General features: G+C 37.4%; 1 protein-coding gene across 1 annotated transcript; it reads right to left on the reverse strand.

Moving 5' to 3' along the window:
- Nucleotides 1–13302: 13302 nt before the first annotated feature.
- Nucleotides 13303–92095, reverse strand: LOC149198876 (uncharacterized). Its single transcript, XM_089402196.1, has 10 exons — nucleotides 91133–92095; nucleotides 90922–91029; nucleotides 90485–90795; nucleotides 18121–18278; nucleotides 17047–18035; nucleotides 16697–16960; nucleotides 15576–16571; nucleotides 14813–15445; nucleotides 14140–14703; nucleotides 13303–13928 (listed from the first exon to the last, which is right to left on the reverse strand). The coding sequence occupies exons 1-10, from the start codon at nucleotides 91874–91876 to the stop codon at nucleotides 13356–13358; spliced, it is 5340 nt and encodes a 1779-aa protein (XP_089258322.1). The 5' UTR covers nucleotides 91877–92095; the 3' UTR covers nucleotides 13303–13355.
- Between the last annotated feature and the right edge of the window lie 52084 nt (nucleotides 92096–144179).

Genomic DNA, 144179 nt, shown 5'->3' on the forward strand with positions numbered 1-144179 from the left:
CATGTTGTAGAATGAAAATAATATATGTTCATGCTTATGATGTTTTATAAACCTGAAATTTTCTTTGTTCTAAAATTTTGTGAAATTTATTTGATTGTTCTCAAAATTTGGGAAATTTAATTGAATGATTATATCAATAGTTAAAGGCCCTATGGTTGGGTCCTCACAATTACCTTGGGTTTATAATATCAATCCCTTGGGTTTATTAATCTAAGAGTTCATATTCCTAGGGTATAATATTATTCACTTAGGTTTATAATCTCAACCACTCATAGCCAACCATGGTCAAATGTCACATTGTGACAAATATTGTCTCAATATTAGAATCAACCATGGTCAACCATGGTACAATGTTACAATGTGACAAAGATTCTCTCGATTTTAAAATAAATCATGGTCAGCCATGGTCGAACGTCACATTGGGACGAGGATTGTCTTAATATGAAAATTAAACATGGTCAACCAGGGCCAACCATGTTTATTTTAGAGTTCATGTTCATAGGGTTTAATATTATTCCCTTGGTTTTATAATATTAATATGAAGGGACTATAATAATTATCCTTTGGGTTTAATATTATTCCTTTCCATTTATAATATTGCTCCTTAAGGTTTATACTATAAATCCTTTGGGTTTAATATTTATTAATATATAATAATATATTAATATTTATTAATACAATATTTTCTTAATAAATAATGAATATATTAATACTTAATATTAGGTTTTATAATTATGACTTTTAATATTGGGTTTGACAACATGGTTTATAATATTAAGTTTATAATATAGCATATATGAAAATCAACCATGGTAAAACATGGTCAACAATGTTTATTTTAGGGTTTATATACATAGGGTTATAATATTATTCCCTTGGGTTTATCCCTTGGGTTTAATATTACTCCCTTGGGTTTATAATCCTTTGGATTTTTAGTATTAATCCCTTGGGTTTATAATATTAATATTCCATTTTCCTTGGGTTTATAATACCTTGGGATTTTAGAATTAATCCCTTGGGTTTATAATATCAATCCCTTGGTCCAACATTACATTATGACAACCATGGTCATCCATGGTCAACCATGGCCCAACGTCACATTGTGACAAATATTGTCTCAATATGAAAATCAACCATGGTCAACCATACTCCAACGTTGCATTGTGACAAAGATTGTGTCAATATGAAAATCAACCGTTTATTATTTCCCTGGGTTTATTATTCCCTTGGGTTTATAATATTAATCCCTTGGGTTTATTAATCTAAGGGTTCATATTCCTAGGGTATAACATTTTTCATAGGATTTATAATATTAATCTTTGGGTTTAATGTAAATCCATTAGGTTTATAATCATGGCCAACCATGGTCCAACGTTATATTGTGACAAATATTGTCTCAATATGAAAATCAATCATCATCAACCATGATTGCTTTAGGGTTTATAATGTTTATCTTAGCATTTATATACCTTGAGTTTATATTATTGATCCCTTGGGTTTAATATTATTTCCTTGGGTTTATAATCCCTTGGGTTTTTAGTATAAATCTCTTGGCTTTATTAATCTAAAGGTTCATATTTGTAGGGTGTAATGTTATTCATAGATTTTTTTAATATTCATAGGGAAAAATAAATCTTATTCATATTCTATTATCAAACTTATGTATCACTTTTGTAATGATGATTTATAAGAATAAAAAAAAATTATGATAATGTCCCCTTTATAGAATACTCTTCTAATCAATTTTGATTAGTTAAGAACTAATAAACATCTTTGAGACAATTTAGGCCATTTTTTGGGTGAATTTTGAACGATTATGTATCAACAAAAACATCTTGAAAGTCTTTTGTCTAGCGTAGGGTGATGGTAGAGATGTGATTCATAAAGACATGCCTTAATCTTAGTTTGATAATAATAGTGAACTCATGTTCTTATAAAAAAAAAATCAATTGTTTAAGTGCCCTAATAAGAAAGCCTTGTTGGAATTATAGTTCAATTCTTAGTGATCAACACAACATTGAAATTTTGGGTTCCAAGAGGAAAGGGAAAATTTTCTAAATGACACATACTTCCTTCTGAATTGTTTTATAATTCCTTTAAATTGCATCTAGCTTCTTATTAACATGAGATTATCATTATTGTTAGGAAGAAATTTTTTTAATATATTCCAATAGTATTATTAGATTTATTTATCTAGATATGAGGTTTCAATGGTTTCTTCGCTTTGAGGTTTCAATGGTGGTATAATATGTTTAGTCCATTTAATATTTACCCCTTTTAGTAAAAGGAGAACTCATTGGGGGATGTGGCCATAGCCTCATATTAACTTATGATGGTAGTTTTTGTATAAAAAAAGTATAGATACATAAAACATATGTTGGCATAGGATGTGATATAAGCAAAGATCCCCTAAGGAGTAGTGAAGGTCATTTTGTACATCTTTCATGAGAAACCAATAGTTAATTTTTCTTAGATAATACATCGGAATATAGAAGATCATAGAACATGTAACTCTTTAGGTGATCCATGTTGGGAAAAGGTTAATTGTCATTTTGATACAACTAGTTAAAAATATGGCAATCAATACATAATTTAAATTTTTTTATTCCTTTTTCCATAGTTTAAAACTAGTTTGGGAATAATGGGTATTTGGTTTTGCTTGAATATATTTATGTCTTATTTCAAAGAAATAATGTGTTTGATTATGATTCTCTTATACTTTTGAACTCACCACAACTCAAGACAACACATCCTTGAATTAACAATAAAAGTTAATAATAAGAAAGAACATTATTATAGTGAAAAAAATGAGAAAACATATTGAAAATAATAAATAAAATGTATGGCATTTATAATGCATAGCATTAAATACATCATCGTTGTTCTAACTCAAACAATGCTTGTTCTTTGTCCTCGTTGGAGCCCTTGATGAAGATTTGCATCAATCTCTTGGCTTTCTCTTCCATACTCTCTACATATAGGGAAACCATATCATTCCCATTTTCTATAATTATTTCCCCATCTTTATCTATTAATATCATCCATGGAAAGCTATAACCAATAAAGTGAAAGAGTTTTTTTTCAGTTTGGCATTGTCATCTCTTTTAGACACTTCTTCTTTTAAAGAATGAAAGTGTGTCCAAAATCTTATAGCCTCATGTTCCAATAAATTTAACAAAGGCATCTCCTCCATCTCAACTTTTAGCATTTCAGGATTTTGCAGTAGACAATGTTGAACATAAGTGGCATCGGTGAGGTTTGATGTTTTTGTCTCTTTGAAGTCAAATCCAATGATATAAATTATATGAATGTCATCAATAAACTCTATTAACACATTCCTTAAAAAAAATGTAAACTCTATAGATATTCCTTTTTCAGAGCCATCTCCACCAAATAAGCATATCATTTTTTGTTGAAGCAATACCTCTTTCACCTTTCAAAATAAGGAAAAAAATTAATCTTAAAACAATAATAAATCATCTATTTAAATTTTTTTAACTTATTATTTTTAATAATAATATTAAAAAATAAATATAAATTAAATACTAATCTTTAATTTATCATCTCCCAAAAAAAATAGATATAACAAAACAACCTTTAATCTATTAAAATTTAAACAAACAATGATGTACTACTCACCTTATGCCATACGCTTTCTTGATTGTAGAAAAGAAGCTCTAAAGCGGATGCAGTCTCCATTTGAGACGATTCTTCCTCCTCTAATTCTTTAATTTTGTCCACCGTAAAGGGATAAGCCTTTGGCCCCCACCTATCTAGCAAAGGTAGTACAGGTTTATCAGCTGTAAAGACTTTCCCATTTGGTTCTATTACTGTGATTATACGCATATACATTATGCCATGCTCCTCTCCCCATAATTCATATCCTTGATCCGGTAGACACCCTTTAATGAGGAAATACTTCGCTACTCTGCTTAACATCCGTGGCTTTTGAAGGACCAACCACGGAGCATCTCATGAGAACTGCTCAAACATCTCCAATTTTATATTTGTATTTGGCTGCACAAGTGGAATTGATATTACTTCTAAATTAAATGCCTCCTATTTCATTGTGTTATACAGTTCCATAAAACACCTCAAACGAATATCATAATACATGTCAAGAGGCCTGATGTGTAACAAAATCCTTTTTCCTTTCAATTCTTCCACTCCAAACTTTCTAAATGACACATACTTCCTTTTGAATTGTTTTATAATTCCTTTAAATTGCATTTAAACAATGTAAACTTTGAAACGGGAACTGATACTGTTACCCGTTTTGTAGAGATAGCAAAAAAGTGACCTGATTTTGAAAAGGGGTGATGCAGAACACACATGTTTTTTTTAGAGCATAGTTTTTGGCACTTTAATTTTTTTAAATTCTTGTTATGTACATTGCGTTTTAGAATGGTAGTGATTTTCATGCTGATTTTAAAAAGTGGTTATTTTGCATCAAACCCTTTTTTTAAAAAACCTATTTTTTTGACTTTAACTTTTCTAATGTATGAAATGTAAATAATTATTTTATAAATTTAATAATTTTGGAAGTGGTCTTCCTCTTCATATTTTCTTGTTTTTATTTTTATTTTTATTTTTTCTGTAGTGAGGTTTTTATTGATTTGCATATTTAAAGAAGAAGGTCGATATTTTTCATTTTCGATATTTTACATATTTATACGTCGTTAATTAAATTTTCAATCCAAATGAAATAATTGTCTCTAAAAAACAAATAAAAAATTATATATAAAAAAGGACAAAAATAAAAAATAAAAAATGTTAATCGAGGCCCCGCCCCCGGCCGCCTGTGGCGGCGCTGCCGTGGGCGGAGGGGCTGCACGCAGGCCCTCCGCCCACGGCAGCGCCGCCACGGGCGGCCGGGGAGGGCCACAGAATTTTTTTTTTATTAATAAAAAATATAAATTATAATTTTTGAAATTTTTAATTTTTTTAATAATTTTTAAAATTTTAAATTAAAAAATAAATTAAATTGGTTTATAAAAAAAAACAAATTTTTTTTTTAATTATAACGAAAAAAAATTATTTAAAAAAAACTAAATTGGTTTATAAAAAAAAAAACAAAAACTTTTTTTTATTATAACGAAAAAAAATTATTTAAAAAAAATTAAATTGGTTTATTAAAAAAAACAAAAACTTTTTTTTACTATAACAAAAAAAATTATTTTAAAAAAATAATTGTTAAAAAAAAAAATTAATTTTCATTTTTTTTTTAAATAAAAAAACATTGTTTGAAAAAAATGTAAATGTAATTTTTTTTTAAATATAAAATATAGGTGAAATTTTTTTTAATTTTTAATTTTATTTTTTTTCTAAATATAAAATATATGTTCAATAATTTTATTTTTAAATAAAAATAAAAATAAAATTTGTTTTTAATAATAAAAAAGATTGTTTAAAAAAAAAAAAAAAAAATTATTTTTTTTTTAAATGAAATATCTATGTTTAATAAAAAATAATTTTTTTTTTCTTGTTACATTAAGAAAAACATCTCCCCCTATGTTAGGATTTATAAAAGCGACCCCTACAACCAATTTAGTTGGATAGAGATCAGAGACATTAATAATAAAAAGTCCTACATAGCCATATGTTATTTTCCCCCCATTAATTCAAGAATCTAGATAAAACTAACCCTTACAATAGTTTAGAGAATGATATTTCTAGCCTAAGGAATGATGGTAATATCCTTTTAATAGGTGACTTTAATGCTCGAACTTCAAACAACCAAGCTATTATTCTAAGCAATCATTCCAACCCTAATCCTCTTTGGTTAGACGAAGACCCTACCCTGGCTAGTAGGTACAAAAGGAGCTCTGAAGACCTCGGGGAAAATTTGTTTGGGTCAGAGCTAGTCAAGCTCTGTAGTGCTCAGGATCTCATAATTTGCAACGGTCTAAAGAAGTGGCCCAAATTCCCAATTCCAGCAAGATGACATGCATCCATGGACTTGGCAGCAGCATGGTAGACTACGTTATTTCCAATCTCCCATTGTACAACGAAATGGTAAATTTTGACATCTTAAACGACCACGAGCCTGACTCTGATCATAGGCCTTTACTTATAACTCTCAATTTTGTCATGCATAGAGTTCCCATAGAAAATAATACTTACAACCAAAAGAACTTAATATTTGATAAAAATAAAAAGGATCTCTTTCTAAATGAATTAAAAACTAATTTGCCTCCTTTATCTAGTATAGACAACATAGAAGACCTATATCATAATTTTACTACAACCCTCTCATATTCTATTAACAAGTTCTCAATTGAAGTCTCAAATAATAAAAGAAATAGCAAAACCAATCCATGGTATGACAAAGATTGTAAAAGTGTGAGGAGAGCAATTAAGGAAGCTATTGATGATTCTCTTAAAATGGACAAGATAAGAATATACAAAGCCCTAATTAAAAGAAAAAAAAGGCAGTACATTCGTCAAAGACAGGAGAATCTCTTACACCTCTCTAAGGTAGCTCCTAAGAAATTTTGGAGGCAGATTCTGACTAGGAAGACTAAGGATAATAATAAAATTGCTCTTCAGGATTGGAATTCTTATCTTAAAAAGCTTTATGAATCTCCAAATGTCATGGATAATTTGAAAACCCTGCTCACTACGAAAGAAGTTTTCTCTTTAGAAGACATTAAGTTTGGGGTTAATCGCCTCGCTAATGGGAAAGCTAAGGACATTGAAGGTTACCAGGCGGAAATCTTAAAAATTGGAGGTCCTGTCCTCATCCCCCACATCCACAAGCTTTTCAATCAAGCTGTTAAGCAAGGTTTCCATAAACCTTGGACTGAGAGCCTCATTATCCCTATTTTTAAAAGTGGGGATACAAATAACCCCTCTAATTATCGGACAATTATGATCAGCCCTCTCTTAGCCAAGTTGTATGGTAGTATTCTGGAAAAAAAGTTAAGCATATGGCTTGAAAGTGAAGGTAAGCGGGCTAAAGGCCAAGCAGGTTTCAGAGGGCATCACTTAACAACAGACCACCTTATTACGCTTAGGATCATTGCGGAGGAATGTCGTAATGATAAATCCAATTTATTTTGTTGCTTTGTAGACTTTAGAAAGGCTTTCGATACAGTCCCTAGATACAACCTTTGGAATAGGTTAGAAGAGCTAAAGGTTCCTCTTGAGTTGAGAGCTGCTGCTATAAGGCTATACGAGAATGTAATTGCCAAGCTAAAGAACAATGAGGTGTGGTCGAAAGATATTAAGTGTAACATCGGAGTTAAACAAGGTTGTCCCCTCTCCCCTACCCTATTTGGCATTTACATCGATAAGCTCGAAGGTTATTTAGAAGAAGCAGGATGTGATGGCACGATCTTAGTTGGGATAGTCGTTATCCTTCTTCTCTATGCGGACAATATTGTTCTTTTGGCAAGGTGCCCTTCTGATCTTGATAAGCAACTCAAGCTTCTTAAGGATTTCTTCTCTACCATGGGTATGACTATTAACACTGACAAAACAAAAGTTATGATTATCAAATCCAAGAAGGACACTTGCGCTAATTTTATGTATGACAATAATAACTTGGAGGAAGTGTATTCTTACAAGTACCTAGGAATTGATATCCATCACAATCTCAACTGGAACCATAGCATTGAAAAAAGGATCAATGGGGGGTGGAAAGCTTATTTTGGTCTTGAAAATAATTGTAAAACAGCGAACCTCGTAATGTGGGATAAGAAGAAGTTCCTCTTTGAAACTTTAGTCACTCCTGTTATCTTATATGGCTGTGAAGTTTGGGGCTGCAGCATCTCCAGAGAATCATGGAGAAAGATTGAGCAAATCCAGAAGCGTTTTATAACTTATAACCTGAAAATTAAAAGTAATACACCATATCCTATTCTCCTTATAGAAGCAGGTCTTTCCCCTATTGAGAGCCTAGCTATGCTCAGGTTTCTGTTGTACAAGCACAAGCTCAATAACATAGACGATCATAGACTTCCTAAGCTAGCTTTAAATTACAGCCAAAACCACCTAAGGCTTAACCGAGGATGGCATAAAGACACAAGGGCCTGGTTAAACTATTGGGAGATCAATGAGAATGATGGTTTGCAAAACATAAATAACATTAATAATATTGAATTAATAAAGACCCCCTTTTAAACCTTATAAGTAATAACATAGTTAATTTTTAATAAAATTTTAGTAATAAATATTGATTGTTTAATGGATAAAATTTACTAAATTAATTATAAGAGTTTTAATGATAAACAAGAAATTATTAGAAATATATGATATATTATTGAGTTAATGGATATACTATTTTTAATAAACATGTACTTTAATTTACATAATATTGATTTAACTAGAATACTATTTATAATATTAGAATTATAGATTATTAAGTAAATATAGATTATTTAATAAACTAAAGTATTATATGAACTTATTATTTGAGTTTCGAAGGGCCATTACATTTAGATAATTAATAAAAATGATTTATTTTGGAGAAGATCTAGTTTACCATTAGACCCTTAATTTTAATAATCATTATTAAATAAATACACAGTTACCTATTGTAACTATATTATAAGAAGAATAGTAATTTAATACTATTTATTGTATTTAAATTATTTAAGATATAATTTTATTAATGACCATTTTAATTAATTTACCATTATTTGGTTTACCATAATTTATTAATGACCATTATATCTAGTTTACCATTGGACCCTTTAATTTAAACAATTATTATTAAATAAATACACAGTTACCTATTGTAACTAAAATCTAAGAATAATAGTAATTTAATACTATTTATTTGTATTTAAATAATTTGGGGATAATAATAAATATAGGTTATTTAATAAATATGAAGATATAATGACCATTATATTTAAAACAATAAATTTATTATATTTTTCAATTAACTTCTATTAATAAAAAAAATCAGTGGTTTGACTTTGATCCTCAGGTCAAAATTAGCTGTTGCAATATAGCCGTTGGAGTCTCTGCACACTCTATTTAATCAAGCTAAGCCAGATTAGTTCTTCAACTTGTCCTGGCGATGAACCACACTAGTTGGTTCGAAACGCGTCGACAAAAGACTGATTATGTGATTTTGCCGAAGATTTCTAGACAATGTTATGGATCACAGAAGTCTAAATTCCTTAAACATTAAAGATATTGTTACTTCTAAGTTCAAAGAAAAATTGTGGTGTGAGAAAGATTTAGCGTCTAAAAGAAAATTAAGTTATTATAAGAAGGTCATCAACCCCACCCTTGAAGATCAAAAGTATCTCTCTATTTTAACTAGCTCAAAGAAGAAAATTAATATAGCAAAGATTAGAACGAATTCTCATGAGCTCCATAGTGAAACAGGTCGTTGGGCAGTTCCTAAAACACCATGGACGGAAAGGATTTGCCATATTTGTGAGAATAGGAGCATCGAGGATGAAAACCACTTCCTCTTAGAGTGCCCTGCATACAACCACATTAGATCTCAATTTCACAATCTTGGTTACAATACTGACCTTCCTAGCCTTTTACAATGCCAAAATTATAGTGAACTCGGGAGGCTTCTCTCCAAGCTTTTTGAGCATAGGAATAAAACCTTAAATCAAAATAAATAATTTGTCTATTTAGGTCCGATAGATCATTATTTGGTCTCAGCGGACGTTAACCATCATCATCATCATCATCATCAATAAGAAATACACTTTTTCTTTGTTTTTTCTTTTATAATTTGAATATTTTTTTTTGTTTTTTTTAATATTAATTTTATTAGTTTTTAAATTTTTTTCATTAATTTCTATTTTCTTTTTTAAACTAGTTTGTTTTTAGTTTGTTTGTTGTTAGTTTGCTTTTATATTTGTTTTTAGTATTAGATTTAATTTTTTTTTAATTTTCTAATTTTTTTTAAATATAGTTTGTTTTTAATTTTAATTTTAATTTTTTTTGCTTTTTTGTTTTTAAATTTTCTATTTTAACCTACTTAATTTTTTGTTTCTTTTAAATGTTTTTTTCTTTTCCATATATATATATTTTTTGCCAATTTTTTTGGTTTACAAGATAACTCCTTTTTCCCCCTTTTTTTTAAATATTTTTTTTACTATCTAATTGTTTATAATTTTATTTTTTTTAGTTTTTTAATTCTTATCATTAATTTCATTCTTTTTACATCTTATGATTGATTTTTTTTTCGTTTTTTTTTTTTGTTTTATATTTTTCTTTTAATATATATTTTAATCTATGTTTTGTTTTTTTGTTTTTGTTTTTTTTTTTACTTTTTTGTGTTTTTTCATTGTTTTAATTTTATTTTAATTTTTAATTTTATGTTTTCATTATTTTTTTAAATTTAATGTTTTTTCGTGGTCATGATAAAATATTTCATGCCATTATTTCGAAATGTTGAAATTTTACTTTTGAAAAAAAAAGTGTTCTTCCAGAAGCAACCCTTTTCGTTTTGAGGGTGTTTTTTGGATAATTTTTTAGCAAAAAATTGGTTTTCACCCCCATTTTTAAAACATGTTGAAAATTTACCCAAGAAAAGAAAATGTGTTATTCCAGCATCAACACTTTTCACTTTTAGCACTGTTTTTTATGTTTTTTCGGGGTTTTTTGGCCAGAGTTCCCGTTTTGAGTTTATAGTTCCCGTTTCAAAGTTTACATTGTTTTTAGCTTCCTATTAACATAAGATTATCAATATTATTAGGATGCAATTTTGTTAATATATTCCAATAGCAGTATTAGATTTATTTATCTAGATAAGAAATATCATGCTTCATGCCGGATAAATTAAAATATGCCTATTCATAGTTTTTCGCTTCAAGGTTTCAATGGTGGTATAATATGGTCTAGTCCATTGAATCTTTACCCCTTTTATTAAAAGGAGAACTACTCATTGGGAGATGTGGCCATAGCCTCATATTAACTTATGACAATAGTTTGTGGATAAAAAAAGTATAGATACATAAAACATATGTTGGTGTAGGATGTGATATAAGCAAAGGCCCCCTAAGGAGTAGTGAAGGTCATTTTGTACATCTTTCATGAGAAACCAATAGTTATTTTTTCTTGGATAATACATCGAAATATATAAGATCTTAGAACATGTAACTCTTTAGATGGTCCATGTTGGGAAAAGGTTAATTGTCATTCTGATACAACTAGTTGAAAATATGAAAATCAATACATAATTTAAACTTTTTTATTCTTCTTTCCATAGTTTAAAACTAGTTTGGGATTAATGGGTAGTTGGTTTTGCTTGAACATATTTATGTCTTATTTCAAAGAAATAATGTGTTTGATTATGATTGTCTTACACTTTTAAACTCACCACAACTCAAGACAACACATCCTTGAATTAACAATAAACATTAATAATAAAAAGGAACATTATTATAGTGAAAAAATAAGAGAAAACATATTGAAAATAATAAATAATATGTAATTCATTTATAATACATAGCATTAAATACATCATCTTTGTTCTAACTCAAACAATGCGTGTTCTATGTCCTCATTGGAACCCTTGATGAAGATTTGCATCAATCTCTTTTCTTTCGCTTCCATACTCTTTACATATAGGGAAACCATATCTTGCCCATTTTCTATAATTATTTCCCCATCTTTATCTATTAATATCATCCATGGAATGTGATAACCAATAGAGTCAAGGATTCTTTTCAGTTTGGCATTGTCATCTCTTTTAGACACCATTTCTTCTAAAGAAGACAAGTGTGTCAATAATCTTATTGCATCATGTTCCAATAAACTTAATAAAGGAATCTCCTCCATCTCAACTTTTGGTGTATCAAGATTTGTTAGTGGACAATATCCAACATAAATGGTATCTGTGAGCTTTGATTTTTTTCTCTCTTTGAAGTCAAATCTAGTGATATGAAGTATATGAATGTCATCAATAAACTTTATTAAAACATTCCTTAAAAAAATGTAAACTCCTTCATAGATATTCCTTTTTCAAAACCATCTCCACCAAATAAGCACATCTATTAAAACATTCCTTAAAAAAATGTACACTCCTTCATAGACATTCCGTTTTCAAAACCATCTCCATCAAATAGGCACATCATTTTTTGTTGAAGCAATACCTCTTTTACCTTTCAAAATAAGAAAAAAAAAATCATCTTAAAACAATAATAAATCATCCATTTAATTTTTTTTAATGCACGATCAAAACTAGTTTGGGAGTAATGGGTATTTGGTTTTATTTGTATGGATTTACCTCTTATTTTAAAGAAATTGTGTGTTTGATTATGAATCTTTTATACTTTTAAACTCACCATAATTCAAGACAACACATGCTTGATTTAACAAGAAAAAATAATAATAAGAAAGAATATTATTATAATGAAATAAAAATGAAAAACATATTGAAAATAATAGATAAAATGTTTATAATACATGGTATGAAATACATCATATTTGTTCTAAATCATGCATAAGTCAAGCAATGATTGTTGTCTGTGCTCCTTGGAACCTTTCATCAAGATTTGCATCAACCTCTTTGTTTTCTCTTCCATACTCTTTCTGTATTGTTTTCTCTTCCATACTCTTTCTATATTGGAAAACCATATATTTCCCATTTTCTATCATTATTTCCCCATCTTTATCTATTAATATCATCCATGGAATGTGATAACCAATAGAGTCAAAGAGTTTTTTCAGTTTGGCTTTGTCATCTCTTTTAGACACTTCTTCTTTTAAAGAATAAAAGTGTGTCCAAAATCTTATAGCCTCATGTTCCAATAAATTTAAGAAAGGCGTCTCCTCCATCTCAAATTTTTCCATATCAATATTTTGCAGTGGACAATAATGAATATAAGTGGTATCTGTAAGCTTTGATCTTTTTATCTCTTTGAAGCCAAATCCAGTGATATAAATTATATGAATGTTATCAATAAACTCTATTAATATGTTCCTTAATAAAAATATAAACTCCTTTATAGATATTCAGCCTTTTTTAGAGCCATATCCACCAAATAAGCATATCATTTTTTGTTGAAGCAATGCCTCTTTTACCTTTTAGCATAAGGAAAAAAATTAATCTTAAAACAATAATAAATCATCTATTTAAATTTTTTTAACTTATTATTTTTAATAACAATATATTAAGAAAACCGATTAGTTTGGGATTAACGGGTATTTGGTTTTGTTTGACTGGACTTATATCCTATTTCAAAGAAATAATGTGTTTGATTATGATTCTCTTATACTTTTGAACTCACTACAATTCAACACAACGCAACTTTGAATCAACAATAAAAATTAATAATGACAAAGAACATTATTATAGTGAAATAAAAATGAGAAAACATATTGAAAATAATAAATAAAATGTAGTTCATTTATAATACATAGCATTAAATACATCATCTTTGTTCTAACTCAAACAAGGCTTGTTCTCTGTCCTCCTTGGAGCCCTTGATCAAGCCTTGCATCAATTTCTTGGCTTTCTCTTCCATACTCTTTGAATATAGGGAAATCATATCTTGCCCATTTTCTATAATTATTTCCCCATCTTTATCTATTAATATCATCCATGGAATGTGATAACCAATCGAGTGACCAATAGAGTCAAGGATACTTTTCAGCTTGGAATTGTCATCTCTTTTAGACACCATTTCTTTTAAAGAATAAAAGTGTGTCCAAAACCTTATAGCCTCGTGTTCCAATAAATTTGACAAAGGCATCTCCTCCATCTCGGCTTTTGGCATATCAAGATTTGGTAGTGGACAATGATAATAATAAGTGGCATCGGTGAGCTTTGATCTTTTTGACTCTTTGAAGTCAAATCCAGTGATATAAATTATATGAATGTCAGCAATAAACTCTGTTAACACATTCCTTAAAAAAAATGTAAACTCCTCCATAGATATCCCTTTTTCAGAGCCATCTCCACCAAATAAGCATATCATTTTTTGTTGAAGCAAAACCTCTTTTACCTTTCAAAATAAGAAAAAAATTATCCTTAAAACAATAATAAATCATCTATTTAAATTTTTTTAACTTATTATTTTTAATAACCATATTAAAAAAACAAATATAAATTAAATACTAATCTTTAATTTATCATCTCCCCGAAAAAAAAACATAAATATAACAAAACAACCTTTAATCTATTAAAATTTAAACAAACAATGATGGACTACTCACCTTATGCCATACGCTTTCTTGATTGTAGAAAAGAAGCTCTAAAATAGACGTAGTCTCCATTTGAGACCACTCTTCCTCCTCTAATTCTTTAATTTTCTCCAGGGTAAAAGGATAAGCCTTTGGTCCCCACCTATCTAGCAAAGGCAGTACAGGTTTATCAGCTGTAAAGACTTTCCCATTTGGTTCTATTACCGTGATTATACTCGTATACATTATGCCACGCTCCTCTCGCCATAATTGATATCCTTGGTCCGGTAGACACCCTTTAATGAGGAAATACTTCACTGCTCTGCTTAACATCCATGGATTTTGAAGGACCAACCACGGAGCATCTCCTGAAAACTGCTCAAACATCTCCAATTTTATATTTGTATTTGGCTGCACAAGTGGAATTGATATGACTTCTAAATTCAATGCCTCTTTCTTTGTGTTATACAGTTCCATCAGAGACCCCAAACGAATATCATAAGACATGTCAAGAGGCCTGATGTCTAACAAAATCCTTTTTCCTTTCAATTCTTCCACTCCGCAGCTACAAGGTTTGGAGTTTTCATTTGAAGCGCCCTACAATTATCAATGTCAACAAAATAAAGTAGAGAGAGTCAATAATGTGACGCGAAATTTGTAAATTCTGTTTTAAAAAAGAAATATAACAAAAGTCAGAACTTAATACCTTCTGTGATGCATAATTCTTTCCAAAGATGTGAGCGCTTTCCCCATTTCCAGTTGGAAACAATTCTCTTAACAACTCTATATTACTCTCTCCACTTCTTGCTTCAAGTTCCTTCAACCTCTCGTAACTTCTACACTTACCCAACCAAAATTCCTCCACTTCACGGCGATTCAAAAGTTTCCAGCAAGGACGATAACCTTTAGCACCCTTCTCGTCTCCCGCTACCTTCGTTCTCATCTCAAAATAACGGTTCGGATCATCTCGACCTACTCGTCGCTGTTGATCTGCAGCATCTAACAAAGAGACCACTTTCCCTCTCACATCAAGATTGCGATCGTCCCGTTCCCCATGGCCCACAATTTTACCCTGGACTTTCAAAGGCAACTCATTAAAATTGTCGCCCATATAAATTATTTCAAATTTTGTTTGTATTTCATCTATCGTTTCTTCAAATAAAGGCCACGGGAAATCATAATCAAAATCGTCATGGTAATCAAAGATGACAAGAAAGAGGGAGTCTGCAGAAAGATGGTGAGACAGATGGAATGGCTCTCCTTCTCCATTACTGAGAAGGCTGTCGAATGCTGTTAACAACTCCTTTTCTACAGTCGCCTTCCGGTCCTCCGACAATTCCTGAACAGAAATCTGAAATCAGTACAAAGTAAAAACGATACACAATCTATATTCATTTTAAAAGTTCACATAAAATACATGCAATAACACGATTGGTATATAAATATGGATGGATGGATGTTATGTTAACCTGTCCTGTCAACACTGTAAAAGACCCTAATGGATTGCCTTCTCTTTCCATTTCTCCCCATCTCTTCACCAACATTTGGCTTTGCTGGATGTCTACCCACCGTAATGTTTTTACCTTCACCACCTTGTCCATCTCTTCCCCGTCCAACAAGGCGCATTCATTTAGATATAATTTTTCCAATGACGCAAGACGCTGAAAACATTCACGGAGTGCTTTCAAACTGTGGCACTTATCCAAGTCTAAAATTCGCAAGGAGTCGAGGCAGTGGAAGTCATTACACAAATCTTCAAGGTTTTTGCACCCACTTAAATCCAGGTCCATTAAATTTACTAATTCTCCAAATCTGTCTGGAAGCTTCTTTAAATTGCTACAGTACTTCAATGAAAGAACCCTGATAAAGGAGAGGTTGCAGAACCCATTAGGTAGTTCTTTTAAGCTTGAACAGCCTGACATATCCAGTGAGGAGGCCAACGACTTCAGTTCTCCAATGCTTTCTGGAATACTTCTTAATTGGCTGCATTCCTTCAAATCTAATTCAGCAAGTGATGTTAAGTTTCCTAAGCCATGAGGGAGATCTAGTAGCCTCTCGCAATAGGATAGATCCAATAATTTCAATGCTGTGAGTTTCTCAAAATTACTAGGAAGCACTTTTAGATTCTCGCAACCCTGCAAATTGAGTTTTTCCAGAGAAATCAATGATCCAAAATCTTCAGGCAATTGCATTATACTCGAACAGTACTCCATTCTGATTACTCTTAAAGATTGGAGCTTTGAAATTGAGGCTGGTAACTCCTGTATAGATCTGCAATATGAAAGTGTCAGTTCTTGCAAACCACGTACTAGATCACCCAGGTCTTCAGGCAATTTTTTCAACGCTACAAACTGGGTCAATCTAAGTATCCGCAAATTCCCGAGATGCTGAAGATCGCCGGAAGAGATTTCCAAGGCATGAGAATGGCTTCCATCAAACTCCATGCAGCTAACACTCGAGGGAATCTGCAAATTATTTGTCACAACCATAGTCAAATTGAACCATTAAAATTAATAAAACTATCTCACACACGAATTCATTTTTTTTGAAGAAAATTGAGGAAAGGACTAAATATTTAAAAGAGACTTGCCTCGTGGAGATTCAAATCCCTTGGTTCGTACTTCAAATATTTCAATCCCTTTGACTGGGACACATCAAAGGGAAGATGGGGAATTGCAGCTTGTAAAAAAACCAACTTTCTAAATGTTTGATTACATTTGTCCTGCACTTTTATAAAGTTTCCCAGTGCAAGAACTGTTAACGAACTGCACATTGAGTCCAATTTTGATGCTGATATATTTAATAGATCTTTATTATTTTCGCTCAGCCATATACCTTTGATCTCTGGAATTTTCTGCATGATATTATTAAACAGAATTGAGTAGTTATCATAATGATAGAGACATATTATGGAACAAAATTAATTTCATGATTTGATACCTTCTCATTTAGCAGCTCCTCAACTTGCTTTCCACTGGTGAATGTGAATCTCACTCCCTCTGTCTTTTTTAGACCGATTGACAAAATGACATCGTGTACAACAACAACCCCATTTGTGCCTCTGCTGACAAGTGATCTACTTTCCAGCATATGCAGTTCAATCTGTCCCACGATATCCTTCACAGTGTCCCAATCCCATCCTTTGAAAAATGAGCATATGTCCAAAAATGGATCTCTGCATATCTTAGGTAGATGGTTATATGCAAAGAGGTAGGATTCTATTTCTCCAACTTCACTGTCCCATTTTTCTTTGTCTTCCATCAATATTTTATAAGCTTCGTGTTTATCCTCTTCTGCACGCATGAATCCCCCTACCACTTCCAAAAGTTTTGGAATTCCACCATATGACTGTACAAGCTTATTCAATTGGGTAGAATCTAGTTGGTTGTCCTTGTCATCCGTTCCAGCATAGATTTCGCTCCCCAGAAGCTGCATAGCTTCTGTGTCATGAAGGCCTCTCATAGCATAGGTTATTGTTTTCACTTTTAACGCTCCGCGCACCTCTGTATCACGTGCAGTGAGAAGCACCCTCACCTTCTTGGCCTTTTCCATATCCTTGGGCAAAAGCTGCCGAAGCTCCTCTTGCCGCAAAACATTATCTATGTAGATAAACGCGGGCACTTCCTTTAACATTCTGCCCACTTCCCCCTGTCCAACCTGGCTATTTCTAATATCGGGAACCGTCCCATCCATCAGATCTTTTAAGATCAATCTCTGCAACTCTACTATCTCTGGCGTTGAATCGATATTTTTGAAGAGTTGAACTTTAGAATATTTACATCCTTGAATGTCTGCGAACGAAAAGACGGCATCTGCAAGGGTGGTCTTACCTATTCCGCCGAATCCATGCACTATAATTGCAATGGCTTTTTTGTCACTTGCCCATTCCAAAAGATCGATAATTTCTTTTACCGACTCCTCTATTCCAACTGTTTCAACGACATTAATCATCAGATGCATGTTTGTGGGAAGAACGAATTTAAAATAAACAAATTATTTCAATCATATATTCACCTGCATGATCCGGATATCTTCTGGAGAGAGGGGCTTTCTCGCGGCCAATGGCATCTAGAATACAAATACCCATCTGGATATTAATTTGCCTGTACATGCGATCTATCTTTTGACTAAAATTATCCAGTTCCTCCTTGTTTACAGGGGCTTCGAAAAACCTGTAATAAGTCAAGGAAAGTCCATTAAAACACTGGATTCTGCCATTGGACATGGTCATCCATTAAAACACTTTTTTTTAGATGATGTGATGTAAATTTTAATGATGAGTAAAGGTTTGAGTTGTAATGTGCAGGTTATTATATTATTCTTCTATTATATTGTCATAAAATGTTCAACAAAGAGTACAATGAGCCCTATACAAAATCATCTAACAAAATAACCAATAACATTCAAAATTATGTTTCCAGCATCAATATATATCAAACACAATTTTTCTAGTTTGCGGTCAAATTTAGCCCTAAAGCCCAACTGCATGGAGGAAGAGGTGTGCAATTTTTCTAGTTTGCGGTCAAATTTAGCCCTAAAGCCCAACTGCATGGAGGAAGAGGTGTGCATGCAGCTAGGACCTTCCAATTGCACCCTTGGGCCTGTTGGCCTGCAGTTATAGCCGAAAATTTCCTTTGACGAGCCTGCAGTGGTGACCGAAAACCCTAGAACATGTGCGAGCTTCAGACCTTGTATTTTTGGACCTATGTGAACCTCTTTCGTCAACCCAACCTTAGACCTGTGCAAACAAATCAATGAAGAAGAGAAGAAGATGATGCTTGGTGATGTCCAAATGAGCTTGAGGTCACTTTTATTTATAGGCTTCCAAGGGTGACCAATTTCCTATTAGGGCCAACCTATCCAAATGTGCATATGTGGGATTTTCTTCATAAGAACACTTTCCCTGGTCCAAATTGAGTGCTTCAATAGTAAAAAATGGTCCTCTCGAAAAGAGGAATCTAATCCCATGGTTGGAATTTATCACTGAGTTGCAAAATTAACACTCCCTCTCAGCGAGGGACAAGTCCAAATTGAGTGCTTCAATAGTAAAAAATGGTCCTCTCGAAAAGAGGAATCTAGTCCCATGGTTGGAATTTATCACTAAGTTGCAAAATTAACACTCCCTCTCAGCTAGGGACAAATTCCAACTGCATCATATCATGTGTATCACGTCGTCATATCATGTCCTATTTCTGCTCAACTCTATCTGCTGAAACATTATCAAATATGAAAAAGAAAAATTTGGGAGCATTAGCTACCACTCTCTATAACGTTAGAGAGCATATTGCAATCTGAGAACAATATCAAGGAGCACATCTCAACTTGAGACTATATCAAGGAACATATCTCAATCCTGAATCGCATGGGGGAGAAAAACACCTTCAACTCCATATCTAGCTATAGGTGATATAGGGGAGCACATCTCAACCCATCCTATTGCCAACTGATATTCCCAATAATGACCCTCAAGGGTCATGTAGTATAACACCTGCATCATAATCAACTTGGGTTGTACACCCCAAAGTACACTCTCAACCCATTGGCTAAATACGGAGTAGTAATCCCAATAAGCCTAGTTTGTGGGTATGATGCTAACTGGGGTATATTATGCAAAGACCAAGATAGGGCAGAAACAACTCTAGCCCTGTGTAACAGATACGGGAGCAACATATACGAACCTTTTGTCCAAAGATCCCTCAACCCTAGGAGCCCTCTATCTCAATTCCTCACATTAGGCGCTCAGGCAGCGAGGAAGAGTCAGCTCGGTGTTCTTGATCAGTGATGCCCCTTATTAGAAGGGGTCCTATCCATTAGTCCAAGCTACTCTCTGAAGACCAAGAACTTCCCTTTCAGAAAAGCCTTGGTGAGAATATCTACAATCTACTCATTTGTCGATATATGATGGTGTCTAATGGCTCCTCTATGCACCATGTCTCAAATGTAATGATATTGAATCTCTATGTGCTTGGACTTGTCATGAAATACATGATTATTTGTGAGAAATATCCCACTATTGTTGTTGCAATATATCATTGTAGTGTCTAGGACCTGCTCATATAGCTCTCCAAAGAGCTTCCTCAACCAAACTGCTTTGTAGCTAGCCATGCTAGCGGCAATGTACTCTGCCTCGACGGGTACTCAATGCTACAAAATTTTGCTTCCTGCTCATCCTAGATACCATGGAAGATCCAAGACTAAAACAACATCCAGATGTACTCTTCATGTCGACAATGTTTCCTTCCTAGTCAACATTGATATATCCATGAAATCGAACATCTCTGGCAAAATATCTCAAACCAAGGGTGATCATCCCATGCAAATATCTCAAAATGTGTTTGACAGTGATCCAATGTGCATGGAGAGGCTCGGTCATGAATTGACACAATTTGTTTACTGCATAGCATATATCTGGATGGATGTTCACTAAGAACATCAAAGCCCTAATCAGTTGTCTATACTTGAATGGATTCGCCAAATTAGGTCCTGCAGCTTCTCCACATAATTTCTTGAAATTCATTTCCATCGGTGTGGGAAAGGACTTGCATTTTGTCATTCCAAATCTCTCCAGCAGCTTCATGACATATTTTCCTTGTGAAAAGAAAATCTCACCATGCCTTTGCTGCACCTCAAGGCCTAGAAAGTAGTGCATGAGTCCAAATTCCTTCATCTCGAATTCAAAGGCTAGCTCCCTCTTACACTCTATCATTAGGGGTTCACTACCTATCAAGAATGTATTGTCAACATATAAAACCAAACTCAACGACATACTTTGGCCTACTTTGAATTATAGGTTGGGATCAACATTGCTTCTTGTGAATCCCAGCGTCACCAAATAATTGTCTATGTGGGCGTACCATGCTTTGAGGGCTTGTTTCAAACCATACAATGCCTTCTTCAACTTGAAAACATGTGTCTTTCGATCCTCTACTTCAAATCCTTGTGGCTTATCAATGTACAATTCTTCCTGTAACATGCCATGGAGGAAAGTTGTCTTCACATCCATTTGATGAAGGCTCCATCCTTGACTAGCAGCAAGAGAAACTATCAAACGAATGGTTGTATATCGAGCCACAAGTGAAAATATATAATCATAATCTTCTACCTCTTTCTGGGAGAATCCTCAGGCTACGAACCTTGCTTTATATTTCTCAATGCTGCCATCAACTCCATGTTTAATCTTGAATAACCACTTTGAAGTCACCACGTATTTCCCGTCCAATATCAGCACAACATCCCATACATCATTCTTCATAATTTATTCATATTCTTTGGCCATAGAATCCTTCCAAACTTTTTCTTTCATGGCTTCTTCAAAGGTGGTAGGTTCGACTTGAATCATAATACTCATGGCTGCAACATATCTCGGGTATCTGCATGGATTCTTCCTTTCTCTAAATGATATTTGAACGAGAACTCATCTTTCATCATCATGTAATCTGTCATGGAGCCAAAGTGGCCTTTTCCTGGAAGAAAGATCACATGGAGGATCTAAGGGATCCATGGGCTCCATGGGATCATCAAAAATATTTGTCTCAGATTCAGGCACGGAAGGACCATCTAGAATATCCATATCATCATTCTTCTTCTCAAGAGGAGGAGTCGGAGGAAGGTCCCTTACTTTCCTAAGGGAAACATCTTCATTGAACGTTACCTCCCTACTAATTTCAACCTTCCTTTTGTTGAAGAAAAGGGTAACTAGGTTCGGTATTTGTCAATGTAATTTTGATCTTTGTACTTGTCAAGAAAAAGAATTACTATTTTTATAAATTATATGAATGAGTTTCTTGCTCATTCCATAGGTCTAGGAAAGTCAAAGAGTCAAAAGAAAATTGAAGAGCTCTTCATGAGACTATGTGTAATGTATATGGGACAAACCGAATGTCTAGAAAAACCCTCCAAGACAAGCACAATCCTTAGGATGAAGTTGGCTACCAAATGAACTAAATAAAAGTCATGTCAAACTGCAAATAGAGACACATATGTTCACACTGATAGGTTGGCTTAATATGTGGGTCAAACCATTGTAAATAGGCAAGTAAGTTCAGAATTAAAGTCAATAAATTTCAAACATCTCTCTGCAAGTCAGATCTCTGAAATCTCAGACAAGTATAGGGGTCTGCAATACACATTATAGAAGGACACATTTTCGGATGTCTCTGAAACAGTCTCAGTGTAGGAAGATCTCGTTGCAGGAAGAATACTATCACAGTCTTAGTGGATATCAACGGTCTTTGCATATATGTGATGAGAAGGATCTTAGTATTACTGTCTCAGCATGGTTAAGGATCCCGATGATCCCACAGTAGAACACATAGTGTCGGCATATTTGTTATGAAGAGGATGATACACTCAGGACATACTCACAGTCAAAGTCTCATTGTAATGATAAGAACCTCGGTGATCCTATAGTAATGTTCTCTGTCTTGGCATACATTCTAAGTACAACTATACTCTCATAGAAGTAATCATGTAAATATAGTCATGATCTCGATGAAGACAAGGTTAGTATAGAGACCTAGTTGACATGGTGATGATCTCAGTGAAGGTGCAGCAATCATCTAGTTGAAGGTGCAGCAATGGTACTACTGTAATGCAATAATGATGACCTTAGTGAAATAGCAGTGATGAAGATGATCTCAGTAGTAACAAAGGAAGAGGATTGGTGTCTTGGTCTTGGAGTGGCATAGAGGGTCAAGTATAATGGTCTTGGTGTTTGTCAATTAGAATCTCTATAAGAAGAATTATGTGCGGGTTTTTCTCTCCAAGAGGGAGAGATTTTGGACTTGGCAGAATGCCTACTTCTTGTGTTCTTGTCTCTTTGTTTTGGTAGTAGTTTGATGAAGTAAACACACACACACTCAGAATAAGAATAAGATTAAGATAAGATAAATAGTAAAATCATTTCACAAATTGTTATCAAGTATAGAAGAATCTATCTAATGCTAACTTCCCTAGATTCTTCAACACCTTTGACCAAGAATATATATTCTAAAATCTTTAGAATTTTCACAATATCCAACAAATGTACCTTTTCTTCCCATGGCTTCCATCTTGTTTCTTTTGTCCTTTGGCACATGGAAATATATATGGCATCTAAAGATACGGAGATGGCCAACATCAAGCTTGACACCTGTGAACACTTCTTCAGGGGTCTTGTTGTCCAATGCTTTATGAGACACCCTATTTTGAACCTATACAGAAACATTTGTTGCTTCTCCCCAAAGGAACTTTGGCAAATTTTGATCGTGGAGCATGGCATGAGCGGCTTCTACAATAGACCTGTTCTTTCTTTCAACTACTCCATTTTGTTCAGGAGTATAAGGAACAATTGTATCTTTCTTGATATCTTCCTTCTTGCAATAATTGATGAACTCATTCGAAATGTACTTTCCACCATTGTTAAACCTGAATATCTTGATTTTCTTCCCTGTCTGATTTTCGACCAAAGCTTTGAACTCATTGAACATTTTGAAGGCTTCATCCTTGTGCTTTAAATAATATATGCATGTCTTTCTTGAGAAGTCATCGATGAAGGTGATGTAGTAGAGATTTCCACCAATAGAATGTAAAGGCATCAAACCACATATGATCTGAAATTGGAGGAGAACTTCTCCTTCCTAAAAAGTGATCATTCTTCTTGACTTTTTGCAAGGAAAAAATGAGTCTTATGACAAAACAGGTTTTCAAAGGTCTCTTCAAGGACTATGAGTTAGTTTTTCATGTAAACTTAAAACATAAGCAACATCTCATCATCTAACTCATATAGGCATTCATGAAGAGAAACAACAAAGAATTTGGTGATGGAGTTCACCCCTCCTGGGCTACATCTTTGGGCTTGCCAACATAACTAGGCCACTCCATATATTCAGTGAAAAAAGTACATAAAGTTTGCTAATAAAACAAGTGGTTATTTTCCCCTTCAAGGAAATTTTCTACTGCAAAGAAATCTTACTGTAAACAGCATGACAACCTACAGTCAGTCATGAAACCATCAACAATAAAAAGTGTCTCCTACAAAGACCTTGTACTCCATCTGAAAATGAGCATACATGAGCATACAAGCACTTCAATTCCACATTGAAATAAAGAATAAAGATTTCCTCAACAAGACATAGTGAGAAAATAATAAATGAGTTGAACCCTGCAAGTAGCAGTTGCTGCAGTAAACATCTAAAGGTAAGAAAACTCGTACAAGGCCTTTTCCATGGTCAAACACCTTCAAGAATTGCTCCAAAACATTGATTGATCCATGCATCCATGGACTTTAACCTGCAAAAATTCTCTTAGATGTGCTCCAATCAGCAAATAGAGGACACAATTGGATCCATAATGTCCCAAAACCCCTATATGGACTCTTCTTAAGCTCCAAAAGGCCAAAAAATCACCAAGTTATGGCTCCAACAAGCTCTGAAAACTCCTTCTTTGTTATCCATCCTACAAAATGGATAAACAATATAATAGTGCTACGATTTCTCCATGTTTTCCATTGTGGAGATGACCATTTCGCCCATCGAAGGTGCAATTTTTTAGATAATTAAATTGCCAGTAACCCTTAAGTGCGAAAACTATGGCCACATGGGTCATGCGGCTGGGGGATGGGGCTAACCGCCCACCCCCGCTAGTCTAACCCCTTAAACTTTGGGGTTGTGGTCTTATTAGTGCTCACAGGGCCAAGGACTGAGCCAACAACCGGCCCTTACTGTTGAGGCCCCTCTTCCATGGCGTTGCGATCAAGTTGGTGGCCATATGGCCTAGGGCTAGCCCCCATTCAAACTCCCCACCGGTGAGAACTCTGCCAAGGTTTTATGGCACCCATAAAACTAGAGACTAGGGATATCCCAAACCCCTTCTCTGCTGAGCTCGCTCCAATATACCGACGAGGTCATATGCAAGTCACCGTGACAAGGGCTAGAGTTAATCTTAAGCCCTTTTCCATTGAGCTCTACTTCGGTGCACCTGTGATCGTGTGGTTGGTTGGTGACTAGGGACTGGGGCTAGTTCCTGATACCCAACCCTTTTGTGCCATGGTCATATGGATAGCAGACGACCAGGGGTCAAGGTTGACCGCCTAGCCCCTCCTCCCATATATGCGCTTCATAAATCTTAAATAGGTTTGAGGCCCTTATGGGGGTAAGAATCACCCTTGTGGTGCAGTGGCAAGGTGCTAGGCTACTAGATGTAAGGTTGCATCCTCAAATCCTACCCATCCTGTCTGGCCCATACCAAAATTTTGGCCAACCATGGGGTGCCGTGTGGTAGCCTCTGGTTGGGCCACATGGCACATCCTAATTAGTCCACCACACACAAATCGACCTAATAAAATTTTACCAATACGAGGCTGCCACTTGGCATGATCTCATTGGTTCATACATGTCAAGTCAACTGATGATGTCAACAGTACAATAGCCTAGTCAGTTGCCCAGTCAGCAAACCTGCTAATTTTTTAGCTATTGAGACAAATGATTAGGACACGATAACATGAGCATACAATATCGGATTGAGGTGAAATGATTGTTGTTGGATTCAGAACAACAAACATTTAGACTTGATGTCAATTTCGAAAAATTTTGGGCACTTTAATTTTTGAGCTAAAATTTGATCACTGGATCATACCTCCCCACTAGAAACTTTTTGACTCCAATATTTTACTTCTCCTAGTAAATAAAAGGAGTTTGAAAATCAAAACTTACCCAAAACTCAATCCATAATGCTTTGTTTTCAATTAGTGCCCTTCAAGCTCCAATGAAGGTACTTTACCTATCTTTTTCGTGAATACCTACCATCCTGTCGAGAATCGAGGTAAAATTCTTATTGTTGATGTAGGAACAAAAACACTAATGAGTGGAATATGAATATTCTCTTTAAACCCATATTTCATGGCTCAAACAACTTCATTCTGAAGTTCCTTTGTTGAAGACAAACTTGACTTTCCATCTTGGAAATCATAAGCAATACAATGCCTATCATGCATTGATTCAAATTTTCTTTAATGTCCTCAAACTGAGCTTGTACAAAAAAGTACACTGCTGCAAAAATTCAATGACATAATTGGCTTTTCCTGCAAAAGCATAGTCATCTTGTATAATCTTAAACAAAGATTCTATTCACAACAAGTTTCATCTTGAACACTTGCATTGGTGAGTACATGACAAACTTGTAGACAAACTTGGACAACAAACATTGTACATTCCAAAAGCCTTGAAACATTTGGACTTATAAACAAGCCAACTACATAACATGTCAATGAAAAATACATACTTGTTGTTCATAGTGATTATTCTTGTTCACTTTATCAAGTACCCAAAACAGGTAATGACAACAACAAGCTTTTACAATTTACAAAGCAACAAACTATACAAACAATCTACCCAATCTTTGCCTCTTCTAGGCTTATGGGTTCTCTTTTTGCATCTACTTTTCTTTGAAGGTTTCCTTAGGAATGCTGCAAGTCCTCTTTGCCACTTCTTTCTTCCCTTGCATTGGTTTGCACAATCTCTTTATCCTTCTTGGAACGAAGCTCTAGATGTAGTTTCCAACATCAATCATTCCCATGCCCATGCATCTTACAATGGGTATAAAAGTATTTTATCTTGCTTGTAGACAAGGAAGTCCTCAAATGTGAAGGAGATTCATCAGGCTTGATGCCAAGAATCTAATCCATTCTTTTGACCATTACCATGTGTTTCTCACAAACAACCACAAAATGGTCAAATGCATCGCACAAAGTGCAAGGATACATGTTCCACAAATAGTCAAAATTGCCAACATTTGGAAAACACCAATGAAATTTATACCTTTCCATTGGGCTACAACTTTGACGATCTGGATCGGACGATGCAGGCAAGGTCATTTAAAGCATTCATCTCTCTTAGGAGACAAATCAACATTGTCACCATGATCTTGGTGTGACATATCATCCTCTGATGATTGATTTTCCTCAAACCGTTCATAGCATTCTTCAAACTCTCTTTGACCATATCCCAATCCTTGATATTTTGGTATCTCTTGTACCATGATTGGATTGGTGATCCTTTGGCCATTGATGTCAAGGCCTCCTCCTTCATAACCCATTTTAAATAGAAGCTTCATACCAATGCCTCTAGTATGTTGTTCAAATGTTGCAAAAGAGTTTCTATGAGAATAAATAGAAGGATTTGAACTTAAGATGCATATTACCTCCTTGAAATTTCCATCTACCTTTTCTGCTTCATATGATGATGATGACTTTGTAGATGACTCTAGCCACCCACTCTTACCAAATGACATATGATGAGAATCTATGAGATGCTTACAAAATGCACATGCATCATTTTCCTCATATAGTTCATAACCTCTGTTTGAACCATGCTCACATATTGGCTTCACATTGGAAGTTTCCTTTACTGTCATGGGAGTGGAAATTTCAGCAACTTGTTCCTCAAGCACTTGCTGCAACTGAAGGCATAGATGCCTCTTCTCCTCTTAATCAATTTCAAGCATTCTTCTCAATTCAATGTTCTCCATTCGAAGAGCCAAATTCATCTCCTCTATCTCTTTGAGACCCTTCTTTCCCATTAAACAAGCTCTGAAAAATATTTTCGTGTTATCCGTCCTACAAAATGGATAAACAGTCTAACAATGCTATAATTTTTCCCTTTCTTCCACCATGGAGGTGACAATTTCACCCGCCAAAGGTGCAATTTGTTAGATAATTAAATTGCCAAATAAACCTTAAGTACGAAAACTATGGCCACATGGGCCATGCAGCCGAGGGTCAGGGATAACCACCCACCCCCGCTGGTCTAGCCCCTTAAAATTCAGGGTTGTGGTCTTATTAACGCCCACGGGGCTGATGGCAAGGCCAACGGCCAACCCTTACCGCCGAGCCACCTCTGCCATGGCGTTTCCCTCATGTTTGTGGCCTTATGACCTGGGGCTAGTCCCCATTCAAACTCCCCACCGGTGAGCGCTTCACCAAGGTTCTATGGTGCCCATATGATTGGAGCGTAGGGCTATCCCAAGCCCCTTCTCCACTGAGCTCCACTCTGGTATACCGACAAGGTCATATGCAAGTCCCTGTGACCGGGGCTAGGGATAATCTTAAGCCCATTTTCATTGAGCTCTACTCTAGTGCGCCTGTGGTTGTGGTTAGTTGGTGACTAGGGATCAGGGATGGTCCCCAAGCCCCAACCATTTTGAACCATGGTCATATGGAGAGTTGGCAACCGGGGTTTGGGGCTGACCATCAAGCCCCTCCTTCCATATATGTGCTTCATAAACCATAAATAAGTCTGAGACCCTTATGGGGGTAAGAATCACCCTTGTGGTGCACTGTCAAGGTACTAGGCTACTGGATGTAAGATCACAGGTTTGAATCCTGCCTAGCCTATCTGACCCATTCCAAAATTTTGGCCCACTGTGGGGTGCCATGTGGCGATCTCTGGTTGGGCCATGTGGCACACCCTAATTGGTCCACCACACAAAATGACGCAATAAAAATGAACCAATTCGACCAATACAAGGTTGTCACTTAGCATGCTCTCATTGGTCCATACCTTACAATTCAACTGATGATGTCAGCAGTATGGTAGCCCAGTCAGCCACCCAATTAGAAAACCTATTAATTTTTTAACTATTGGGCCGAACGATCAGAACACGATAACTTGAGCATACGATATCGTATTGAGATGAAATGATTATTGTTGGATTCAGAACAATGAACACTTTAAATTGATTTTGATTTAGAAACATTCTAGGCACATTAATTTTGAGTTAAAATTTGATCACTGGATCAACATATGTCAGAATGAATGAGATGGTGCATGTCATTTTTCTTGTTCTCGCTAGAGGGGAATGGTCCCCTTGTCTTCTTTCCATTGGCACAAACTATAAATAATCCATCATGTTGGCTTGAAAATTAGGAATACCATAAACCAATTTATTCAATTTTAGAAGAACATCATAATGTAAATATGTCAATATTTGGTGCCACAACTCACTTAGATAATTAGTATCATGGACCAATGCTATAAGAGGTCTTCCAATAACTCTGTAGAGTCCTTCAAATATTTATCCCAATGTAAATGCATCTCTCATGGGTGATCCAACAAGCCAAGTAAGAACCTTTCCCCTGATGAAGGCAATCCTCATCCCTTTGTCTTCCAAAGCAGATATTTATACCAAATTCTTCTTCAATCCTAGCACATACATTAAATCATGGAGCACAATAGATTCCCCAAACTCCAAAAGGAATTTGACGGACCCAAAGCCTTTCATGGAATGAGTGGAGTTTTCTCAAAGAAAAAATTTCAAATTTGACTCCCTCTCTACCAAATCAAAGAGAACCTCCTTATACCCAGAGAAATGATGAGTGGCCCCACTATCAACCAACCAACTATCCCATGAATCCAAAGGAGAGGAACTATTAAGGGAAGAAATAAGAATATATTTAGATTGATTGCCTACATTACTTTCATACCTAGAGAACCTTAACTTCTTTTGAGGATGATGATATTCTTCATGATAACATAGAGTATCTCTTCTACTTCTTTAATCTCATCCATTGTGATCATTCCTTTGGTCATCTCTTCTTCTTTGATCATCAAACCTGTTGTTGTTGCTTCTAGTGTTGTATCATGGACCCTTATTCTTTTTGAGGAAATCTCGAGCATAATGACCTTTCTTGTGACAATTATTGTATTCAATGTGAGATGTCGCTCTATCATTCCTTCTCTTTGCATTTCGAGGAGGAGGTTTTCTTGAATTTGATTGACCTCCTTTTCCTTTCCTCTTCTTGTTTTGAGTGACGAATGTAGCGGGCTCTCCCTCTTCATGTTTTTGAATCCTTCCTCTTGATATCATCCTTGATTCTTCTTGACTGAGCTTTCCAACAATCTCATCAAATGATGAGAAGACATTTTTTTTGCTTACGGTAGTAATGAATGTTTCCTGAATGGGAGGGAGACCTCTAAGAGTTATAATCACCAATTTCCTATCAGGCACAGTTTCCCCGAACCTTTGCAATTGATCTCTAAGATGAGATATCCTCATAATGTAGGATTGCACAAACTCTCCTTTTTTCATATTCATGTCTTTGAGTTGATCTTTCAAGGAGATGATTTCATTCAAATTATTAACTTCATACATGCCATCTATTTTATCATACATTTCCTTAGACTTTCTCAAATTTTCAACATATGTAAGAAGACTATCTTGTGAACCATTAGCTATAATTTGATTTTCTTTTGACTCACCTTTCTTGTGATTTTTCTTGGCAGTAGCAGAAGCATTTTCCAAAGGCTCGGGTACTTTTCCTTGAATGTATTCCAAAACATCATTGTTATCAGATATGATATCCAACCTAATCTTCCATGCAACAAAGTTAGATGAGTCACCCAACTTCTTATGTTCCTTGAATAAAGAGGAAGACATCTTGACTGTTGAGAAATCTAGGGCATTCAATGTTAACAATTTCTCTTCTTGATAAATGCTTATGATATGTTTTTACTTCTTAACTTATGATCTTTCTTTATTATCTTCTTAGTGTGTTCTTTTCATCAAGACAATTACCAATAAATAAAGTCAAGTGACGCAGTATATAGGCTTCTCCATATAGGGCCAAAACCGCTCACCTCTTGAGAGGAAAACCCGATAAAATTCTTCTTCTAGATATTCAATTGATAAGTACCAAGACCATGACACAAACCCTTGACTATTGTATTCTCCCAAGAACCTTGTCACACACCTTGATTTTCTGCCTCTTCCTTCCTTTTCCTTTCCTCCTAGAGAAACTCGGTCTCTATATCTTATATTGCACCTTCACAACTTCCCTAAAGAATGTTGGTCTCTAGGTCTTCTAGAGAGAACCCTGGACTCTAATTTGATCACTTAGTAGAGTCTCTATCTTTCTGCCCCAGAAGAATTTCAGTACCTTAACTTCGTACTGCCCAGAATAATCTGCTACCCAGACTTCACACTTCCCAGAAGAATCTGTTGCCCAGACTTCGCACTGCCCAGAAGAATCTGTTGCCCAGACTTTGCACTTCCCAGAAGAATCTGCTACCCAGACTTCGCACTTTGCAGAAGAATATTTTCTATACCCAAAATATGATGTCCCAGAAGAATCTTTGCACTTCTGTTTTTCTGCTCCTTCACTCTCCTTTTTTCCCTCTTTCTTTTGCCTTCTCTTCGCACTTTTCTAGTGAATGCTTGTCTGAATTGTTTGTCTCCAAATGAGGCCGAGTAGGGTTATTTATACCCTTCTTTGTTGTCCTTTAGGTTGACTTGACAACTTGAGTTTAGGCTGACTTCATCTTGCAGTTTCTTCATGGTTTGTAGGCTGACCTGAACGGGTTTGGTGACAAGTTCTTGGAGGATACTTTACATAGATAATATTGACCTATTACAAAGTGTAACATGATTTCATTTACATGAAAATGACTCTTTTATGTCTAGATGAATAAACCCTAAAGACTCTCAATGGGAGTTTTGACTCAGAACCAAAATCCCTTGCTCATGAAACCCTTGAAGCAAGTCAACATAATAATTACATTTTTCTTATTTACATTTCTTTACATATAATTACATGTCATTATGAAGACGAAACCTAATTACACTTTTCAAAATTGACTTGATTAGATAGGCTCCTTAAACTTTTCAAAGTTGATTGCTTCAATGCTTGTCTCCTTTTGGGCTTGTCCTTCACCTTAGCTCTGAAACCATGTTAATTTTCACACTACTCTATGTTGTTTCAATTACTTTTAGCCCAATTCAATTCTTCAATTAGCAATCTTTTCAATAACAATTAATACTTCCAAACATCAACAGTAATTGAAGATAGAACAATAAAAGCAATGATAGAGGAGACAAAAAACACATCAACAAGAGACACCAGGTTTAGTCAAAGACCAGGGAAAATCCCCACAAGGGGAAAACCCTTTGAAAAATCTTCTTCTATTAGATTTGTTAAAGAATCTAGGGCAATAAGGTATAGTAGGATTCTTTGTTACTTGATAATAATTTGTGGAGTCTTGTTACTTTTTAGTGTTAGCTTAATCTTCTTCTTATTATTATTAATGCATGTGTGTGTACTTCATCAAACTGCTACCAAAACATAAGAACAAGGGCACAAGATGTTGGCTCTCTGCCAGGGCCAAAAACTCTCTTCTCTTGAGAAGAAAACCCTTCGATAAGTTTTCTCTTATTGAAGCTTCTTTCTTGATCAATGCCAAACCCTATACCCTTAACTAGAAGAACCTCTAAGCACAAGTCAGCTCCTTCCTTTCCTATGCACTATGTTTCCCCGGCACTTTGTCTACCTCCTTCTAGCACTTCATTCCTCGGCACTTCATCCTTCTTCTAGAACTTCGTTCTTCCTTCCACTGTAAGTAGATATTCTAGAAGAGATACTTTTACTTAGTGATGTCCTTCACCTAAGGATACTCATTCCTTCTCTTGATCATCCGAGTTCCTTCTTGGTGTATGGTGGAAGGCTTAGTGTGACAGCAATGCAACCCTAATTCTCGCACGTGTGGGAGGTACCCTAGAGAAATAGGGTCCTTTTTCCTTTTCTAGAGATATAAGCTTCTTCACTTGACTTGGGAGGCCTTGTAGGCCTAATTTCAAACACAACCAACACTAATTCATGAACTATTTGATCCTATTTTTATACCCGTAGACTTATCAACCTCTTATTCGCACGTGTGACTATTTCTAGCCTTAGAAACAATCCTCTTCACTTCGTCCTTCTTCCTCCTTCCTTCACTTGTCTTGGAGACCCTTTAGGCTTATGTTCTTATCCCAAATAATGAAGTTTTTGTGACTGTAATAGAGGGTTTCTATGATAGCAAAGAGACCCTCACCTTCTTCGCACGTGTCACTGTCTTTTAGGTCTAGAACAAACTTCCAAGGCTTTGGTATTTCTTCCTCCTTTTTCGCTATACTTGTAGACCCTTTATTCATCCCTTCTTCACCCTTTTTCTCGGCTACCTTTGTTGATTTCAAAGAGATGGATGGCGTTATTGTGGAGTGGATAGCCTCTATCTATAGAGGATTGTCCCTCCCTTTGGGCTGACTAGAAGACAGTTTGTAGGCCGACTTGCTGTCTTACTTAGGATGGCTTCTTTGGTGGTGTAACATGCTTGAATGAGCTTCTTTGGTGGTGCCTTTGCATAGGAGGAGACTTGAATTTGCTTGGAGGTATTCTCTTGACTTTAATACATATTCATACATGGTGTAACATGCCCTTAAGGCCTTCAACATTTCCTTTTGCCTATTTGACTCACCTATAGCACTTAACATGTGCTAGACCTACTTTAATGAGCAAGAAACACATTGACATATATTATAAAAATAATATTTCTTTTCTTGAATAAGTACAAATATCAAAAGTACATTTATGAAGACCGAACCTAGTTACATTTCCTTCAATAAGATTGTCATAAGCCAAAGAGTACGATGAGCCCAATACAAAATCATCTAGAAAAATAACCCATTAACATTCAGAAATATGTTCCCGAAATCAATATATATCAGAGACAACTTTTCTAGTCTATGATCAACTACAGTCAACTATGGTTAGATGTCAAATTTAGCCCTAGATCCCAACCGCATGGAGGAAGAGGTGTGCATGCGGCTGGGACCTTCAAGCCACACCCTTGAACTTGCTAGCCTGTGGTTATAGCTGAAAATTTCCTTTGAGAAGCCTGCAGTTGTGACCCAAAACCCTACAACACGTGCGAGCTTCGGACCCTATATTTTCAGACCTATGCGAACCTCTTTCCTCGACCCAGCTTAAATATGTGTAAACCAATCAATGAAGAAGAGAAGAAGATGATGCTTGGTGATGTCCAAATGAGCTTGATGTCACTTGTATTTATAATCTTCCAAGGGTGACAAATTTCTTGTTAGGGCCGACCTGTCCAAATGTGCATATATGGAATTTTCTTGATAAGTACACTTTCCCTTGTCCAAATTGAGTGCTTCAATAGTAAAAATCGGTCCTCTTGAAAAGCGGAATCTAGTCCCATGGTTGGAATTTTTCACTAAGATGTCAAATTAACACAAAGGGCTTAAAGAACCCAATAATGAGGCGAAGAATAAAATAAGAATAAAAGACAAAAAATAGGGAGGGGAGAGAATATTAAGAGCGTTAGTGAGGGGCAACGAGGGAAACAGGGGTTAAATAAATTGTGGGTGGAATCATAAAAATTAATAAGATTAAAAAGGTAAAATTTAAAATTGAATATAAAATAAGAGGGGGACAAAAAATAGATAGATAGGGGAGGGGAAATAAAATTGAATCTAAAATAAGAGGAGGGGAACAAAATATAGATACAAAGGGTATGAGAGAGAGGGAGGAGCCAAATTAGAGAATAGAACAGATGGGGGGATTTAAAAGTTTTAATGAAGTACAATAAGTTAGGGAATGAGAGAGTTGTAAATAAAAAAGGGAAGGTAGGGAAGAGAGATAAAACTTTGAAAATTAATAAAAATGGGGGTGGGGGATTGAAAGATAGGGGGAGTTAGAGAAAGGAAGAGAGGTTGAAAACCAGAAAAATCAAGAAAAAAAGGAGGGTGGATTATAATAAATATCATTTGATAAGATGATGGATGGTAGGCTTCCATGATTTTCTTATCCTGAAACCATCTTCTCTATTAAAATTAAGAGGGTTATTTTCTGTTTCAAGAGCTTCCCAAATAAAGCAAGAGTTATGGAAAGGAACATATGCTAATATTTTGATTTGATCTAAACAAATGAGATGCTTAGAATGAAAAGAGTGATCTACAATGGATTAACGCCCCCCAAACCCCAATATTTAAGGGCAACCCAAAATTTATAAACGTAGTGTTCCCCTTCGACCTATTGTTAGTGCAATCAGAGCCCCTATCCATGCCATTGACCATTATTTGGCCAAAAAAATCCAACCCTTTGTTGGAACTACCCCTTCATTTATCAAAGATTCGGTTGATTTCATTCAAAAAAATAAGAACATTCAAATTGACAAACAAGACCTTTTGGTTGGTTTTTATGTAGTCTCTTTCTTCACTAAAATCTTTTTTCGTAAAGCCAACAACTTGATATCTAAGCTTGTTGAATCTAAAACACTTAACCTCATTCATCTTTGTCTCTCATCCAGTTTATTCTCTTTTAAAAATCTTATTATGATTAGATGGAAGGTACAACTATGGGCTCCTCTTTATCCCCTATCATCATTAATATTTATATGGAATGTTTTAAAACCTTGGGCTTAAACTCCTGACATCAAAAACCTAAATGTTGGTATTGATTCATAGATGACACCTTCGTCATTTGGTACCATGGCCTTCTTGCACTCCATGCCTTTCTTTCCCACCTTAACATCATTTCCCCTCATATTTAACTCACCATGGAGATCAAATCTGATAATTCCCTTCCCTTCTTAGATGTCCTAGTAACCTACCTTATTGATGGATCTCATTCCCACCAAGCATATAGAAGAAACACCCATACTAAATTCTATCTTTACACCCAATCCCATCACCACCCCTCCCAAAATTCAGTTGTTCTTAAAACCCTAATCTCGCGGACCTACAAAATGTATGCTTCTTAATTCCTAAATAAGATAAAATATCATATTACCCAAGCTTTCAAAGCCAATGGTTATTCAACCTTTCAAATTAATATTTTTTTTGAGTTTCCAATAACCCTAGATCCAAAGATCCCTCCTCCTCTCCACCTAATGATCTCATTAGCCTTTTAGACATAAAAGGTACCAAAAATCTTATTTCTAAGATGTTATTCAAGAGAAATATTAAAACTTCCTTTAAACCTCAAAAAACTCTTAAGCAATGTTTTTGGTTAGCCAAGGATAAATCAGATTCAATGCAAGGTTCAGGGGTTTACCAGAATCCTTGTTCTTATGGGAAATATTACATTGGCTAGATTGGTCATTCATTCAAAGCTCGTCTTAAAGAGCGCATGGCTAACACTACCCATAATCATATCTCTAAGTCATCCATTTCAAAGCACTCTTTTCATTCTAAGCATCTCATTTTTTTTTATCAAATCAAAACCTTGTTTTGGCTAGTTCTAGGTTGGTCCTAGGACAAAAACCCCGGGGTGACATTTGAGTGGTGGATCCATCCAGGATTCACAAGTGGGCTTCAATGTCTTAGAGTAGTCATCGTTGAGCATTCGTACATTCTATTGGTAGGGACTTCAGTATGTCTTGTATGAGCATGTATCTTGTTTTCAGTTGTTAATATTAACAAGAGGTTGCTTTTTCATATCCCTTTGGTGTTCGTTGTTTTTATTGCAAGAATTTTTATTAGAACACTCTAGTGTGCCAAATCTATTGGAATTTAACTATTTGGGATCTTACAGTGGTATCAGAGTTGTGCATCCTACTAGCCTAAGGGGTTTTAATTTGTGAGATTGGAAATTTTGTCATAACTTCAGTGGGATTTCTTCTCTCTCTAGCTAGCATCCTCCATCTTCGGTGGTACTCGATATCACCCAAGTTGGAATCTTATTCTTAGTTAATTTTTGAGGTGTTCCTACCACTGGTTGAAGACCTGATCTATCTTTACAGAGGGTTTAAGGGCACTGGATATCTTGCTAACTCCATTTGGGGGGTACAAAAGGTGACTGTCGGATCCATAATATGTTGTGTTGAGAAATCATGCCAAGAGCACATGCATATGGGTGAAGGAGGTCGAACGATCATAGAATCTCAGAGGACAGAGGATTTGCTGGGAAGTAGATCCACACCATTTGATAATTGGTCATGGTGACTGGATCGAGAATGGGAAATAGTATTCGAGTTACAAATAAAAATTACAATCTCTTGCGGCTACATACAGTGTGGAGATCATCTGTCTTGTGCCTAACTCAACACTGAAACTATTCATATATCGGGTAGGCGACAGTCACGATGGATTGAAGGTCGAGAAGTGCCTTTTCCAACCCATTGAGTGAGATCGACGGGACCTAGCATTGGGATAAAGCTAATGATATAGTTTCTACATCCATGTGCTCGAAATAAATCAATGAGTATGGTGGGCATGGTTTTATTTTTTATAACTCTGACCTCCCTCTTATAATTCTAAGGGATTTGATCTGGTCAAAATTTATATCGACTGACATAGTGACAGTTGTATGCTACCCAAAATTATTGTAAACTACTAGAAATAGGTTGCTAATCCGCTAAATCTAGTGAGTTGTTGGGGCCTTTGTTTTCAGAGATATTAAGATGTTTTGGAGAAGTCAAAAGGGTGGTGAGAAGTAGTGGAAATGGTCATTAGAGAGTTGTGGAAACAATAGTCAGGGAAAAGGGAAGGAACTTGTGGAAGGCTAGTAGTTGTATACGGGTGGCGGGAACAAGCAAATATAGTTGAGTGGGAAAAGAGCAAGGGAAACAGAGGAATGAAGAAAGTCGAGCAATGGAGAAGGAATTGGCAGTTCAGGTTGGTGCGTAGAGAGAAGAAAGAAGAAGATAAAAGGCATGAAGGAGAACCTATAAGGGTTGTTTTTTGTGTCGCGACTGCTATGGTGGATATTTCTCTTCCTATGTAGTGGAGCGATGAGAGCAGCTCTGTGTCTGTCGTTTCGTAACCTTGTATTCTACCTTTTTAGATTTCTGGATGTTGATGAATAGGCCTTGACCCTGATGTGATGTACTTACCTTACATATTAATGAGGAAGGCTGCTATTGGGATCATAGTGTGTTACCTATGCATTATTCAGGTTCTTTAACATCTGTATGTATACACATGTTTAAGTATTTTTTCTGTTACAACATATACAGCCTATTGTGATCTGACTTCCTTTTAGAATGACTCTATGTTCTCTTCTCTCTATTCTTTGATATGATTTTCCTTGATGTTGGATTCCAACCCTCATCTAACTAAGGTTGTAGCACGCCTCGGGTGAGACTCCTTACCCTTTGCAGGCATGGTGAAAATGTCAGCATTGTGCTAGACTATAGCGGAGCCTTGTTAGCCCCTGCAACTGAACCCAAGGTTTCGACCCTGTTGTTATTTATGTGCCAACTAATTGTTCCGTTGCTAGGACCTAAAATTCAAAAAGGGGATTCGAAATATCAACGCTTTTTAAGAACGAATTAAAAAACTGGTGGATGAGCAAGTGGACTAGTTTGTTTCTCAGCAAGCTCAACTCCACCGACGAACTATTAGGAAGTTGAAGGAGGAAAGCCTATATTCGGAGCTAGCTAGCGATCAGTAAGAGATCTTCTGGTGCAAGTTCTTAGAAGAAATTTACAATTGGTTGTAGAGATTGCAGGTGAAAGGGAAGTACAATGAACAAAACCTATCTCATTGCACCTGGACTCAAGCGGATCTCACTGTGCTACATCATCTTGATACAGATCTGACAAGAGCAGTATATTTCTTGGTATAGACCATGTTGAAAGGTTATATTATTGAATTTTCAACAGAAAGCCATCAGTCGTTTTTGAAAGCTAAAGTTGTGTTCCAATCAGGGTTGTGAGGGAAGCTGCTAAAATAGGTTGGCCTTTGGATCAAGGTTTTAAATGTGGAATAGGGCTTGCTAGTGTTCCAAAACTTGAGCATGGCAGTGTAAACACCTAGTACTGGGGGAAGGACCTAAAGGGAGGGATTCTACCGAGGAACTATGAGATTGTCACGAGGATGGACGCAGATGAATTACGAAATGCCAGGGATATAAGAGCGCAAAGGAGAGCACGGATAGTGGAGAAATGGCAAGAAAGGGCCATACAGACAATTAAAAGGTGATCGAAGGGATTGCACCAAGTAGGAGCAGTGTTGAGAGATTTGGAAGAAGGAGAAAGTATGGAAGGAAGCTTACTAGGAGAGGTGAAGACAGTCACAACTATAGTGGGTCTAGAAGGTGATAGGGACCCACCCCCGCGAGTGGAGATGGATATGTTGCATGAAAAGGACCACGTGGTCTTGGAGGAAAGCCTAGAAGATGACATGCATTTTGCTATACAGAGACTGTTTGTTGAAGATGATGCTTCCAAAGGAATCAATGATATACCTCCCTAAAGCTTAGATAGCACCTCCCCCAACCTTCCCCTGGTACTCTATAACAATCCTCACAAGTTCCTATCGAAGTTAATAAAAAATTATAAGAGTTCATAGTGTGCATGTTAATTACAAAGATAGTACTAGTAGAAGTGGAACTAGTAGTAGTGGTACGAGTTTACAAGGATCTTTGCAACCTGGATTGCAAGGATTTGTGCTCTTAGCATGCACTCAGTCAAAAATGGTGAGATCATTCACAAGGTATCCTGAGTTCTCTAGTAGGTTGAACGAAGACATAGAACAACACTGGTATCTATGTGAGGCTGTCTCGAAGGCCCACCAAGTGCTGGATAATGTAAAGTTAATCGAATTTTAGACCACACTTAGGGAAAGGGCATTGAGAGGGTTCATAAAATGGTTAGAGTTACACCATAACCCAACTGTGAATGACGTTAAAAGAGAATTTGTACAAAAATTTAAACTTCCACAAACTGATCAACAAGGATTATCAGAGCTATGGGAGATAAACTAGCGAGAGGGAGAGACTACATGGGAGATGATCCAAAGATTTAAGGATGCAATCGTAAACTAAGTTACCCGATAGATCAAAATCACCAAAGGGAGTGATTTATCAAAGCATTATTTCCTCTCACCTGTACACCATTGACACAACAAAAGATTGATACACTACAAGATGATCTTGAGCAAGCAACTCAAATCGAAGTTATGGCAGGATACCCGCATGAGTACTGGGGGGAGAGATATCACATGATCCACCTATTTTGGTTCTCCAACATTAAATTGCAAGTCGTACAGAGAAGTTGAAGGACCTACAACCAACCCACCTAGTGTGCCCAAATGTATGGTGTACAAATTTCTTAGTGGAAGGTCATGTTGCTACAAAATGTCCAAGGTTGTGAGGCGCAAGTACCATGTCTACACCAGTAGGAGCACCTGGGCCTACACCTGTAGCAAGAGTCACGCAAATAGGATCGTAAGATTTGTATCCTGGGAGCAACCAACCGGAGTACTGTGAGGTATGCAAGGGGTATGCACAACCCCTTTTCTATGCTCGATACTACAAAAATACTCCAATGTTCCAAATAAAAATTACTGTGAATTATGTGCTTCAACAACTCACCACACCGACCAGTGTAGGGCATTGGTTTCTCTAGCTTATAGGTTAGACCGCTCAACCTACTGAGTCAACAAGACTTCTTGAGGGGGGCGAGGAGGAGGAGGAACAAGGGGAGGAAGGGTAGGAGGCATATGTCCAGTTCGTTGTTGCAACTGTGATCAAGAAGGGCATGTTGCGTAGGATTTTCGGCTACTAAGAAGACCATAGTGCTTTGAGTGCAGGGTCAACGTGCATAAAATAGAAGAATGTCTGGAACTAAGTGCAAGATGTGAAGAGTAGAAACAACAGAGGGGAGTGAATTTAATTAATGCATAACCTAGGGTATCAGAGGCATCCCCCTATCAAATATTAATATAGTTACATGAGGAGGCAAAAGGACTGGGGCCGATCAAGGAGCCACGAGCCAACCCATGATTATCATACTGGCCTCCCTAAAGTGATCATACGACCTTGAGCAATAGAAGTAGTATTACAAGGAAGCCACAAAATTTTTCGACAATCTAACTGGAGGTACAGGGTTAAAGAACAAGCAGCTAGAATTACGTAATGCTAAGAGCCTGGAATTTTCAGTGTGTAACAGTCCAACCCATCGAAGACTGGTTCAAATTATTTTTGTAGATTGTGAACGATGACCAGATGTTGGGGATGTAGCAGTGGTAAAGACCCATTCCGATTTTGAAGTAATAGACATCGTGGGAGACAAGGACCCATACCCAATGTTGCTCGGGATAGACTGGGCATTTGAAAACTATGCTATGATTGACTTGAAGAAAGAACTGATGACTTTCAACGTAGAAGGGGTTAGGGTGATTCAGCCCCTAGACCCATATCAGGGATTGAGACTAATGGAACCAACAGATGACAGAGAAGAGCCAGGGATGTTAGATCAACTATACAGACCAACAACAACAAGAAGGGAGGACTACATTAACCCAATGGCTGAAGGGTCTATGAGCTGGCAGAGAATTCAAAATTCATAAGTTGGCTCAGAGGTTGCTTGGGATGATTAGAAGCAGAGTGGTTATGAGATCAACATAGGACGTTGTGTCGCAATCTTTTGAGTCAATTGCATAGGCACTGAGGTAAAAGGCTTCCCTATATTTAATGGTACAAACTTAATAAATTCATTTCTCAACAATATTGATGCAACTGTTATTGAAGAACATAAAGTACCGATACTAAATGTCACGTTACAAGTGACACTAGTAAGATGGTGGGGAGTTCACCACAACTACCTCCAAGAATGGGAGAAGATCAAAATAGCCATGAAAGTAAGATTCAAACAAGTGGCAGAGTACCCTAAATATTTCGCCAAGTACACAGGGGACTCTAACCCTCGACAACATTTGAAAATTTGTAAGGAAAGATGGAAGTGGGAAGGAGTTCTAAAGGAGTCCTAGGTGCATGGTTTTATGCATACCTTGGGAACATTTACAAAATCTTGGTATGCACAAGAATAAATAAGGAGACAAATGGGGAACTGGGATAGTTTTGTTGATCAGTTTGTCAACAATTTTTGTTTCTTAGAAAACAACAGGAGGCTAACTGAGGCATTGTAGGTTTTCAAGTGGATTCTACTCACAATGGGTCAGCTAATGGATGGGTGCATAAAATAGAATACCTTCAAGCATATCTATAATTTAGGGTATCATGAAGTAATGGCTTGTGGAAATGTGGACAAAGAGTTGGGTGAGGATGATCTGGAGGAATTACGACATTTTTCATTCCACGAAACAAAATGGGAAAGAGAAGTCAAGGGTGGACCTGTAATCGATGTGCCACACTTACTCCCAATGAATTTGCGGAAGCATAACATCGAGAATGATGAAAAACCAAAGCTATCCTCGATTGGAGTTTATTGGGATGAACAAACTACAAAAGAAATTTTCTACCTCCTGATGGAGGACTTGTTCCCTTTGTTAGTTGCATAACTGAAAGGAATTAAAGGAGACATATGGGAGATGGAAATTGTGATAAAACCATATGAAAATATAGTAAAGCATCGATCTTATAGACTAAACCCAAGAGTTTAGGAGAAAGTGAAGAAAGAGATAGAAAAAATGCTAGCAGTAGGGCTTATATTTCCAGTGGATGAGGCAGAATGGGTGAGTCTGATTGTGATACAAAACAAGAAAGATGTTACATAAATACGAGTCTATGTGGACTACCATAGCTTAAAAAATGCTTTTGTGCATGACCTATGAAGTTCTAGATAATGTGGCGGGGAATGAAGCCTACTCCTTTATAGACAAATTCTCTGGCTATCACCAAGTTAGAATCACCGAGGAGGATAAAAGGAAAACTAAATTTACTACATAATGGGGATCCTATGCCTATCATGTTATGCCATTTGATCTCAAGAATGCACCTTCAGTGTTCTCGAGAATTGTAATTGCCACCTTTAGAGATTATATCCACAGGCTCCTAGAGGTCTATATGAATGACTAGACAGTGTATAGACTGCTAAAGAAACACTCCAGTTTTCTCTGGATCATGTTTGACCGATGTAGACAGCTACAAATATCATTTAATTTGAAGAAATGCATATTTGCAGTCTTGTTTGGCACACTTTTGGGCCACATAGTATGCACAGAAGGAGTGTGCGTCGATCCTGCTAAGGTCGCAGTGATAGTGAATATGGACCTACCCGCAAGTGTAAAGCATCTTAAATCCACTTTGGGACATACCGGGTACTACAGGAGATTTATCTGCAACTACACATCTATTACAGCACTGATGGAGAAACTACTAAGGAAGGTTGAGCAATTTATATGGTTGGAGGAGTGTCAAGTTGCACTCAACATATTGAAAGAAAAATTAGTAAGTGCATTGATTATGGTCTACCCTGAGTAGAAAAAATAGTTCCATGTCCACATTGATGCATCAGGCATTGCTCTGGGAGTTGTTCTGGCTCAACCGGGGGAAGGGAGCCTCGACCACCCAATTTATTTTGCCAACAGAAAGTTATCCACAACAGAAAATAACTATACCACGACTGAGCGAGAGGCATTGGCGATGATATATTCACTTCAAAAATTTAGACGCTACTTGTTGGGAGGTCCATTTAAATTTTTTACTGACCATTCTGCTTTGAAATATTTAGTGAGCAAACCAGTGCTTGAAGGAATAATTTGTAGGTGCCTGTTGTGTTGAGAAATCTAGGGCATGAATAGTTAAAATATTTCTCTACTTGATAATTGTTTGTGATATAATTTTACTTCTTAGCTTATAGTCTTTTCTTTGTTATGTTATTATTGCGTTATTTTCATCAAGACAATTACCAATATGCAAAATAAAAGACAAGTGACATAGTATGTAGGCTTGACAGCTAGGGCCAAAACCTTTCACCACTTGAGAAGAAAACCCGATCAAAATTCTTCTTCTAGATCTTCAATTGATGAGTACCAAGACCATGACAAAGACCCTTAACTCTAGTCAAGAACCTTGTCACTAACCTTGATGCTCTGCCTCTTCCCTTTCTTGACTTTCTTCTTGATCTCGAACTACTCTCCTTGGCTCCTTCTAGATAAACTCGGTCTCTATTTTTCACACTGCTTCTTCTCGACTTCTCCTAGAGAATCTCGATCTCTATGATATTACTTGCTTCCTCTAGAGAATCTCAATCTCTAGCCTTGATCTCTATCTTGGTTACCCAGAACAAGCATCCAGAAGAACCCTTTCTTCACTGACTCTAAAAGAAGCGTTCCTCTGTAATCCCCAGAAGTTACTCTCCTTCACTTACCCCAAAAGATACCTTCTTCGCTATGCCAAGAAAAATCCTCCTTCACTATGCCCAGAAGAATCTGATCTTCACACTTCTCTTTGTAGCCTCTTTTTCGCACTACTTATCCACCTCTTCTTCGCACTTCTGCTTGACCTCTTCTTCATACTTCTGCTTGTCCTATTCTTTTCACTTTTTCTTGTAGAGTTTTTTTGCTCCTAAGTGAGGTTGAGTGTGGCTATATATACACCTTTCCTCATGTCCTTTAGGCCGACATGATCATAAGTGGTTAGGCCGACTTCTTCAAGCAAGTTCTTCCATTGTTGTAGGCCGACTTAAAGAGGATAAGTGACCAGGTCTTGGAGGATACTTTACATAGACAAGTTTCACCTTTCATAAACTCTAACATGACTTCATTACATTACAATGACTCCAACATTTTATGAATAGATGACAAATAATTCCTAAAGACTCTCAATGGGAGTCTTGACTCAAGAATAAAATCTCTTGCTCATGAAACCCATGAAACAAGTAATACAATAATTTTGTTTTTCTCTTTTACATCTTATTACATAAAATCATAATTACATGTCATTATGAAGACCGAACCTAGTTTCTCTTTTAAACACGCCCTCTTAACTTGGGAGGTATTCATAATGGCACTTGGACTTTCTCAATCTGAAGAATTTCTCAACAGAAGAATTCGAATTGGTAACTTATTTGTATATCATCATATCAACTAGCATTGTTACATAGCAAGGCCTTGACTAGCAGCTCTAACTCTCCACAAGATCTAAGCTCAATGATGGCGAGACCAATGATTAATAGACACTCTCATCATTGTCTCTCTTGGAACATCCCCTACCTGGGTACTCAGGGTGTGTTCCATGAGGACTATTTTTATCTTAGACTGTTGATCTTGTTTTGTATGATTAGTTTTGTTGTGTTAATAACAATTATAGATTTATAAACATGTGCTTGCTTCTTTCTTTTTGTGCTGAGGTTTTGTTATTTGTTGGTGCTTACAAATAGGTAAATTTCCTTAAGTTAAACAAGACATTCATGAGAAAAATAGCTTCAAAAACTAATAATGAACAAAAAACATGTACAATGTAGAAAACCATCAAAGAGACACATTAACACAGTGTTTTGATGAAGGAGTTCACCCTCATGGGCTACATCTCCTTGGTCCAGCTTCCATGGCTTGGGCCTCTGTATTAGCTCAATGTGGAAAAAATGTTATTTACAAAGCTCTATGGCTCATGATACCTGCACCAATGTGTTCAAAATGTCCAAATTAGCCAAAAATGACTATTGGATCTTTGAACACTAACTCTAGTTGCTCTGAGTATGACCCCCTTCCCTGTTGGCTCTAGGCTTCCCTCAACTTCCCTACGGAAAAATCACCTGTAGAAGTCTTGTATTGCATTTGAAACCTATACCAATGAGTTTAGAATGTATAAATCATCCAAAATTGACTATTCGTTTTCGAAAATTGGTCGAATATAGAGCAAGATATGCTTCATTTAAGTTTTTCATAGGAAACCCCGTTAAATCTGGAGAGACTCTAGTTAAGTCCACCAAGTTTGGTGGTGGTTCCGGATTTGGTGGCTTCACCATAAAGGCCGCCAACTTTAATTACAGATTAATTAGGCTTAAACGTGATTAGGGGTGCATTAAGAGCGCTTATGGTTGGCGTTGGCCCATGGTCTTAGCGTATGGTTATATGGTGTGGGGGTTGGCCCCGCAGGGCTGGCTCCCTCCGCTCCCGTCGTCCACATTTGCTATGGCTTAAATAAAACATCGTGCCACTGTTTAACAAACACAGTGCTTGGTGCAATGGTTTGCACTAGAGTTTGGGAGGGGGAGGTCATGAGTTTAGACCCGCCCTCTGCCCATCCCATATACATTTTTCTATATAATAACATTGCCTTAAATATTTCGATGCCTTGAATTATATAGCTCGGACTTATGTGATATGCGGATTTAGGATTTGAATTAATATATATATATATATATATATATATATATATATATATATATATATATATATATATATATATATATATATATATATTATAATATAATATATATTTAAAAACCATATAATATAAAATAAAAATATATATGTAATTAAATAACTAAAAAAATCAAATTCCACCTTCGAGGCCAATTAGGTAGTTTATCCTTCACACAATCAAATTGGTGAATCCTAAAGTGACACTTGTCACAGCCCCATTGGGTGAAAACTGAAGAAGATTCCCCTTTCTGACTGGACTGCTGACTGGACTACCATGTCATCATTTTGTCCTATTCTGCAATTTTTTTAGTTATCTAAGAAAACAAACAGCAGGCCTTTTCTCCTTCATTCAAACTCTGTTTTCAGTGAAACGAATTGCGTTGCGATCATCTTGACGAGACAAACACAGTCATATAGTTTTCGCGCCAATATGAGAACTTTGATTTTTGAGCTAAATATTGAGCACCTGATCAACTGCCCACCCTCAAAGAATATCAGTCCTCCACGACTACTCTCCTATTGTATGCCCTATCTCATCCTCAAAGAGTATTAGATGCCAAATAATTACCCAATCCTCCATTGTGTCTTCCCAGGTGAAGACCAAAATGATGTGTCTATCTCTCCCTCTCAGATAGGGAGGACATCTTCCAATAAAGGAATGTAATCATTCCTACAAAAGGAATGTACCTAAGCTCCCTCTTGGCTTAGGAATTTCCAAGTTTCTTCCAAGTAAGAAACTTTCTAGGCTCCCTCTTAATTAGGGACCTACAATAGCTTCTCAGGTGGAGATGTTGGGACAAGCAACTGCTTGAAGAAATCCTCTTTTCTTTGATGTCATAAATTTATTTTGTCATGGAGCCTTCATCTTTTGGGGACGTCTACATACAGCACAGACCATCCATCGCTTTCATCCATGAGTTAGTCGTGTCCTTATTTCATCAGAAAGTGATCCCTCATTTTTTCATTTGGCTTTGCTTCGTGTAATGTTGCTTTCTTTATGCCATATTTTCTGGAAGGATCTTATATCCTTCAATATGGTCTTCTTGGAATTCATCCACAGATCTTCCCTTTGGAATTCCTACAGAAGCCCATCAAGATATTAGTTCAAAAATAAGAAATGAACACTTAAATAAAAATTACCTTTATGATGGTCTTTCTTCATGGCATCTTCCTTTAGGTATCAGCATCTTGCATACATGTTGACACATTTCCCAAAGATATTCATTGTCAAGGGTCTCCATCCTTTTCCGACTCTTATCAGAGTCTTCATGCCTTTCTAGGAGATATTCCAGTCAATTCTTTCTTGGTCTCAGATGTTGAAAGCCTTCTACCTTTGTTGCATATTTTACGATCTCTTCCTTTCTTTTCACACACTTCATTCTCAAGAGCTTCCAATCAGAGTTCCTTAATTATAGTCAGCTCCTTTATGATTCATATGAGAACATATTATGTCGATTTCATCTAGTGTGACTTAAGACTTGCTTCAATATTTCGGAGGAGGAGATCCCTTCTTTTGATCATGTTTCCCAAGATGGAAATAGTGATCCATATTATTTGCAACCATATGACGTGGCTTTCATAATTCTTGCCATCCAGAATTATTGTAACAGCTTCATTTGAATGAAATAACTTTATCCTTTAGACCTGCTTCTTCATTATGTCATCATACCATCATCCCTTGAATTCCATGATTTGGAATTCTTGATGAAGCATTTGCTTTCTTTTTAGATCGGTGAATCCTCTGATAAGGATTCCATCGAAGAAACTTGAGGATCTTTCATATCCTCACCCAGCATATGTTTCTTCATTGATTATTGTACGATGATCCCAAACGATGATGACCTCTATTTCTTTCTATAAGTATTATTTGAGATTTCAATGAGGTTTCCAAGGGCTCTTATTCTTTGTACTCAATAGAATTTCTTCTAGACATTATTTGTGACAAGCTCTTATATCTAATGCTTCTATCACGATGTTATTTTCTAATCTGATGCATCCTATCTTATTCACATTGTTTTCTATCCATAAATTACAAATAGAAAGTACCTTCTAGTGAAGAAGATCATCTCAGTCATAATGGATATATTTTGCTTCTTCCTTCTTAAGCTTCATTGTCTCAGGTTCTTTCACTTCCTCTGTAATATGGGATTCTTCCCTATCCCACTTGTCCTTATTATGTTTAGGAAAATATCTTCTACAGTGCCCAATTTATTTACATCCATAGCATCTTATCTTAGCCATGTTCTTCTTTTTCTTTGAAGGACCAAACATTCCAAACTTCCCTTTTCCTTTTGTTACTAATTGATCCCTTCTATTTGATATTTTGTTTCTTTCTCTCTTCAACCTGTATTCTTCTTCCTTGCAGAGATACCATGATTTGATGAATGGGATAACTTCCTCTTCCTTAGTAGATATGAGGTTACCTTGTTCATCTGTCAATGCATTTAGAATAACGAAGATCATTTCTTTATCAGGTACCATCTCTCCTAGATCCTGCAATTGACCCTTTATTTGAGATGCTTTTGATGTGAAAATTCCTAGACTTTGAAGGAACCCCTACTGCAGCAAATCTGAATCTACGTCACCTACTTGATTTTAAATTACATTCATCAAGTTATTCTTCTGAATACTAAAGAAAATTACTTTTGTAGCCTACACTAATTAAATATTTGATCTCATGGAACAAAAAATAGAGCAAAGACCAAGATACATAGGACACACTTATTTTTGGACACAATAGTCCCCGGAAAAACCCAATGCAGGAAAACTAGTGCAACAGTTCTAAGGGTTTATTATTATGCAGGAGAAATATCTGAATACAAATCTAGGATGCTCATCTAGCAATCCTTTACAGAGAAAACACTGGTGGAAAATCTGAGTGATTTTTACCTCACTTCACCCTACAGAATTTCGGCTGATCCAGTACAAGACTGGCTAACCCCAGCTATTTCTGTGTTGGCTCTACGACAGCCCTGCATCACCTTCTCTGCCCTCTGTGTCAGCTCTCTCAGATATTCCAATAGTTCCTGGTAGTTTCAGTTGTTCCGGCAATTCTGGATTCTGCGTGATACGCAATTTTTCTGTGTCAACTCTCCCGACTACTACGTTGCCTCTCTGTCAGATTTCCCAGCTGTTTCGGTAGTTCCTAGCAGTTCAAGCAGTTCCCTACAGTTTCGGTTTTTCCGATAGTTCTAGATTCTCCGTGACAGACAGCATTTCTGCGTCAGCTCTCCCGGCTACTACATTTCCTCTCTGCAATCTCTCTCTGTGTATTTGGTTGTATTCTTTGGAAAGTCCTTCTCCTGGATTCTCACTGCCCCTCAGCTGCAAGATGTCCCCATTTGATTTCCCTCTTGAGAACTTCTCAACTCAGAAAATCGATTTCCTCAATATTTCTGTGTGTGTTTCCAAATGAACCCCAAGCCTCCATTTTATACTTTTCCTATTAAGTCTTCAATGGCCAAGATTAAGTCTCTAATCAACGGTTAAGATTAAAACATGACTTGATCCACCTTCTATATCATTCTCACCCATATTTTTATTAATACCCATTAATATTTTAATTTCCCTAAGTTTAGATTTATGGATCCCATTAAAACTATTAATTATTTTAATAAAATACAATTCCAGTGGAATTTCACCAAACGATTTCTGGGGTCTTTAGAAATCATGTGCCTTAGCCTCTCCACCAATTTTCAAGGCTAGAGAAACTTTGATGCTACAAAAAACTAACATTTGAAAGGCATGATGATATCCCTTCATCCTTTGACACCTTTAATTTATATAGCTCAGATCTAAGTGATATGGTCTTTTCATCGTGATTTCAGAGAAAAGTTCTACCAGCTTATCATATATTTGTTTAGATTTCTCCAACTCAGCTACATTGGAAATGAGAGGATCTTTGATAGATTCCTTAAGAATATTTTGAGCCTTTAGATCCCTTTCTGTGTATTCAGATAATGCTTGTTCTTCGGATGGCTTGGAGACCTTTCCATGGACATGATCAATGACTTCATTTACTTCGAGGACTATGTCTATCCCTTTTTTCCATACAAAGAAATTTGATGTCCCAACCAGCTTATGGTTATCTTTGAAACATGAATTCATTTTTACTAGATTAGATTATAAGAAAAAGGTACTTACTTGTGAAGAAATAATCTTCAACAAACTTGTTGCTTCAGATGATCCTTTTTAAGAAGGTTCTTACTTCGATGAGGGAAGACTACCTTCTTTAGGATGATATTTTTCCAAAAGAGATCCTTGCTTTAATAAAGATAAGATTTCCTTTCAATCTATGCTTCCTTAGATTTGAAGATCTTCCACTCCTTTGATGATGTATGAGTGATGATCTCGGAAGTGCTTCTAGGGTTTCGATATTTCTTCCTGCTTCCTTCTTGAAGATAATTTCAAGACTCTTGCTAGAGTATATTTCTTCGATCTAGGCTTTTGGTAGATCTTGATTTCTTGCTTGGTGTTATTTGGCTTGCTTTGATCCTTCTTTGAAGCTCGATTCTCGTGTGTCTACTTGCTTGAATGCCCCTTCTTAACTTCAACACCTAAGATCTGATACCATGTTGAGAAATATAGGGCATGAATAGTTAAAAAATTTCTCTGCTTGATAATTGCTTGTGATATACTTTTACTTCTTAGCTTATAGTCTTTTCTTTGTTATGTTATTATTGTGTTCTTCTCATCAAGACAATTACCAATATGCACAATAAAAGACAAGTGACATAGTATGTATGCTTGATAGCCAGGGCCAAAACCTCTCACCTCTTGAGAGGAAAACCCGATCAAAATTCTCCTTCTAGATCTTTAATTGATGAGTACCAAGACCATGAAAAATACCATTGATTCTAGTATTGTCTCAAGAACCTTGTCACTAATCTTGATGCTCTACCTCTTCCCTTTCTAGACTTTCTTCTTGATCTCGAGCTGCTCTCCTTGACTCCTTCTAGAGAAACTCAGTCTCTATTCTCCACACTGCATCTTCTCAACTTCTCCTAGAGAATATCGGTCTTTATGATCTTACTTGATTCTTCTAGAGAAACTTGGTCTCTAGTCTTGATCTCTATCTCAGTTACCTAGAACAATTATCTAGAAGAACCCTTTCTTTGTTGACCCTAAAAGAAACCCTCCTTTGTAATCCCCAGAAGTAACTCTTCTTCATTGACCCCAGAAGAAACCTTCTTCGCTATGCCCAGAGGAATCCTCCTTCTCTATGCCTAGAAGATTATTTTCTTCACACTTCTCTATGTAGCCTCTTTTTCACACTACTTCTCCAACTCTTCTTCACACTTCTGCTTGACCCCTTCTTCGTACTTCTACTTGTCCTCTTCTTTTAACTTTTTCTTGTCGAGTTTTTCTGCTCCTAAGTAAGGCCAGGTGTGGCTATATATACACATTTCCTCATGTCGTTTAGGCTAACATGATCACAAGTGGTTAGGCTGACTTCTTCTGGTAATTTCTTCCATCGTTGTAGGCCGACTTGAAGAGGATAAGTGACAAGGTCTTGGAGGATACTTTACATAGACAAGTTTGACCTTTTACAAAGTGTAACATGACTTCATTACATGACAATGACTCTTAACATTTTATGACTAGATGACAAATAATTCCTAAAGACTCTCAATGGGAGTCTTAACTCAAGAATAAAATCTCAAGCTCATGAAACCCATGAAGCAAGTAATACAATAATTTTATTTTTCTCTTTTACATCTCATTACATAAAATCATAATTACATGTCATTATGAAGATCGAACCTAGTTACACATTTAAACATGTTGTTATTCTAGGAATTCACTTTTGAGGTAATTGTTAAGCCTGAACGATTGAATGTGGGACCTGATCATCTCTCACGGTTGGAATCAGAAGAAAGTGGAGGATCCCTGCATGATCAACTATTAGACGTAGATATGTTCTGGATTGAAGTAGTACCATATTACCTAGAAGACATTGCAGCCTTCTTAGCTACAGGAAAATTTCCAGATGAATACACAACTACACAAAAGAGACATATGGTCGTATGAATTGTGGATTATCAATTGATAGTGGGGAAGCTGTATAAACTAGGCTTTGATCACATGTTGCGCAAATGTGTCCTTCACCATGAGAGACATGATGTACTATGGGAATTTCATTCAAGAGTTGTGGGTGGCCAAGTTGGAGGAAAAACTACCACAAGGAAAGTGTTGCAGGCAGAACTATGGTGGCCAATGGTTTTCAAAGATGCGAAAGAATACGCCAGAGGTTGCGATGTGTGCCAAAGGGTTGGAAGGCCCTCACACCAAGATGAAATAACATTGCAACCGGTACATGCACTGTAGATATTTTAGAAATGGGCAGTCATTTTCATTGGGCCTATCAATCTGTCAGCACATCATGCTCATGCCAAGTATATAATCACCGCAAAAAAGTACCTCACCAGATGGGCAGAAGCAAAAGTGGTAAAGGATTGTACTACAGATACTGCTACCAGGTTCATATTTGAGAATATCATATCTAGATTTGAGTGCCCAAGGCATCTCACTAGTGATCAGGGGACCCACTTCATAAATGAAATGGTTTCTTCACTTCAAAATTTCGTGATACAACACCACAAATGTAGAAATTTCACCTGTAGAACAAACCGATATATGCAATGTCCTAAAGCATAATACGTGTTCTACTTCTACAAAACATTAAGCGGAAGCATAATCGAATTCATGAGCAACATCAAGTAGAAACATGCATAACTAATCAAGATAAATCAATCACACATAACACAAGATATATCTAGGGGAAAGCACCAGCATAAAACCACAACACTGTATTATCAATCAAGTGGAAATCCTCTTCAACATACAAAAGAATCAGCTCAATAGCTATCCTGCTCTCTATATACTCTGATGATCTTCAATCAGAAGATGAAAATCATGGACTACCTAGGCCTCAATATATAGGCCACAAGTCCTCCAATCTCCTATAATAGATCCTTCTCCATGCAAGGAATACTTACTAGAAATATCCAAGCATCTGATAGTACACTGTCCCACATCTGATCTCAACTGGGTCTCTGACAAAATTGACATGCAGCAGTTATCCATGAGTGAATTCTCAGTTATCTAAAATAATAGTTGTCACATGCATGCAAGCATTAACAAAATATATTTTATTATTTTAACAACTTGTTAAAATAATCTAATTGGACTTGACTAGCTAGAACTAAATCAACTAATTCTCTCATTATAGAACTCATACTTATTCCCTCAATCAGTGGGACAACTCATGTGCATGCTCACAAAGACTTCAAATTCGAATTTCCTTAACTAATTAACTCAACTGAATTAATTAATTAATATTTCCAACTGCTGTTAAGACCAAAATTGATTTTACTTCCTATAGATAGACTAGGAACTACTATAAATAGGAAGGGACCTAGAAATGCTATTTTTAGAACTTTCTATTTTTAGCAGCTTCACCTCTCACCCAATGTGGCCAATGACCTCACTGGCCAAACTGCTATTTTTAGACATGCTATTTTTAGACATGCTATTTTTAGCAGGTCTATTTTTAGCACATTCTAAATTTAACATTTCTTGTTGCACATTTTTCAACACTCCCTCTCAACAAGAAAGGCTTTCTCTTGAACCCGATCCTGTAACTCTGGAATGTTCTGCATGCAACACATCTACCCGGTCCACTTGCTCCAACAACGCTTGGAACGAAAACACTCCCAACTGACCACTCTATTGGCTAGGAACATACTTTGATGTTGAAGCTCTACGTACTGCTGACAAGTGCTCCCTCTCTGACATTTACGCTACTGCAACATCTCCATGCATCTCGCACCATTGCACACCACTCTGTGCCACCTAGCACTGTGCAAAACACTTGTGCCTCTCGCATTGCTGCAGCCTACTAGCTATGCGTTGTCCTGGGATTCCCTACACTATCGCTCTCTCTGCCGCTCCATCTGCATCTGTCTCTACCCAATCAGTCAGTTCATGCTACTCCACATCGGGGCTCCCGTAGCAAAGTCTCATCCAAGAGGTTGGGTACCTCAAGGATCCTGCCCCTCCTCCTTGGGACGATCACTCTATATCGCCTTACCTCCTACCTGGAGGTATGGCTGCATGTGATCCCCCTACCCACCTGGCTCGAAGTTTCCCCCTACTAGAGGTCTCTCCATGAGTAGATGTCCCTACTCGATCTCCTCTCAGCTTCACCTGTTGTGGCTGCTCCACAACCTCTTGAAGCTGCTGCATCAATCGTGGCTCCTCCATAATTGTCTGAGACTTATTCTGGCTCTGGATGTTGAGAGGAAATTTACTCTCCCTCTCAACCACCAAGTATCTAACCTTTTCCTTACTCCTCAAGGCTTTGCATGCATCTTGTACCTCAAGTGCATACAGGTTCTTGGCTAGCACACCAATCTATTTCCACTTTCCCGCCATCATGAAATTTTCTGGAAAAAGAGTTTATTTTAAATCAGCGATATCTCCATCATCTGAACTCCGATTCAGCCGATTTGTTTTTTGATTTTGGGCATTCTTTGGCAAGGAATCCAAATCTGCTATTTGTTTCTAAAATTTTTTTACAAAAACTTTCAGATTTGCTCTACAAACTCTTAGCCCAAAACTCAACTTTGAAATCTTCTCTCAGTATATTGTTCTTACTTGATCACCTATGCTCCGATACCATGTAGAAATTTCACCTATAGAACAAACTAATATATGCAATGTCATAAAGCATAATACTTGTTCTACTTCTACAAAAGATTAAGCGGAAGAACAATCAAATTCATGAGCAATATCAAGTAGAAACATGCATAATTGATCAAGAGAAATCAATCACACATAACACAAGATATATCTAGGGGAAAGCACCAGCATAAAACTCCAACATTGTATTATCAATCAAGTGGAAATCCTCTTCAACATATAAAAAGAATCAACTCAATAGCTATCCTGCTCTCTCTATACTTTGATGATCTTCAATTAGAACATGAAAATCATGGACTACCTAGGCCTCAATATATAGGCCACAAGTCCTCCAATCTTCTATAATAGATCCTTCTCCATGCAAGGAATACTTACTAGAAATATCCAAGCATCTAATAGTACATTGTCCCACATCTGATCTCAACTAGGTCTCTCACTGAACTGACATGCAACATTTATCCATGAGCGAATTCTTAGTTATCTAAAATAATAGTTGTCACATGCATGCAAGCATTAACAAACTATATTTTATTATTTTAACAACTTGTTAAAATAATCTAACTGGACTTGACTAGTTAGAACTAAGTCAACTAATTCTCTCATTATAGAACTCATACTTATTCCCTCAATCAGTGGAGGAAATTAAGGATAAATTCCTCAATCAGTGGGACAACTCATATGCATGCTCACAAAGACTTCAAATTAGAATTTCCGTAACTAATTAACTCCACTGAATTAATTAATTAATATTTCCAACTGCTATTAAGACCAAAATTAATTTTACTTCCTATAGATAGACTAGGGACTGCTATAAATAGGAAGGGACCCAAAAATGCTATTTTTAGAACTTTCTATTTTTAGCAGTTTCACCTCTCACCCAATGTGGCCAATGACCTCACTGGCCAAACTGTTATTTTTAGACATGCTATTTTTAGCAGGTCTATTTTTAGCACATTCTAAATTTAACATTTCTTGTTGCACATTTTTCAACAACAAAAGAAGCCCAAACCACCCCCAAGCCAATGGTACAGTAGAAGCCTTCAAAAAGATATTGGAGAAGGGTTTAACCAAGATATGCTCAGCAAATTAGGAATATTAGTACGAGAGAGTGCCAAAAACTCTATGGACATATCAGACAACTGTGAAGCAGTTACACAAGAATACACGTTTCCATATTGTGTACAGACGAGAAGCTATGGTGTCAGCTGAATTTTCTATTCACAGCCTTTTCATTACCCAGGCCACTCATATGATAGACGAGGAATCAATTCATGAGCGGCTAGATGAACTCGCGGAGCTCGATGAGGCAAGGTTTATGGAAGATTTCCACCAAATGGTCGAGAAGCAAAGGGAGAAGACATGGCATGACCAACATATTAAAAGGAAATCATTCAGAGTCAACGGGCATGTTCTGCTATACGACAGCAAGTTCTTGAAGTTTATTGGAAAACTACAAATGCATTGGTTAGGATAGTTTGTTGTTGCGGAGGTAAGGGAGTCATGAGAAATCAAGCTTGCCCAACTAGATGAGGTATTTCTACCAGGTCGGGTGAATAGTGCATGCATGAAACCTTTCCAAAAATCAAACAATGTTACCCATAATTGATGGGATCTCCAAAAGGAGACCATAGGTAGGTGTAGGTAAGAGTCGATACGATTCATTCATTTGTGTCATCATTAGCCGCGTCCGTCAATTTTTTTTTCCTCTGATCAATCAGTCCTTTACATTTCCAAATAAAAATTCAGCCAAGTCAGTCCCAGTTGCGGTTCTGTTAAGTTTAGGCAACAATGGTATGTTTTAGTCTTCAATAGTTCAGTAGAGAGAGATAGTACAATTTACAAATTTTGATAATTTCTAACAGCAGCAAAAGAGCCCTAACCAGAAAAGTCAATGCTAGTCAACAGGGCAGCTTTGACCTCCAAAATAGCTCAGTCAAACCCAGTCAACTTAGCCTCCAATATTCCTCTGAATCATCCCAAAACAGTCCCAAAAATCACGTTCAAATTTGGTCGATGCAGAAGTCAAACCTGCAGTCAATTCTCTACAGTCAACGCTGGTCAAATAGTACGAAATGCCTCGATTTTTGTGCCCAAAAATGCGGCCTGCCCAAACAAAGATTTCCCTCAAAAAAATGAGGTCAAATAGGCCAATGCTGGTCAAAACCCTTCCTAAAATTTGGTCAACGTTGGTCAACGCCCAAAACAGAAGATGACTATCTTCTTCTTCGCACGTGTGGAGAGGCTGCCCAGAAATCCATACCCAATCATGTGAGGAGAGAGGTGTGTGAGAAGTGAAGTGTGTCCAAATGAGGATGAGGCATGATGTATTTATATGCAAACATTGAGGATGAATAGACGTGATTGTTGGGCTTCTAAACCTACATGAGTTTGCTAGCCGATCTTGACAATTTGTCCATAATCAAAATAAATTCACAACTTAATTTGTACATGTCAAAGTGGGATGATCTTTAGATCAATCCTACACCTCTTAGAGAGAGGAATCCAAGAAAAATATCAGGGGTCAGAAAAAAGATGACCCATGTGGATTTTGGCCCAAGTTGCCAATTTTAACATTATTCCACCACACCACAACTGGTTGTGGTTGGGGGGGGAGGTGGGGTCACACGTGTTAAGAGTCCTTTATGTAATAATTAGACAATAATGTTGGTGTCAACCCAGATTCCCATTAAATCTTTCCCATTATAGCAATAATTAATTCCTAAATGTCTTCCATCACTATAACATAATTACCCATCAACTCCACCTTTCCTTTTCCAGAATTGTTTCGTTCGAGTCAAGTCCAACTCAGTCGATGGTAGGATTAACACGATTAAGTATGCATAGGGAAAGTTGTTGTAGTAATTAGTTAGGAGGTCTCGTCAAAAACACGTGTTGAGTTGGTCTACTTAATTTTCATGGCAATGTCGAATTCCTCAAAATCTGAAGCCAAGGTGGTAGATTTGTTTCATTTGATGTTTGGTTCTAATTTCTGTTGTTTTAGGATTAGATATCAGCCCCCTGTAATTTGCATTTATTAGCGCTGCTTTGAGCTGACGAATAAAATTGTATATGTTCTAGAGTTTGGGTTGGATGAAAGAATTGGAGTAAGGGAGTCGCTTTATGGAAAGTATGACAAGGTCAAGCCAGTTGAGAATGATCTTTCAAACTCATTCCAATTTCCGACCATGAAACGTGATGTCTACAAAAATTTAGTCACAAAGGAAGACGAGAGTGAAACAATCAAAGTCGAAATTGATTTCAGAGGAATCCAATGGTCCACCTTACTGAATTTGAGAAGTTTACTGGTGTTTGGGATGACTCTAGCAGCGATGCAATGTACAAAGTTATTGGTCAGCAGAATGCATGGAGGATCACTTTGGCTCAACAAAGAATACCCAATTCATGCAATAGAGATTCAAAAGCTCACAAGGTTGTTAGCAAGAGGAGACGCAGTTTCAACCACATTCCATATGACTTCCAAGAGAGTGAAGAAGACAGGGGATGACGACTACTACACCAAGAATGATGCTAAGAGAGGAGGAAAGGGAGCACGCATAGATTTGATCAACTCCCCAAAAATCAAGTTCACTTGCTACATTATTGTGAGGAAGTTGATGCGTCACTTCTCCAAGAATGAGTGCACGTTGAATACGATTTTAGTCACAGAGCATTGCGCAATAGGCTCCCAGCTAAATTGGTGTGCTTTTCTCCTCCAGGAGATGTTCGAAGCATGTGAAGATGTCTACAAGTGGTCCACCCATTTTATTTATGGTTATCTTGTTGTTGCTATGGCAATGTGAAAATATTTCCCACCAGAGGGTCGAGTGATAGATTCCATCACAAAAGACTAGCCTTTGGTCCTAAGGTACACACCTTAGAGAACTTCGAAGGACCCAAGCAACAAGGAGATAAATGAGGCTTCGTTTAGTAGATGGTACATAAAAATGTTGGCAGTAATCAAGGTTGCGAAACAGATTCCCAGGTCCCTACTTGATGAATATTCGACAGAGATTTATTTCAGTATTAGTCATGGGAGCACTTGGGTGAGGCAACACTACATTCACACCCATACTTTCTAGATGTGGCCTCAGAATTTTATGTTATCAACTAAATCTTTCCACATAGAGGTCAGTTCGTTGCCAGGAATCGCAGGGGAGATTCGGGAAGGTAAACACATATATTTCTTTGACAGGATGGTACCTCAAGAAATACCAGGAGAGGCAGTTGCGGATTCCAGGAAATGCCTCACCAAGGAGGAGATACAACCAGTCATAAAACTGTTGAAGAATCAAATGAGCTCCTTGAAAGAAACCATCGCCAACATGGGGATCTCAGCGGGTTCAGTTTCCAAATTTCCTGAGTTTCAAGTTTAATACAATAGGGTCCTTTGAGTACTTCCCCTTTAGTTGTTGCAATGTTGGTAGTAGGACCTCATTCACAGTCCAACCCCACCATCCCAAAACCTCGTAAGTCAAAAGCTAAAAAACCTCCAGTCGAGACCAAAAGCAGAAATCGACCCCGGCCAGTCACATTGTCTACCTCACCATTGAAGAGCCCCAATCCAATACTTCCTCGCCCATCATTGAATAAATTCCACCCTCCACTTTAGTTGTGACATCTAGCTCACGCAAATCGTCATCGCATACTCCATCCACATCCGCTACCCTCTCAAACACTATACCCTCTAGGACACTATTGGGCACGAAGATGAAAAATTAAGTTGATTCCGTTATCCAATCCATCATAGAAGTCCCCAACAGAGAACTCGTCACCGCTTCCATGATGTATTTATTGCTAGAGTCGGGTCCACTACTGAGCACAGGACCCATCATTACCCAGTCACTCACCACCACTATCAACCCAGTGTCACTACCACTTCATATGTTTCCTCCAATTACACCACTCCCTATCTCCATAAAAATCACTCCCCCATTGGTTGAACCGTCACAACAGGCCACCTCTCCCCACGGACACTCGGAAAAGTCAGTCACCAGTGGGGAACCCTTGTAGAGTTGATTCCAATATCCATCAACTATGCACCAGGATGATCTTCAGGGTTGGTCCTTAGTCCAATTCTTCACCTTTATTTAGCAAGCCGCACAAAAGGCCGCAGCGCTACTAATTTTAGGTATGTTCTATGCTAGAGCAATTTATTTCAATTTCTTTTCCACATTAGCAATCGCATCAGCATAAAGTAAACTGCAGATAGAACATAAATATAAATCGCAAAAGACAATCCAAGACAAGAGGACACAAGATGTGGCGTTAGCCAGGGACAAACCCCAATGTGGGGAAACCCTTGATCAATTCTTCTTTTATGTTCTTCAAAGTTCAGCAGAGAAAGTGAGAGAGATAGTACATTTACAATAGAAGTCAATCATTTGACTTTTGATATCAGCATGAGATTAATTGAAGACATATTGCTTCAATTGATTCTCTAAGGTGACTCGTTCACTTATCATAGTGCTGCATCTCGTCTATTTGTTGCACATTACCATGTGACACCTTGTTATACTGTCACATGTGTTGAACCTTGATGACTGAGCTGCTCTCATCTTCACGCTGCTCATCATGCTGCATCTTCCATGGTCGTATTCATCATCAAGCTGCCCATGCTCATATCATCATGCTACTTATTATGTTTCCCATGATCTCATACATCATGCTGCCTTCCTTCGGAGACAGATGCTTCGTCTGTTTCGGCAATTCCCGGTAGTTCTGGCTTTTCTAGAAGTTCCGGATTTTTCGGCATTTCCTGCTTTTCCGTCTTTTCCGGATTTTCTGGCTTTTCTGGTATTTCCGGCTTTTTCGGCATTTCTGGCTTTTCCAGCAGTTCCTGCTTTTTTGGCTTTTCCGACTTTTCTTGCTTTTTTGGCTTTTCCAGTGTTTCTGGCTTTTTTGGAAGTTCCGACTTCTCCGGATTTTCCAGCTTTTTAGGCTTTTCTGGCTTTTTCGGCAGTTCCAGTTTTTCCGGTTTTTCCAGCTATTCTGAATTTTCTGGCAGTTCTGGCTTTTCCAACTTTTCTAATAGTTCCAGCTTTTCCGAATTTTCTGGCTTTTCCTTAGGATCTCTCCTCCTACTAAAACCCAAAGACAAGTAGAGAGAGGAAGAGATCCAAGTGTGTGTAGAAATGACTTGAAGTCCTCTTTTATTTATACTAAAATGTAGAGGTTGAATAGACATGATTGTTGGGCTTCTGAGCCTACATAAGTTGTTGGCTGACTTAACAATTTGTCCATAACATAAATAAATTCATAACTTCATAAATAATTATCAGAATCAGATGATCTTTAGATCAATCCTACACCTATCAATGAGAGGGATCCAATAAAAATATCAGCTTCCATAAATAATATGATCCACATGGAGTTTGGCCCTAGTTGCCGATTTTAACACTCCCTCTCAACTAGGGAGACCTCCATCTGCTGATCCATATGTCCAACTGTACTATCTCTGTTATCAGTGCCTTGCACTGCTCTGCTCAACTCTGCTCAGCTCTACTAGCTCTGGTCTTCTCTACTCAGCTCTGTTGGCTCTGTTCTACTCTGTTGGATCTATTGGCTTTGCTCTGCTCTACTCAGATCTGTTGGCTCTACTCTGCTCAGCTCTGTTGGCTCTGCTCTGCTCTGCTCTTCTCAGCTCTGCTGGGTCTGCTCTGCTCTGCTCTTCTCAGCTCTGTTGGCTCTGCTCTGCTCAACTTAGCTCTACTAAACCATGAAGAAGAAGAATTGATCGAGAATGTGTCATACCATTCTCCCTTGACCCGAAGTCAGTCTCAAAGTGCGTACCACTGGTCCTAGACCAGTCCTCAACCGACCTGAAGTCAGTGTCATAGTAGGTACAAATCCTACCACTGGTCCCAGACCAGTACTCTACTTACTTGGAGTCAGTCTCAGAGTATGTACCACTGGTCCCAGACCAGTCCTCAACCAACTTGAAGTCAGTGTCATAGTGGGTACAACTCCTACCACTGGTCCCAGACCAGTATTATTGATCCCAGATCAATGAAGGTCATCCTAGCATAGGGAGTACGGTAGATACAGTGATGCATCCATCAGTACTATTATGGTCCCTATCCTCATTTCCCTACTCATTGATCAGATGAGAGGTACTTCCCATGAGTCCTAGACTGAATGGGTAGGATGCCTCGACAGGAGAACTTAATCAATCCTATCCTCACAGGAGAACTAATCATCCTGCTACACAATCGCCGTCGAGAACACATCATTCAGGCCTCACAAGAGAACTAATCATCCTGCTACACAATCGTCATGGAGAACACATCATCCAGACCTCACAGGAGAACTAATCATCCTTCTACACAATCGTCATGGAGAACACATCATCCAAACCTCACAGGAGAATTAATCATCCTGCTACACAATCGTCATGGAGAACACATCATCCAGACCTCACAGGAAAATTAATCATCCTGCTACACAATCGTCATGGAGGACACATCATCCAGACCTCACAGGAGAATTAATCATCCTGCTACACAATCGTCATAGAGAACACATCATCCAGACCTCACAGGAGAATTAATCATCCTGCTACACAGGAGAGCGAATCATCTTGTCCCACAAGAGAGTGAATCATCTTGTTCACAGGAGTGCAAATCATCTTGTCCACGGGATGACGAATCATCCTGTCCCACAAGAGAGCGAATCATCTTGTCCCATAAGAGAGCGAATCATCTTGTCCACAGGAGAGTGAATCATCCTGTCCACAGGAGAGTGAATCATCCTGTCCACAGGAGAGCGAATCATCCTGTCCCAATGCGCACCACCAGGGGAGGGTGAGTCACCCTGTGGTCGTATGTTGCTCCAGTAAGAACCACAAGCCCCCAGAGCTCCTAGAGCTCAATGTATACAACATGCAAGACCCTTGTATGAGGGTCTCTTGATGACTCCAAGTCGTTCGAGAAAATCATAGATTTGATCTTTCCCTCAGGGCTTAGACAAAGTGTAGCGACCTGTACATCATCTCATAGTGATGAAGCTTCCTTGCTCATAGACTTAACATATCCCAGATAAGGTAGTATCTGATGTCTATCTACTGGAGCAATCGTCGAATATGAGATTCTTCAATAATCGAATCCCACCTCTGGTTGTCACAGAGAATCACAATGGTACAAACAGCTCATTTGAAGAGCTTCCCCAACCAAGCAGCTTCATACGAGATCATACTCGTAGATATGTATCTAGTCTCAGCGGTGCTTATAACAACCGACTTATTCTTCCTTCTCATCCATGATACCGAAGCAGAATCCAAAGAGAAACAGCACTAATAAGTGCTCTAGTGATCCTCCACACTGCCTGCCCAATCAGCATTCGAATAATCATGCAGTTTCATATTGCTGACAGTGTATCTCAATCCATGAGAGATTGTGCCCCGAAGACATCTCAGAAGATTCTTGGCACCAATCTAGTGAGGTTCAACCAAATATGAGCTCACCATGCTAATTGCAAAACATATGCCTGGACAAAAGTTCACCAAGAACATCAATGCGAATGAGTTTATGAGATTCAGGGGCATTTCCCAAATCTGGTCCGACATCACTACCATATAACTTATGAAAGTTAAGATCCTCGAGGTAGTCACAGGCTTGCAGTTCACCATTCCACATCTGGAATCCAACTCCCTCTTACTTCTGCAAATGAGAGGGTCTGCACCTGTTAAAAGTAGGTCGTCCTCATAAGGTGCTCGTATGAGAGGTCTATCATCCACAACCTTCGGATGGTTTGGATCCGTTTCACTCCTAGTGAATCTCAGCTTTATTAGACAGCTATCAATCCTCTCATACTATGCCCGGGGTGTTTTGCTTCAAGCCATAGAGGGCTTTCTTCCACTTGCATATGCGAGATTCCTGATTATCAATCTCAAACCCCTTGGGTTGTTCCAAAACTGTGGACCTGCTACATGAGGGGAATGGTCCCCTTGTAAGATTTTCCTTAGGTACATCTCAGACATGTACTTTCATCCTCCTTTTGAATTCAGACATCCCTGTCACCATCTGACTCATAGACCTCCGGTGCTACGTGACAATGGACATGGTCCCCAGTGGACTTCCTGCAATTTGATACAACCCTGAACTCAAAAACATCTTTGAAAATTATATTTCCAAACACATACCTTTCCATCGATGAGTGCCACCCTGAAACCTTTGACTTCCATTTCCGAGATGGACACCAGGTACTTCTTGCGATCAGGTACATAAAAGTGATTCGGGGTTCCTTGCTTTCTTTAAAGAGTCGACCATTTCCTTGATGACTTACATTACCTTCGGACACTCCTTCGCATAATGGCCGAACTTATTGCAACCAAGGCATCCGCCTTTCCTTCCACCCTTAGATCCGAACTTCCCAATGAAGTGATCTTTAGATGGGCCATCAGAAACTTCCGCTACGCCATTCTGATAATATGTTCTGCTTCAACTTCACCCTTTGTGAACTTAGAAGAGAGATGTGGAACCCATTGATCCTTTTGTCTTGTCCCTATTGTCTTTGGTGATTGCTCTTTCACTCTTGCTTGGGCATTGTCTTCACCTCAGCTCTGATACCATGTTAATTTTAGGTATGTTCTATGCTAGAGAAATTTATTTCAATTTCTTTTCCACATTAGCAATCACATCAGCATAAAGTAAACTGCAGATAGAACATAAATATAAATCACAGAAGACAAGCCAAGACAAGAGGACACAAGATGTGGCGCTAGCCAGGGACAAACCCCAATGTGGGGAAACCCTTGATCAATTCTTCTTTTATGTTCTTCAAAGTTCAGCAGAGAAAGTGAGAGAGATAGTACATTTACAATAGAAGTCAATCACTTTGACTTTTGATATCGGCATGAGATCAGTTGAAGACATATTGCTTCAATTGATTCTCTAAGGTGACTCATTCACCTATCATAGTGTTGCATCTCATCTATTTGCTACACATTACCGTGTGACACCTTGTTGTACTATCACATGTGTTGAACCTTGATGACTGAGCTGCTCTCATCTTCATGCTGCATCTTCCATGGTCTTATTCATCATCAAGCTGCCCATGCTCATGATCTCATTCATCATTATGTTGCCCATGCTCATATCATCATGCATCATTATGTTGCCCATGCTCATATCATCATGCTACTTATTATGTTGCCTATGATTTCATACATCATGTTGCCTTTCTTTGGAGACAGATGCTCCGGTTGTTTCAGCAGTTGTCGGTAGTTCCGGCTTTTCTGGCAGTTCCGACAGTTTTGGCATTTCCGGTTTTTCTGGCTTTTCCGGCTTTTCTAGCTTTTTTGGTATTTCCAGATTTTCTAGCGTTTCCAGATTTTCCAGCATTTCCGGCTTTTCCGGCATTTCCGGCTTTTCCGGCTTTTCTGGCATTTCCGGATATTTCGGCGTTTCTTGCGTTTTTGGCTTTTCTGATGTTTCCAGCTTTTTCGGCAGTTTCAACTTTTTCGGCAGTTTCGACTTTTTTGGCTTTTCTAGTAGTTCTAGCTTTTTCGGCTATTCTAGCTTTTCCAGCAGTTCCAGTTTTTCCGGCTATTCCGACTTTTCCAGCAGTTCCAGCTTTTCCAACTATTCTGGCTTTTTCGGCAGTTCCAGCGTTTCCGGCTTTTCCGGCAATTTCGACTTTTCCGGCTTTTCCTTAGGATCTCTCCTCCTACTAAAACCCAAAGACAAGTAGAGAGAGGAAGAGATCCAAGTGTGTGTAGAAATGACTTGAAGTCCTCTTCTATTTATACTAAAACGTAGAGGTCGAATAGACATGACTGTTGGGCTTCTGAGCCTACATAAGTTGCTGGCCAACTTAACAATTTGTCCATAACATAAATAAATTCATAACTTCATAAATACTTATCAAAATCGGATGATCTTTAGATCAATCCTACACCTCTCAATGGGAGGGATCCAATAAAAATATCAGCTACCATAAATAATATGACCCACATGGACTTTGGCCCTAGTTGCCAATTTTAACAGCTGCACAATGATCTAACTGTCGACCATGAGCAACAACAACAAAAAATTGTTTCCCTCATAGCCGAACGTGATCAGCTCCGCCAAGATAAACAACAACTGCAGGGGTAGCTAGAGAAGATCCCACAAAATTCCAGGTATTGTGGCCTTCCATTTCTGATGTTGTGACTAATGCCCCAGAACATTTTTCAATTTGCACACTGGTCGAATGTTGCAACCATATCCAAACTACATGCCATGCCTTAATCTCTACCAATCAGGAACTCAAGTAAACCCTTGCAGCCACAAGAAGTGCATTGTCGGACCCTACAACAACATATGCCAATGAGATAGAACAAAATATAAACGTCACAACCGCCTCAAGGATTCCATTGTAAATGCCACAAATGATGCCTACACCCTCCTACAACAAGTTCACGACTGGTCAGGAAGCCTTGCGAAGAAAAACCAACCGGTCTACCCACTCCATGACTGAGTCAATGAGCTCATCACCGATTCCAGGAACACTAAATACAAAGAATAGAGGAAAACACTCAGGGCATAGATAGACGTTTTGGAGGAATGAATTCAACATATCGAAGATGAATCAGCCAAGACAAAGAAAATACTCTGGGATCTTCGTCCCCCAGTTCAAGCACACCTAGAGACACTGCAACAACTAACCGAGGATATGGAAACACATTGGACTTCCTTGTTGATGCCCCGGCCAGCCCACCCAACATCCGACGAAACATCTGAATTCCTTGGTCAGGCAGCTGCAATCACAAAGGTCTGGCAGACATCGTTCAATGACTACACTCAATTCCACCAGGTGACCATCACGGTTGTCCCTAAATTGGGGCTTCATTTAAAGAGACCAACCAAGAGGAAGCGCTAGAGAAATAAGCAGCACCACCAGCGCCAACAGAAGCAACAACACCACCAACGGAAGCATCAGCAACAACACCACCAGCAAGAGCATCAACAACACTGACGATGCCAAAGAAAGATTGACTCGGGACCTATTGGGGCCTTTGTTTTTGGAGAAATTGAGAAGTTTTGGAGAAGTCAAAAGGCTGGTGACAAGTGGCGGAAATGGTCTTTAAAGATATGCGGAAACAACAATCGAGGAAAGGGGAAGGAACTTGTGAAAGACAGGCATTTGCGGAGGGGTGGTGGGAACAAGTAGATACAACTGAGCAAGAAAAGATCAAGGGAAGCTGAGGAATGAAGACAATCGAGAAAGGAAGAATGAACTGGAAGTTCAGGCTGGTACGCAAAGAGAAGAAAGAAGAAGATAAAAGGAAAAAAGGAGAACCGAGAAGGATTGGTTGTTGTGTCGTGACTGCTATGGTGGATACTTCTCTTCCTGTGTAGCGGAGCGATGAGAGAAGCTTTGTGCCTATCCTTTCATAACCTTGTATTCTACCTTGTTAGAGTTATGGATGTTGAGGAATAGGCCTTGATCCTGATGTAATGTATTTACCTTGCATATTAATGAGGAAGACTGCTATTGGGATCATAATGTGTTACCTGTGTGTTATTCGGGTTCTTTAAAAAATTTATGCATGCACATGTTTAAGTAGTCTTTCTGTTACAACATATACAACTTGTTGTGATCCGACTTCCTTGTAGAATGACTCTATGTTATATGCTCTCTATTCTTTGATATGGTTTTCCTTGATGTTGGATTCTAATCCTCATCTAACTAAAGTTGTGGCACGCCTCTGGTGAGACTCCTTACCCTTTCCAGGTAAGGTGAAAATGTCGGTGTTGTGTTAAACTACAACGGAGCCTTGTTGGCCCCTATGCCTGAACCCAGGGTCTCGACCCTGTTTTCATTTCTACGTGAACATGAGCCAACTAGAGCCAAGCCATGGAGCAGAAGTTCAGGTGTGTTCTTTGTGCCTCATTGAAGATCCGTGGGAGAGCAAGTCATTACTAAGACCATACATGTTTGCAAAATCGTGAACATCACTAAGAAGTAGGACACCATCTATTGAGATCATGGTAGGACAGATCAGTACATGGCAAAGATATTGTGATATCTAACCACATCTTATTGGATTGCAAGGGTTGTGGTCACTACCCTGTGGGTGGTGATCATCCGAGCAGCAGGTCTACTAACCAAGAGCGATGGGTGCATCATTTAGCCGAGAGAAGAACACAAGTTCGTGAGCCATTTGTAGTAAATCAAGGTGCATAGGAGTGCCATGCAGAGAGGTCGAAGCCATCAAGGGTTGGCAGTTGCATTGGTTTGCAAAGAATGGAGGGAGCATTCATAAACCACTCAGTTGTGAGGGAAGTGTTAGACATTCATTCATGTTGTGGAATAACCAAGCTTGATCCCCTCTCAACGTGCAAATGAGCTGAATAAATCTAGACCATTCATGGTTGACCATTGTTGGTTGGTGTAGTGACATGGTTAACTAACTAATGTAGTTTATGATTTTGGCGTATTCAAAATTATTGCAAACCATTTATCATTTAATTAAAAATGATTCCATCCATATTGCTCAATATATGCCTACTTGGATTAAAGGTTTCCAACGATGTTTAACAAGCTCTAAGTAATTGATCAAGGTGGACACACTTGGGATGACGACAGTTTGTTTGCAACATAAGAGTGTGTCGTGGACAAAAAGTGCACAGTTAACGGACCTGATCTAGAACACCGAGAGATAACACTACCCAAGGTGATGAGAAAAATCACAAAAAGGGTCGATTCCTTGCAGTATATTCATGGAAGTTCTGGCGCCTGTCAAATAGGGGATCAAATTGCAGACATCCTCAATCTCGCAAAAAATCAAATTGGGACAGCACTATACATCCACTTTGTGAACAAAGAAAGATGATATATGAGGATAGTAGCATCTCTCCTACACATGAAACTCATCGCCACCTATTCCACATGTGTTTTGATGGGAGCTGTTAGAGCCTGGATCCACCTCAGGCTGAAGGGAGGCAATCCTAGGGTAACTACAAACCATGCTTAACCTGGTAGCTAGCCCTACCAGGTCGAGAGAGGGCTCTCTCCTTGTCAATCTCAATTAGGATGGCTGCAATTATGACTTGAGATGACTGAAAAGAGGTTTGAACAAGCCAGCGGGTATATGACATGAGGGAAACTGAGATGAAACCACTACCATAAGTTGATCCATGACCTAATGGAATGCAGCTGATTGAATGAGACACCTAATATGCATGCGAGAAAGAGCAATTTTGATTGCCAATGGTAGTGTGAATATACTAACACTAACAGGAACCAGTACCAATATTTAATTACTTTTCTGGACGACTTTAAGTTGGGTGTTTAGTCATCAACGTAGGGGATTAAGTAGACACCCACATTGACTAGTCTTTGTGGCTCGGGTTCAGATATCAGGTAACAGATTCTTCAAGAATGGAAGGAATGGAGGAGGTCCATTGGCATTGGAAGGAGGAACTCAAGTAATGGTGGAAAATCCCAAATGAGATAGGAAGTCAAACTGTATCAAGGGCCATAAGGAATATAATACTGGTAGGAAAATAGGTTGTGAAATTTGCTGGGAATTTTATCTCAGATATTGAAATTTGATAGGATATTATTATGAAAAAGAATAAAAGGTGGAAAAATCATTTTATTCCTAGCTATTATCTTACAAGTCTATGGGCTAAATTGGAAGTAAAATGATTGACAGAATGTTGATATAATCTTCCTATATTTACCTGCTTTGGTATGTGAGAAGATGAGTCATCTTTAAGAGACCTTGGAAAACACTCAAAAACTTCTTGATGAACTAGTGAGAATATATGGTCCTTTACACATCAATACCTCCTTAGACAAAAATGATGGTCAAAGAATTAGAACATTCTCAAAAAGAGTCCATGTCATTCAGCAACCCAAGCACCCATGGAAAGTGAAGGAAGGACATGGAAGAGGAGCTAAGCTCTCCGCACTTGGATCTGAATTGCAACAAACAAAGTTAGTCATAGACCTTCATAAGTTGGAGGAATTAGACGCATGTATGTCCAGGGTGGGGCAGCCAGAATGGAAGAAACTTAGTTGGGCTATCAAACCATCCCTGCGTGCATTAATACAACCCAAACTCTGGGAATATCCTTGTGAAGAGGCCCAGCTCACAGTTTCTTCTTATCTCAACAGGATCATAGCTTTAACATCACCGCTACTGCCTTACAATAATGATATCATGAGAGAGCTATTGTAGTTGATAGTAGAATCCCTTCAAGGGTTGAACAACATCATGCTTCCTACCTTTCAGAAGCAGTGCAAAATCTTAGAACTCATGGCAGAATTCATCTTTGGCACATTCATGTTGAGTCTGGAATGTGAGGACTTAATCTTCCAAGTGTTCCGGGAATTTTACACCAACATTACATCAACTCATCCAAATTGTGTCAAAACAAGCATGCAAAATATTGGGTCTCTATTCTTAGAAGGAGATGCTAACATCAGCAAGATATTAAGATCCAAATTGCTGACAATTTGGAGGAAGGAACCAAAGGTATCACCAGTTTCCTATGATCTAGTTGAGAAGTTGGTCAAGAAAAACATAAAATTTCTCAGAAGGGTGCTGACTAGGAAGGAGTTGAGAAGGATTGATGGAGGCAAGAAAAAAAACTGCAGAAAGGATGAACTAAGGAGGATATGACTATGCTTTATCTGCAAAGGACCTTGGGCCTTTAACCATTCATGTCTAGGTGATAGGAAGAAGGCAACATAGATAGAAAAAGAGGAGATTCCTTTAGATCGTGGGGAGTCTTTTGTATTTGGGTCTATTCATTTTCAAGATGGTGAGAGAAACACGATATTATTCAAGGAGACTTGCATGACAAGCATTTGGAAGTATATGAGGAAATTCTACCTAATGGTATTGATGAGGTAGACTCCTATACAGTGGAGTCCATAGGTCTCCAGGGGGGATGTCCATAAAGAATATGAATAGTCAAGTATAAATAGTAGTCCACCAGTGCATTTATGTTCGACAATTGGAGAGGATGAACAACATATTCTCTTCATAGATGGAGGAGACAAGGGAAATTTGAGTAAGGAACTAGTAGTAGTGAACCAACATGATGAGCATGATCATTAGGAGTAGCATGACGAAATAATGTGCAAAATGAACCATTCCTAGAGAGTCAATCAAAGGCTTAAGTTGAAGCTGTGGTCATTAGGCATTCGGTGCAGACAAGAATATAGACATTCATCAAGGCATTAGAATCACCAATAGAGAACTTTAAGGGAAAGATCATGCATTTCAAGACACATCTTATGTTGTTGAAGCAGAGAGTTTGGATAGCCCAAGACATTATCTTACAAGAAAAAAGAAAAATTGAGGAGATCATAGGGGTATGTGTCGGGTCAGTGGCCAAGTTGTCTAGTGTAGAGGAATCTCTCAAGACCCTCACAAGGCTACAAGAGGAATACAGTTAGGAATTCCAAAGCAGCCCTCTACAGGAGTACATAGATAAAGCTCGTAGCACTACCAACCTGCCTTTATACATTGGGGAGATTAGGGAAAAATTATCCAAATGGATCATGTTGGATGACCGAGTGGAGCAACATGAGTTGAGCAACTGGAAACGTCAACATAGTAGACTTATTCCATGTGCAAACATTCATGCATTAGATCCTTCACACGGGATGGATTGCCGAGAAATTATGAGTTGGAACTCTATTGATGGGTAGATTCCTATGAGGATACCCATAACCAAGGGCATATTGCAGCTTGGGCCCTTAGGCATGCGTAATGATGGAGGGTTGAGATGGTATCATAACCCACAGGTCCCAGGACTTAGGTGGCATTGGGATCTAGGTGAATCTATTGAGGGCACGATTGGTCGAATAATTGTTTGGGATCTAGGGATCGAAGAATCCATTCAAGATCATTTAGCATAGAGGCATGGGATAGCACTTAGGTTTGTATGGGATGTTGGTATTGGTATACATATGCTTTTGTTGTGGATAGAAGTGGATTGCTTGAGGGCAAACAATCTTTGGGTGGGAGGATTTGTAATATTCCCTTTCTTGATATGGTCAAAGTGGACAGAATATGCCCGTGGTATTTATCGCAGTCTTTGCCAATGGTATTTTCCTTTGTTTTTCGAAGGAAAACAATAAAATAAGGTTTTTGGAGAGTCCATAAGGCCTATAAAAGGGATAAGGGACAAACAATGGGATCATGGAGGGTTTGTCTATCTTATTGTGTTTTGTTCAGAACTTCACTTGGCCAGTTCTAAGTTGATCCTAGGACGAAAACCCTGCGTTGACATTTGTATGGTGGATCCATCTAGGATTCACAAGTGGGCTTCAGTCTCTTAGAGTAGTCATTGTTGAGCAGTCATGCATGCTATTGGTAGGGACTTGAGTATGTCTTGTTTGAGCATGTATCTTGTTTTCATTTATTAATATAAATAAGAAGTTGCATCTTCATATCCCTTTGGTGTTCGTTTTTTTTTATTGCAAGAATTTTTATTAGAACATTCCAGTGTGCCAGATCTGTTGGAAATTTAATTGTTTGGGATCTTCCAAGAAGGAACAATCTAGGAAGAGAGTTGAAGGCAAAATTGTTGAACTCAATGTTGATTTTGGGTAGCATCGGATGTGCTCTAGGCCTCAAATTTTGTAGGGAGGCTTGGGAACATGTATTCCAAAGAACCCAGAAAGAGTTTTGGTAAATTCGACCCAGAGAAATTTTATTAAAATAATTAATATTTTTTAATGGGACCCTAAGTCTAAACTTAGGAAATTAAAAATATTAATGGGTATTAATCTAATTGTGGGTGTAACTTCTAGAAGAAGACAATGATCAAGCTAAAATGATCTTAGCCATTGATTAGCTTCTAATTTGGGTCGTTGAATGTCAACGAGAAGATTATTTAAGGGAGCTTGAGGGTCATTTGGAAAACACACAGAGAGATCAAGAGATTGAATTTATGAAGTGAGAAGTTCTTAGGAGGAAATTCTGATCGAGTAGATTTCTTTTAGTTGAGGGGAAGGGATAGTTGGGCTGGAGTATCTTCTCCAAAGCCTAGGATACCCAGCAGAGAGAGGCAGAGAGACACCATAGGGGTTGATGTTGAGCCAGAAGGTCCCACGCAGAGCTTGACATTGAGCCAAAAGGGCTCACATAGAGGCAGCTCAGTCACCCATGCAGAAGTCTGAGTTTTACAGAGGAGCTGACATTTCTGAGCCGGGAGGGCTGGAAACTACTCCAGAAGGCAAGACATTTCCCAGTTGAACTGACGTAGAGCCTCAGAGAGCTCCACACAGGCCCACACAGTTACTGTGCAAGAGAAGCGTAGTTCTAGCCGGGGACAGTTGATTCAGTGATCGAAACAGTCGGAATTGTCAGGGATAGTGAGGGAATATCACTATTTTTTTTTTACTGGATTATTTCTCTGTAACTAGATTGTTGGGAGGGAATCTAGAGTTGTATTCAGAACTACTTCTTAATAATAATAAAAAACCCTTTGAGTTGTTGCACCGATTTTCCTGCATTGGGTTTTTCTGGGGACTTTTGTCCAAAAATAACAGTGTCATTTTTGTTGTATTTTTTTTCTTGCACAGTCTCTTGTTTCTGTTATGCTCCTATACCAATAGGTGTCATATTTCATGATTGACTGATAAAATGCCAAATATGTTCATCCTTTCCATGCTGCAAAGGTTCCATATTTTGAAAAAATAAAAAAAATTAAAAAAAGAAAGATGAAAGGGCAAAAAGAATGAAATGGTCAAAAAGAAAAGAAATGGACCCCAAAGAAAAGACCAGGAAAGTGTGCTAGTCCAAAATGCCACTACTATTCTGTTTTTTGCAAAGAGTTTCATCATGTGCAGTTAGTTGACTGTTGTCACAATTGATGGATGGCCAAACAGCTTAATCTTGGGTAGTCCATGTTTAAATTTCCTGTTTTAGAGGTAGAGAATAAAATCTGTCCAAACAGTTCAAGCTTGGTAGATAAGTAGTTAGGTAGAGAAACAAAGGTGCTCAACAGTTAAATCTGAGCCCCTAGAAGAAATAAGGGCAGACTTAGATAGGATGGCAGTTAAAAGAAAAGAAGAGAGTAAGGGTTTGCTTGTTTAAATGCACCCAAGGAAAAGAGAAGAAAAAATGTTAGGTGTAATAGGCTGGGTAGGCAATTTTGAGGTTGTAGAAGCAGGTTTATGAGTAGTTTTGTCTATTGAAGGTAATTCATCTCTCATGAATGTCATAAGCACAATGGCAATGGTTTTGCTACAAAACAGATGAAGCATGACTGACTTCCCCTTACATTTCCCCAACAGTCACTTGCTAACCTCCCCACAAGGACATTGAGATCTGCTCAGTGCTCCTACTTCACTTCATTTCATGAAAAATACTAAGTGAAACTCTGTTTTACTTAGGATAAAACAAGCCACATTTCTTGTGTAAAAATACTTTTCTCCTCTTAGCCTAAGTATCTTACATTACACTTAGCGTTCTCCATTCATAAAACCATATTAACTCCTAACATTACTATTTAACTCCCTATGGTTATATTTCCCCTTTTCCCGTACTATATTTATATATGAAAAACCCCAAAATTTTTACATATCCTACCCCTGCTAACTATGGCAATATATCATTATGTTTCAGGAATTATTGGTTCACCCGGAACCATGTAATAACCCTTCCCCACGCAAGGTTTCGGAATCAATTAACCCCACGTTATTTGATTAACCGATAAAACATTGCAAACCATACATAAAACCCTCCCCGCCCGTAAATATTAAACGTTAATTGATATCTGGTCAATTAACCATTAAACGCCCCGATAGCCAATCAGCGCGCCTAGATGTGTTAAACCCATTATTTATTTGATTGGACCCCGCACTGTAGCCTCCGCCATATCCCAATTGCCGCCAGCCATCAGATCAAAGCCCACAGATCGGACGGTTCACATCAATATCGCAAGGCCTTTTATGCCGGCCTTTACCGCCCGGGGAACGGTGGTTTTTCTGCCGTACCCTAGGATAGGTGGCAGCCTCCCGCTTCCCCCGCTGCCCCCCTCCCTCCAATACCACCATTACTCAAAAGCGGTGTGGGGGCCAAACCGCTTACCATCCCCGTGACCCCCCCGCTGATTTCATGACCACCTCATCCTCCCGGTGACATCACCTCCTCGTCAGTGCTACGTCAGTGCCAAGTCACCCCGCTACACGACAAGCCATTGCATCATGTTGACGTCACCCAACCGAAGCGCGCCAAAACCCACCAAAATCAATTTTTTTGTCAAAAAGGCGTAAAAACGATGTTTTTGTTCATTTCTGCTTATTGTCTCTCCGTGACCTCTGCATGTTGTTTCACGTCCAAAGCAGTGTTTAAACGCACAGTCCGCCACCAGGCCAAATCAAGCCCGCAAACCGGTCTTCTAGCTCGGTCCGCCACCTGCAAATCACACAGTCCACTGATTAAAACAAGTATTTATCTACATTTCATTCCCGAACCCTGTTTTTTTTGTTTCCTCTGCAAATTCTCCAAAAATGCCCAAATTCGAGTTAAATTCATCAAATTACCTGCAAAGAGGCGCACCATAACCAATGTTTTTACCCATTTTACCAAGAAATCCCGCAAATTCCATCTCCCTCTGCAAATTCACCCAGTGAGCTAACTATAAGTCGGCTTCGGCCCGCAATTCTCTGAGAAAACCCCAGAAACTGTCATTTTACCTATTTTGTTGCAAAAACCCAAGCTCCAAGTTGAAAAATCACAAGAAATTTGAATAATGGAGGCTCCAGTGGCCCTCAATGTTGCTCCCCTTAATGCTCCTCATAAGGACTTGGAGTGGTTGCCCTTAACTGATAGGGATTTTCAAATTCAAGACTTAATTGGTGACAAAAACCACCTTCAAGCATTCTATGAAATCAAGAACATTCACCTAAACAAAGCTGATCTCTATGGGATATGGGAATCCAATCTGCCCAGATACTACCTCCCAGAAGTAAATGTATTCCCAGATGTAATCCGCCTGTGCTGTGCCAATTATGAACCTACTCAAAGAGCAGTCATGTCTCCAGCTGGAACTGTCTTATTTCATATAACTCCTGACTCAATCAATGAAACGCTACACTTTAAACCTGCTCAACCTCTGGCTCCTCTTTCCATGGGATATTCGCTGGAGCAAGGCTCTAAACTATCCACTGCAGAAATAGGCAAAATTGCCAAGTTATTCATGAGTCCAGATTGCTACTCCAGATGCTCACCTCCCTATCACCATGCCTGGTTCGATGAAGATGGAAGACTCATTATTGATATGATATCCTATGTCCTGGGATTTAAGACAAGTGAAATTGTTGATGAGACCATCTTAGCTTTTATGTCCATATTTATTCCAGGACACCCTCCTGCTATCAAGTATGACTTTGCTACTTTCATTTCCAATAAGATCCATGACCAATTCATGAGTCTAGACAAAGAAGGAGTCTTCAAGTATACCTCTTATATCTATCATCTATTCTTGTACTATCAAACAGACAGTTTTCAGTTTCCTATCAGAAAATTCGATACTAAAGCAGAAAGGAGGTCTATGATATTTTGGACCTCAGTCTTCCATATAGTCTATCACTCTCCTTACACTTACTGTGAATTCATTGATTTGTTTATACATCCAGTATCCTCTCTGGTGATGACCACTCCTCCTCCTAGACTCTCTGGTGACATGCAGAAAATCTTACAGCTCTCCAAAAACTACAAAATAGGTGACTAGTACTTTTACCAGAATCACACCGAGATCAGGATGTATGGCTGTGAGCTGTGCCCTTACAAACTGCCAAAATATGTGCCTATGAGACTGTTTTCTCTTGAATATTTCAGACAATTTATCAACTTAGATTTGACTCATTTCTATGCTGCCAAGAAAAAAGCTCAGCTGAAATTAAGAAACCAGTTAGGCCCCTTCATTGTTAACAAAAAGGAAGCATGGCAAGATGCTGACAAAATATTGGGTGAACAACTCAAATTTAAAAGGAGCTTTTTGTGGGTACCCTATGACCCAAATGGATTCATCTGTGATAGAAAGGTAAAAAATAGGCTATCAGCCTATAATCATTGTAGGATCCCTAAAATAGAGCAGTATGCTAATCAAGATGAATGGGTAGAGGGCACATTGATAGAAGAACTCACTGAGGAAGAAAAGATGGAACAAGCAATGAAAAATCTTGAAAAGACTCTTGACCTAGACTCTTTTGGACAGGTGTCTTTCAAATTGCCCCAGGAGACCGGAGTGGGCACATCAACTGCTGCAACTTCTCAACAGCCTACACAAGAGAGCACTACACCAGCTGCAAGGTCATCAAAGGGCAAAGAAGTGTTGGACTCAGAGCAACACATAATGACAGATCAGCCAGCATCATCAAAGGAACAAGGCCAAGGGCAAATTCCTCCTGTCCAGACCAAAGCACCAAAAACACCAACATTACAGACTCCTCTAAATGAGGAAAAGGACAGAAAAAGGACCGAGAAGAGACCACACCTGTAAGTGGGCCAGCAGAACAACCAGGGGCAAAAAGGCAAAGGATAGATCCTCTACCTGAAGAGGAAATTATAGAGGAGATCATAGAAAGTCCAATAAGTGAGAGGGCTGCCAGCCCACAGACATCTCCAGTGGTAGAAACTTCCATCAGCTCACATAGGCAACAATTGGAGAAACAGCATAGTGTGGAAATTTCCTCCACAAGGCCACAAAGCAAGCAAGGTTCAGATATTAAAAGAACATTCACGGACATCAAGGCACAGAATGAACCAATCAGACTGCAGCTTTATGATCAGTTTCTCAAGATGACCCCCGCCAAACAACAAAGGTTAATGTCTGCATATGACATTAAGGAAGGAAAGATGATCTTGAGCCACTTTAGGCCTAAAGTGCAACAACCACAGTCAGCTGCTGATTACATAAGAACAAATCTGGAGGCCCTTGCCAAATACATTCACCCTATGGACCAGATTGAGTTGCACAAGCAAACATGAGAGATGGTCTACTCCACATTAGCAGACAAAGCAATGCTAGCTCAACAATTGCTGAATTCATTGAACAACACATCTGCCCAACTAGATTTGGAGAAGGCATCTTCCCTAGCCAAAGACAACAGGATAAAGTCCTTAGAAGAAATCATCATTGAGTTGGGACATGATCCCAAGGATGCCAAGGGAATAAAAGCCTTAATAAAGAAAAAGGAGGATGACATAGCTGCGCTCAAGAAACAATTGAAGCTGCCAATCACAATGCATCCACAAACCACAGAGGTTGTGCAAGAAAAAGCAGAAGAAGACATGATGGATTTGCTAATGAAAATGAATCAAAGGTTAAATGAGACCGAGCAGGAATTGGAGAAGGCATTACAGGAAAAGCAGGGAGTGTCGACCTCCCAGCCATCTCAAACAGCTCCAACAGTTACAACTGCTCCTACCACAGCTACAACAGCAGTCCCTCCCACTGTCCCAGCATCAACAACAGCAGGCAGCATCACTACCTTGACCACTGAGGGGCTGATAAAAGCTATGGATGATTTAAAACTCCAAGTTTCAGAATTGAAGGATGCCAAAGAAAAATTGGCAAAGTTAGAATTGAGTTATGACAAATCTAAAATGACTGTGGCAGAAAAGTCAAGGGAGGTAAAAGCATTGGAAAATAAAGTAAGAGCCTTAGAAAAGGATCTCTCCCTGCATAAACCCTTGGCAGAAATCAAAACAATTTTATGGACCAACATTGGCCAATCCCTCACTGATGTATGGAAATCAATACAGATAATTCATGAGCAGATTGATTTGGTAGCAGCAGCTCAAGCGGAAATTCAAAAGGCCAGGGATTTATTGGGACACATGCCCGAACAGGCCAATAGGCTAATACATTTTTTGAACACCCACACCAAGGAAGAGCTGGCAGCACTGGATATCAGGGACAGGACAGGCACCATTCTAACAGTCAAAAGAGTTCTGACCATGAAGAACTTCATACAAAATCTGGAGAGAAAGTGCCATGACATGCAAGTGGAGATAAATGCTTTCACACAGAAGTTTACAGCTTTGCAGGAAAAGGGTCTGCCCAGTTTATTAACCAACGCCTATAGACTGATGACACATGAAAACTATGCTCACAGGTTAAATACATATGTGGCTGATCAAATCACGGCATCATCAAGTTCTGCAGGAGAGAAGACACTCCCATCTGGACAGAGCCTGTATGAAAATTTAGAAAATCTATTTTTTATTGAGCATGAAGTGAGACATCTTTTCACAGTCCAGCCTACTCTCTTCAGGTACACGGATGCTGATGAAACTCTAATAAAACTGCGTAGACACCAATTACCAGATGACCAGTGGTCGTAGAGTATGCTGGAAATTTTGTAGGCGGATTTCAAAGTTTTGTTTATTTTTCCCAGAACACGACAGATATCATAAAGTGGAGAAAAAGAGCAAATAAAAATCACGTTGGGCAATGATCTATTAAAGCGCAATTAAAAGCACCCAAGAAAGCAAAGCCAGCAGCACAAAAATATCAGTAAAGCATCTACCGGCCGACTCACTGAGCAAACAGTCAGTGCATCTCACCAACTGACCAGCCAGCACAGCATCACTTACTTCTGCATTTATTTCTTCCTGTTTTCAAGATCATTTACTTCTCCTGAAGAGTAGGTAGAAGAAATTATTGCTAGATATTATCTCATTGAGATATTTTGTAAACATTTTTGTACAAATACCTCCCCAAGCAAAGTGTTAGGGGTTAGTGATACATTTCTGGAACTACACTATAACTCTGAGAACTCTTCTGAAATAAAGTTGTTGGAATGCGTTGTTGCTGAACTCTCTAGATATGGAATTGATGGCAGAGGACTATGTTGCAGAATTATCGAATTATTTCATGGATCAATAAGTCTTTTTAACTCATGTTTTATTGTTTCTGTGTTTTTATATATCATCTATGTTCATAATCTTAATAACAGGGAAAAAGAATAACCCAGAACTTACTTAACTGTACTTTGTGTTCAATTTCTGTTATTATTTATGTTTTCTTTAGAATTAGCATAAGCAGGAATTCTTAATTGCTCCTGTTTCCCCTGGTTCTTGCATCTTGAATACAACTAAGGAATTCTTAACTGCTCCCTGGAAATATTCATTCATTTTCCCTCTGTCAGCATGATGAAGGATTCTTAATTGCCCTTCACCCCTTGATCCCACACCATCTGATTCCAGCTTATAAAAATTGCTTCATGGTTAATTATCTTGCTCTGTAGTACCACCTTCTGTCAAAGAAACCATATCCAGCAGTTCATCCTCATAGACTCCATAGCCCAATGGACTGAACTTCTCAGATTTACACCCCTATTCTATTGAAAATCATCATCCAAAAATCAAACAAACCCTTGTACTTCATAACTAGCCTAATATACCCCAAAACAAAGCTAAATCATAAAGAGAGAGCCCTCTCTGGATGCAGATTGGCTAGGACCTGCATCTAAAAGATTGGTCTGTGGTTACCTCGGCCGTATTCCATTTTCTAGGAGCTTTGGGGAACAACCTGAGTGATAACAGTTTCTGCATAATAATTTAATTAAGTGAAGGTTGCAGTGTATGTATTACAAAATTTATCGTAGGAAACTGCAAGTAATTTGTTTAAAGGAATTTAATAAATATGAGTAATATCATTAGTAGCTGCAGTAGGAATTATGGTTAAGGAATTTTCAAACTCAACACATTCTTGGTTCACATGAGCACAACCTCAATAAATATGTCCAAAGCGATGGGAATTCCTTTCTTGCTCCTACCCCTCCTCTGACATCCTCCAATTCGAATGGAAGGTCTGAAGAGGTGGAATCCTCCCAACAGGAGAAAAGAGCCTCCAGTTTGGCTCACCCAAAACCTAAAGCCAAGAAACAAAAGGTGGTCAGCGCCCATAACTCTCTAGAACCAGTAAGGCAGGCAACAGACTTAGCCAGTCAGTCTAGCGTTAAGGGCATAACCAACGAAAAACCCTCACGAAGGGAGGTAGATTCCTACATTGGGAAAGCATTCATGGAATTGGAGCATCCCTCTTGTCTTCCTAAAGGATATGACAACCTCTTACTCTACCTGGAGCAATAGGAACATGCTAGGAAGTAAAAGGCTTGGCAAGGCAAGTTTCCTAGGGAGAAAATGCATCTCACCTAGACCAAGACCAAGATCGATGAGGATAAGGAATAGCCCAATCATGCATGCTAAATTCCCTAGATAGACATTCTCAGAGTCTCAATTTTCTCAATTTTACATGTCATTTAGTTGCTCTTGTCTACTTAGTTTCAATTATGTTTGCTTTAATGTCATTCCATCACCATTATGGTTAATACCTCTTTGGGAGACCATCTAGCTTCCCTCTTGAGTTGATGGTCTCCCTAATTTTCTCCTCATTATATACATTTTTTTTTCTACAAGCAACTTCGAGGTACAAACTACTCTTGACCTCCATGATTGTATATTATGTAAAATAATGAAAATATACAAATATTACCCTGCTTACCCCTTAATTTTTTTTTTTATTAAACTTATTTAAAATTTAAGATCAAAGATTTGACTCGTGAACAGTTGGGAAGATGACAACGAAGGTGAATAATTGATTTCAAGAGAGAAAAAACAGAGAGAGCCTTTGTTTCTGAACAAAAAAAGGCTCAGTTTCCTTTTACATTGTATCTAATTCCTGATCTGAATTGAAAAAATGATTCTTATGTTGTGGGTTGAATGATACTTTCTTTGGACTCTTACAGAAAAATTGTTAGGCTCACATGGAATGTAAACAACCATAAATGATAGAACAATGAAATGCATATATTATTGACACGATATACATTTATAATACATAGTGTGACCCTTGGATTCATAGTCCAAGTGATCTCTTGGACTCTGGTGGTTGTTCACATTCCACACCAACCCATAGAGGATTAGGTGTCCGACATTTCCCCCCTTAATCTGAAGGGGTATGTATGAGTCCAAGAAGAGAGTTGTAATACAAAATGTGTAAAAATGCATGGAAGCACTAGGCTGAATGTGCTCTCTGAAATGTTGGTATAAGGAGGTGGTTTAAGGATGACCACCAACACTGGAACACTTAGTGCAGTTCCCAAAACTCTTCCAAGTCTGGAAAGAAGCTAAAATATTCTACAAGAGGAAGTGTCCCTAATTCTTTGGAGAGGGAGACCTTCAACCTGAAACAGGGAGGTCTACAACCTGCAATGGTTTAAGGATGACCACCAACTCTGGAATGCTTAATGCAATTCCTGGAACTCTTCCAAAATTAGCAAGAAGTTGAAGTCTTCTGCTAGGGGAAGTGTCCTCAATTCTTTGAAGAGATGTCTCAAGCCCGCATAGATGGTTTAAGGTTGATCATCAGTCGAAGGCATGCTCATGGGCATCTTTGTCGCTGGCTACAACTCTGAATCTGGTATGGCAGGTTGTGGCTTAGGCTCACTTGATATGGATTTGAAGCTTGTAGATGACCATCACTTCCCCCCTTGTTAGATACAAGGTGAGATGATGGAGAAAACTCAACTGCAAGACTGTTCAATACTCTAGAACAAGTTCTGACATATGACTATAATATCTTCTTGGTTGTTGAAGCCCATTGCCAAGAAGAGATCCATCCAAGATGAGTCTCTTGTAGGAGGCTTGTTTTTGTAGCATCTATTTGAAGAATGAGTGATTTTATGACAGTGCTCACATGGATGAAGATCAAAATAGTGATCTTTCATATAGCCAACTCGGTCACAGTGTTGGCATTTAACAACTTTTGGTTGCGAATGTGGAGGAGTAGAATCTAGAACAACTGAAGGTGAACCATCATGAAGAAACCCAACTCTCTAAAATTTGATGGTCTTTGAGTAATCTGGAATATAAAAGGAAACTTCCTTATCATATCCAAGATATGTTCTGTGCTTATTGTTGATGAGTTCTTCACAAGGTTTAATGATGGGTTTGGGACGGGCAGACTGAACTTCTACATCTGCATGAAAATATGATCTGGAACTGGGCACTAAATCAACCTCAACTTTATATTCTTGGTGTTGATGGGAGTCTGTCTCAATGTTCTGAATAGAAACAGGTTCAAAATGATGAATCCATTGTTGTAATTCTTCTTGCTTAAGTTGAGACTCCAACTACAAAAACTCAATATTTTCCTGTGCATTTTTTAAACATATTTGAATGTTAACAAGAGTGGTTTTGCTGATTTTGATAGTGTCACCTGTACTATATTGTATCAAAGTTTCCAGGGACTCTAATAATTCATAAACTTTGGCCATTTTCCAAACAAATCAAGCTAAAGAAATGAAGGGTGTCGGCTTCAACCGATAATGCACCCGTTTACAATGTAAACAAATTGAGAATATTATTCAGTTTGGATTGATCTTCAAAATAAATGTGTCATTGATTTAATCAAAAATATCAAACTTAAATGTTGAATATAGCACCCCACACCAAGAAAAATTTCAACTATACCTCTAAGATTGTGAGAAGAGATAATGATACTATCATTACTTACTATGAGTGTTTTCTAATGATAGAAAATATAACATATCCATGGTGAGGGGTTAAGAATTCTTTGAAGCTTCCTAAAAGTGATTGTTGGGCGTGGGATCCCCCAAGGCAAGTTGGCCCCATCAAACCAATAGTGATACAAACACACTTGATTGGAGAAAATAGATCATACTTCACTCCCTTCCATCTAGTTCTTTAATTTTTATTTAGGTCGCAGTAATCTGCATTTAGGTCTAGCCAAAATCCGCAGCTTTCCCTTAGATCTTCTTGTTGTCTCCCCGTCTTTGTGCAGCAATGGCGTTTCACACTGAGAAAACAGTGTCCGATGGACTTCGAGAGGTTGGAGATCGAGTTGGCTACAAAAATTCATACTGGAGCTGAGGGGCCGAGGTTCAAGGGAGAGGACCGAGTGGAAGGATCCCACAACTAACACACAAGAATGCAATGGGCGTAGAGGGAGTAAACAAAGATGTTGGACATTGGGTTTTCTTAGTAGAGAGAATATTCATGGAGAGACGTTAGTCTTCATTACATGGGAGCTCCAGATGTTAACCAACAACATTTAGGCATGGAATATTAAAAACGCATATGATAGTGTATGGAAGGTGGAGCGTTATACCAGACTTAAAAACACAACATTATAGACTGGTGGCAGAGGACTGTGGTACGCAGGTAGAGGACTAGTGCTCAACTGTGGTATGCCTGCAGAGGACCAGGCATTAACTGAAGACCATTGATATATATGGAATCGGCCTCCAAATTCAACTGCTCCAGCATGGGCACTTGCCAGACCAGAGACTTGAAAACCTCTCAACTACAACATTGTCATCCGGTGTGAATACCACAACAACCGTTACTTTTATGACGCCTCTGGAATAACATGTGTAGCAAGTGCTATACCTACTGATTCTAGCATAAGATACGATTGCAGACTCCTATCTGTGGCAGTGTTCTAAAATTATGGGGGTCATGTTGCCTTTTCTTTGCTCACAACATTGTTGCTTGACAACATGTCTGGAAACAGATTGTCGGCATATCAGAACTGTGATAAAAACCCCGTGGTTCATCTCATGATGAACACAAGTGGTCGCCTATAGTTTTAAAACATCAACATTCTTTCAAAGACTAGATCAATGGTAGCATTGTGACGAGCAGCAGCATTAATGATGTCGAGCTGATGATATCGGTCCCTAAATAATTTTTGAGTAATGATGAAGAATCAATGAATGCCATGTCACAACTAGTTGAAGAAGAGCAACCAACTACGCTTCAATCTGAGCTCATTGGACTGCATAGCGACTTGGACTTGGATGCTGAACAATGCACGAGGGACAAGGAATTCAAAGGTTATCTTTGGAGGAGGCGCGAGATGAAATTCAATGGGGACAGATGAGACCCTAAGATTTCCCCCCCATACATGTATATCAAGATGAGAATGGTTCCTTCTGATCAAAGGACAACAGGAAGTGGTCGGCGTTACCTCCATTGCAGGGAAGCTTTTCTTTAACCAACTTTTCAAGATGCCTCCTAACAGTGGTCAGTGGGAAGAGGTATCGGTGGCGTAATGTTTTATACCTAAGTGGATATGAATTTGAAACTGATGCATTCAAGACTTTGAAGACGCCTTTTCTAGCCCAGGTACGCTTATGTATTCAGAAGGAATGCTTGACATTACTAGAGGAAAAATTCAAGGCTGTGATTAAAGATAATCACTATGGGAAAAGTAGCTGAAGGAAAGAGCCTGGGTGGTGGTAATAGAAAGATAGGCTTAGATGGCAGAGCCTTAAATTTGATGAGACCATAAATCAATTCCAAACCAAACTCAGATTGGAGCAGCTATGAACCAGCTATGAACCATATGATATAATGAACATAAAGTGACATGAACCAGTGCTCACAATAATCTCAACGCATATATAAATATGACCCTCATATAAAACGAAATTTAATGCAGGAGTAACCTTCACATATAAACCTTGAACTTCAATTAACACACAGAGAAAGAACGTATATACCAGGATTTAGTGGGTAAGAGAGCCAAATTTAGGTCCTGTGTTCTAACGGGTGCAGATTTCAGAGAATCTAGATAATGCCTAGGTCTAGAAACAAACTCACAGAGAATGACCACAAAAAATAGTGGCTCAAATTGGAGCATGACAGGAATTTGCCTGCTCTGATACCATGTTAGGCTCACATGGAATGTAAACAACCATAAATGATAGAACAATGAATTGCATATATTATTGACATGATATACATTTATAGTACATAGTGTGACCCTTGTATTCATATTCCAAGTGGTCTGTTGGACTCCAGTGGTTGTTCACATTCCACACCAACCCATAGAGGATTAGGTATCAAACAAAAACTTGTTAGAAGTGTTTCTTTTCTCCTTGTCTATTTAATTTATTAGATGTGATGTATGAATTATGTTAAAATTGGAAACTAGGGCCAAACTCCACATGGGTCATCTTATTTATGGCAGCTGATATTTTTCTTGGGTTCCTCTCTCTGAGAGGTGTAGGATTGGTCAAGAGATCATCTGATTCTGACATGTACAAATGAAGTTATCAATTTATTTTCATTATGGACAAATTGTCAAGGTCGTCTAGCAAACTTATGTAGGCTCAGAAGCCCAACAGTCACGTCCATTCATCCTCAATGTTTGTTATAAATACATGACGCCTTAGCCTCATTTGGACACACTCATCTTCACACTTCTCTTTCTCTCTCTTCATTGATTGGCTGCGGATTTCTGGGCCTCTCTCTCTCCACACATCCAAAATTTTAGGAGTAAAATTTCAGGAGGCCGAAAGTTCAGGAGACCGAATTTTTGGACAGTTTGACCATGCGTTGACCACCAGCATTGACATGTTTGACTGCGTTTTTGGGTGAGATATTTATGTTTGGGCAGGCCGCATTTCTAGGCACAGAAATTGAGATCAAATGTTGACTTTGACCAGCATTCACTGCAGCTAGGGCTGACAGCAGAGTTGGTTGTTTTACCAGGTTTGACTAGACTATTTTGGGTTGTTTTGAGGGTTTATTCATCTTGTCGTTTGGAGGCCGAAGTTGACTGAAGTTGACCAAATTGTTGAGGGTCAAATCTTCCCTTTTGACCGGCATTGACTTTTCTCATTAGGGCTCTTTTACTGTTGTTACAAAATATCAAATTTGTAAATTGTACTATCTCTCTCTACTGAACTATTGAAGACTATAAGAAGATTTGATCAAGGGTTTCCCCACATTGGGGTTTATCCCTGGCTGGTGCCACATCTTGTGTCCTCTTGTCTTGGCTTGTCTATTTATGTTCTACCTACATTTTACTGTCATGTTGATGTGATTGCTAATCTAAATATTGATACTGGGCTATTAAAGAAATTGAAGTAAAATTGCTCTAAAGCATAGAACATACCATTTTTCTTAAAATTAACATGGTATCAGAGCTGAGGTGAAGACAAATCCCAAGCAAGAGTGAAAGAGAAATCACCAAAGATAGTTGGACAAGGACAAAAGGCTCAATGGGTTCCTCATCCTACTTCCTGGCTGAAGACAATCTCCATGATAAAGCTAACTATCATGGATGGAAGATGTCTCTTGATTTGACCTTGGAAGAATAAGAAGTGATGGATTATGTAGGGTAAAATCCTTGAGCCTCCTTCAAATGCACCAGTTGTTGCAAAAAACAGGTACAATAGCGATGAAGTCAAAGCAAAGAAGATTATCAGGGATTTCATTGACAAGCGTTTGGTGGCCTACATCTCCAAATTGAAGACCTCCAAGGAGATCTACAACATGTTGATCAACATGTTCAAGGTTAGTAATGCTAATCAAATTCTATTTCTCAAGAATAAGTTGAAAGATATTAAGAAGGGCAAGGACGAGGATATTCAATCATACTTCTTAAGGATCACTGAGATCAAGAATGATCTACTTTTGATTGGAGAAGTCATTCTTGACAGGGAACTTACTCTCACCACCCTTGGAGGACTCCCACTTGAGTGGTATGTATTTAGAACCACTATACTCAACAATGATCGAATTCCAGGGTTTGAAGAATTGACGTCAAGATGCATTCAAGAAGAAACAAGAATGGTGGAGCAAGAAATGCCTTCTATTAGAAGCAACCTCACTGCATTCTCCGCTCATGCCAAAAGGAGAAATAATGCAGGGTCTAAAGGTCATTTCCATGGAAAGACTACATCTAAGGGAGGAAGGAAGGGCAAGTGCGTTGTTTGCAATAAGTTTGGCCACTATGCAAGGGAGTGTCCAAATAGAAGGGACACATCACATGATGATGATCACAATCATTCCAGGGGTAACTTCAACAACAACGATCAAAGGAATGGTAGGTCCAATGGCAAGAGAAAAAGGAATGTGGAACATCAAGGAAATGGTCGACCCTCCAAGAGATCAAGGAACTCTAGGTATAAAGAATCCAATGTTGTTAACAATAAGCAAAAAGAGTACTATCTTATATCGGCCCTCTCCACTGCCTCTCCTCCGAACACTTTGGGAAATTGGCTGATTGATAGTGGTGCCTCAAGGCACTTCACCGTATATAAGGAAACCCTTTCTAATCTAATAGAAAAGGAGACAAACTTGGAGATCATCCTTGGAGATGATGCCACCTATCTCATGAAGGGAGTAGAGAATGTTACCCTTTAATTGAATCAAGGTAACACTATTCATTTGCAAGAAGTACTATATGTACTCAATCTCAAGAAGAACCTGGTGTCCATTTCAGCAATGGAAGATAAAGGATTCAAGGTGGCTTTTATCGATGGAATGGTATGTGTTTGGAAAAGAAATTTTAACGATGCTTTTAATATTGTGTTTGGGGTTGACAATTTGTATCAAGTTGGAGGAAGTCCATTGGGAGCCATGTCTTGCGACACATCTCTACAATATGAACTATGGCACTGGATGTTTGCCCATCTTCATTATAAGGCCCTACCCGATGTGAGACAGATGGTGACAGGTATGCCCGAATTCAAAATAGAGCATGAAGGTGTATATCGAGGATGTGCCAAAGGAAAATTTACAAGGGGTCCATTCCCCTCAAGTAATAGCAAGACCATAGACATATTACAGTTGATCCACTCTGACATATCTGGTACGATGCCCGTAAACTCTTTGGGAGAATATTTATATTATCTCACCTTTACGGATGATTATTCTCGCAAAACCTGGATCTACTTCTTGAAGAAGAAGGATGAAGTGTTCACCTAGTTCTGACACTTCAAATCCTTTATCGAAAACCAATCCGAGAAGAAAATCAAGATATTGAGGACTGATAATGGGACCGAGTACGAATCCAATGAATTCCAAGCTTATTGCATAGAAGTTGGCATTAAGAGGGAAACTACAACACCATACACTCCCGACCAAAATGGTGTGGCTAAAAGGAAGAATCATACTATTGTAGAAGTTGTTCATGCCATGCTTCATGATCAAGGGCTTCCAAAGTTCCTATGGAATGAAGTTGCAAATACCGCTGTGTATGTTCAAAACCAATGCCCGCATCAAGCATTGGACTCCAAGACTCCCGAAGAAATGTTCACTGGTAAGAAACCTGATGTCTCTCATTTTAAAATTTTTGGAAGCCCCGTATATTTTCATGTGCCGAAAGAGAAAAGAAGCAAATTGGGTGCATCTGGGAAGAAAGGAATCTTTGTGGGCTATAGTGAAAATTCTAAGGGATATAGAATTTATGTGGCTAGTCAAAGGGAAGTTGAGATAAGTCATGATGTCACCTTCGACAATGATATAGCCCTTAGGAAGATCAACAACATTCCTATCCCAAAGAAGGACAAAGAAGCTGACAACGAAAAACAGGGTGCAAAAGAAGATGAAACAATGCCATATGTTGATGAACATATGGATCCTATTGATCCTCCTCCTCAAGAGCCCTCCTCCTCCAAGAGGAGACCCTCATGGCTTAGGGAGACTCTCAAAGATGCAGAGAGACATATTGCACCAAGGGGGACCTTCCGTGAAAGCAAGAAACCAAACAGGTATCAAGGATACTTGACCATCATGAGCACTATTATTCAAAATGAGTCTTCATCATTTGAAGAAGTCGTGAAGCAACAAGTATGGAAGGAGGCTATGGATGAAGAATACAAGTCAATTATGAAGAATGATGTCTGGGATGTGGTCCCTAGACCCCAGGACAAATCAGTTGTCACCTCTAAGTGGCTCTACAAAATCAAGCATGGAGCTGATGGAAGTGCAAAAAAGTTCAAGGCTCGCTTTGTTGCTCGAGGCTTCTCTCAAAAGGAAGGTGTAGATTATGATGAGATATTTGCACCTATTGCCCGATACACCACCATCCGCTCGATCATAGCCCTTGCTGCCTCGCAAGGATGGAACCTACATCAGATGGATGTCAAGACCGCTTTCTTGCATGGTTCGATCAAAGAGGAAGTCTATGTGGAACAACCCGAGGGGTTTGAGGTTCATGACCGGGAATCTCATGTATGCAGGTTGAAGAAAGCTCTCTATGGATTGAAGCAAGCACCCCGAGCTTGGTATGAGAGGATTGATAACTATCTGATGAAGCTGAGATTCACTAGAAGTGAAGCCGATCCGAATCTTTACTTTAAGGTTGAAAATGATAAACCTCTGATTCTGGTACTTTATTTGGATGACCTCTTTTTGATAGGGGCAGACCCTCTCATTCACAAATGTAAGAGGGAGTTGGCTTATGAATTTAAGATAAAGGACCTAGGACCAATGCACTACTTCCTAGGGTTGGAGGTCTTGCAAAAGCCAGGTGACTCGCGAACAGTTGGGAAGATGACAACGAAGGTGAATCACTGATTTCAAGAGAGAAAAACAAAGAGAGCCTCTCTTTCTTAACAAAAAAGGCTCAGTTTCTTTTTGCATTGTATCTAATTCCTGACCTAAATCGAATAAACTATTCTTATGATCTGGGTTGAATGATACTTTCTTTGGACTATCACAGAAAAACTTGTTAGAAGTGTTTCTTTACTCCTTGTCTCTTTAATTTATTAGATGTGATGTATGAATTAGGTAAGAAAACCTCTTTTAAGAGCTGCATTACCTTCTCTATTTCCACTTTTAGACAACCTATTACAGCTGCAGGCTCTTGTTTCTGTGTATGTTTGAAAAAGATTGTAACAGATTTGCTTTCCCAGAAGATAGCGTATTCACATCGAGTTCTTTGTTTTGGTTAATTTGCAGGTTCTGGAGTATTTGATTGTTTGCTTTTATAACATAATTGTGGGGCTTTCATCAGGGGGCCTCTGCTCTATGTGCATATCAAAATAAACCGTCACACAAATAAATAGATTAGAATGTTGATTTACTCACTTGGAATATTTTGACGAGTCAATCTGATAACAGCACATGGCGCAGCCTTCAATTATCAATTCAGTTGCCTCTTTGATTAGATTGTGCATTCCTTCATCTTTATTCAACTGACGGCGTTCTTTAAATTGTCTGACAACTTTGGCCAGAAAAAACATTTCCTTCAGAAGACGTAGGCACTCAGCTTTATTGGCTTTAACTTCTTCGAGCCTCTCCAAGATATTCTCTACCACAAGAAGACCTGCAGTAACCAACTGTGCCGTTCCCAGACCTTCAACAGCTGTCTTGATCGCGTCCCGGGCAATAACACATTTCTGAAATAAACATACAAGAAAAATTTAGGGGATGCACAACACAAACAAGAAGAATTTGAGCATATGAATAAAAGGGTTTGTAAATAAAACATTGTCAAATGATGAAGGTCCAAGTTTACTACGCACAACGACATTGATTCCCTCTGATATCAGCTTCTTTAATTTGAAGAATGTTTTGGTGGTAGTGGGCCAATATTGTTGAGCCCCTTTTGTTTGTGGCCGTTTTTCCCTTTCCTGGAACAAAATGAAACGGAATTTCATTCACGCTGTTTTCTAAATCTGCAGGTCACGATGTCCATATAAAAATCACACAATATCTATAGCGATACGCTTTTACCTTGAGTCGCAAGCGTTCGGATATGCGCTCAATAAGGGCATCCAGATCCACGTCCACATTGTCTCCTTCAAGCCCAGCAGCATCTTTGTTTGTGTTGGTAATAGAAGAGGAGTGGGCTTCTCCAGGTTGAGTAGAGGAGGAGGCAACCGATTGTTGGGAGTGATGAATATCATCTGTCGCCATGGCCACCGTTGGAACGCGGCAAGAAGCGGAGGAGGTAGCAGTTTCTGAAACGGTGGAAGAGGAGGAGGGCATCCCTTGAAGAGAAGAGGAGTGGGCTTCTCTAGGTTGAGTAGAGGAGGAGGCAACCGATTGTTGGGAGTGATGAATATCATCTGTCGCCATGGCCACCGTTGGAACGCGGGAAGAAGCGGAGGAGGTAGCAGTTTCTGGAACGGTGGAAGAGGAGGAGGCAGCACATGGTGGAGCTAATGGAATGGAGGAGGCACCACCTGATGGAGGAGAAGGCACCACCTCATCCTGCTTTACAACAACAGCGCAAGAGGCGTCTTGATGTGCAGAAGAAGATGAAAAGGACGGCTCGATACTCTTGCCTTGGGCACCAGAAGTTGACGATGATGGAGGGGTTTGGAGATGATGTCCTGTTGCTACCATTTCTGTCGGAGAAGGAGCGTTTGGGTCAACAGCTGCAGCAGAAGCATCTGGCAGGCCAGAGGGAGAAGGGGTGTTCCTCCCCAAAAAACAAGAAAAACAGGAGCAGCAGCAGCTACTTCTCCTTGTCATTGTTGCTAGAACAAGGTAAGGTTGGAAGGTGAGGATGAGAATAGGAAAAACAAGGAACAATGAGAGTCGAAGAACTGAAATTTGAAAGCTAGCACTTCTCTGAATTCACTTACCTCAACGCATTATATAGGCACGTTCAATCTAGTAGCTTGCAAAGTCACGGATTCCACACATAAATAAGATCACTAAAAATGAGCAATTGTCTGGACCACTAAAAATGTCAAGGCCAAAATCTGGACCACTAAAAATGTCAAAAATAGTGTTTGAATCAGTGGAAAGGATACAGCATCCTCAAAAAAAACTTTATAGTACCCAAACTCTTTAAATTTCACAGGCTGTTTTTTACTGGAAAGTTATAAAAATTCTAGTCACTGTTTTTTACTGGAAAGTTATAAAAATTCTAGTCATATTTTAATAAAATCTGATATGAATTTTTGTAAATCCAAATTACATTTCTCAAACTTCAACATCAAAATTGCCTCAAAAATTTTAATAATACTAAATTTATTTTCACCATAAAAAAATAAATAAATAAATTACCCAAATTCCTATCACTTTTGACTGTCCAGTCCATTTGTAGTCAACTACTCCGATAATTATGATTGTGCTTACTCCGATAATTATGATTGTGCTTACGTATCGAATTCTATTTTCGATACGTGATTCGAAGGCAACATGGTCGAAGATTTCGATACGTGATTCGAAGGCAACATAGTCGAAGTGCTAAATTCAGGGAATTTTTTTTTTTCACTTACAGGTCATTTTTTAAGGTTTTTTTTTTTTTTAAGGGTTGGGTAATTTTTTATGAGGATGTTTTTTTTTTTATTTTTTATTTTTTTTATCTTTTTATTTGTAGGTTATAAAACTTAAAGTAAGATGGATAGATTTTTAATATTTTAGAATCTTACGTATAAATATATATTTATAAAGATAAATAGTAGATAAATAGTAAAGGATATATTAATAAATATAAAGATACTAAAAATTGAAAAAAATTATTAGATATTTTTTTAATTTATTATTATTTAGATGTGGTGTAGTATTTTTAGTTGTAAATTGGATAATGAGTTGTATATAGTTTATATCATTTGTTGTTTTTATAAATAGTTTTTTTTTTAATTTTCTAGGCATCTAGTGAGATTTGTATAGGTCGTTTTCTCTCCTTTGTTATTTCTTATTATTGTTGAAGTTCTAAGTAGACTCATCGCATAACCTAGGTTTTTGGATCTTCTAAAAGGAACCAAAATTTCTAAGTCAATTCAAGTCTCAAATCTTCTATTTTTCGATGTTATTCTATGTTGTGCACATGGTAGATGGAGAGACCTGGTCTCTCTCAAAAGATCAATCAACTTGTTTTACTCTTCCATTGAATGGAGATTAATGTCCAATAATTTGTCTGATTTCCCATGGAAATTTCGAAGCCATTAGTACTCAAATGATAACTCTTTTTCCTTTTCCTCATAAGTAGTTGTATGGCGGTCTTAATTATCCACGGGATTTTTTGAAATCAAATAAACACAAGAAGGTAGTCTAGCTACGGATGGTGAAAAAGGTGGAAGCAAGAGTCTCTATTTCACCTCTTAGATTCCTCTCTCATAGAGGCCATTTAGTGTTGATGAAGTTTGTACAACAAATCATTCAATTCTATTGGACGTCCATTGTTTCAATTCCTAAAGGAATTCTTTCCATGTTCAGAAAAGTCAATTTCCATTTTTTATGGTTCGGTGCTAGGAACGTAAAATGTATAACTCTAATTAAATGGGATCAATTAGTAGCTCCCAATGACCTTGGAAATTGGGGTGTCAAAAATATTTATCTGTTTTCCCAACCTCTTTCCAAAAGAAGTTTGTGGAGACTCACCCAAGGAAACTCTCTTTGGGCAAGGTTACTCAGGAAAAGTATTTTCTGGGAATGTCATTTCCTTATTGGTTCAAACATCCTAGAAAATCCGCGAAAGACTCTATAATGTGGAAAGTACTTGTGGGAGATTTCCTCCTAATTGATAGATGGGTAACCTAGTGGATCAGGGATGGTCATAATATAATATCATCGAAGATCATTGGATCGGTGTTGGTAACAATTATCTCCTCCCTGATCCCTTTCTACAAGTGACTTGATAGAAGAACATTTATTATGTGATTGATGTGAAGGCTTAATCTCCATAACTTAGAGATAGAAGTGGATGGAAGTCAGTCATCTCATTAGGCCTAAATGGAGATGTTGTTACGAACTTGGATTTTTTCATTGGTCTCTTGATTCAAACTTCATCACATTTAGGGATAATGTTCCAAATTCAATTTCTTGGTCAACTAAGCCACAAATAGGTGAATTCACGACAAATTTGGGGGTACAAAGCTTGGTTTGAAGATAACTTTGATGGTTGGAAGTTATGGGGGTGGAAGGTAATTGGGAAATCCAATGCCCCATTCAAAGTGAAACTTACTACTTGGTTGGATCTCAGTTGAAATTTCTTAACTCGGGATGTACTTATTCAACGTTGTTGGATTGGGCCCAACAGATGCCCTCTATGTAAAATTTAGGAAGAATCCTCATTAGATTTTTTTGTCCACTGCAAGTATTTATCTCAAATTATATATCTCATTTGGAGGGAATTCAATCCCAAAGTTAACTAGGATGGTTATGTTCTTACATATTCTATCAAATTTTGGTTATCGGATAAGTTGGTAAGATCCTTTACCAACTGGCCATGCATTCTTTCAATTGTATTTGGAGAGGTTGTAATTTGAGCCCTTTTAAGGAATTTGATCTTTCTCTTGAATCCTGTGAGACTAAGATCATCTCCCTCGCAAAAGAATTTAAGTCTAAGCCAAAGAAATAAAAAATCCAAGGATGCCTCATATGTTAGAACTAGATTTTGACATTCCATGGGGATTTTTCGATGGGGCCTGTAAAGGCCACGTACCTGAGTGTGGTGTAGGTTTTGTACTATACTTCAACCACTTTCATTTTATGTCCTATACATTTTCCCTTGGCAAATGATCCAACAATGGGGCTAAGTTCATAACCCTTTCATTCCTCTTGGAAATAGCATACAAAAAAAGAGATAAAAAAATATTTAAATAATGGTGCTTCAAAATTGGTCATTTATTGTGCAATCCATAGAGCCTTAGTTAGCAATGTTAGTTTAGAATCTATTATGCATGATACATAATAGGCATCTCAATATTTTGAGTGGATTTATTACTGCTATATCCTCCAAGAATGAGACGAGGAAGTTGATGATTTATCCAAAGAGGCTCTTTATTTGCCTACTGGATCTGTTGGAATTTGTGAATTTAGTGATGGGTTTGAGGTAAAGTCCATGGAGACCTTTCTGTGATTCATTTTGACAGTATTAGTCTATTATATAAGTTAAAGGGATTTTTATTTTTTTGTTTGAAGGGAAGTATGAGATGGACATAGACATATATGGTGAAAGCCAATTCTTTTTTGATGATTTTATTACACATTAGATACTCTATTTACTATCAGCAACATGTACACATTCAATAAATGAATATATATATATGATAGTTTTCCTTAAGAAAATAAAAAAATATACTCCAACATTCTTTATTTATTTTTAAATCGAAGATACAATTTTTTGGTTAATTTATTAATAAGTTTTTAAAGGAGTATTTTATTATCATGTGATGAGTGTGTTGGCAGTTATTTCCATTTATGTCAAGTTCAAGGTGAGCCTATTGATTATATTAGTAATGTGCTAATCTTATGATGTCATTGATGTCTTGGTTACTTACTAAGTAGCTTATATTTGAAGGCATTTTTCCTATAGGTACCTTGTTCGAAAGACCATGAAAATTTCTTGGTTGGATAACCCTCTTAGAGAGCTTTCCAATGATATATGGAACTTAGTCTAGCTCCCTAATAATAAAGAGAAAACTTAAGTATGAAGTGATGGATTGTAGAAAGACGTGGTCCAAGTTCCGATGGGTCAATGGATATCTTGTCATCCGTCCATATGGGGGTTAAGCAAAGATGAGAACCAAGAATATGACCATTTATTCAGATTCATCTAGCCATCCAGACCCATCCAAAGGCACCAAGGCATTCGGGCATTTGGGCCTATGAGAGTGCAATAGGGAAACCACTTATGAAAATAATTGGATCTCAAATTTCCTAGTGCCAAATAGAAAGGGGGCCCCAATATGATGTGGTAGCACATCTGGTATCAGATGGAAGAAACAAGTGACAAGTTGGTGATGTGGCACCCTTAGGTGAGGACATGTCGCATGTGGATCTAGCTCTTTTGAATGCCCAAGTGGCCCCTTTTCGAGTGAAACATGGTAGTGATGTGGCAATGATGTGATTGTGACATGGCATGACATGGAAAAGAGATGATGTAGTAGATGATGTGGCTACGATATGGAAAATGATGTGGCTTATCTCGATCTTCGTGCAAGGACGTTGTTTTGTAAGGCCTCAGAGTGTTAATATTTTCTTGTGATTTTCTCTTTTTTTTTTTTTTCAGTCTAGAGGCGCATGGTCATATGAACATCTAGTGTTCTAGATGTGCATATAGTATGCACCATTAACAATAAGTCAAATGTTGTATTTACCGAACAAAAACCACAACACGAACCTCAAGGTGAGTTGGACCCCACATCAAAGTTTAACATTGTTGTTTGGTCATCTGGCTAGTCTACGGTGTAGTTTCTCTATGAAAGGAGTGGGTACTAGATCCTAGATCCTCATAACCAAAGCTCAATGTAAAGTTTAAATGTGTTATCCAACCATTTTACTATACAATGGTGTAGTCTAGCATGAAGGGGCGTAAGCACAAGATGTCAAATTTCATAAGAAAATGTCGTATAATGAGAGTTAACCAGATCGCACAAGATATGAAACTAAGTGCATTGAGCCTAAGCTCCACGTTATTTCCCTCGGTCACATAGTTTGAGGTGGTTAAATCCCGAGTGCTAAGTCTAGAAAATTGGTGTCTTTCGAGCACCAAAATCTATTAAACACAATTTTTTTAAAATGGTAAAATGCCCAAATTTCTAAAGTTTCAAAGATGAATGAAAGATCTAATGAAACTATAGTTGATGTTAGAGGATATAAATTTTGAATGTAATTTGACAAGAGAATTTAAAGAAACTTGTGTTCTCATGATTGTGAAGGGGAAAAGATTGATAAGGACAAACAATATTGTGGTAGTTTGTGAGAGGGAGCGAAGATGCAAAAATTTATATAAGTTGAGTTCCTAATTAGGAAGAATGTATGAAAAAGATAGTGTGTGCACGAGAGGACTAGACAGAGGTTGAAACTACTAAATGTCATAAATCTAAAGCATATAAGAGACAAAGTGTGTAGAGGAGAGTTAAGTAGAGGTTAAATGTGGAGATTGGCTAAGACTTGAAGTTGTTGTGTACAAGAAATTTTTTAAGAATCAAAGAAGTCAAATCTTAACTCTAATCTACCAAGAGTGTATTATGCAACCAACTCATTACATTCAGACACGATGTTCATCAAAATTTCATCTCAAATGAGGGGCTACAATAGTAGTATAGGTACCTAACATAGTGAATAGGAATCAAATCTCTCTAGGTGCAACTCAAACATCAGTTTGCATCTTAAGGGATTTGATCCCTCTCGTTGCTTGTTAGGTATGAAGTTAAAATGGATCTATGTTGGTTATATGTTCTCAAATATCATGGTTCTGAAAATGAATCATTATCATTTATATTTATTTTAGTGTGATATACATAGTATGATTTTTTCCATAGAAAAAGTTTGTAAGTTTATTAATAAAAAGAAAATTACACTATAACAAATTGAATTGAGTCGATTTATTGTTTTTAATATTTTTTTACTTTTTTAATTGAGCTAGTATTATGTTTTATTATCATTATTATTTGACTTAACGCTTTATTTTACGAACACTACAACATTTCTCCCATATTGAGCAGACATCTAAAGGTTTACACTCATTTACAACCATTACAACATCTTCATCATACCTCTCAGCACAACAAGAAGATGAAAATAAGGTGCATACGACATTACATCACCTGAATTATGAAAAAGTAAGACACGATAAGTTATAAAGATTTGAGTAGCTTACATTGTTGGATTTGTTAACACAAAAATGACATAGTTATATTAAGAATGTTTTATAACACCACTAAAACATAAGTATAGCAAGTTGAGACGTCTTTGGAGTAAAGAATGTAAAAGACAAGAAATCTACCCATACCCCTTCTTTCTCAAAATTATTTCTCCTTTTTTTAGAAATCTACCCATTTTTTATAATTATAACCCTTTTCTCTCTCTAGATTCTCTATCGTCTCCCTGATTCTACGCAAAAAGTTTGACCTGGAATTTTATTCAATTTTCCAAAGCTTCAATTTCTCTTCCCTACTTCCATTATTCTCCTCATTTTTCCTCGTCTTCATGTCATCTCTCTTATATTCATTCTCCTTTGTTTCCTTCTATCCTCAATGCTTCTTTCTACTTCCCTTCTTCATGAAAGAGATTATCTCCAGAAACCGTTCTCGCTCAAATCTCCCTACTTTTCCCACTTTCATTTCCACACTTTAACTGTAATGATCTCCACCACATGATTAAGGTCCAACCTATGAAAACAAATGAAGTGGTGGGATTTTAACACAAACATAAATGTTAATGAATGCCACTAGAAAAATCACCTAACAACCAATTAATCTACCACGGATACACCATGTGGAGGAAGAGATCATAGAGCCTCTCCTAAGTAAATATGCACACTATTGCACACCTCAAAATTGAAAGCTACATGTGGAAGAGAGTCGCTAATTTTATGCATGAGTTAGATGGTCTCCATATAATCCTAAGAACAAGATGGAAGGTAGTTCATTCTCCTAAATCATTTTAGGGAAAATTTTAGTTGTTGGATAAGACTTGGGTGATCGAATGGCTAAGGATGAATCCTAGGTATAAAAACCATCGTTATCACATTGATCTTCAATTTTCTATGTTGCGACCATTTTTCTATGTGCAAACTACTATGATATGGTAGTTTGGTGATGCTCCTATGTAACACTTTTTTGGTAAATAGAAACATAACCTCATGTTGAGGTTTATTCTTTGTTAATAATTTAATCTCACTTTCTTTGTGATAAAGCCACCCTAACATGCATACGCCAACAAATTGGTGCATATTTCTCTTCTTTCTCCAACACCACACCTTGAACCATTTTTAATTCCCAGATGGAAGTGTTTCTTTGTTGACTCATGGAGTTGTTTTCTACTACAATAAATGTTCTCATGGAGTGAAATGTCTCCATATCCAACAAATTTTCAGAAGAAACCTCTTGGAGCAATACAACAATGTATATTGCATGGCATGTTTCTATTTTGTGTTTGTTTCTATTGAATCTTTTCAAGCAACTACATCAATCCTAGATGTTGTAATAACATTATCCTCTCCTCTACCTTCTTCTTCCAAGTTTGAAACCTTTAGAGCTGCAAATTTTATCAAGCTTGCAATTTCCTTAATATCACTTTGCCACGCCCCATCTATCTTCTTGCTTGTGTGGGTAGTGTCACATCCCAATAAGTTGATTTACCTTTATAATTCCCATTCTTTCTTAACTTTTATTTGTGCAAGATTAGGATATTAGCCTTGGGTTATTGACAAGTTTTATGGTCATAATATTGTTTCTTTATCTGTGCATGTTGTAGGTAGAATTATTAGTAAATAAAATTATGTATTCAATCATTCTGAGTTGACTAATATGTGCACCATGTTGAACATGTGTTTCTTATGTAATGAGATCATATGATGGTAGGAAATAATTATTGATGATATGAAATAAGTGTGAATTGTGTCAGGAAGGCTAGATTTGTGAGCCTCTTGGGAGGAGTTAATTAACAATTAGTATGGACATTTGAATATCATGAAATTTTAACAATATGTTGTCAAAGCATCATTAAATGAATAGAGTTGAATTTGATAATTTATCTATATTCCTATATTGGAATTGAATATAATAATGTAAAATGTGTTTGATCATGTTTCATATATGTATGTATATATTGTGATATGATTTTATCAGCCTTATTGATGCAAGCTATTGGTCACCTAAAAAGTGAGCTAGGTGCATATGATTGTGTGGGAGAAATATAGGTTTGGACTTTGATATTAAAACACAAAGATGGTAACATATAAGGTTGAAAATTTGATGTTTCCTTACTATTTATATTCCCAACATACTTTATATATGGATGTGTGTTCTTAAATTTGTAGTGTTGGTCTCAAAATTAGTCCTTCAACTTATTTAGTTAGACTCAAGACACCTTTAAAATAACTTTATTTGCAAAAATATTCCTAAATGTGGTTCTAAAAACTATGCAAGTGCAACTCTCAAATTAGATCTTGAACCATGTAGGTTTAGGGGCATGATCTCTCTTGCCAACTATTGGGAGCCTCCATGTTTCCTATAAAAGAAAGGTTCTTGGTGTGGCTGAGATAGATTAAGTAATATAATATCCTTATGTTGGTGGAATTAGTCTAGCCTCTCATTGATTTAGCTTTGTGTAATGTGGTCTCTACTTATGAAGATTATTGCCTTCATTCTTTATTAGTGATATTGCCTTGAGAGTGCTTTGTGGATCTATAATGTTCCACCTCCCAAAGTGTAAAAAAAAGATCCATATATTATTGAAGATCTCTTATACAAGTAGCTAAGGTAGGAAGATCATAGATTCCAAAACATGGAGGTATAACAACTAGATTAGGTATGTTTTTCTTAGTTGGTGTATAAATTCTATTTATAAATTAGTATATATTTATCTTATTTCCTCCCTTCAGTTCATTGTTATTTCTTTTATGAATTTCATTTAGATCTATGAATTGGCTATGAATTGATTCACCTTAAAGTAATTAAGGTGAAAAACATTTTATTTTTATTCATTTGATATGTACATGTTGGAGAAAGGGTTTATTTGTATCTTTTATATGTAGATATAAAACCAAGAGTAACTCTAAAGTCAATTTGAAAGTAGAATTGGATTGTATTAGCTTACTTGTATCTACATCGAATTGTGAGAACAATCTATATTCCTTCTCCTTCTTTTTGGATCTAAAAGTAGGATCGAACTTGGACGCTTTACAAGTTATAAGAAATCGGGTCCTATAAATTGTCTTCATTCAAAAGTGTTCAAGCACAAACAGGTAAATGAAAATGAACTAAACGATATACATGAAGCATGTGATACTCAAAATCAAGTTGATGAGATGTAAGAGCAAAGAAAAAACACATCAGTACAACCAGATGAGAACAGAGTTCATCTAGGATGGAATACGTCTTTGGACCCTGCTCCAATGATGATGAGGTCGCTTTATTGAGTGCAACCACTGAATAATATATATATATATATATATATATATATATATATATATATATATATATATATATATATATATAGATATATCTCTATATCTATAGATATATATCTATATATATATAGATATATATATATATATATATATATATATATATATATATAGATATAGATATATATATATATATATATATATATATATATATATATATATATCAAAACAAGAAATAACTCTCTTGACGAGTAGCAATGTCTCTCCTACAAATAACCCTCACTGAGAGTCATCTCTACAACAAGACAAAGAAACATAAATTGGACACTCCTCACAAACATAACATTAGTTCCATGAATCCATTGCTCGGATTCAAAACATACTCAACATCATCGTCATCATCTCATGAATTTGAGATCAAAAACTATATACATGAACACTTTCTAATGAAGTGTCAATATTGTCTTATCTTGACTTGCACCATCTGAAGATCAACTGAAAATTGGTCACTCAAATGAGAAAACAAACATCCATAGGTGAAATCGTTGTGAAATTTTGAATCTTTTGAGTATATACTCGACTATCTTTTGCTTAAGGCCTCTAGGTCCTCATTCTGGAATTCTCCTCTAAAAAGGCACATGTAAAAAAGTACAATGGAAAAACTTATAACTCTGAGTGCAAGGGTACAAATCTACTTATTACAAACTCTGCATAAAATGGAAACCCTTTATGCCCTTTTAAAACATATCCTTCATCCTTTTCACTAGAGGATGAACAGGTTAATGGTTAGACACCATTATGACTCTCGGGATGAATTGCTCAAAACATCCATCTATGAGCCTTAAACTGCAAAAATTACTCTACCATCATGCTCAGAAGAGCCAAAAGCCCATGTCTAGGCTCTTCTTGTGCTAAAAAAGGCCTTAGGATGACCAAGTTATCCTCATTTTTCCAAAGCGCACTGTAAATTGTGCTACAAAAACCTCTGGTCTCACATCCCATTGAACAAAATGGTATATCCCAACTGGTTGGGCGTGTGGGCTATTATACCGTAAGTCAGAGTTCAATCTTCCCTACCTGTTGGTAGTTGCGTTGGTTTTTAATATATATTAAAAAATAATTAATTGGGTTGTTAGTCCTCATCCTTGGTTCCTGCACACAATTATGGGACCGGGAGTCATGGCCCACCCGACGTCCCCTTCTCCATTCCATTGGATCACATTACATGTAATATAATTGTGGTTCACGCTAGTCGGGCATGCCAATTGTCCCGCACACTACTCCTAACCACCAAGCCATTAAACTATAAATATGGTTTGTTCCCTTTATATGTTAAGACTCATGGCATGGTGTAAGGGTAAGTCGATAGATTGTTACGCGAGAGGTCGGTATCATAAATTTTGGTCTAATCTAATGGCCCACTTGGTCGCCTCTCATAGGGCCATGTGGGGTTGTCTGATTGGCCCATGTGGTGGCCTGTGATTGGCCCATGTGAAAACCATACGCCTAGTCACCTGATGACGTCAGTGCCACATGGCTTACTGAGATTGGTTTACCTTCTTGCACATACAACCCAGTCATTTGCCACATCAATACCATACTACCACATGTCATTCGCTGGTAGGTCAACCCTGTCCAGTCAATGTTGACATCAACAGACACATGTCACGTTTGTACAGTGCCATGTCATATGTATGGATGCCACGTGGCCAAATTTTATTTGTCCATTTAGCGATCCAAAAATGCCAAAAATGAGTGACACATGGCAGTCTCTTGTGCTACCACATCACCATGTTGATGTCAACAATATGTATTTCCACATGAAGTCAAAATTTCCCTTTGACTTTTTCCAGTCAACCCTAAATTTTGACCTACAATAACTTTCGCATACAGACTCAGTTTGATCATGTTCAAGTTGCATTGGATTTAGAATTTTAAGCTATACACAATGGAGCCATTTACAAGGAATTTTAAGACAATCAATTTTTGGGTGTGCAAGGATTGACCTGGATCACGCCTTCAAACAAAAAGAACTTTTGGACTCCAAAAGTTTTTACATCATCAAATAGACTTTAACTCTCAAATTTTCATACATACTGACCCAATAACATGACAGAAAAGGCATAAAATGCCAAAAATATTGTTGCATATAAGGGATTTATACATGACATCACTTTTCAAATTACCCAACCAGGTATATAGAACAAGTAATTAAAGTTCTTAAATCAAAATGGTTGTACATTTAGTGTACCCATTATTTGCCTAACCAGGCCTATGGGTTCTCTTTTTGCACCTTCTCTATTTCAAAGGTTGCTTAGGGAATTGCATCAACTTCCTTTTTGTCATTTGTCACTCCCCTCACATGGGGATTGTATGACATCCTTGTCCTTCTTAGGATGAAGTTCTGGATGGAGTTTCCAACACTTCTTAATCCAGTTCCCACTTATATCAAAGTGGGTGCAAAAATATTGAACACATTCCTTGGCAAGTCAACTTTCAAACTTCATAGAGGTTCCTCATGTCTCTTCCCAATGATTTGGTCCAATTTTTTTACCAATTCCTTCCGTTGTTCACACTCAGCCACATAATGGCTAGATGCATGAAAAAATGTATAGGGAACCATTTTCCATAAATGATCATGAGAAAAGAAAGTACTAGAATGCTTATACTTGTCTTTTAAGTTGTGACTCTGATGAGGAGAATCTTACATGGCATGTCCTTTGGAACGTTCATCTTTGTGTGAAGACAACTTATCACTATCACTACCATCATGGTGTGACATACCATCACTTCGTAGGAGCCCTTTTGGCATGAACTCCATACTTGAAGATTTCTTTTCCTCAACAATTTTGGAGCACTCTCCAATTTCTTCATGGCCATAATCCAATCCTTCATATTGTAGTCGTTTCTTCACTTTGATAGGATTGACCATATATTGGCCATCGACTCCTAGGCCCCTTTCATCATAACCCATCTGAGTTAAGAGATTCATACCAATTCGCTTTGTATGGATTTCAAAATATACAAAAGATGTGTCTTTAACATTAGTTGAAGGAGTAGAATTGGAAATACTAATTACCCCCTTTGACAAAAAACCCATCTTTTTTGTTCCAGTTGTTGATGATGAAGTGGATGATATCTCCAGCCAACCACTTTTATCAACTGGCACATGGGGAGAATATTTTAGATGCTAGCAAAAATCGCAAGCATCATTCTCATTACAAGATTCATATCTTGTCTACTAACCATGCCCACAAATTGGTTTCATCTTTAAAGGTCTCTTTTCTACTTCCAGGAGGGAACACTGACCAGTCTGCTCTTCCACAATATTCTACAACTATAAACGTATTTGCCTTTTTTCCTTCTATGTTGCTTCGAGCAATGTTCTAAGCTCAAAATTCTCCATTCGAAGAGATGAGTTTATCTATTCCAACTCTTGGAGTCTTTCATGCTTCAATTTATTTCCCATGCTTGAAACTTGGTCAAACTTGGCTTTGATACCACCTGATCTAAAAATAGGATCGAACTTTGACGCTTTGCAAGTTATAAGAAAATGGGTCCTATAAATTGTCTTCATTCAAAAGGGTTCAAGCATGAACAGGTAAATGAAAATGAACTGAAAGATATACATGAAGCATGTGATACTCAAAACCAAACTGATGAGATGTAAGATAAAAGAAAAAACACATTAGTACAACCATGCAAATCTGAGTGACTAGAAGCCAAATCTAATGTAGATCTAGGTTTACAACATGAAAACCTTATAGATCTGTGTGGCTAACATATAGATCCACTAATATATATGTCAAAATCTGAAATCTACACTATGAGCGTTAATTTATCCTTAAGTTTCTAGATTCCTTAATTATTGTGTTATGTTTATGCATGCAATAGATAAAATATGAAAAATAGAGCACAGAAAAATAAAACTCACAAACCAAAATGAGCACAAGATATGATATGGGAAGCCCTTACATGAGAAAACCTAGTTGGAAGGTGAGGATGTGTTTCTCTCTGCATTGCTCTCTCTTTCTCCAAATAGAAATGGATGCAAGTACAAAGGAGTGAGACTCGTGGCCCATGGGATGTTATAATGCACAAACTCTATATGTTTTCTCTCCCTCTATCCACTCTTTGTTGGAAGTAATGCTTCCATGTCATGTGTAGTTTTCATTGTGAGTTCCTAGGCGTCAGTCAAGAAGTTGTTGATTCTTCTGTTATGAATTGGAGTCATGGTATAGATGTGTCGAAGTCAGTGTGTTATGCCCTATATATTTGTAACTGATGTGATCAATAATATCAAGTGTGATTTGTTGTGTGGAATCAATCTCTCTCTGATCGCTCTCTCCCTTTTTCTAACATGGTATCAGAGTATGTACTAGCTTGAATCCCTAAAGGGAGGGCGAGGAAGATGAGAGAGCCTTGAGTTTTATCACTATGTAGATGTGCATGTATGGTGGAGTTTCGGATTCTCTACATTGACCACTAAGTAGATGTGCATGTATGGTGGTAGATATGGTTTATAGTTGTTATCTCCCACCTTTTCTAGTATCTCAAGGGACCATATCTAGCCTCTCCATGTCTAGTTTTTTCAATTCAAAAAACTTTATACTTTGAGGGACTTGATCCCTATTTACTCTTGATAAATCTAGTTAACAAAGAGTTATACAAAGAAATTTTTACATTTTGTTCTTTATAAGTAAAGGGTTCTATTTTTTATTGTAAATGTGGATATTAAGAGCTTTTTGTTATATATATATATATATATATATATATATATATATATATGTTATACATCCTTTTATATTAAATATAAGTAAATAGTTCTATTTTTTATTTTAAATGTGGATATTAAGAGTTTTTTGTTATATATATATATCGTTTTATATTAAATATAAGTAAAGGGTTCTATTTTTTATTTTAAATGTGGATATTAAGATTTGTTTGTTATATATTTTGTACACCTTTTTATATTAAATATTAATAAAATTATATAGTTTTTAAGAAATATGAAATTTTTAAATTATGGTTACTTTTAGTATAATTGATATAGAGATTTTATTTAAAATAAATATTGAAATATTTTAGTGAAAATAAAAGTAAATTTTTGAAAAAAATAATTGAAAGACCAGAGAAAAAGGAGATGTAGAAAAAGAGATGTGCCACTAGGTAATGGTGAACAAGAAAGTAGGTAGACATCTACAATTAGAAAAAATTGTGCATAAAGATTCTACCATGGGAAAAAATCTTATAAATGTACTGAAAAACATTTAAGAAGGGAAATCATGGTAAATTCATAAAAGAAAAGAAAGTAAAAAAATTCAAAACTTTGTTCCATTCTATCAACTCTCTCTCTAAAGAAAAAAAGGAAAAGGAAATGTCATGATGGTAGGACAAGGTTGGTCTTCCAGTACCAAAGAAATATGACGATTGTGCAGCGTTCTTCAGAGTAAAACAAATCAAATAGCATCGTGTTGTCACGTCGACTCTATTTTATATTTTAATAAAAAAGTGGTTATTGATCGCCAACTTTCTTTCACATGTATACGGCATTTTCTGATGGTGCCAGCTTTCTTTCACATGTATACGGCATTTTCCGATGATGCCAGCTTTCACATTTATACGGCTTTTTCTGATGGTGGAAGAGAGCCTAGCTTTCCATTTCTCCTTTTATCGGTGGGCCTTTTGCAAATGATGGCCATTACGTACTCTTGTCCGGGAAACAACAGTGTAACTTCTATATCACTTTTTTGACCTTCTCGTATATCTTTAGGTTGATTTTTTGAAAATTAAGTTTAAAAATTAAGAAATTGGGTAATTATAGTGTCATGAAATTGTTTTAGTGTTAAAATTATTTATATATTAAAAACATATTTTAAATAATAAAAAATTACAATCTTGTGAAAATATTTATTCCACTGTAAAGGCAAAAATGTTTAGTGAATAGACTATTTTTTTAAAAATTGATACTATGGTGGGGCATAGTGGACATTTTGGTCTTTTTGGCATTTTTCACTCAATTTTACTCTAAATCTGGTAGTTATTCTTTAAAATGGTAAAATTGAGTTGTGTAATTGGCGTCATTTGAGTGTGTGAATCTTTTAGGCTGAATCCATTTTATGTATTCAAAATCACATAATTAAGTTGCATTTAGCTAGATGCGGTTATGATTATGGACGTACATGAATGTAATGATACAATGTATTTTCAAATAAGAGTGAGTATAATGATCAGAAGATACAATAAAAATAAGAAAATTGGAAATAAAAAAATAGTTGAAAAAAATATAGGTTATTTTAAATTAGTGCAAAAAAAAGGTTAGTGAAAATAAGAGAATGACATTTTATCAACTTAAGGTTATTATTTTAAAAAAATAAAATCTCTAATTACAAGGAAAACATTTACTCTGTTAATTTAAGTTAAGCTATTATTACTTAGTACTAAAATCAAGGATATGGAAAAATATATATAGAAGAATATAAAAGAATGCCTATGTTCACTTTGTAAACAAGAAGATGAAGATACATTGCACTTCATGATACATCCTCCTATATACAAAAAAAAAAAAGGAGAAGAAAGAAAGAAAGAGAGAGCATAAGACACAATGCATTATGAAGATTTCAGTGTTTTATATAGCTTGTTGAGTTTACTAACACAAAAAAATACTAATTATATTAAGAATGATTCAAAACGCCATTGAAACCTATGGCAAGTTGAGGCATCTTTGGAATAAGGAATGTAAAGGATATTATGCAAGTGGTGTTTCTTTTTTAATTCTTGGTCCCATGGATGGTACAAAGTATTTGTGTATCTAAGTAAAAGTATTTTATTACATTCTTATTGCTCGTAATGCTTTGTTATTGGACTTCAAATGCTATTGCTTGTTGTCTGCAATTTTAACTATAAGATGTTAAAAAAATTAGTGGATTTTCAAAATAGGTGCTACAGTTGATCAATTATCAAGGAATAATGGCTAAATTCCTTGTATTGTCATTTGACTTCAAGAATTAATTACATAGCTCTTATGATTGTGAACACTTGTGACAAATTAGTTGCACGCAAATTTATATGAGAAGATCTGGCCTCTAGGAGGTATACCAGCCAGAATCCTGATCCAAATCCCTCTTAGGAGATCTGTCTCTTTACCAGAAATTGATTCTCAAGTTCCTTTGTCTAAAACCAGATCTTGCTCCTATATTCCCGAAATACTAGTGGATTTATATGTTTTTGGTCCTTATATCCCACTTACAGAAAAAGAGTTCAATCGAAATATTCTTCAACAGTTTAGTAAAATGAAAAGTTTGGTTAATAAAGTCTAGAAAACTACTAAAAAGACAGTCTTGTCTCAAAAAACAGGCCCTTTACAAGCCAGTTCAATTTATGGTTCTATCTTCACATCATTTCTGGGTCCTTCATCGTCTGTTTCAACATATATCCATCCAGTTTTTCCATCATTTGTTGTTTCTGTCACACCGTCCGCTAGTCACCCAACTACTCAGGTAGTATTCATGGCAACAAGATATGCCCCTCATTTTGCCCACTCAACTTCATGATTTGCCTCTTAATTATGGTTAAAGGCTTCCCCAATATGATGGTACAGGAGAAGTTACTACTAAGCAGCATATTGATAAGGTCAGTGATTTTGTAGATTTAGATGAAGTAGACCATGATGATGTTAATGGTTCTGTAGAAGTAGTAGCGACCATCGCTTCTTCATTTTGTCCGTCGGTCAGCACTGGTTCTTCTGTGGCAGTGTCGACCTCCTACCCTTCAATTAGCTCAATCCGTTCACCAATCGAAACTGGTTTTTTACTAACGGTGTCGATAATGATGCCTCTAACCGTCCCAAAAAATTTTAGGATCAGGGGAGAAGCTTTTTCTTTTTCCATGCATCTAGGGGAATAAAATTTCCTTGCCCCTTTTGGCAAAGATGCAAGAAAAGGAGAGCGACGAATAATTTCATCAATTTCCATTCTCTTAATGCATGTTGATGCAAGCCCTCCTCCTTCTTCTTCTATGTTCAGGACTGTTCTATTCTCCCTTTTTCTCCTTCTGCCTGTGCTTCTTCCAAATTGTCCTTCTGCCCAACAACCGACACTGGTTCTTGTGGAGCAGTGTCGATTGCGGCCCTTGTTTCTTCCAAAGGTTCCACATTCATTTGAGTAGGTGGTGTTGGTTCTTGTGTGGCAGCACCACCTACATTTCCATTCAAAGTTTCTTCAACTGCTTGGACAGGTGGTGTTGGTTCTTGTGTGTCAGCACCACCTACATTTTCAGCCAAAGGTTCTTTAACTACTTGGACAGGTGGTGCTGGTTCTTGTGTGTCAACACCACCTACATTTTCAACCAAAGGTTCTTCAACTGCTTTGACAGGTGGTGTTGGTTCATGTGTGTCAGAACCACCTACATTTTCAAGCAAAGGCTCTTCAATTGCTTGGACAGGTGATGCTAGTTCTTGTGTGTTAGCACCACCTATAATTGCATCCAAGGGTGGTGATTCTCCTCTTAAATTGGCAATCGACGCTGGTTCTGATGGAGTAGCGTTGACTGCACTCTCTTCTATCGCCATTGTGTCTATTTCTATTGGGCCAACAGGCTATGCTATAACAACATCGTCTGTGGCCTCTTCTTCCGTTGCTAATTCTTCTTCCTCCTCCCTTGCAGGCAACATACCCGCTAGTTCTTCCTCCGCTAGCTCAGTGAATTGTGGCCAAGCCACGAAGGTTCGAGATAGAGCATGCACCACTAATAATCTAACCAACACATGATTTATGAGAACCGCTAATGGTTATCGAGACCGGTGGGCAGAATGTGCCATTAAGTGAAGGCTGCTCCATAGAAAGTATTTCATGTCTAAAGAATGAACCTGCACATGCCAAAACTGAAGGCATGCAAGGAGTTGAAATGGTATTTAAATAGTGTAGAAAACCGACCTTCGCAGGTGACATACCTCATAATAAAATACACCACCTCAGCCCATGGGTATGGCAGAGATTTACAATCATACTCCCTTCCTTTCTATACCATTGTCTCCCCAACCTGCAAAAACAATTCATGAAACTGTAGCAGAGGAGACTTTCGAGAGAACCATTTCTGACCTCCTCACCACAACCTGCTAACAATCGAAATAACTTCTTCCGTGACAGAAATATCCAACCCATTAACTCTAGATTGATTTCCTTCCAGGTTTAACACAAATTCAACTATGATAGCTTTGTCAAATCCTTGTAGCCTCTCAAAATACACATGCCATCCTGCATCCAAGAAGACTCGCCAAACATCTGCATTGCGTCGAACCTGCTCTGTGCTTTCTGGTTCATGTCTCACAACCTGCACACTCATTCCGCAACGACTCTGTAACAACACTTCGGAGTGACATCACACTGCCGAGGAGGAGTGCCAACAGGTAGATTTGCATTGAGAGAGTTATGATAGTGATGGGGTTTAGTGAGAGTGAAATCTGGGAGGGTAACGGTGAAATATGGAAAAATCCATGGCGGATAATGGTAATAATGAGTGGTAATTACTTCGCAGCATTGGAAAGTGTCATTCATTATTACAATAGCACTAAATTTAAGTCCCGATGTATATGGATAACCATGTGAAGTATGGTGGAAATCGTGGAGGATACACACTTAGCACAAGGTTCAATAATGATAATAACAAGTCATTATTGTAATTTAATTATGGCATCTTTTTCATTAATTATAGTACCTCCCCCCAACTAAGGGATGACCATCCTCGACTATATCGAGTCATGTTGAATGAATTATCAATTCAAATCCACAAAGTTGATTGGGGATGTACCTGGTGACTTACCTTGGCAGAGTAACGACAACAGAGGAGTAACAACATCGGGGGAGTAACAACATCGAGGGAGTAACAACACCGATTGAACACTTAGCCAAAATCACCACGGAGTAATAAAACTGGAGGAGTAACTGCACCGAGGTACTTAGACGAAATCACGACGGAGTAACAACACTGGAGGAGTAACAACACCAGAGGAGTAACAACACCAGAGTACTTAGAAAAAAACACCATCGCCATGGGTAACAACACCATAGGAGTAACAACGCGGAGGAGTAACAACACTAGAGGAGTAATAACACCAGTGAAGTACTTAGACAAAACCACCATGATCATAGCAACAACATCGGAGGAGTAACAACACCAGTGAAGTACTTAGACAAAATTGCCATGATCAGAGTAACAACACCAGAGGAGTAACAACACCAGTGAAGTACTTAGACAAAATTTCCATGATCAGAGTAACAACACCAGTGAAGTACTTAGACAAAATTGCCATGATCAGAGTAACAACAACTGTGAAGTACTTAGACAAAATTTCCATGATCAGAATAACAACATCAGAGGAGTAACAACAGTAGTGAAGTACTTATACAAAATTTCCATGATCAGAGTAACAACATCGGAGGAGTAACAACACTAGTGAGATATCTATAGGAAAAATAATGATAGGGTAGTAACAACATTTTATTATATTAGATATATAGATATATATTATTGATTTTGTTTTTTTTTTTTTAATCAGGGGTGCAGAGGAGTCTCTTGAAGCTAGACAGTGATATAATCTAAGGCAATGTCCACTCATGATAAGAGGAGTTTGGGCCTCATCAATTGCTATAAGTCTAACAATGCCATTATCGAACACCGTGTCAACTTCATATGGTCCCATCCACCTCAAGCATAGTTTTCCCTTAAAATCCTTGAACCGAGAATCATAGAGCAATGCCCAATCTCCTCTTTGAAATACCTTTTTCTTAATGAATTTATTGTGCCATTTGGTTTGTTGCTGCTGGATTGCAACAATATTCTGGATAAATACCAAACAAATTTAATCCAACTCATTCAACAATTCTAGTCTGTGTTTCTGGACTTCTGAAATATCTAGACCTACTTCGAGGGCTATCCTGAGCATCTTAATTTCAAATTCCACAGGAAACAAAGGGGATTTCCCATATACAAGCTCGTATGCTGAAAAACCTATTGTGTTCAACCATGTTGTTTTATATGCCCACAGTGCCTGAGGAATCTTCTCAGCCCAATTCTGGCAATGGTTCGCTACAATATTTGTAAGAATATTATCTAGTACCTTGTTTGTGCTTTCAACTTGATGATTCGCTTGAGGGTGATATGGAGATGCTATCCTATGCTTGATTCCATACTTTTTCATAAGTCCTGCTATCAGATGTGATGTAAATTGTGCCTCTCCATCTGAAACTCTCTCTCTAGGAGCTTCGTACATGCAATAATTTCTTCAAATAAAGAGTTCAAAACAACATGTTCTGTTGCTTTCACAAAAGCCTTGGCCTCTACCCACTTTGTCACGTAATCCGTGCAAACTAGAATGTGAACTTTTTGCTGTGAAGGTGGATTAAATGCCCCAATGAAATCTATAGCCCATATTTCAAAGGGCTCAAGAGCTAGTTGGGGCTATAACGACATTTCATCTACCCGACCAGTCTGACCCATCCGCTGGAAACTATCACACCCTATAACATATTTCCTTGTATCACGAGAGATAGAAGGCCAATAGTATCCCATTTGTAACACCTTATGACTTGTCCGCTTATCTGTAAAATTTCCCCCACAAGGGCCATCATGAGAAGCTTGCAGGGCATCATATATGTCATCACCACTTATGCAGTGCCATATTTGCTGGTCATATCTTGTGTAAAAGAGATATCCCTCCATCCATGAATAACGAGCACTATGATGGATAATCCTTCGCTATTCTTTGTAAGGCAAGTGTTGAGGCACCTTTCTTGTAGCAAGATAGTTAGAAATATTTGCATACCACGTAGTGTGAGTATAAATTGCAAAAAGATGTTCATCTGGAAAACTGTCCTCTACAGGTGTACCTTCATCACTAGTATTCATCCTAGATAGGAAATCTGCAACTACATTATCTTTCCCTGGTTTATCTACAATGCTAATATCAAATTCTTGAATTAACAGTAACCATATTATAACATGACCAGGGGTTATTCGTTTATTCATCAAATACCTGATAGTTGTATGATCAATGTGCATGAAAGTAGGATACCTTGTGATATAATGCCGAAATTATTAATAACATAAATGACAACCAAGAACTCCTTTTGAGTTACCGTATAGTTTAATTCAACAAGGGTAAAATTCTTGCTGACATAGTAAATTACATACAGTTTCTTGTCCTCACGTTTCCCCAAGACCACCCCTACTGTTGTTTGAGAAGCATCAGTAGAGATGTGAAACGAGAGCTTCCATTCAAAACCATGTAATATCAGAGCCTTGCAGACTAGTTCTTTGATTTCTACAAAAGTTGCTTCACATTCACCAATCCACACAAATTTTGCATCCTTAGGTAGTAATTGAAAAAGTGGGAATGCTATTTTAGAAAAAAATTCTATGAAATGGCTATAATAGCTAGCATAACCAATAAAGTTGCGTACCTGTGTCGGTGTCTTAGGCATAGGAAATTTTAATATTACCTCTACCTTCACAGGATCAACTCGAATTCCTGCAGCTGAAAGCAAGTGTCCCATCACTATTCCTTCTTTCATCATCATATGAAATTTGACTATACTAACAGAAACATGTGTTTTCTTGCATATTTCAAGTACTTTCTCTAAGTTTTTCAAAGTTTCTGTAAAGGAATCCCCATATGGGGTGAAGTTGTCCACGTAAATCTCAACACTATCATTAACTAGTTTAGAGAAAATTCCTAATATTTCCCTTTGAAAGGTAGCAGGTGTTTTACAGAGGCCAAATGGAGGGACTCAGTAGGCAAAGGTTCCCTAAGGGCATGTGAAGGTAGTTTTTTCCCGATCCTCAAGAGCTATTTGTATCTGATTGTATCCACTAAACCCGTCCTGAAAGGAGAAAAACTCCTTCCCCTGCTAATGTATCAAGAACTTGGTCAATAAAGGGTAAGGGAAAATGGTCTTTCTGAGTTGCTTTATTTAGTTCCCTGTAATCAACGCAAATCCACCACTTTCCATTCTTATTAGGAACAATGACCAGCGGGGAAACAAATTGAATGTCTAATATTGGATAAATAAAACCCACATCTAATAACTTCTGTAATTCATCTTTGACAATGTTTTTTAAGGCATGATTCATTCTTCTTTGTGGCTTCCTAATAGGTTGACATTCCTCTTTAATGTATATATGATGAGTACATAAATCAGTAGGGATTCCTTTCATATTTGTATACTCCAAAGAAAAGGATTCTTTATGCTCTAGAAGCACTTTCAACAGCTATTCGAATTGGGAGTGTGAAATGTCAAGATTAATAACCAATGTTTTCCCTGGTTCAATTTCTACAGGAACACTAATACGAGGTACAATTTCAGGAATGTTTTTTACTTATGTTTCAGGTTCAATATCTTCCTGAACATTACAACTCATGAAAATTTCTAACAGTTGACAGGTTGATTCAGAAAGGGAATCGGGACTGCTGAGAAAGGTGCTAATGGTGTCGTCCTCCATTTCAGCGCTAAAGCAAAGAGCCTCGCTGATGGTAAGGATGGGTCTTATTAGCACTCAGTAATTTTTTGAGGTTGCAGAATAAAATCACTAAGGTAACCACAAACCAACTTCAGAGAGGGCTCTCTCTATAAGATTTAACTTTGTTGGATTGAATATTAGGCTAGTTATGAAGTTTAAGGTTTGATTTGTATTTGAGTGGTTTGTTGATAACTAGATTACCATTGGGCTATGGAGTCTGTTACATAAAATGCAGATTGATTGCAGTGTCTACAAATAGATCTCACAGGGCAGGGTAGCCAAACTGAATGGATTCTTTAAAGTCTGTGAAATGGAGAAAGGAGAACAGATTAAGGTTCACTTTAAACATAGAGCATTGTGACCTGAATTCTATATTTAAAAATCAGAAGAAAACATTGAAATTATTCATAACCAGGTGCAGAGTGTAGATTTAAACAAATTCTTCCTTTTACTTATCTCTTGAATAATTCAGATTTGGAAAACAAATATGTGCTATGAAATGAGAAATATAAACACATAAGACAGATAGATGCACTTCACCAACAACTTGACACAAGAATCCTCACCAACAACTTGACACAAGAATCCTGTGAAAGAGCTTTTGTATTACTTGGAAAATCTGTTGATGCTTCAACAATATACAATAGTGTTCTTTTGTTCAAAAATCAACCCTTGATAAGATGAAGTATTTATAAATTAATTTACAAAAAATCGTGAGATCTTGTGCTAAACTAATATCAAATCTCAAAAAAGGAATTGAGTTACAAACTATTCTCTAATAGTCTGTGTCTCGATGTCTTTCTATTCCTTCTGTTCTAAAACTGTTGTGCTGAATATGCAATGTCGTCACTGTTTATCATGCTGCTGTAATGTGCATTGTTTTATCCATCATCTTTTAAATACTTTGTTTTATCACAAAATATTTAGATTTAAATAATATATTTAAATTGATATTTCCAAATATTTAAATGAAATTCATAATTCAAAGTATTTATTAGAATGATTTATAAATCCATCATGTTTTCGAATCCATAACCCATGTGTTGTTTTCAAAACCATGTCCTCTTTCTCCTTTTACCTTCCTTCTTTTACTCCTGTAAATATTTGGATGGATTTGCAAAACCATGTGTTGTTTTTTGTAAATCCATGGTTGGTAAAACATTTCTATTTTGACTTTCATTTTGACTTGTCCTCTTATGTGTAAAACTGGTTTACATGAAGCTCCTTATTTTTTCTCTCCTGTACATTACTTTCATGAACATACTATTGCAAATTTTCCCTCTTATTTTCTCTCATGTATTTATTTTCTGCATCCATGAATTTCTTTTTCCTGTAGCTGTAAAATTGTTTTACTCCTTTGCTTATCATTTCATTTCACCAACTTTGCTTTCCATCCCTAAATTTCCTCTAAAAATATGGTTTCGATTGATCTCTTTCATTCAGCCTCCCATCCACACAACATTGGTTTCGTGATCACATGAAATTCCATTCCAGCCATATTTATAAAAGTCAAACCAATACAGTTAAGGGATTTTGGAGGTGGGGTGGGTAGTAAGAGGTTTAGGGGGAGGAGGGTCTGAAATCACGTAAGGGTGACAGTTGTAAAGGGCAAGGGTTAACGAGCTTGCCATAGGGCATTAAATGCCCGCTCAATGCAAGCTTGTTAGCCATATAACACGAGGTGGGGACGGAGTGTTCAGAAAGTCACCGCGCGTGAGTGTTAGATATGGCTAACGAGCTTGCAGCTGAGCGGGCATTTAATACCCTATGCTCGTTAGCCCTCACTGTTGTAAAGGACGGTAAGAGTGAAAATCACTTTTCGAACTCCCCTTTGGTTAAATGTCGAAGGGGCTGGTCCGAAACATATTCATAACCATGGATTATAATATGCACACATCTCAATGCCTTTAACGTTGGGGGAATTTGGGGGTTCGAAACATATTCATAACCATGGATTATAATATGCACACATCTCGATACCTTTAACGTTGGGGAATTAATGCATGAGTGCGGGGTGGGCCATAGGCCTTGACTTTTGGATTTATAATGAATAAAGGATTTTTCATGTTTTTTTAAAGTTTATATTTATTCATTTATTTTTGGAAATAATTTTAATAATTCAAAATATATGATTTCTCACCTATGCCTTCTTATGTGCTTTCTGGTGCAGACTTCAAATTGCTCTTTCCTTTGATCCAGGAATTGAATTTGAGTGCATGATGTACTATTGAAAATCTACTTTTGAGCTCTTTTTGATGAAAATACCCGCAGTTTGATCCAAACATTTATATGCAAAAATCTCCCTAAATCTTAGTACTTGGTGCCGCTTTGGAAATAATTTGCAGGAGGAAATATTATTTACAACATCTCAAACATAATAATGATTAGATATAATCAAACGATTCTATAAAAGTTATAGGACCCTAAGAGGTATAACTTCTTCATTCCTAGATTCAGGCTCTTTGGTAGGTAGAGACTTCTATATCAAGGTAAATCCGAGTTTATTTGATGAACTTGGTTCTGCAGGGGGGTAAAGGATAAGATTCTTTGTGACTTCCTCATTGGATATTACCATGTTTCCAGACCAAAACCCAATGTAAGCATCTGCGGTTGCAAGCTAAGGTCTTCCTAAAATCGAGGGATGCCCACTAGCTGGGGATTAGGTATGTAAAACCAAAAGGTCAACGACGTACTACCATGAGTCTACCGAAATAGTGATATCTTCCAGCTTCCCTACTGGTCTTATAGTAGACTGATCTACTAATTCTAGGACAGTGGGAGTTGGTTTAAGGTTTCACAGACCCAAGGTAATCACGGCTGTAGAGGTTATAACATTAATCACTACCCCCAAATCTATCAATACATTTGGGATATCCACCCCATTAATCTGTACTATCAGAATCGGGTTCCCAAGATCCCTGTATTTGACATGTACAAATTTCCCCAACATTATATCTCATAATTTACCCATGACATTATTAGTAAGTGGGTCCTTTGGTTTTCTGCTAGGTTTCTTAGAATGATATTATTTAATTTCCTTAGCATAAATCGGTACATCCTTCATAGCTTGAAGTATTAGAATTTTTAACGAATAAATTTTGCAATTCCCCTAAAAGGTCAAATTCAGGATGAGGAATTTGTTTACTCAAAGATAATCTTTCCAGATAAGGTGGATCAGTCTGACATCCTTTAGTAACAATAGTTTGTCAAGGGGTTTGTTTCTTTATAGGAATCTGTGTTGGCTCATCCCCTATTGTTCTATGTTCTAGTTCTGATACTTCATCATTAATATGTTCAACAATTATTGGTGAATTCTGAGTATTGACCACCCGACCAGATTGAAGATTTAATTCATTACATTCCATGGTGGTGATACTATATGAAGGGAGGTTGAGTGTCTCAAACTATTGAGCCCCTCAATTATTTGGATTTGGATTGGATTGGAAAAACAATTGAGGACGAAGAGGAGGATTACTAGTGAGTGCATTAGCAGGTAGCTGTAGCCGTTGTTGTGGCATAGGTTGGGAGAATTGTCCTGAAGGAGGAGGAGGAGGTCCATGCCAATTCTAGGACCATGAAAAATTTGGACTAGATTGAGGGTACCATGGGTGTCAGGGCATTGGATATTGGTAATATTGCAGTCAAGAAGGTGAAAAGGGTACAAACTGCTGACCAAAATTCATATTATTAAAATACTGAGACGGGTCTTGGGGCATACCTTGACTCATGTTCGGCGGTTGTGGTTGCCATGGTTTCCTTGATACGATAAAGTAAATATGATATGCTTCTTCATTTGTTCCTTGAAATACTGCCTTCAATCCAGGAAGAGACAAACAAGTGCTAGTGGAATGGCTCTGCTCACATATCGCACAAGTCTCCACAGAATTTAATGGACATTCCTTCAATGGATGCTTCTTCCTACATTGAGGCAGAAAATAGACATAACCTTCTCTGCTTCCATCTGCTTCTATTTTGCCTGCAACACATCTAGCTGCGATGATAATGTGCTTAAGGTATCGGTTCTCAGGTTGTCAAGCAGATTCCCAATTTCAGCCTTTGTAACTCCGCCGTTGGATGTTTTGAGAGTTTGGACTCCGTACCCCTGTCTCGCAGCCCCTCCTGAACACTTGATGCATAATTCACAGATGGTATCAAATTATTCCTTTGATATATCTTCTTTCTCTACTATGTTCAATAGCTCCAGACATTCCTCCCTCAGTGCTTTGAGAAAGATGATCTTAAATATATTCTTATCCAGGTCACTGTGGCCTGATCTCTGTAAACTATATTGAAAATGTTCCACAAAATCTTCCATTTTCTCATCCTCTTTCAGCGTAATCTTAAAAATTTCTTCCTTTACATCTCAAGATTTGCAGTAGTCTTGATATTTCTTGAGGAAAATCGTCTTCATATCATCCCATGTAGCAATAGATTTCCCCCCTAAACCCATAAATCATCTCAAAGTTGTTCCCTTCAAAGTAGAGGGGAATATATTCAATTTCTAAGCATAAAAATATAATCATACCCCCGAAAAAATGTCGAATTCAAAAAGGAATATGTTCAGATCCTCGGAAGAAAGACCATGGAAATTAGGTAGTGTTGTTAAAACAATAGGCTTCATAGGCGCATCACCTTTGTTATCTCTAATTGGGAAGACGTTGTGGGAGCCATGAATATTTGCCAATACCCAATTGGAATCTCAATAGGTTCTGGCTCTGGTTGTTCTATAAGAGGTGATTGAAGTTGTTTAACAACACTCCCTTGATCAAATGGTGCAAAGAATTACCTCAAATATTCTTGCTTTGAACTTGCAATATGCAGTTCCTTAGATCCTCTACTTGCTACTTCTTCTTCCTTGGCTTGCACTTATGCTATTGGGGGAGGTTTTGGTTGTGAAACTGATTTTCATCTAGATCTCGTATGAGATCTTACCCTAATGGAAGCTTGTGACGATGCTCCAGACTCAACCCTTGAGATGATCTCTTGGATGTAATTTATTCTGCCTAAATCAACCCCTTTTAAAAAGGGAAACATTCAAGCAAATTAAAAGCTCAAGACTTGGAGTAGGATAAGAAATTCCCTCCCCAGGACAAGAGAGTGGCCCCTAAAGAAAACAAGAGAGAAAATAAACAAATAAAAACAATCAAGCTCAGGACCTGAAACAGGAAAAAAATAAAACTACCCTTCCCAGGATGTGAGAGCAATACTTATGAAAGCTAAAAAAAGAAACCTAAAGCTCCAAACCTCGAGCAAGGTGATAAAAACTTCCTTCCCCAGGACAAGAGAATAATCCTAAGAAAATAAGAAACCAAACAACCAAACGATCTAATACTCAGGAATTGGAGCAAGGTGTAAGCTTCCTTCGCTAGGATGAGAGATCAGTCCTATGGTCAACACTATTCGTACTTTCATGCCTTTGATATCCTCCCCAACAATGGCACCAAAATGTTGGTGTTCAAGTATGAATCATTCAATTCACGCAATCCACATTTAATTGTCAACCCGGGGTTATACCAGTTATTTCAAGGCTATCATGCATTTTATGTGCAGGCTACAGTTTCCCTACCCAGCATTGAACATTAATTAAATTCATCAATGTGTAACAACAAGAAATAACTGTAACAACAAATAAGACTAACAACAAGTAATAATTATAAAAACAATTAGGACTCAAAGAAAACACTAATAAACATTCACAACAACACTAAACTCACGGAAATAAACCTAAACACACATCTAATCCAACAACATCTGGTGAGGAGAGTGATCCAACTCCGTGATCAAGGTTGTGGTGAGATCAACGAATCACAATATGCTCAGAAGATCAAACTGTCATTAATTAAAGAAATATTACAAGTATGTTGTTACAGACTCAGAGTTAGAGTATTTCTCCTATAACTTTAACGAATCTTAACAGCGATAGTTTTCATAGCCCGCAACCCTACTTTATACATTTTATCAATAATACAGTTCCTAGAATTACAACGTTGTTTGCTTTTAATTACATGGTGGTTTTCAGAACGAAAAAGAATGTAAAAGATAGTATCATGTCAATCGAGAGATTGATTCACCATTGTAGCCAATGTTCAAGGATATCGCTGCCAACTTTGACAATATCATTCAATGAATCATGGTCCTAGTCATTCTTCTTTTAAATCGGTAGAAATAGCTAAATTAGCAAGCCGCTTAGGTAATAATCCCCTATGACTATGCTTCATTGACCAATAATCCATAAAGACATGAGAAGAGGTATACCTGTGTGTTTTAAGATATCGATTAACCATTATTGGCGTAAAATGGATAAAAAGAACAGGGTAAAAGGGTGAGTAAAAGTATGCAAATCTAGCCACCAACATGCAGCAAGATATGTATCAGAATAAAGACGATGAAGAGCGGGAGCTGCTTGAAATTTTTGAGGCAGAGGATGAACAGTTGCTACTTGCTTATTCTCAAAATGATGTGTTGATGACTGCATCTGAGGAGTATATGAAGGGATATCAAAATTCCATCATGCAAGTGCAAAGACAATATAATTTGAGGAACAAAATTGTGGGAAACAATGCAGTGAAAAAAGAAATACCAATCAACAGCACAACAAACAAAGAAATGGTAGCCAAAAATGTGAATAAGGATGCCCCTAGTACAAGTGCCCAAAGGAAGGATGTCCCAAGTACAAGTGCCCAAAGGAAGGAGCCTCCTATCACTATCTTGCAGAGGAAAGAAGATACATCCAAAGATGCTGCAGAAAAGAAGGAAGCTGCCCATAAAGAGATTGAAAATGTATCAAATCCTTTTAATCTTGAAGCTGAAATTGGTAAATTAAAAATCTCTATTCCTCTTGGTGAATTGGTAAGAAATGACCAATATAGATCTCATATTTTAAAGGCACTTAGAGTAGACAAATCCTATGATATAGTTAATATAGCAGATGATAATCCAACTATTATCTTTGGACCAAAGATTGATTACAAAGAGCAAGATGGGGATGTTCCTCCTTTTTATGTCAGTTGGAATGTGCATGAACAAATGCTGCATAATGCTATGTTGGACTCTAGAGCCTCACATAATCTAATGCCGAAAGTGATCATGGAGAGGTTATGCCTAGATATTACAATACCATACAAGGACCTCTATTCATTTGATTCTAGTAAGATGAAGTGTCTGGGATTAATTAAGGATTTAGCGGTGTCCTCAACTCAAATTCCTTCAAAATGTATGGTTATGTATTTTGTGGTAGTGAGTATACCTCCCAGGTATGGTATGCTTTTGTCTAGATCTTGGTTGGCGAAATTGCACGGGGAATTGCAAACAAACATGTCCTACATCACAGTTTCAATTTTTAGAGGTCAGTCAAGCAGGTTATACTGAGAACTGCTCATGCAATACATGATCAGTAGTAAGGATAAACCAGTGAGTCATCCTTTGCACGTTGTTCATTCTAATTTGGACTCATTTGTGTTATTCAATTCGGGTTGTCCAAATGATGAAGAGAATGTTTCAGATGTAGAAGAGGAGAGGGATAATGCTCAGAATTTAGAAATTTTGGGAAAAGAATAAGAACAAGACAACATAATAAAATCAGTTGTTCCAGACATTAGAAAAGAAGTAAATAAAAAGGAAAATTATGAAGAAAACAATCGTGGAATGGAGGGACAGGAGAACAACAAAAGTGAGGAATAGAGAAGCCAAAGTGTCCATGGAAAATTGAGAGTTTGAAGGCTGAAATAGGCAAAAAATAACAGAAAAAACCTTGTGTTTGGACCATGCATTTTGATCGGGTAGGAAGCAAAGAAGGTGTTGGTGCAGGGATATGGATAATCAACCCAGAAGTTTTTAAGTAAGAGATATGCTCATACAAGTTAGTTTTTTATTGTACTAATAAAGTAGCGGAATATGAAGCTCTCATTTTGGTTTTACGAAATTTGAAGAAATTATGAGCTAGAAGAATAGTTGTTTATGGATATTCTGGGTTGGTTGTTAGATAGGTTAAAGGTGAATATCAAACAAAACACCCTTGGATGCGTGCTTATCGTAATGTTGTACTAGATTATTTGTAAAATTTTGTTGACTACAGTTTTTCAGTTGTTCCAAGAAAGGATAATGTTGTTGTGGATGCATTGGCCACTTCGCCTCTGACTTTGAAATTCTAAGCAGTGTTAAAGGGAAATAAAAGGTAGAATTCAGATATAGGCTTGTTGTCTCGGATAATATGAAGCACTGGAAAGTCTCTGAAAATAAGAAGCAGTTGAAGAAATTTTTTCTAATGAAGGAGGGATTTTCCAAAATGAAATTGGAAAGGGATGGCGGATGGGAAGATGTAGATAAAGGGAATTTTATTAATAAGTTGAAAGAAGAGTTAGATAAACAAGGTACTAAGTTAAAGATATTATAGCTCAAAGAAAATGTCCTTCCAAGAGGATTTGTACCTTTGGAGAAACTGTTTGACCATAATGATGTGGCCAAAAGGCCAAAACTAGCACCTGTAGGAGAAGGAGTTGAAGAATGCAATATAGGTACAACAAAACACCCAAAAATTATAAAGTTGTCTAAGATATTGAGTCCAGAAATGAAGAAAACATGTTTGGAATTGATGACTAAATTTTCTGATGTGTTTTCCTTTGGATACAAGGACTTAAAGGTGTATAACAAAGACATTATTCAACATACAATATTAGTCAAAGCAAATCAAAAACCATTCAAGAGAAGCTGTGAAGGAAAAATCCAGTTATTTTTCCCCTGATTGAAAAGGAGGTAAGGAATTTATTTGATGTTGACATTATAGTACCTCTTCTTTTTTTCGATTGCTTATCTAACTTGGTACCAGTAAAAAATAAGATAGGAGAGATAAAATTATGTGTAGATTTCAAGAATTTGAACAGGTTGTCACTCAAGGAAAACTATCTGCTACCAAAAATGGACCATGTTCTTCAGAAGGTAGTTGGTGCAAAAAGAATTTCCTTGCTAGATGGTTTTTTCGGGTATAACCAGATTTTGGTTCAACCTGAAGACAAAGATAAGACTGCCTTCACCACACATTGGGGGACTTTCAAATATGCCAAGATGTCATTCGGTCTGATGAATGTAGGGGAAACATTTCAATGAGCTATGGATATAGCTTTTGCAGAGGAAAAATATAAGTTTCTTGTCATATACCTTGATGATATTACTGTTTATTCACAGTCTAATGATGATCATTTGTAGCACTTAAGAGAAGTTTTAGAGAAGTGTAGGAATTACGACATTTCATTAAACCCCAAGAAATCATTGTTTGGATCGGAGGAGGGAAAATTGTTGGGTCATATCATTTCGAAAGATGGCATCAAAATAGATCCTAATAGAGTTGCAACAATTCAGAAAATGGAGATTCCTAGGAGTAAAAAGGAGATTTAGTCCTTTTTGGGCAAAATTAATTTTTTGAGGAGATTCATTCTGAATCTCGCCGAAATTTTGAGAAAAATTACAGACATGTTAAAGAAGGACAATGAGGTGAAACGGGGTGAAGACAACAAGAAATTTTTAAGTGAAGTTAAGGAAGCATTGTCCCATGTTCCCACGTTGGCCAGTCCAGATTATACACAAGAATTCATAGTATTTTATTTCGCTTCTGAGCACAGTATTGTTGTTGTCCTGTTACAGAAAAATCAATAGGGAGTTGAACAACCCATTTCATTTTTCAGCAGGGTGCTTAGAGATGCTGCACTCAAATATGACATAGTGGAGAAACAAACATTTTCTCTTGTCAAGGCTTTGAAGGATTTTTGGGTATATATTTTGCATTCCCATGTTGTGGCTTATATGCCTAGTGCTGCAATCCAAAACATTTTGACTCAGAGTGATCTAGATGGGAGAAGGGGTAAGTGGATCGCTTCCATACTTGAATATGACATTGAGATCAAGCCAACAAAATTGATTAAAGGGCAAGGCTTGGCTCAAATGTTAGCTGAATCAAATCTGCAATCACTTCAAATCAATTCCTTAGCTATCTTGATAGAAGAGGAACTCTCAAATACTAGCCAACAAGTGTCAGAAAAGTTTGCTTCCTCACCATGGTATGCTGATATTTTATATGTGTTGCAACATTTAAAAGCACCTCCAAAATGGCCTAAAACTAAAGCTCGCTTTCTAAAATTGAAGACAGTAAAATTCTGCATTATTGATAAGTTCTTATATTGGAAGGCTCTTGATGGAATGTTGCTCAATTTTTTGTTAGAAGACGAGGCTCAAGTAGTAATGGAGGAGTTCCAAAAAGGAGATTGTGGTGGGAACTTGTATTGGAAAACCACAACGAACAAGATCCTAAGAGCTAGCCTTTATTGGCCTAGTTTTATAGTTGATGTTTATAAAAAAGTGGCCAGCTATCGGGAATGTCAGATGTTTGAAGGCAGAAAAAAGTTTCTCCCTCTACCCCTGAAGCCTATAGCAATTGATTCACAATTTCAGCAATGGGGACTCGAGTTTATTGGTGAAATTCATTCCACTTCATCTGGACAACACATGTGGATATTAAAGACAACAAACTATATTACCAAGTGGATTGAAGCAGTCCCCACCATACAAGCTACCGACATAGTGATCATTCAATTTCTGGAAGGTAACATTTTGTCTCATATTGGTTGTCCACAAAAAATTATCACAGATAATGATGTTTCATTTAAGTAAAAGAAGATGATATAATTTTTCCATAAATACAACATCGTTCTATCAAAAACCTATTATCCTCAAGGTAATGGCTTGGCTGAGTCATCTAATAAAAGTCTGGTCAACATTATCAAGAAGTTGTTGTAGGAGAATAAGAAGAGCTGGCATAAAAAGTTGATTCACACACTGTGGGTTGATCATGGAAGTACCAAGAAGTCAATAGGAATGTCTCCTTTTAAGCTGGTCTATGGGACAAATGCACTTTTCCTTCTTCATTGGGAGTTCCAGTCATGAAACTATTACAGGAGGTTGAGGTAGAACCAAATGAAATGCAGGGAAGGATTGGCCAAATGATTCAAATACAACAATCCAGAGAAAAGGTGTTAAAAAACACACAGTTGGGAGAAGACAAAATAAATATAAATTATGATAGAAGAACAAAGGCAACTGATTTTCAAATTGGAGATATGGTTTTAAAGTGGGATGCTCAGAATGAAGACAAGGGAAAACATGTAAAGTTCAAAAATATGTGGAAGGGACCATTTAAGATTACTGAATTCATGAGAAAGAACACTTATCTGCTTAGGATTCATTTGATGAACCACTTCGAGTAGGTCTTGTAAATTGAAGGCTGTTGAAGCACTTTCTCACATAATTTCACTGTTTCAATATGATGTCATTATATATATCGCTTTACTGTTGAATAATGAAAGTGTGGGTAGTAGTAGTTGGGATTTGAAGCTTGAGGTGAAGGCCATAAGGTCATGGGTTTTTGTTGCCATAAATAAGTCAGTTTGTCAAATTAGATTCTGTTAGTTATGCAGTCTCTTTTAGTTAGTCCGATCAGTAAACGTTTCTAGATTTGTCAATCTTTTATTAGTTTTGTACATTATTTCTATTGCCCAATGGATAGGCTTCTAGTCTGCGGTGTCATTCTTGGCACCTCACAGGGAGGCTTCCATCCCCAATGGAGCCAATGTTAGAGTCAATTAGTTTATTAATAGCCAAATTTCTTCGAAATAATTTTGTTGTCATGGAAAAGGTAAAACTCATAAGCATTTTCACTGTCATGAGTTCGACCAGCTACTCCCTGGAAAGTCATCATGAACTTGGTCATAAATTTTTTAATCATTAATGGGAAGGGGGTGTTTGAGTTTTTGAGAGGTGTCATTATGATTTTTGAGTTAGGGTTTTGAGGGTTTATTAGGGTGTTCACCTAAACATATGTTTACAGTCAAAGGGATGATGTTTAAAGCAACATGGTCACAAATGTCACAATTTTTCTCCCTTTTGTAAAATCATTTCTTTCCCTCATTTCTATTCCTTATTTTCTTTCGTAGCCCTAATCATCCTATTCCCTTATCCCCTTATTCTTTCAAACTTTTTCCTATTCCTAAATAGTCATGTTATCCCTTATTCCTATTTTAGGCCTAAATCCCCTTTTATCCTAAGTCCCTTTTTACCCTAGGCCTAAATTCCCTTACTAAAGCATCATTGCGTATGATGAGTGAACCTCACCCACATAGACCATACACAAACTTTTATCATCTTACCCACATCATTTTCCCAGATCCTATCACACTCCCAAATTCAAATATGATTTTTTATTTTATTTTTATTTTTATTTTTTATTTTTTATTTTTTTATTTTTTTTCCACGTGGAGCATCTATTAAACACTATGTTTAATTACATCAACAAAGATTAGGAATGATTTTCAAATCACTCCACGAGGCCACAATTTTCATTGTTTTTGATCATAGGCGAATGTATTGGTTCATTGTGTAGGAGATCTGAAGACTAGTTACACATTGAAGGAAAATTACACAGAATTTCAGAAATTGTGTTGCGTTGTTTCTATGCAGAGCGCTATGAAACCATTGCGTAGTGTGTCCCTAATCTACCAGAGCTCACACAAATCAGTCTCAACATTATGGGAGGTAGGATTCAGTTACCTAGTCTGTGAATTTATTGTTCAACACTTTGATTAAGCATAGTAAAGCTCTTGCTACATTTTCTTTAAAAAACTTCACTACGCACACCCTGCCTGTCAACCATGCGTACAGTCAAATTTCTAGCTTGAAGTCATGTTTTATTAATGAGAAATGTAGCCATAATGCAATGCTGAATGGCCAAGGTAAATTATAAAGTGTAATTGGGTGCTTTCCCACTCACCTTGCACATTAGAAACCTACTTTGTCATCACTGTCTAATACTGCTATTTAGTGAAGTTTGCATTGTCACAATTGTCGAGTCTTTCAGTCTCTGACCTATACACACTTTCACTCTCTGACCTGTACATGCCAATAGAGTCACTTTTGAGAATTCCGGTTGCATTCCATTCTGTCAGAAAGTCCTGCAAATGGGTCATAATACAATATTGGCTAGCTTCTTCACCATGACCCTCCATGATAACAGAGTGAAGTTAGGGAATGTGGAAATCATTGTCACAAAAAAAACTAATTGTAGATGCCACAAGCCTCCCCACAACAGGTGAAAAATGGTTCAAAGGTGATGAGCTTGATATTTAAGCTTTTAAATAGTTTGTCAAGCCTGAGTTCAATGATAAGTTTGCTACAAATTTCCCCACCATCTACCTCCAGGACCATTACAATGAGCTTTTGAAAGTGATCCATATGTATTTCATATGTGAGGGTAGATTCAACAGGGTGTACCAACATCATTTGAGACTTCTATGGAACTTCACAGAAAAAAAAACCTATAAACATACCCTTCTTATTATTAAAAAGTCTGGAAAGGATGGCAATAAAAGTTCAGATGCAGAAAGATAACCATATGTCCAATATTTTCCATTCCTCCCTCATTAAAAGTTTGGTCATGTTTGCAGCTGATAAGAGGAAGATTCATTGGTTTGAATTTCTACTTAGCACTGGTTTACTACGTCATACATAGTCTTAATCACTAAACATTTGTGAGGAGGAAGAGCTCCATGAAACACATGGGAAGAAGATTACCCACATAGTGAAAGAGACTAATATAGTTGAAGTAAAGGATGAAAAACCCAACAAAAAGTCCACAGGTAAACTTGGAAAGAAGGGTAAGAACCAGATTTCGAAAGGCAAAGAGAAAACTCAAGAAACCAAGGTTCAGGTGGCATCATCTTAGACCACCAAGTTTCAGGTTAAGGTAGAAGAAACATGTAGGTTTTAACCCCATACAGAAATTACCTGCATACGAATTCTAAAACAAAGAAAATAAACAATGCGAGAACATAACACATAAAACACATATACATAGAGATTTCCCTGGATCCCAAAACCGAGACTACCAGCTTGATTTTTCATTATATTCCTTTCAATGTTACAATACATATTTATACATGCTAAAGCATCCAATACCATGGATCGAAAACCATTGCATCCAAAACCATGGACCAAAAACCATCACGTCCAAAACCATATGCGAAAACCATGCACAAAACCATAGGTAGGTCCGCCCAACCTAATATAGGGTCCAAAATAAATTTCCCAGGGCACTGGGGGCTACCCGCCCCCCTCAAACCCCCTGGACAGGGGGGCTTCTGTCCCCCCTATAACCCCCCCATTGCGCAACAAAGGGGGGGCTCCGCCCCCCCTCCAACCCCCCGATTAACTATGTGGGCTAGTCGTGGAAAGAATATAACACAACCCAACATTCTCCCACTTGTTATTTTTTTTCCATAGGGGGACATAAGAGAGCTTAGTCATTTATATAGCCCTGAAACACCCATTGTTTCTCTACACCAAGAAAACTTCTCAAAGCTCATAGATTTTGTCAATGCATCTGTAGTATTCTTCAAATTGTCCACTTTTACCAGCAACACTTTTTTTTCTTCTATCATATCCCTCACAAAGTGATACTGAAAATCAATGTGCTTTGTCTTTGAATGGTAAGGAGGGTTCTTTGCCAAGAAAATTTCACTTTTCTTGTCATAGTCTATCCTTATAGCTCCCTTCACTAACCCATACTTGAACACAATGTCTGCAACCAAAATGCTTCCTTTCTTGCATGAGTGACTGCCATGTATTCAACCTCTATAGTTGATAGTGCCACTACATATTGTTTCTTAATCATCCAACTGACTGCACCTCCAAATAGGTTAAACACATACCCACTTGTAGATATTCCCTGATCCAGATCTCCAGCCTAGTTGGCATCAGCAAAGTCACGAATATCCAAAACTCTGTCCAATCCTGGTCTTCCTTGGTAGCACAAACCATAATCACTAGTGCCACGCAAATACCTGAAAACTCGCTTCGCTGCTGTCCAATGCTCCTTGCTTGGTTTTGACATAAAACTACTCAATACTCCCACTGCATGTGCAATGTCTAGTCTAGTACAGACCATTGCATACATCAGACTACCGACTACACTTGCATACATGTCCTCTTCCTCTTCTTGTGTTCGGGGACACTGTACGGCAGATAACTTTACACTTACAAGAATAGGAACCTTCACCGGTTTACTATCCTGCATATTAAACCTCTGCAGTATTGTCTCGACATACTTCCTCTAGTTTAACCAGAGCTTCCTCTTTGTTCGATCTCTTTTAATTTCCATGCCCAAAATATAGTTTGCAGCACCAAGATCTTTCATGTTGAATTTGAGGGAAAATAGGGTCTTCAAATCCTTGATAATTTCTTTGTCATTTCCAACCAGCAACATATCATGCACATACAAGACCAGATAAATAACACAGTCACCAATTAATTTAAAATACACACAGTGATCTGCTTTTTTTCTGGTGAAGCCAAGTCCCCATGTAAATGTATCAAATTTCTGGTACCACATCCTTAGTGATTGTTTTAACCCATACAGAGACTTCTCTAACTTGCATACCAGTTCTTTCTTACCCTTCACCGCAAAGCCTTCAAGTTGCTTCATGTAGATCTCTTCCTCCAGATCCCCGTGAAGAAATGTTGTCTTCACATCCATCTATTCTACCTCAAAATCAAAAGCAGCAACAACAGATAAAAGTAATCTAATAGAAGCTACCTTGACAACAGGAGAAAAAATATCACCAAAATCAATTCCCGGCACCTGGGATATAACCTTTTGCTACCAACCAAGCTTTGTATTTCTCCACCTTTCCTTCTGCATTTGTCTTCTTCTTGAACACCCATTTGCTGCCAATGGGTTTCCTTCCAGCTGGAAACTCCATCAGATCCCATGTGAAATTTTTGTGCAAAGATGCCATTTAATCAACCATGGCCTCTTTCCAGAGTTTGCCATCCTCTGAATCTACTGCTTCCTTCACAGTTCTGGGATCATCATCAGTAATAGATAAAGAAAAATTTAAATAGAAAGCAGATGGACTATACCTTTATGGCTACCTTCTTTCTCAAACTGATCTTCTCACACCTGGAGTTTATGGCTCTTCATCTTATGGTTCCTCTTCTGCTGTAGAGTCTGATTATTCCTCCTTTAGCTCAAACTATATCTTCTCAGGTTCCTTTGATGGACTTCATGTTTAATAACATCTTTCACCTCTCTAAACACCACATCTCGGTTGTACACAACTTTCCTTGTTACTGGGTTCCAAAGCTTACAACCCTTTAAACCATCCTTATACCCAATAAAGATGCACTTTTCAGATTTACTATCCAACTTGGTTCTTTTCTCCTTTGGAACATGTACATATGCATCACATCCAAATACACTCAGATGTGAAAGAGAGGGTTTCTTACCAATTCATACCTCCTGTGGAGTCTTATCCTCCAACGCTGATGAAGGTGATTTGTTGACCAGGTAACATGTTGTCTCCACCACCTTTGCCCTAAATTCCTATCCTAACCCAGCACCATTGAGCATGCTTCTTTCCCTTTCCATCAACATCTTGTTCATTCTTTCTGCAACTCCATTTTGCTCAGGTGTGTATGGAGTAGTCTTTTGCCATGCTATACCACACTTCTTACAAAATTATTCAGATTCCTTGCTGCAAAACTCTCCACTGTTATCTGACCTCAACACCTTTATCTTCTTCTCTGTCTGGTTTTCCACCAGAGCCTTAAATTTTTTAAACATGTCAAAGACTTCAGATTTCTTCTTAAGGAAATATATTCATGTATTCCTTGAGAAGTCATCTATAAATGATACATAGTACATAGACTTACCTAGTGATGGAACCTTCACAGGTCCAAACACATCACTATGCACAAGCTCTAATATCTGTTTCGCCCTCTTACCACCAGAGGTGAAACTCACCCGATTCTGCTTCCCATATACAAAATTTTCACTAAAATCAAAATCCAGAGAGCTATTACTCATGCCTTCTACCATACCTTTACCATGAAGTATTCGAAGGCCCTTCTCTCCAATATGTCCAAGCCTTTAATGCCACAACATGATCTTCTCTCTAGAGACCACTAGAATTTCTGCTCCACTTTCAAGAACCATAGAACTGTTGCACTGATCAACAACAATGCTACCTTGCAGCTTGTACAGAGTTCCAATCCGAACTACCATCATCAATACTAGTTCTCCCCAAACCATCTTGCAGGTATCCTTCTCGAACACTATTTTTACACCTGCATCATCCAGCTTGCTTACGTAAATCAGATTTCTGGCCAATGCAGGAATATGCAGAACACCCATAAGTGTTCTAACCCTTCCACCTTGCAACTTCAACTTTACTTTTTTGCGACCAATGATTCTAGCCTTCCTATCATCCCCTAAGAAGGCATCACCGCCATCGTATTTCTCATACTCTCAGAACCACTCTCTATGGGGAGTGAAGTGAAAGGATGCACCTGAGTCAATCAACCATGCCTCATGATCTACATGTGTACTTGAAGAAGCCAAGCACACATCCCCACCTTCATCTGAGTTGGTTTTCGCCTCTGCAAAAAGAGCATCATCAGATTCATTTCCTTTATCAGGAGATTTAGATTTACAGTCCCTTTTGTACTGCCCTTCCTTTCCGCATTTCTAGCACACCATCTTTATAGGTTTTCCTGGAGATTTATATCTCTCATTCGATGACTTATTTTTGTTTATGTTCTGGGACTGTCCTCATACAGACAAGGCATCACCATTCTGGCTCTCCATATTTTTCCGTCTCATATACCGTGTCAGTAAGGATGAGACTATTTCATCAAACTACAAGGCAGTTGCATTGCTACCTATTGCAATAACTAGACTATCCCACAAATCTGGTAGAGAACACAACAAACTAATGCAATTATCTTCATTTGAAATTTTAATATCAACAGACAATAACTGCCTTACCACAGTATTCAATGCATTCAGATGCTCTGTCACTGAGTCTCCATCTTTCATCCTCAGGTTATACAACTTTTTCCGTAGGAACAATTTATTGACCAGAGACTTAGATTGGTACAAAGTCCCTAACTTGTCCCACAAAGCCTTTGCCGTAGCTTCCCCTAATACATTCAACAATACTGAATCTAAGACACACAATCGTATTGTGATCTTTTCCTTCTGATCCAACCTTTTCCATTCTTCATCGGACACCTCTGTTGTTTTAGTACCTAGATCTACTGCGATCCACTGATCTTTATCCACCAACAGATCCTCCATCTTGAGTTTCCATAACTCAAAACTCTGACCATTAAATTTATCGATCTCTATCTTTCGACTGCTCGCCAACTTCTTTCACCACTAGAATCGATCGTGTAGATCTTCCACTGAACAGGGTCTACCACAGGTCCGAGTGAAACCCCTCAGCAACAAAGGCGTCCCCTTGAAGCCAAAACAACTCTGATACCAAATGTAGGTTTTAACCCCGTACATAAATTACCTGCATACGAATTCTAAAACACAGAAAATAAACAATGTGAGAGCATAACACATAAAGCACATATACACAGAGATTTTCCCCTGGATCCCAAAACCAAGATTACCAGCTTGATTTTTCATTATATTCCTTTCAATGTTACAATGCATATTTATACATGCCAAAGCATCTAATACCATGGACCAAAAACCATCGTGTCCAAAACCATGGACTGAAAACCATCGCGTCCAAAACCATGCGCGAAAACCATGCACAAAACCATAGGTAGGTCCGCCCAACCTAATATAGGGTCCATATTTTTTTTCCCGAGGGCGCTGCCCCGGACCCTGCAAAGGGGGCTTGCTCGCCCCACTCAAACCCCCTGTAACCCCCCCACTGCACAATTGGCGCAATAAAGGGGGTGCTCTGCCCAACCTCTTACCCCCTGGTTAACTACGTGGCTAGTCGTGGAAAGAATATAACACAACCCAACAAAAAAATCAAGAATGAAGAGTTCGTGATGAGGCCTAGGACTAGGTCAAGGGACAGGAGGAATGTGAAGGGGATAGACCCTCAGGTAGTTGTTGAAATATCAGAAGATAAATAAGAAGAAAAGTAAGAGGACAATAAAGAAGAAGAAGCGAAGCAAGATGAACCAATCCAGTTTGAACAAGAAGAAGACCGAATACAATATGAGAAATATACCATACAATATGAGGAAGAAGACCCTAAGATGGCCAAGATGAAAGAAGCCCTTTCCAAATATCAGATGAAGATAACATTCCTGAAGAAGAAAAACAGAGACCTGAAAGAAGCAGCCAACTAGCAGTTGAAAAGGTAGAGACACCTCCTAAAACTATTTCTAAGGGTAAAATTAAACATGTCTCATTTTCTGAATAAGCTAAAGAGATTGGAGGGGAGTCTAGTGGGCCCACAACTAGAGCAACCAAGTCAAAACTTAGTTATGTGCAATAGATGAAAAAGGTGGCTAAAGCACCTTGTAATTCAAATTTTGATCAATGGAAGGAATATAAGAGATTCATAGAAGAGAATGAGGAAAGTCAGGAGCATGTTAAGAAGTTCAGGTAAGAGAATCAGAATTATAAGAGATCTGTGAAACATTTTCTTGAGAACTGTGACACAAAGGTTCATGAGGCATCCAGAACCCTCAACAGAGGTGAAGATTTTGTGAAATGGTCCATTCCTGTAAGAAGACATTTTAAAAACCTCTATGTTAGGAACCTAATATTGAATGCAAAGTTGAGGAGTAGGAAAAAGAGTTTAGATGAGGCATGGGGACTGGTTAAGAAGTACAAGGAGGCAACCAAACCACCTTCACCTGGAAGAGTGCCAAGAACAAGATCTAAGGCTATGTCTGAAGAAAAACCTACTATGCTAGTGCCCATTGAGTAAAATGATCCCACACCTCAAGGTTCAAAGACCCAAGCTTCCACGAGCAAGACCTCTACCAAAAGGAAGAGGAGGTAATAGGTCCTTGTTTGAAATCTGAAATTTTGTTTTTTGTCTCAAATTCAAGTTGCAGATGTTGTTTTGATAAGTATAATGGTATGATTCTGATGTTTGTAACGGCTTATAGTAGCATGGTGGTGTTTTGTTAAGATTGGAGGGCACTTAATAGGCGTTTTTGAAAAATGCGCTACACAGTTGCTATGCAGGCCCTGCCTACACACTAGCATGAGTATTGGGAAAAGTCCAGTTGTCAGGGTTTAAAGGTATGAACATGGAGCAGATGTGGCAGCCAACTCAGATATTCAATTGCCAACCATGTGCCATATTTGGAAGAAAAAAGTGGCATCATAGTTTCTGCGCAGTTGCTATGTAGCCATTGCACAGTCAACAATCAACTTTTCTTCTTTTTTGTGTTGTTTCATTTCATGATGATGTTATTTTAAGATAGGATTTCTTTTACAAAGTTTTTGTTTTTGTATTAAGATAAAGCCAAAGACACTTTTATGTTTTTTGTTTTTGAGGAAAAGGACTTAAAACAACAACTTTCCTCTGTTTGTTTTTGGATTGATCCACTGTTTGGATCAGTGATCCAGAGAATGTAAACAATTGTTATGTTTTGTCTACAGTCTATTTAAACATGTAAATACATATGAAACAGGTTGTTGTTGGTTCAACGTTACTACAAATTGGTTATCAGAGATTATGTGATTGTGATCAATTTTTATGAATAGAATGCTTATGAATTGAGGGTTTACCAATTATTGTCTATAAGGGTACTTATGATATGACACTTTGGAGTTTGTTTTGTCTATTTATCAGTTATTCATTTAGCTCTTCTCTATAATTTCTTGTTTTATGGGTATAATGATTTTAGTTGGGTTGGAATTCAATTTAAACTTCTCTAAAACAGTTGTGTCTGTATTTCAATTGCAAATGGAATATTTCATACCCGTGCATGTTTTTACTTTTGTTCAATTTGTTTCTTATGTATAAGCAGTATTGTTATCTGTAAGGAAAAAAAATGTTTTTCATTTTCTCCTCTATACTACAACACATTTCTCTTGTCCAAAGTTTATTCTTTACAAGCCTTTGTGGATGATATTGGTTTTCACTTTCATAATTAAAGTGGGTAGCAAGTGAAATTGATCACATATTTCCATCCTCTTCGACCATTCATACTTCAACCAAATATTTCAAATTCCCTCAGATTTGGTCTCCGCTAGAATTAATGATTCAAAGTTTATTATCTCTGAGTTGTACAAGTGAGGGAGCCCCCTACGGCTGAAGAAAATCAGTCTATCAAACAAAAGAGGTCTGTGGTCACATCTATGATCCTTTGTTATATACCTAGGGGGGATAATATGGGGTACCAAGGGAGGTACCCAAGGTAATAATGTAATAATGGGATGGGCCATAGTAATAAATAAGGTGGTTAACCCATGTCATGTAAGGGACCACAAGTAGTTAAGAATAATGTAATGGGCCCATGGTATTAGTTGATGGTATGAGGGAACCATGGTAATGACCCATGGTATTGTATGTATGAGGCCTATATAGAGGCTAGAGACTCCACTTGGGAGATAGTGAAGGATTATTGTATGAATAGGCATATGGCTTGTGGAGTGTTCTCCTTCCTTGAGTGAATGTATGGTGTTGCCCTACCTTAAGGGTTTGATATCAATAAAGAATCATTTCATATTATTTCTGGGCTTATTTGCATTATCTTATATTTTTGTATCTAATCTATAATATTCCGGGTTAGATCTACAACAATTGGTATCGGAGCTATAACATCCTTTTTCCTTCAACCTAAAATGAAATCATGGAGTGCTAATAGGCTAGAGAAAAAGGAGAAGTAGAAAAAGAGATGTGATGCTCGACAATGGTGAACAAGAAAGTAGGCAGACATCTACAATTAGAAAAAATTGTGTATAGATATTCTACCATGTGAAGAAATCTTGTCGATGAAATGAATTTTTTTTAAAGGGAAATCATCATGAATTCATGAAATGAAATAAATTGAGAAATTTTCAAAAATTTGTTGCACGTTATCGACTTTTTGTACCATCTCACTAAGGAAACAAAAAAGAGGAAATGTCATGATGGTAGGACCAAGTGGTCTTCCACTACCAAAGAAATATGATGATTGTGTAGCGTTTTGTTGAGTAAAACAAATCAAATAGCATCGTGTTGTCACGTCGACTCTCCTTGTCATACTTAAATGTCATATTAGAGTGATTGCGAAGGATAACCTCTATTTACTATTTTAATAAAAAGGTGGTTATTGATGGCCAACTTTCTTTCATATTTATACAACATTTTCTCATGGTGGATGTTGAGGGACAAAGTCCCCTAGGGTTTTGGGTCAACACCCTAGCAGAGCAAGGGTTATCGACAGTAAAAAACAAGCATTCCACACAGCCATAATACTTAAATAAGCAAACTATGCGAAGAGAGGTGCACCTGGGGGTCCTTCGTTTGGGTAGATCCAGCCAAGGTCCAAACCCTCTTGGAGTTCCTCTCGATCCTTAGACCTGCAAAACAACCAATTCAAAGAAGCATAGTAATATATGGACCAAGTATCATATAGAAATCAACTTCATAACATATTGAAAGATGGTTAGTTATACATGGAAATAACTATTCATATGCAAACCATAACAACAACATCATAAGCATGAAGAAGATTGATTTCGGGAACAAGACAAATGTTTCTTTATTGCAGATAACTAAAAAAAAGCAAGGAATGATATCACCTGACTCTTCCTCTTGCAAGCTCCAAGCGGAACCATCCTCCAGATTTGTCCAATCCCAAGGCTCCTTCTATGACTCACACAAGGATATCTCAACTAGTGAAAGACATCATAACTCAAGGAAACAAGGGTTTCCTGTAAAGGGGGAAGTGCTGGAAGCATAAGGATATTCAAACCTGATCAGGGATAATCTCAACAGAGTGATTTTTCTCTCCATTCTCTCCCCCTTTAGGCCTTCCCATTGGAGCCTTTTTACACTTCTCCCAAAGTAGTTTTTTAGTTGGGAATTGGTTGGGAACAGTTGGGCCATTGGCACTAATAGGTAATCAACAGGTAAAACCTATGATCTCTGCCCAAAATTAAGGATTTTTAATTTTTTAAGTGTTTTAAGACATATACACGGGTTGGGTATACACAGACCCACGTACACACGTGTTTAGCTTAGGGCAATGTCACGTATAGGGAGTAAAACACTATTTTTTAAGTATTTGGACCAAGTTTGGAAGGAAGTGTTGCCCTAGGCGATAAATGCAGCATCACAAACATCAAGAGTGAGATTTGGAGTTGTAACAATGGAAGACACCCTAATTTCAATTTTCTCATGGTGGAAGATAGCTTAATTTCCATTTTCTCATGGGGATGTCACTGTTGTTAGATTTTGGAATTGCTCAAGTGGGAATGGGGGAGTGCGGACATAAGAATTCAATACTTGATTTTTCAATTGTGGTAGGTTTTGGAAACCTAGATACCACAAGTAAAAAAGATGAAGAAAAGAAAAGTAGATTTTCAAAATAGTTGGTAAGGTGGATCCATCAATATTCAAAAGAATTCAATACATGTAATGCTTTGTCCTTTGACTTTTAATAGTGAAAAGTAAGGCCCACTTTTCACATGGAGTAAATGTTGTTTAGAGTCACTCATGTGCTTATCTTTTTTCTGTCAGATTCTTCAGAGTGGGAAATAAATTGGAATAACTTAGTTTAAAGAATTCAAAAATTAGCTTAGAAAATAATGGAAATTCCTGCAAGATTATGATAGAATCGGGCAGAAATCTTTGAAAATATGGGTTAGAGTTGTCAAACTTTAGGGTTTTGGGTGCTCCAGGTTCTTGGTGGTGTTGAATCCATTTTCACCATCAAAAACCGATTCAAATGCTCCAACATTCCGATTTTTTGAATTTTTTTACAGAGTTAGACAAAAAATCTACCATCGAGATGAATTTGTGGCGTGTAGTGTGGGGTTGTAAGACTTTTGTAATGCTTTGTTGTGGGACCTTCAGTTGCGGTGTGCCTTGGGCATACAGTGTAATTTCAAAACCACTTTTTTGGCCTTTTAGTATATCTTTAGGTTGATTTTTGCTGGATTTTTCGGAAAGTTTTAACTTTGTAAATTGCATAATTTTAGTGTCATGAAATTGTTTTAGTGTTAAAATAATCTATATATTAAAAGCATATTTTAAATAATAAAAAATCACAATTTTATGAAAATATTTATTCCAGCTGTAAAGGTAAAAATTTTAGTGAATATACTAATTTTTTTTAAATTGATGGTATGGTGGAGCATAATGGATATTTTGGTCTTTTTTGGCATTTTTTCACTCAATTTTACCATAAATCTGGTAGTTATTCTTTGAAATGGTAAATTTTGATGAAAAGTGATCTGGGTATAAGCCCAAAATCCCTTTTCATGTAAAAATATCGAACCTGGGCCTGTGGGTTATGGCCCACTAAGCCTAATCGGAAGCGTTCTAGGCTTAAACCTTTTCATTTATTAAACATGGACCTTTATGAATATTGAACCAACCGTTTATCCACTTGCATCAGCGTTTGAACGCCATTTATAACCCTCGCAAGTATACCAGATACGTGCCAAGTATTAAAACTCCGCGACAAACCATAATACAACACACGAAAATATATGTATTTCAGTTCACTGCTGGCATCACTTCTGGCATCAGTCCATTCACTGCACTTGATTCAACTCCGAACTCCACCTTTTAATCACCTGCCTTTACTTATTTAACTCTGCGCTCCATCAACGCTTCCCCATATACTTTCTTTGGTCGTGACTATAGCATTACAATGTTGCACTTACAATCTACGATTCCACCTCACAGTGTTTGAAATTAAAACACATGTAACACTTGTAAAAACCACAAAATGAACCAAAACACACTTCCAAGTAGAATACAACGCAAATCCATTATTCATGATATCAATTCTGCGTCATTCTAACAAATATGTGAATTAACACTCCATATATAACAATTAAACAACATTTTAGGTCGCCATCGATCCTTTGACTGATCGATGGTTGATTAACACATTTACAAAATACCCACACACACCGGCGTATATAATTAACACTGAACATGCTTCTATATATTTACAAAACAGTTCATCCTAAGGCATTCCAGCCTTAGAACAAAATCGCTTTCGGATTACATTTTGCTCCTTTTCAACGCCTATCGATTCCTATAGATATATATATCTCTACCGCTGTTACATTGCATTTATATAAGAAATGTTAGATCAGAGGGATCCGATCCTTATTTTCCTCCAACAGAACGCTCCATAATTGATGCACGACTGTTAATAATAGTAAGTCTTCTTGAGACATATCCGCTTTAATCCACTTTAAATATGTTTTAAGCAGATTTTCCTCCCGTCGCTCAGCTTTGCTGTCCACGTCCTCCTCGCTCCACTTGGATTCTTCTTTGATTAAGAAGGGGGTTAGATGCTCCTGCATCAGACTCCCGAGGTAAAAAAAATATTGATGACCTCCTGGTCATATACTTCTCCTGGTCCTCAGCAATTCTACCCACTGTATCTCTTCAGTGGAACTGCCTTCATGATCTTCTGTGAGCTGCAACCAACCTCTGCAGTAACAGTCTCCTTCTGTTACACGATACCTCACCAAGCCCTCCGCACTCGGTCTTTTGGCATCCTTCTGGTTCTCTCCTCTAGAACCAATTGAGCACACCTTGCTCTAGGTTGCTGCAAATCTTCTCACCTTTCGCTGCCGCTCTCTGCACGACAGTAAGACCATAAACTCTCCAGTCTTCAACAATTGTACCTCTGCTCCTTCTATTTGCACTCTTCTCCCTTCTCGCAAGAAATCCTTTCCCTGCTCTGATACCACTTGATGAAAAGTGATCTGGGTATAAGCCCAAAATCCCTTTTCATGTAAAAATCTCAAACCTGGGCCTGTGGGTTATGCCCCACTAGGCCTAATCGGATGCATTCTAGGCTTAAACCTTTCTCGTTCTTGATGTTTGTACCTCGTCCCACCAGATGGCTACATGGCCCTTCAGTCGAGTGACTGCAAACTTTACCTTCTTGTTCTAGCTCAATAATTTCTCCAACAATATCTAACAATAATATTATATTTCTAAGAGATCTAACATAATTCTTCTATCTCTTAGCTCTCATGCACACCTAAGCTAACAAATCTTATCCCTAATCTAAATAAAATAATGCCTTATTTATTACAATAACTAACAATTTGAGAAGTCATCCTTCTCGGTAATAGTCAATGAAATTTGAGTTGTGTAATTGGTGTGTGCATCTTTTCAGAGGTTGAATCCATTTTATGTAGGGGAGAGCCTTCTATTGTTGTGCAGGGACCAGTACTAGTTATAGCACTAGTTCCACACATCCATCAAAAAATCATCATAAACCATAAAAAAACATGCACAAAAATAATTTATATTAAAATGTATAAATATTTTTTCGGAAGAAGTCACATTGAAGATTTTGGTCGATGTGTTTCGAACCAACAAGTTTGGTTCATCTTCAGGACACGATATAACTTATATTAAGTTATATAATTATGTCCTAAATGGGCCCATATATTCATTGGACCAACAACTGTCAAACACCAAACCCTAACATCACAAGTTGACAAGACATAATGTCCCAAGTACCTCAAAATCTGAATTAATAATTAAGTTAAAATGCACTACAAAACATTCCATTGAATTCTATCCATGAGTACACCTATCCCATTAAACAACCATCCACTGATTTCCACTGGAGCAACACATCCCATTGCTCAGTAATACCTACACAAGAATAGGTGAAATGTGTGTCAGCCATATCTACATGTGTGTTTAACCATTCAACCTATGAAAGACAATAAATGACAACATTCAATTCAAGTATTAGTTCAGAGGATGAAATAAATGACCCCAACCCTTTCAATGCAAGTATTAAACAGACCAACATTTTCAATTCAGGAATTAAACACAAGAAAGCACAAGGATCAACAATGAGAGATTATGATGCCGTGCTAAGCCGAAAATACCCACATTATGCAAATAAAATTGCATATCACTAGTCCCAAGCCTTAATCACCTGATCTATGGTGAAAATCTTCACAAATTAAGGTTTAGGCTCTTAATTAAGTTTATGCAGAAATGTTACTTTGACCATCCAATTCTGACCCTCAATTAACCTTTGAGTGGTACTTTACTCAACCGTCAATAAAATTTGGTTAATTCTATACCCCACGCGTATTAACCAAACCCCACTCTTTAAATTTGGTTATATTCAACTTAACCCATAAAATATTTATCTGCTTTATTTCTATTATAATTCTTATATAATAGAAATACACATAAAACACATGTAAGCCTTACCTTTCTGCCAATCCACGGCCTTTGCACATTTTCCGACGCTCTACCTTTATCGCATTCAGCCTCCACTATTGATTTCACTCCATTAGATCAACGGTTGTCGCGTCGTATCGCCACTTAAACCCATTCATCCACTGGAAATCAAATCATTTAAATCGCATTGATAAACTTCTCGGGTCCACTCAATCGCAAGCCTTATCTACTTCAATCTCCTTCGTTGTTCTCACCCTTCAATCCGACGATTGATGATACACCCGAGCATTGCACATCGCAAAATCGCATTTTCTCAAGGTTCATCTGCTCATGAAATATTGTGATGCGAAACTATCGGCGATTCCCACTGTTTGATCAAGGTACACTTGATCCGACGGTCAGTAGCGATATCGGACGAGAATCTTGCATAACGTTTAACTGCCCTTATAGAGTCGATAAGGAATGTAAACCCTTGAGCTATAAATGTTCGGGTCCGTTTTTGGAATTAAAGCCCGATCACTTTATGACTTGATATCCGTTGGATATAAGAGGCCATCAAATCTACAGCTTGCGGGACTCCAACCAGCACGTGGATTAAAAATGGCTTAACCCTCGCAGTTGATTGTGACCAAAAAGTTTGAAAATGAGATCGACGACTAAGAGCGAGTGTGGGACTTCAGCCATAATCAAGGAAACCTGTACTCTCCTACCCCTGCAGTTGTTGATCACCATTGATTTAGTAGATATGTTGATCTGATGATCCATATCTATTCCTTCGCCATTAACATCTGTCGATATAATGGATCTATTGATCTGATTATCCACATCAATTTCCGTGATTCACCTTTCGCAAGAACTTGGGTTTGATCTTTGTCGTTCATTTCTTGACTGCATTCCACGTGACTTAATCTTGGCCACTTATCGCAAATAATCTTGTTCGTTGATCTAGTTGATCCAATGGCTCCTATGCATCCACACTTCACTTCTTCATTCTTCCCTTTACTTTGCTTTTATGCCGTTTCTTCAGTGTTCTTCTGTGGGCTCAGGTTTCTTCTAGGTTTTCGGTCTTTAGATGTCTTGCATCGCAACTTCCTCCTGAGCTTAACTCCGCATGCTCTTAACACAGTCACCCCTGAATCTCAACTGTAATCCTTCGAATGGATTCAAGTGATCCATTACGATCCTTCATATCATTCTTCTTCTCTGTGTTATGCTCGCATTCCACCTGCAACCTCTGTTACACAGAACTTACTCTAGTTCAAACACAGATTATAACTTAATTACTCCATACACACACAAACTTAGAATCGAGTTGTTTGTATTAATAAACAGGTATTTACACATGAAATCTCTCCTTGGCCCGATCTTCTGTATCAGTGGCCTCTATTTTCCTAACTTCCCATAGGCTTATAATCAATTCTATAACCCACAACCTCTAACTATCTAACTTGACTATGCCTTTTAGGCTTACATTTATACAAAAGGATTCTATAAACAATTCTTGGTTTAGATCCATAAACTTCTCAACAAAATCCTAAAATATCATCTTTATCCCTAAGGATCCTCTTTAATCCGTAAATCAGGAAACCAACTACTAATTTAAGATTTATAACTGATTCTCAAATCTCTTAACTATTCTAAATCTCTCCAACATTCGAGAACATTTACAAATGTGCCTCACTATACTTAATTCCTATTCTCATTAAAATCACTCAAAACCTTAATAGTTACATTAATTCAACACTTAGGAAACCAACTTCCTTAAAACACAAGACCCCCCTATGTCTACTAAAATACAATTATTCTTCTGAGCTAAATGCTCCTGCATCAGACTCCCAAAGTAGAAAACATTCATGATCTCCTAATCATGTGTCTTCATATGTTGATAGAAAACCTCCAGGGTCCCAAACTTTAGTTTGTAGTTGTCTGAGTTCTCTGCACCTTTGCTACTATTGTATGTTTGTTGTCTTCTGTTTCATCTTCCTCTCCTTGTTGATTAGGTTGAAGCTCTAATTGATCATCCTTCCTGCTGTAATTTCCCTCATCCTGGACTATTTCATCATCAATTGCCATAATTCTTCAATCTCGATGTCCAACACATCCTTGGGCTGGTCCACACTCTTCCACTTACTATTACCTCTTTCTCTTTGTTTCAGGTTGTTGTTGCTATTCACTAACTCTTCAAACTATTGTTCTTCTCCTTGAAGTTGTCGAATTCATACTCTTACTCTTTTTTCGCTTATTCTTG

Source organism: Pinus tabuliformis, chromosome 2_1, assembly GCF_031772625.1.
Source record: "Pinus tabuliformis cultivar Carrire ecotype Pingquan chromosome 2_1, CPIR1, whole genome shotgun sequence".
NCBI lineage: Eukaryota > Viridiplantae > Streptophyta > Pinopsida > Pinales > Pinaceae > Pinus > Pinus tabuliformis.

Coding starts and splice junctions, on each gene's coding strand:
- LOC149198876 (XM_089402196.1), bottom strand. CDS start 91,876: ATGACAAGGAGAAGTAGCTGCTGCTGCTCCTGTTTTTCTTGTTTTTTG. Junction 90,796..90,921: donor CAGAGGGAATCAATGTCGTT/GTGCGTAGTAAA, acceptor TGTTTATTTCAG/AAATGTGTTATTGCCCGGGA. Junction 18,036..18,120: donor AAGATATCCGGATCATGCAG/GTGAATATATGA, acceptor TCGTTGAAACAG/TTGGAATAGAGGAGTCGGTA.